Source organism: Lissotriton vulgaris, chromosome 1_2, assembly GCF_964263255.1.
Source record: "Lissotriton vulgaris chromosome 1_2, aLisVul1.2, whole genome shotgun sequence".
Lineage (NCBI taxonomy): Eukaryota > Metazoa > Chordata > Amphibia > Caudata > Salamandridae > Lissotriton > Lissotriton vulgaris.
In genome coordinates, this window is record NC_141686.1 from 311,281,131 (window position 1) to 311,425,309 (window position 144,179).

The window sequence follows — 144,179 nt, forward strand, 5'->3', positions numbered from 1 at the left end:
AGGCAGGATAGTGAAAGGATTAATGCCGTGGCGAGCGGAGCTCGCAAACTAAGCGGCCATCTCGCTTCACGCTCGGCCACGCCCCCGAAAGTGTGATTCTTAATCTGAAAATGGGGTGAGGACTTTGAGGATCTCCTCTCCCTTTGCTACCTCCTTCCAGCCAGGTTATGAGTGACAAAAGATGGTACTTGTGGCACATTACAGATTGGCTTAGTGCTTCTCTGTTTTTCCCCATTAAAAACAAAACACTTTTTTTCATCTTCTTGGTCGGTGCCTGGCAACCTCCCAAGAAAAAGTCCAGTTTCCTCCTACCCCTCAGTTTGTAGGCCTCTGCCCTAGATATTTGAGCTGCACTCCCCCAATTTGTTAATATAATATACCTCTGGCACATTGTCCATACATAACAGAGAACAACAATTCTCTTTGTCTTGCCCCAAACCTCTTACAGTGCTGAAGACCCTCTTAGCTGCTCTCAAAAATGTATTTTCCACTGTACTTTGTTCCTTCAAGATACCGCTTGCCCCAATGTCTCCACATTGCCACTCCTTGCACCCCATCCTGATGACTCTAACATGATATCCAGTTCCTCACCAAAACATATTGTGTTTGGCCAAAGGGAAACTAATGCTGAGCAAAGAAGGCCCTCTTTAAACGAGGAGCTTTTAGACAATGCACGGCCCTGAAGTGTAGAGGAGCCTGAAGAATCGCCTGAATGGATGCAGACACCAAATGCACAATCCTGGCCAAACTCCTGAGCAAGAACTCCTGTTTGCCAAATCCTCTGTGCCCTAACTCCTCTTCTCCGTCACCTCTCTGCTTTAACTCAGCACTTGGACGCCCGCGGGCAGCAATCGCGCTCAATAAATATATTTTCAATTTCAATTTCAATTTCATTCAATTCAATTTCACTCTCAAAACAGACAGACACATCTATTTTTATTGTCTTGATCTTTGAAGAAATAGAGAAGTCTTCTCTAAATCTATTAGAAACTCCAGAAACTGGATACTTTGATATTGCAACAGTCATAAGCCATGATCAGGATGGCGTTTGGATTCTATCCGAATGCTGCATGGCCTGAGAAAAGCCACCACCGACTAGAACAGTTTTGTAAAACACAAGGAGACAGAAGTGAGCTTGGAAGGAGGGGATTTGAAATTATGAGTTTTACTCCCCCAATAAAATGGAAGAAACTGCAAGGAGTCTAAATGGGAACTGATGGGCGTGCCTCTTTCAAATCCACCTTCATCATCCAGTCCCCTCTGAGGAGAATCATGTAGAGATGAATGCCTTCCATCTTGAAGTGCCTGTAAAAAAAAAAAGAAACCTTTCAACAACCCAAAGGTAACCTTCTATTTAGACCGGAAGAAAATCATTCCCTCATTTGCAAACCATAAAGAAATTGCTGACAAAACCCTGAGTTTGATTTAGAACCACCTGAACTGCTCTCTTCTGCAACATCTATGCAACTGCCTGACTCGCCAAAACGTATTCCATGATGGAAAAAGCCACTGGATGGGGAATGGTCAACTGCAATGTGTGTAAAACCCAAGAATCTGAAGTCATTCGCTTTCAATATTAAAGGGAAGAAATTGACCCTGCCATGCAACTTTTGGGGGGAATAATAGAAATTGTGCATAGTTTACCTTTTTTCAGGCATGGCCAACCTCAACCTCAGCCTTTCTGAAATCATCTCCTCCAATAAACCCCGCTTCGAGGGAAGAATGAGACGTAACTTCCCCTATTATTGCATAACTGTTGAACCTAGGATAGCCTGGTTACATAGGGTAGCCTGGCCTAGGGTAAGACAGTCACTAAATAGAGGCACATGTGTAAAGGTTGCACACCACCCAGCAGTAAACCAATGTACTTTCACACAAAAAGGACACTACACCATAATTTTTGTAGGAAAATACGTGTTGTTGTATAAAAATATTACTTTGTTCTCTTTTCTATTATTTATCCTTAGTTAGTACAGAACGGTACATTCAAACAGTGAAGTTATCGATTTCTACAAGTCTGCAAAGATATCTCACAATTCAATTTTTCAGCATGAAATACATTACATTGGCTCTCAGGGAGCAGTGTCTACACACCTTACAAGCTCAGCTAGTCTTTGATCCTCCAATAAGGGTTATTATCATTTACCTTCCCTCTACAACACCAAGGAAGGATGCCTAGTATTCCCCACTCAACTTATTCTGTGCAAGCTCTCCTCTAGAGCTGTCTCAAGGAGGTTTATTTACCAAAATAATTCAGTCAGCATTCAACAACAGATCTATGATGTCTCTTGTGGAAGTCTTGAAAGGTTTTGCCCAGTTTAGCTCACTCCTTGTGTGGCCAACCGATAGTTACTGCTCCTCTGCCCTTTTATCGGATAATCTACAGCCTTCAACTTCCCCCTCTCATTCACTCCTTACTTCTCAGTGCTGGGCCCACCGGGCCAGAGACTCCGATCGTTGGGGGGGGGGACAAAGACCACACCAGGGCACTTGGTGCGGGCCTGACTGCCCCTCCTCACCCGCTAGAACAGCTCCTCGGTGTTGGAGCTAGAGCGGGAAAGAGGGGCACACAAGCGGAGAAGGGTATGCAACGGTTACCATGCATTTTTTTACAACGCGGTACCGTTAGCACGCTACTTTTACCACACAGGTTGTTACAACGAAATGCGCTGGGGGGCGCTCCAGGATAGTAAATACTTTAATTTACTATCCAACTCCTTTCCCTAGATTCCACGGGGACTGGAGTTGGAATAGTAAATTAAATAATTTACTATCCAGCGCCCCTCCATGCAAGTCGTTGTAACGACTTGCGTGGTAAAAGTAGCGTGGTAACGGTACGCGTTGTAAAAGTACGCATGGTACCGTCATACATCCGCGGAGAAGAGCCGATGCTCACCTCACGCCCGCTTTCTCCACAGGCGCTGACTCCGCCTTCCTTGAGGGAAGCGGCTCGACCGGGCATGCGCAGGTGATTAGCGGCTCAAAGACAGAGCCTGCTCAGCTCCGTGGGACTTCCTCCTTTGGTGCCGCCCACGCTCCAGGACCCGCGTTCACTCGGCGGGGCCTGCGCAGTGCGGGGATGAGATTCCTCAGCGCGATCCTAAGCCTCAGTCACCAGTCAACGAGAGATGGGGGCAGCCTTCGCTACACGGTCAGTTCCCTCGGCGGGGCCTGCGCCAGGCACTTGGTTCTAGCCTTCGACCAGGATGACCCCACTACCCCTAATGTGGCGAAGCGTTACCACAGGTACCAAAAGGGGGGGGGGTTCTGTTGAAATGCCTGATGAGGCTCCCTTTTCTCTCAGTTCTTGTGGCGTCTGACCAGGGCACACAGGATTCCCTCTCCTTTAATCTGCACCAGGACCCTTTCCTTACTGGGCAGTGGATGAAGCTACACTCCAGTACAACCTCCCTCACCCACTCTTTCCTCTGGGGGCTGGATGAGGACAGGTGCCCAGGGTCTCCAGGATTTCCTCAGGCAGGGTCAGGTCAGCAACTACAAGGGGAGAAGGGTGGTGAAACAGTAAGGAGCGTCCCTACACTGGGAGGTCAACCCTCTGATTATCCTACCCCGCCTTATGCTACAGCCTTAACTCCAGCTAGCCTACTCTGAAAAAACTAAATGGCTGCCCTGCAGCTGACCTTTTATAGGGTGGCCTCAGAAGGTCCAGAAGGGACCGGAAGGTTCTGGAAGGCCCCTATTCTAGTCTATGGGCCCTTCCCAGGGATGACCGTTATGGTAGTTCATGGCGACCATTTTGTGGGTCCCATACAAAAACAAGCATTTGCAATGCAATAGGTCTCGCATTTATACAAGTTTGAGCTATTAGCATTGTAAATGACAATGCCTTTTATTTAAGTTTTGTTTTTTAAAACCTAAATAAAAGGCACTGTCATTTACAATGCTAACACAGCTCAAACTCTCGCAAATGCGAGACCTATTGCGTTGCAAATGCTTGTTATACCAAGTTTGCTACTACCGTAACCCATCATAACCTATTATGTAATCTTCCATTCTTCCCTTGCCATTATATTTCTAATGCTTGCAGTATAAAATCTCAATTTGAACAAATGCATGACTACAATCCCCAGACAACAAAAAAATAAACTGGAGCAGGTGAACATGGGTCAACTTGAGAGGTCTGAAGAGGGCATTGCCTGTCCCAGCATAGAACGGTAAAGATAGAAAGCTCATTCTAGTGAGAGTGCCCTCCTATTCCCAGCATAGAACAGTAAAGATAGAAAGCTCATTCTAGTGAGAGTGCCCGCCTATTCCCATGTTTCCTATGTTCGTGCTTGAGAAGCTCAGTCAGTCCAGGTTTCTCTCTGCATTCCTTGATATGTAGTCATTAATCACATGATAAACTCCGAACTTCAGGTCCAGAATGCAAGTGTAGAAAACTGGACTAATTATGCTACTTACGCTTGGACTTGGAAATTTTACGAGCTTTGCGTTCCCAATGTAAGGGTAACATTTGAACGTAATATACCACGCAGAAAGCGGCGAAAGGCGCTGTGGGTTTGTGTGCCCCACTGAAGAACAGGACTTTGCAGCTGAGTGAGCCGGTGCTGCTCATTTGTGGCGCTTCTTGATTCAACGCTGTCCCAGCTAGTTAACAGTATTGTCCCAAAGCGCTGGTCTGACAATAGGCTCACGACTAAGCCGTCAACAGGACCTGGAGATACTTGGCTGGTGCAACCCCTCGTGCCTAACCAGAAATTCCGCTGATGCACCCCTACACGTGCCCGTCACATCTTCAGCAGTTGTATTACTACAGAGGCCGGTCGCAACTTAGGCAGTTGTGATCAGCCTGCAAGCAGCCACAACTTTCGTAGCTGCAGTCCTGCACCGAGTGATCACTGCTAAAGCAGTTGTAGCCCCGTACCTGCAATTACAGCCCGACCAGACTTCGGCATTTGCACTGTTGCAGAGTCTCGGTTCCTTCCTGGTACCAAAAGGAGAGTCTGTGGGCTCTCTGACGCCCAGGTCCTCCAGATCGCTCTACAGCAGTCTATTCTTTGCGGAGTCGCAAAACCACCATAGACACTGCCACGCAGCTGAATTTCTATTCACCACTGCAGCCCAGGGAGTTTCATCAAGTTCCCGCCGGGCCGCCGCGCTGCCTGCGGCGACCCGGAAGCGGTTGGGCAGCCGGCCAATCGCAGCGCGGCCCCAACCGGGAGTCCCGCCCCCATCGCGGCGCGAGACGAGAGAGAAGCCACTGTCCGAGGAGCCCTCGGGCTCCTGATCGAGTCCCGGTCCGCCCGAACAGGTGAGTGTGTTGCGGAGGAGGAGGGTTGAGTGGGGGTGGGGTGTGCGCGTGTGTCTGTTAAAGGGGGTGAGTGTGTGTGTATGCAGTGTGTGTATGTGCGCATGCGTGCGGGAGCCTTTGTGTGAATGCGAATATCAGGCAGGGTGACGCAACGTGCGCGCTCACGAGCTGCAATCTCCAGGAGGACAGGCTCGTCACAGTCTGATGTCCACAATATTCCCAGAAAAGCGGCAACATAAGTTGTCTCGCATAGACAGCAAAAGCTTCGCTTTTGCTTTCGTCTAGGCGAGACCTAAAAAGGGGACAAAATTAATAATTAATAGGAGGGGCTACGCAAAAGGCCAGACAGGTCTAACAATAACCTTTGTGTGGGGTAAAAGTTGAAGGTCTGAAAGAACTTTGCTGATGCAGAGAGCTGGAAGAGTGAGCTCTACGTTGGCTGGACTTCCCAAAAACACAATGAACAATCTCCTCACTTTCTGTGGTGCTTTGTTGAGTGAAGTGAAAGCCTTCACATCAGCTGACATTTTCCCAAACAGCAAACCATACAAGAATGCCTATGCCACCAAAGAAAGACTCACTGGAATCATAGTTAACTCAAATTGCTTACAGATGCAAAGGTTAACAACCATCAACCACTACAACTTACGGTGGTGGCAGTCCAATCTTGTTCGCAAACCCTAAACCTCCTCACTCCAACTTTACCCTCCCAACCCAAGCACACCCTCCCTCACCATTGATGTTGCACTGGTCGATGCCCCCCTCCAGCCACCATTTTGCAAGTGTAACGCGTCATTATTCGTACACAATCCACCATAAACAGGCTTGACTCTCTCAATTTAGGTGGGTGCTCAAGAGATCCCATATATTCACAGACTTCTTAGAAGTCTGTTGTATATCACATGTAAGCTTTTCAAGGTCTCGTTGTTTGTCATAGTTCTTCTATCTGTAGAGAGGGGGAGCTGTTTTACCAGTACGTCGCAATGAATTATTTGCGCACCCCTAGCATGTGGTTGAATAGACTCTTGTTAATCATATGTCCGGGTGATGCAGGCCCAGTGCAATTCACAACAGGGCTATATCAGGGGACTACTCTTATCGGTTACTAAACCATGTTATCTATGTGACTCATCACTTCTTTCCACAATATCTGGATTTTAACACATTCGCACCATATGTGTAAGAGTGTTCCTACTTCGGTTCCACTCCTCCGGCACTTGTCTGATGGGTGTGGGTGCACAATATGCACTGTATGAGGTGTATGGTACCACCTCATCCTCACTTTATATTCATTCTCTCTACGGGCTTCACTCCGAAGCTGAGTCAGTATACCCTGACAACATCCGCTCCATTGAGCATCGTTAAACTCCCTAACCAGTTCTAGCTCCAATTCTGATTGGTAGTTCCACTTTGCACAGTTCCCCCCAATGTTGAGCGTGGAATATATGTTTGAGTTCAGACCTTTATTGGATTTAAAGTTGGATAGAAATGTTCCATAGGCAGTTAATTGTCTGTTGCAGGCATTTTGTTACAGGGTTGGAGTATCCTGTGGAGCTTTTGACCATTTTGAATTCTGTCCGGCCCAGTTTCCCCAAATGCATGTTTACATTCCATGAACGACTTAAGGTCGCCCTCATCAATAAGTCTCTGAGCACAAGACACTCACTTGATTACCATCTTTCACACTGCATCCCACCCAGGGCTGAGGTAAAGCTGGGGTTCTGGTGTAGGGGGTAAACGGGGAGGGGTATATGCTATGGACCTTGGCCAAAGGATTTTTAATTCCGTTTGAGACACTACGTCCTAGGGTAAAAACTTCAACCAACATAAAATGCTTGAAACCGCAATTAGGTCCCAGTCAAGGGTAAACTGTTATTTTTCCATTTTCTAGATGTTTTTGATTTGAAGTTTTAAAAATGAATTTCTCTGGTTTACATATCCAATTTTAATTTTTCTTTGCGTCTTTTTTTGCTCATTACGTTTTTCTCTCTTTTTCTAAATTAGTTTGGAGATTGCATTGCTTTATTTACTATGGAATTGGCGGGACTGCTCCAATTTCGCATGCCTTTCTCTGGGGAACTGCCTGCTGCTTATGCTGCATCTACCAATGGTTGAGAAGCATTTGTGCGAGTCCTGTGTTGAGACCAAACTGTGTTTTTTAAGAATGTGAGGGTCCTTGCCTTTCAAATAATAACCCACTTTCTGACATTGTGGGTTAGCAGTTACCTTTCAGTTCTGAAGATTAAGAATCAAAAAAGCAATTCTAGATTCAGAGTTTTTTTAATTTTATTTAATTTTTATTCAAATGTTGGCACCTTCGTTTTTTGTGTAAACATAGAAGGGGAATTGTCTAGTCTGTTCGGCTTCACTTTGTAGAGTTGACGACCATATACAATGAAAGGGGGCTGAATCTGAACCATAAATCTAAAAGTTGGATTATGAGAGAGACCTGGGAATAGGGCCACAAAGCACAGCTGACCTCAGAAAAGAATGAGGGTGAAGCTGTTGAGGTGCCAGTGTAAAGGGAGGATTTTCCTCAGCAGCAGCTCCACCTGTGTTGTCTAGGGCTGGGAGTTGTGTGGACTCTCTTAGTTTGTGTTGCCTAGGGCTGGGAGTTGTGTGGACTCTCTTAGTTTGTGTTGTCTAGGGCTGGCAGTTGTGTGGACTCTCTTAGTTTGTGTTGTCTAGGGCTGGGAGTTGTGTGGACTCTCTTAGTTTCTTCCCCTCAGACCTGGAGGTAGGCAGGCTGGAACCAGAGAGCGGGGGGTGCTGCAAAGACACCGAGGTCATTCAAAGACTAATATTCCTAAAGAACTTGTGCATAGCTATGTGGCAGGAGATGACTTAAATTAATGATTTTATGTGACAACTGCACAATGTAGATAAAGTGGCTTGGGGGGGGGCAGGGAGGAGTTGGCTTGTGGAGACATACAATCATGGTAGAAACGCCCCTTTGAACCTAGAGCAGGCCGAGCAGGTTCAGTACCAACCCACGAAGCCCACCCTTAGTCACAAGTTTGACCTTACTCCTGAAAACCGTCCCCTGAGGTTTAGGGACTCCCCAAAGTAGTCACAGTTCCCCTGGGAGGACTTTGTAGATATGTTGTTAAAGGCACTGGAAAGCTGAGGGAAGGGCAGCAAAATAAATGACCATGATGGACTGTAAAATGGGCTGTATCATTTGTTTATGCAACAGCAGCATATTTAAGTCACTCTTTACAGAGTTGCACCAGCACCTGCTCGATTCCAAGATCACTGTTTCCAGGGAGCTCCGGCTCCGCATCAGAGTTTACAAGAAGATACCTCGTGGTGACCGCAAGAAGGGTGGGTCCGGCTCCCAACGGAAGATTACAAATGAGAATCTCTTAGGGCCCTAAATGTCTCACAAAGGGAAAGAGTCCCACTCTATGTCAGTGGCACAGGATGGTGGGATTCATGTATGAAAAAACAAGGGACGCCCTACTCACGTGGAACCAGGGTACTTTACAATTGTACAGACAACAACAGTTCCTATGGATAATCAACAAATGATACTTAGGATATAGTAGCACAATCACAATAATTGAAGGAAAAGAGATGTCTGAAAGAGAAGAGGCATATATCGCAAATTTTGTATCAATCAATCAATCAGAACACTTGTAAAGCGCACCACTCACCCGCGAGGGTCTCAAGGTGCTAGGGGGGATGGGGAGGAGTGCTGCTACTGTTCGAAGAGCCGGGTCTTGAGTAGCCTCCTGAAGGTCAGCAGGTCTTGGGTCTGCCGTAGGAGGATGGGGTGGGTGTTCCAGGTTTTGGCGGCGAGGTGGGAGAACGATCTGCCACCAGTGGGCGCTCTTCGGATGCAGGGGTCGGTGGCGAGGTCGAGGTCGGCGGAGTGGAGTTGGCAGTTTGGAGTGTAGAAGGTGAGTCATCTGTTGAGGTATGCTGGTCCGGTGTTGAGTGTCTTGTGTGCATGGGTGAGGAGCTTGAAGGTGATCCTCTTTTTTGGGAAGCCAGTGCAGGTCTCTCAGGTGGAGTGTGATGTGGCTGTGGCAAGGGATGTCGAGGATCAGGTGTTCAGAGGCATTCTGTATGCATTGTAGTTGTTTCAGGAGTTTGGCCGAGACTCCTGTGTAGAGGGCGTTTCGGTAGTCCAGCCTGCTGCTGACGAGGGCCTGGGTGACCGTTCTTCTGGTTTCGGTGGGATCCACCTGTAGATCCCGCGGAGCATGCGGAGAATGTTGAAGCAGGAGGACGACACAGCGTTTACTTACTTGGTCATGGAGAGTTTTGAGTCGAGGATGAACCCCAGGTTGTGTGCGGGGTCGGTGGCTGTTCATGCTGCTCCCAAAGCGGTCGGTCAACAGGAGTCGTCCCAGGCCGAGGGGGTAGAGTCGAGGATGTAGACTTCCATCTTGTCCGAGTTCAGCTTCAGACGGCTGTTCTTCATCCATTCAACGATGGCTTTCATTCGTTCGTGGAGGTTGGTTTTGGCGGTGAGGGGGTCCTTGGTGATGGAGAGGATCAGCTGGGTGTTGTCGGCGTAAGAGATGATGTTGAGGTTGTGAAGTCGGGCGACCTGAGCGAGCGGTGCCATGTAGACGTTGAACAGTGTCGGGCTGAGGGATGATTCTTGGGGTACGCCGCAGATGATCTCGGTGGCTTCGGATCGGGAAGGGGGGAGGCGGACGCTCTGGGTTCTGCCGGAGAGGAAGGAGGTGGTCCATTTCAGAGCCTTGTCTCTGATCCCTGCGTCATGGATGCGTGTGCGCAGGGTGCGGTGGCAGACCGTGTCGAAGGTGGCTGATAGGTCCAGAAGGATGAGGGCCGCAGTTTCGCCGTTGTCCAGCAGGGCCCTGATTTCGTCTGTGGTGGCGATGAGGGCAGTTTCCGTACTGTGGTTGCTGCGGAACCCGGGCTGGGATGGGTCCAGGATGCTGTTCTCCTCGAGGTAGCGGGTCAGTTGTCTGTTGACGGTTTGCTCGATGACCTTTGCCGGGAATGGTAGCAGGGAGATGGGTTGAAAGTTCTTGAGGTCCTTTGGGTCAGCCTTGGCTTTTTTGAGTAAGGTGTTGATCTTGGCGTGCTTCCAGCTCTCTGGGAAGACGTTGATGGCCTTGCGGAGATTGGGTACGATGGTAGCGCTAGCTTTGTTGAAGATATGGTGTGGACATCTGACGGAGAGCCGGAGTGGATGGTGTTCATGATCTAGATGGTGTCGTCATTTATGTTGGTCCAGGTGAACAGGGGATCGATGTGGGTGGTGGCTGTGAGGTTGGAGGTCTTGTTGGCTGTCGGGGCGGTCAGGTTGCTAAAGCTGTTGTGGATGTCTGCGATATTGGGACGGAAGACAATGGCAAAGGATCGCACAGGTCTTGGGATGGTGGGATGTCGTTGGTGTTGCAGCTCGGGTTGGAGAGTTCCTTCACGATGTTGAAGAGCTCTTTGCTGTTGTGCGCGTTGTTGTCTAGGCGGTCTTTAAAGGAGGCCCTTTTGGCAGATCTGATGAGGTGATGGTGTCTGCGGATGGCGGTCTTGTGAGCTGCGTGACTGTCCGGTGTCTATTCTCTGTGCCATTTCTTCTCTAGTTTTTAACAGGTTTGCTTGGAGGCCTGTTGGTGTGTCTGTTGGAGGGTTTCTTGATCAGTGCAAGACTGTTGAGCACTGTCTGAGGTTTCGGGCGTCGGTTTTGGCGTTGGTGGCGTTGGTGGCGTCGGTGGCGTCGGCGGGTGGGCCTCAGGCGAGGGTGGTGTTTAGCTGGTCTTCGGTGACTTTGCTCCAGCAGCGGCAGGGGATCTGTTGGGTGCGGTGGTGCATGGTGGGTTTCCAGAAGGTGAAGGATGCTGCGATGGGCGGTCCAGTGGAGTTCGGTGGTGTGGCTGAAGGAGACGTGGGGGCTTGCGGAGAAGATGGGGTTAAGTGTGTGGCCAGCAAAGTGGGTGGGTGTTGTGACGAGCTCTCTGAGTCCGAGGTTGGCATGGTTGTCAATCAGGGTGGTGGAGTTGGTGTCGTTGTTGTTATCGAGGTGGAAGATGAGGTCCCCGAGGAGGGTGTAGCCTGTGGAGGCAAGCTCTTGCCTACTGACGAAGTCGGCGAAGGAGTCTCTGAACTGTGGCCGTGGTCCGGGGGGGTCTGTAGACGAAGGTTCCTTTGAGTGTGGTATTGGGATCGGTGTGGATCTGGAAGTATTGTATTGTATTGTATTGTATTGTATTTGGCATTTGTAAAGCGCGTAGCTACCCATAGGCGTCCCAGCGCTGAAGGAATACGAAGGGCGAAATGGAGGGAGTCTATATGAATAGACAGGTCTTCAGTTGTTTTTCAGAATTTTAGATGATCATGCTCACTCCGTAGGTGGATTGGGAGGGCGTTTGGATACGTTGAGTGAAAAAAGCCTACCTCCGCTTCTGGCCTTTTTTATTCTGGGAATGGTTGCAAGGTGGAGCTCGTTGGAGCGAAGTGACCTGTTGGCTTTGTATGGGATAATCATGTCCCTGATGATTAGGGGTCCTTGTTCATTCAGAGATTTATGTGCAATGCAGAGGGCTTTGAAGTTAATTCTCTGCTGGACTGGTAGCCAATGCAGAGAATGTAGGGCTGGTTTTGCTGAGCAGCGCGCGGGGGTGTTGGTGAGCAGCCTTGTGGCCCAATTCTGTATAATTTGTAGCTTGGAAATGACTTCTTTGGGGGCACCTAAATATAGGGCATTGCCATAATCTAATCTGGATAGGATGAGGGCCTAAGTGACTAATCTTTTTGCGAGTGGGGGGAGGAGGGGAATGATTTTCCGAATAATTCTGATCTGAAAGTGCAGGTGTTCGGCGGTGCTGAGGGTGTCGTCAGTGCTGGTCGAGACTCTGAGGGTGTTCCTGTGGACAATGGCGATTCCTCCTCCAGTATGAAAATATGTTGTTTTATATTATGTAATCACATTATTTTAAATCCAGTGCATGATGTCCCAAGTGATTGTGAAACCTATGTTTCAAGGTTGTGACTTTTTGTGACATAAGAACAAGGTTTTATCAAAGATGTACAAGAGCGACCATTAAATCAATACATAATATGTGCTCGCAGCCTACTAAGTCACTTAGTCGACAAAGTTTTGACCCACATTTTGAAGCTTTTCTCTTATTTTCAACCCTACTGACACTATGGTTATAATTTTTTTAGGTGCCCCTTCTTTGGTAGGTGCTGATGAGACCACACTGATTGGCAGCACCTCTATGAATCCGGAGGATTCAACTCCAACTGATGCTGCTCTCTGTCATGAAAATGTCTTTTGATTCAATGAACTTAGCTATTAAGGCTGGAACCCATTCGAGGTACACAGCCCAGTCTTTAGTGAGAGACTTTGATAAAATGGCTGTTGCTATTCAGGAAGGTCAAGAATATTCAGACCTTTTGGCCTCAGTGGGGCAACCTTCGAGACTCCAGTCTGACGTTTCATCTGACATGGTGCGAAGTGTGGCAATATCTTCCGGTACTCTCAAAGCTCCAAGATGGAGTTTGTGGATGAGAGACTGGAGAGCAAAAACAGCGGAGAAATCTGTGCGTCAAAAGATACCATTTGAGGGACGCATGCTGATTGGAGATCAATGGGATGCAATGATTTCCAAGGCATTTAAGAATTGGAATGTTGTGCCCTATAGGGTGAAGTCTAGCTCTCACAAGTTTCGGGCTTTCTCTTCGAAATCTTCTTCCAAGAAAGGCTCCAGGTCCTAAACATATAGGAGGCAGAAGTACCAGCCCAAAAGATAATCTCAGAAGCAGGATCCTTTCAAAAATGCCTGGCCAGCCAAAAAGAAGTCCTGACAATCAAAGAGTGGAGGTCACCGATCCAGTTGGCGGAAGGATTCAACAGTTTGTCAGGTTTGGGAAAGGAATGTCACGGACAAATGGGTTCTGAGCATAGTCAGAAGGGCTATGGGATAGAGTTTTTAAGTGTGCCTCCAGGAACATGTATAATCTTGACTTCAATTACAAGAGGGAGTAGATACTCTTATCCTCAAAAAAGCAATTGAATAAGTTCTAACGGAGGAAGCAGGAAAAGCAGTGTATTCCATTCTGTTCTTGGTCCAAAAACTGTCCAGTTCATTTCGTCCAGTGCTCGACCTGAACTGGTTGAATTTATGGGTAACAGCGATAAATTTCCGCATGGCGATCCTCCAGATAATTATTCCCCTGTTAAAGCCAGGAGATTTTTTGGCAACCATAGACCTGCAGGACACATACCTGCACATACCGATTCAGGACATTCATCAGAAGTATCTGCTGTTTGCCATAGGTGACAATCGGTACCAATTCACGGTCCTTCCCTAGGGGTTAAATTCCTCTCCAAGGGTTTTTCGAAGCTTCTGTCTCCTCTGGCGGCTTTACAGCATTTGGTGGGCATTTTCCTACATCCTTATTTCGACAGCTGGATGTTTCAGGCTGTCAAGAGAAATTTACCTCTCCTGGGTAATCAGAGTGTTATTATTCTTCAGGAGCATGGTTTCCTTATAAATTGGAAAATATTAGCTCTGATGCCATCTTAAGACCTGGACTTCTTAGTTGCGAGATTTTGTACAGATTTAGGGATGGTTCCCTCAATGAAGAGGTGAGAGTCCAAACTATTCCTGGTCACATCCATGATCTTCTTTCTCAAGAGGCTCTGCCAGTTCTCTCTTGGCTGAGGGTACGGGATATTTAGCCTCCAAAGTTTTTCTAGTCCCATATGGAATATTCCACCTAAAGGGTCTGGTGACGTGGATTCTCAAAAATTGGTACCCAGAATCCCTGAACTTGAACACATCAATTCTTATCGAGTGAAGAGAAGCTTGGCTTGGTGGTTGAAGTATTTGCACATCTTGAAAGGAGTACGTTGGAATCTCCGCCCCCCTAGTCATCACAAACGATGCCAGTCTATCTGGTTGAAGTGCTTGGTTTGGCCATTAGGTTTAAGTGGTTTGGACTGTCAGAGAGGCTCGGAAGTAATCCTCCCGAGGAAACTGTGGGCTTTGTGACTAGAACTAAGGGTCTTCTCTCCGCGGATCCACGGGCAACTCACTCCTGATTCGTACAGACAATTTGACAGCCAAGGTCTACATGTACAAGCAGGGGTTACAAAATCTCTTGCATCGACAAGAAGTGCTCGAAGAATTTTTCTTTGGGCCCAGAGGTTTTTGATTTCTCTATCAGCAATTCATGCTCAGTGAACATGCAACGACAGCGCAGACAACCTAAGCAGGCAGATACCTTCTTCCCGGAACTTCTCCCTCCATCCATACAGTGTCAGGATTCTGATCAGAGGCCGGCTCAACCAGTCAGGGATCTATTGGCTTCCCATTCGATGCAAAGATGGGGAGGTTTAACTAGAGGGGAAGCGACACGAGAGCATGGGCGATAGATAAACTTTTGTGCGTATGGACTCCCAGTCTGTTGTATTATTTCCACCTTCCTATCTACAGATCCTTTCTGGTGAGGTTGAGGTCAGAAACAGCGAGGTTATACTAATTGCTCCAGCATCACTATGTGCTAATTGGTTCCTGCTTCTAAAAGCAATGCGTTTTTGGATGCTTTATCTAAACCGCACTTTGAGCTTTAAGTAGTGCTGGATTTAAAACTTCTTACTTTTAAATCTTTTTTTCTGGTGGCAACAGCCAGGTGACCTGGAGAGTTGGGTGCTCTTTCCTATAAGTTCCCATTTTGTAAATACACGTCATTTGTTCCCAAAATAAATTTGTAATTTCACAGGGAACAAGAGATATTTTTACCTGAGTTTTATCAATCCCCTTCTTTGGAGGAGAGGAAATCGAACTTGGATGTTAGAAGGGCCCTTCTAGATAATTTGGACAAATTTCAGCCTTTTAGGAAAACTAAATCTTTGTGAATTATGAGCCAGCGAAGAAAGGGGAAAAGCCATGAACGGCTTCATGAAGCTGATGGATTTGATCTCTTATTTCCATGGCTTTTGATTCTGTTGGGGGAGTGAACCAGTGGGAATTCAAGGAAGGTCTACTCGGAGCATGTCCTCTACGATGACTGAATTGCAAGGAGCATCTATTTCTGAAATCTATAGGCCCGCTACTTGGTCGACCCCCGCACTTTTGTTAATCCTTACAGGAAACTCGCTTAGATAATGTGTTGGGTTATAAGGTGCTCTCCTCTAAGAAGCAATGGAGTATGAAGGATTGGTATCATTAAAGCGTTGTATTTGATGCATTCAACTACGGTTGTCTGTTGTATCTTTTTCTGTAAACAACGTTTACCGCAAATTTTTCCTCCCTCCATGGAATCACAACGTGGTCATTACAACGACCGCGTTGTGATTCCGCAAACCATTATTCCACAAGTCAGAACAACGACTTGCGGGGGCTGGAGGTATTGGATTTAAAATCCAACACCTTCGTTAGTGTCCGCAATGAATGGAGTTGGAATAGTAAATGATACTATTCCAAATCCAGCGCCCCCCCCCTTCGCAAGTCGTTCCGACTTGCGGAGTAATGGTATGCAGAATCACAACGCGGTTGTTGTAACGACCGCCTTGTGATTCCCTGCGGGGAGAAATACAGCGGCATTACGTCACACATTCATCTTTTTCTGCTTGCTACATCTCAACAGTAATGAAGTAAAGCGAGGGAGAGACGCTGCGGCAATTCTCATGTTACATACTGATAATTACCAAGCTTCTTACCAACTACAAACTACTGACCATGAACAAACTAACAACTATGACTGGAGCATCTCAGAAGATGCTATTAGAACAAGAAATTAAAGCGAATCACTGTATAATGGATATAGAAATGTCGACAAAATATAAGAACAATTACATCACGGGATCATATACTCTTGAAATACAACTGTATCTTGATTTTAACATGAACAATCGGGTTAAGAAGTCTTACTTGCGTTTCGGACTTCTATTCCTCCCTTTCCGACAATTTGATGGCTCCTGGAACCCTGCTGTAAAGAAAGGGAACTGGTGTTGGGTATAAATTTGGACCAGGAATAGATTAAACATTTATTTAGCCTGTATTGAGGTCTGCTTGATGCATGAAAGACACATCTGCAACCTATTGTAAAGCCGGAAAAGATGAGAACAGTCTTTGAAGCAATTCTATTCTGCTTCAAGGGACCACACAGTAAACTGATGGACATTGTAAGAAAGTGCCCTTTTTGCATGATTGCCCCCATGTTTTGCTAAACTGCTGATGTGCTTTGACTGATTGTGCCCTGGGTTCCTGCCAAACAGGTACCCAGGGCCTATGTTATTTCCCTAAATTGCATTGAAAACAAAACCCAATTGGCACTTTTTGGTCACTGGTCAGTCCCTTGTAAATGGTACCATAAGTATCAAAGGCACTGTGGTCAGGGAAGACCTCGAAGGGCTGCAGCACTTATTGTGCCACCCTTAAAGGCCCTGTACCTTTACACACACGCACACTGCCTTTGCAGGCTGTGTATTTTGGTGCAGAACAAAATGAAGACTCAACATGGCACACGTCCCTGTGTGCCCTGCTTACAACACAGTTCCTGGCGTAGGTGAGCCACCCCTCTAGCTGGGTGCCCTATACCTGTGCTGAAGGTACAGGTGCATGAGCCCTGTACCCCTACAGTGTCTAATCCCATTCTTAGACATTGTAAGTGCAGTAATGCCATTAAGATTATATTGTGCTGGGAGTTTGTCATTACGAACTCCACAGCACGATAATGGCTTTACTGAAAACAGGGAAGTTTGGTATCACACTTCTCAGCACATTAAACCCACTCTGATGCCAGTGTGGGATTTAATGAAAAATGCACTCAGAGGGCATCTTAGAGAGGCCTCCTGAAAATCGAACTAACACTAGTGTCCAGGCTGAGTGGCTTTTTGCCAGCTGCCACCACCAGACATGTTTCTGGACCCCTGGGTCGAGAGCCTCCTACTCTCAGGTTCTAGAAACAAAGCACATCCTGGGAAGAGGTGCCAAACCTCCTCCCCCAGGATGGGCAGGGTCCACAAAGGGGAAGCTTCAAAGGCTTGCCACCTTTGTGAGTTTCCCCAGGCTTTTTGCTGCTTCCAGCAACGGGCCCCCATCGGTTTTGACCCCCACTTTGGGTGGGAGAATCGGCGGGAAAACCAAGTGAGGAAGGGAGGTGTGCCCACCTTTGCCAACCCCACTCCTTAGGTTGGGGAGGCAAGTTGAAGAACAACTCTCAGCCCCTGGCATTTTGCAGATGGGGGGACCCAGCCAACCAGATTGAGGCATATGCCCCCCTCCCAATGGAGGGTGGTATAATAGGGAGTGTACCCACCCCAAGGAAGGGAACTATTGGTCCCAACCTTTACCGACCTGTAATGCCCTTATATCTAGTATTTAGGGGTACCCCTGAACCATGCCACCTCAGACAAGAACCGACTAAGAAAAAAAGAAGAAGGACCGAAGAAGCCGTGCTAAAGCTAAGAAGAGGAGTACACCCACTTACTTGGCCCCAGCCCTACAGGCCTGTCCCCACCTCAACCTGCAGAAGCAAAATCCCAGTGTGTCCTGCAGCCAGCAGTGTCACGAACCCTGAGGACCTGCCCTGCCTTCCACAGAAAAGACTCTGTCTCCCGTGAGCACCAGATTTTCTCACCCACAGCCTCAGACGCTGGATCTAGGACTGTACCAACACCCTTGCCCACTGAAGAAACCCCCCCACAGAGACACCAGCAAGAGGGCCAGCTAGTTCACCCCAGAACTCCTAGCCTCCAAGCAAGACTACCGGAAACTAGAGAAGAAATATCACAGCGAACAGACCCCGGACAACCACGCAGCCCACAAGGACCCCATCCGCAACCACCACCAACCACCTCATTAGGACTGCCAAGAGGACCTCCTTCAAAGACCGCCTCAACAACAAAGCACACAACAGCAAGGAGCTCTTCAACATCGTGAAGGAACTCTCCAACCCCAGTTCCAACACCAACGACATCCCGCCGTCGCAAGCCCTCTGCGACTCCCTCGCCACCTTCTTCCAACGCAAGATAGCAGATATCCACGACAGCTTCAACAACCAGACAGTCCCAACAGACAGCAACACAACAGACCCTCCATACACCATTGACCACGACCCCCTGCTAGCCTGGACCAGCGTCCGCGTTGATGACTTAATCAAGACCATGATTCAGAAAAGGGGGTGGTGATGAACAGAGTGTCTGAATTAAGCAGACCACTCTTACCCAGTCCAAAGATCAGGGCTTGATCCATCACCGTTATTTATCTCACTGCACCATCCCAGCTCGGAACCTGCAATATGCAAATTAGTCTGACCCTGGCCCAGTGCATCATGGAACAGGGCAGACCAAACTACCAAGCCAATTTTTATACTGGGAAGGAGACAAGCTTCCGGGGACCGGTTTCTGGCATTTCAGCCGTCTTCGGCCCGGCTTGCTTGAATCCTGATGGTGCAATGAGCTAGGGACTCACATCTGAGTATACCCTTCCACTCAGACATGAGTCCCTTTCTCACTGCACCATCAGGATTCAAGCAAGCCGGGCCGAAGACGGCTGAAATGCCAGAAACCGGTCCCCGGAAGCTTGTCTCCTTTCTGGTGAAGAATTGGCTTGGTAGTTTAGTCTGCCCTTTTCCCATGATGCACTGGGCCAGGGATAGACTGATTTGCATATAGCCAGGTTCTGAGCTGGGATGGTGCAGTGAGCCAAATAACGGTGATGGATCAAGCCCTGATCTTTGGACTGGGTAAGAGTGGTCTGCTTAATTCAGACACTCTGTTCATCACCACCCCCTTTTCTGAATCGTTAATCAAGACCAAGAGCACAGCCCACTCTGGCTCTCCGTCAGACCCATTCCCAAACCACGTCTTCAACAAAGCGAGCAGCTCCATCGCACCCCACCTGCGCAACGTCATCAATCTCTCCCTCAAGACCGCGACCTTCCCAGAGAGCTGGAAATACGCCGAGATAAATGCCCTACTAAAAAAAACTAAGGCAGACCCAAGAGACCTCAAGAACTTCCGGCCCATCTCTCTGCTCCCCTTCCCGGCCAAGGTCATTGAGAAAATCGTCAACAGACAACTAACCCGATACCTCGAAGAAAACAGAATCCTGGACCCTTCCCAGTCAGGGTTCTGCAGCAACCACAGCACCGAGACCGCCCTCATCCCGCCACCGACGACATCAGGACCCTGCTGGACAACGGTCAGACCGCAGCACTCATCCTCCTAGACCTCTCCACTGCCTTCTCCCACCTCGCCGCCAAGACATGGAACACCCTCCAACTGAGCCTACGACAGACCCAAGACCTGCTGACCTTCAGGAGAATTGTCAAGACCTGTCTGTTCGCTCAGTAGCGCCCCCTCCCCAGCGCCTTGAGACCCTCGTGGGTATGTCTTGCGCTTTACAAATGACTGATTGATTGATTGATTGATTGATTGATTGATTGCTCCGGCCAAATCTGGGAGTCTGTACCTCTCTGCACCCAAGGCCCGAGTTCGAGTGGTCCAAAACCACGAGGAGGTCTCCCAGCGATCCTGACCTGAGATCTGGTGATCTCTGACCCGCCTTAAATCTCCCAGCGAAGCTTGCAGCCACTTTCTGGAGGATCCCCGGACCGCAACCGGAGTTGGTAAAAAGAACCCGACGCCTAAAGACACCCCTGCAACCGAAGTCCCACAGCTATGGGTGGCCCAACCGATGCTGTCCCAGACTCCCCAGGCATCCCAATTTACCTCTCCAACTGGTGGTCACCTCCAGAAAATCTCCATCCCCGAGCATGCAGTCTTCGTTGAAACTGGAGAATCCCCATTTAAATCAACAGGGCACCCAATGCCAAAACAGAACCCTGCACCCGGCGTCCCCTGCGCTGCTGCGGTTGTACCTTGGGTTCTAAGTTAAATCCCCCTTTGCCCTGAGCCTTACACCAGGAGCTTTGCTCCCACAACCCTGTGACCTGCTCGTGAGCAGCCACCAACCGGAGGCCCCCTGCCCTCCATTGGATAACATTGGGCCACAGCGCTCTGCGCCCTGCTGCCCTAGTGTCGCTGAGGGTTGGAGCAAGAGTGCAGCCGTGATCCCTGAGTCTAACCCCAGAATATCAACTCCCACAACAAAGTACTCACCTGTTAACCAATAACTTAATTTTTCTTCATAGGAATACATTGACTGGCTTTCCTTGAAAAAAAGATTCCAAGTGTGGAGTTGGTTTTTGTATTGAACTTTGAAAAACTGCAAAAAACTGAAAATTGTTTACTTACCTTTTCTCTAGGAAATGTCTCAGTGTGATATCTAGGTGTATCACACTGAGTAGGAAAAGTAATCCAGAAAGTAATCCAAAAAGTAATTCGAAGTAATCTAACAGTAATTTCCACTGTATTGAAAGCATTTACAAACCTGTAACAAAGTCATTTTCATTCAGCTTGTTTTTATTGTTTAACTTGCCTTGAAAAGGTACACTTACCTGTGCCAGGCTTGCTTGGTTATAGGAAATAAATATAACTAAATAATATTTCTATACAAATCAAATTGGTCTGAGTTCAGTCTTTGAGTGTGTGACATCATTTGCTGATTGAGTGAGTACAACAAATGCTTAACACTAAGGATAAAGCCTTACTGCTCGCCCACGCTACCACAAACAGAGAGTAAGGTGCTTTCTACTTTTTCCTCTGCCTACCTTTTGGGCTCCACTGGACTCTGTGCACACTACACCTCATTTTGGAATAGTATAAGTTGTGGGAGAGTAGAATATGGAGCATATTAAAGTGGTAAAACGGGCTTATAAGGAGTTTTTATTGTACAAACAGATATATTGATAATTATTTGCGGAAGGGTAACTCATAGTTTGCTGAATATAGTTGCTATAAATTGGGTTTCTGGTTGACTGAGGTGTGAGCCCTGGTCAAGCATTACCACATTCCTAGTCAGGGTAAGGCACAAGCAAACCCCAAATTAACCTGTGCTTAACCTCTGGTTGCTTGGCACAGAGCAGTCAGGCCTGACTTGAAGGCAATGTGTAAAGTAGTTTTGCAACACTTCAAACAGTAAAACAGTGAAAACACCACACAAAGGTTAAGAAAATAGAGCTTAATGTAATGATCAAAACAAGACCAAAACAACAAATCTCCAATAATAGATCCGGACTTATGATTTTTTAAAGAATAAACTGTAAAATAGCACAGCACCTTAAAGCATAAAGCACCAACCGTGGATATCTGGTTGCGCTGGATTGGGTCAAATCCAAAAGTTCATGCCGACTGTGATGCGATGAGGCGTGGTTCAGAAGCAGTCCTAGATTAGTCCTGCTGAACGTTTTCCTTCTCAAATTTTGTGTCAAGAGTCCCGTTTGTGGGAAATACGTTTGCTGTGACCAATGAGAGTGTTGCTGGCATTGGTCAGCATGGCGCGAAGAACAGGCCGGGTGTTTCAGATGAGCGGGCTGGAGCCGCGTGGTGACGATACACGCCGGCGTACAATGCTTGATATATTTGTCGAGACGAACTTGCAGCGACTCACGCTGATTTTGTGTGAGAGCAGCGCAGCTCTGGAGTGAACAGGCCTGTTCGTGTTCGTGAAGAGCTCCTAAGCTTGACTTTAAGAGCTCAAGAACCAATTTTGAGGGCCCGGGACCTGGGAGGCGCTTCTTGGGGGTCAGGAGCTCGTTGAAGACAGGTCCAAGAGGTGTGGGGAACCGGTTATGTTCCTGAGGCTCAGAGCCGGAGGCCAGCAGACTAGCCCTTTGAGTCACCCTGGGGTCCTGGGTTCAAGATGGGGGTTGCAGGTCCAGCTCTTCTTCACCAGGCAAGAGGGCAGTAGGCAGCAAGTTGGCACAGCAATGCAGCATCTGCTTCAGAGTAGAAGTCCATCAGAGTGACAATCCTTTTAGCAGCACAGCACTCCTTCTTCCTGGCAGACTATCCACAGGTCCAGAAGTGCCCTGAAGTGGTGGTGTCTGAGGTCCAGTGCTTATACCCAGTTGTACTTTTGAAGTGGGGGAGACTTAAAAGACAAGCCTTTGAAGAACACAGAAGCCCTGCCCTTCCTGTCCTGGCTCCAGACTCACTACAGGGGGTGTTGCAGCATTTGTGTGGGGGCAAGACTCAGCCTGTTCAGCTGTAAATGAGGCTGGGTCCAGCTCCTCCCTCCCATCCTGCCATGATGGCCAATCAAGTAACATCTAAGCTTCCCTTGCATCTGGCTGTCTAGGGGTAATAAACAAAGGCCAGCTCTACCTACCCCTGTTAAAGTGCCACAATCAGTGCTGCAGGCCCATTAGTAGCATTTAATTTACAGGCCCTGGGCACAGGAAGTGCACATTACTAGGGACTAATATGTAATTTAAATATGCCAATTGTGGATAACCCGATGTTGCCATGTTTTAGGGAGAGAGCACAAGCACTTTAGCACTGGTTAGAAGTGGCAGAGTCCTAAAGCCAACAAAACCAAATTTAACAAAAAGGGGAGGAGGAAGGCAAAAGGTTTGGCGGTGACCCTGAAGAAAGGGCTATTTCCAACAGTAGCATAACATAACAATTTTTAATAGTAACAGACGTTTTATGAAGTGATATTTACTGCACGTGTATTGTTCATGAATTTAAAGAAAAATTAAACAATACAGAATTAATTGTTTCATTTTCTGATTTCATCTCAAACATTGCTGGCAGCAAGCACAGCTGCGTACAGTCTCCCATACCTTGGAAAACACCTACAGAGAACGTTTTTATAAGTTCAAAACGGCCTCGATTTGCAAATACGGGCCACTTTCTACGTCTAAGCCTAACAGACAGCACTAAAGACATCTTGGGGACATTTGTAAAGCTTCCGTTGGAATGCATTCCTCCCATTGCTTACCATTGGCTTTGTGATTTGTAAGTCACATTTGCTTGATTTCTATTTGCTGTCTTTACTTGTTTTTGGCTGTCCAGTTTGAGTTTGTCCCTCTTGAAGAGCACTCCTTCTTTACTATATCCTGCCGAGTGCTCCCTTTCTGGAACCAGGCCTTTAAATCATGTTCTTATCTTTTCACATTTTCTGCGCTTTCAAACACAGAGGTCAAATGTCAGGCACGGTCTTCCAGGGAGCTTGGTGCTTACTTTTCTTTCTCTGACTTCAAAGTGAGAGGATTTATGTGACAATCTTGCTGTGAAAGGCTTTTTTCTGGCACACACCAGTGTTTAAATGTCTGTAATAAACTGTGCAGACATTTTAGCCTATAACAGAATTAGGAAAGCACACATAAAGCAATTGTTTTGTAATTCTGAAGTGTGGTGGAAATAAATATTTTAACACGATCAAAGCATATCCATACTGTCAGGCTCTGCTTTCTGGCCTCTTCGGGGCTGTGCTGAAAAGACCTATAACTACCGCTAGTGAACTTCCTCGAAGTCTGAAGCATAAATACAGACTGCCAAGTCAGTTCAGCCGGGGCGGGAAAGGAAGGGGACAGCAGGGAGGGAGATCTGCAATGACAAACACAAGGTATTTCGAAAACACCCCTCCCGTGACCTTCCACGTTGAACCTCCCACTGTGGTCCCTTAAGTTAAGCAATACAAAGGAGCCCCCTCGTACCTGTAAAGGAAAATACAAAGGACTTTTTTCCAAGGAGACTTAAGGTGAGGAGATACCAGGGACTCTACCCACTGCAGATACAAAACAGAAAGATATGCAATGAAAACCTGAAACTTAAGCACGTTGTGCGATTGTTCACATGGATCTCCTCACGTACCCTGGTTATGAATAAGCACACTTCAATGAGTATGAAACAATCCCTCTGATTTGGTACCCCTCTTGTCTCCTACTCCAAATGAAAAAGAACAAACAAGGTTGTGGAAGAATTGCGAGAGAACATAGCAACAGATAAGTATTCTCGGATTGTTCCAGTGCTGGCTTATGCTGAATGTGCAGTTCCCAGGGGTGTTAACCTCACACCGTTACAATTGCACACAAAGCCAATAACCCTGGAACACTGCACGTGAAGTCTGTGGCGAAAGCGTCGGATTGGGTTTTACCAAAGTTCGGGAATGCCTTTTTCATAGCGGAATGAGCATCGCTGTATGTACAAAATTGTCCGCTAAGAAAAGCGGCTGCAGCGATTCCCTCTCAGCCGAGAGGAAATACCAAGTCTCACAGCGTTATGCACGTTGTTGGGAACTCGTGACCGAACACCAAGTCAGTTCGTGAACAAGTCAGAACAAATACCAGTGCTTCGTAAGGGCAAGGGGGAACAACCTTACCGCTACTCCAGGGTACTAACCGGCAGCCAGGAACGGGAATCAATTATCGGCGCCGCTCATCCACATCAGCGTCTATTTGATTCCGGGGATGTGTGCGCACCTTGCGTCCCCTACGTGATGCGTCTCCTAGCATGCTGGGAGTTGTAGTCTCTTCTCAGGGCTCGCACCCGGTAGTTCCTCACACCGTACCATGGCGGGCGGGTTATGACACATACACTAGGTGATGACATTTCCACGCATTGTTTGTGCGCTGTATACTTTTATCAGTAAAAACGCGATGTCTGTGCAAATGTAATGGTCATTTCAATTGAAAATGTGTTGTCTGTAATGGCAGTGCTACTACGCCCTGCATACACCACTTTACGCCGTTCCACTCTTCTTTGTTCCACTCCACTCCACTGCACTCTACTCTGCACCACTCCACTTTAAGCCACTTCACTCTGTGCCTCTCTACTCTACTGTGCACCATTCTAGTTTATGCCAATGCACTTTGCGTGACACTTCACCACTGCACTCTACACCACTCCAGTGTAGGCTATCTAATCTACACCACTCCACTCAATGCCAATACCCTCTACACCAATCCACTCTATGCCATTGCACACTACGTCAATACACTCTACGCCGATGCACTCTAATTTGTACCACTCCACTCAAAGCCAGTGCGCTCTATGCTAGTCCACGCTAATCAAATGTGCACCACTGCACTCTACACCATTACTCTCTATCCTGCACCATCCCACCCTACTCTGTACCACGTCACTCTATGCCACTGCACTTTACTCAGAAACAATCCGCTCTATGCCAATGCACTCCACACCACTCTCCATTACACCACTGCACTCTAGGACATTCTACTCTGCATCACTTCACTCTCTGCCACTCTACTCTGCACCACTGCACACTATACCACTAAACTTTACTTTGCACCACTTTACTCTGTGCCACTCTACTCTGCATCACTCTACGCAACTGCAGTTTGCATCACTTCACTCTGTGTCACTGCAGTCTACTTTATGCCGCTCTACTCTGCCACACTGCACTCTACGACACTCTACTATGCACCACTCTACGCGACTGCAGTCTACCCATGCACCACTGCACTCTGCAGTACTCTACTCTATGTTTCTGCACTCTAGATCTGTGCCAATCTATTCTATGCCACGGTACTCTCTCTCCACTCAGCACCACTTTTTTGCCACTGCACTCTACCCATGCACCACTGTACTCTATACCACTGTACTTTACTTTGCACCACTTTACTCTGTGCCACTCTACTCTGCATCACTTTATGCAACTGCAGTTTGCAGCACTCCACTCTGTGTCATTGCACTCTACTTTATGCCGCTCTACTCTGCCACACTGCACTCTACGACACTCTACGCGACTGCACTCTACCCATGCACCACTGCACTCTAAGCCACTGCACTCTGCAGTACTCTACGTTTCTGCACTCTAGATCTGTGCCAATCTATTCTATGCCACGGTACTCTCTTGCTCCACTCAGCACCACTCTATGCCACTGCACTCTACCCATGCACCACTGCACTCTATGCCACTGCACTCTGCAGTACTCTACTCTATGTTACTGCACTCTAGATCTGTGCCAATATACTCTATGCCACTGTACACTCTATCCACTCTATGCCACTGCACTCTACCCTGCACCACTGCACTCTATGCCACTGCACTCTGCAGTACTTTACTCTGTGTTTCTGCACTGTAGATCTGCACCAATCTACTCTATGCCACTGTACTCTCGCTCTCCACTCTGCACCACTCTATGCCACTGCACTCTGCCCTGCACCACTGCACTCTACGCCAATGCACTTTATGCTATTCTATGCTACCACACGCTACTCTCTGTTGTGCCACAAATGTTTAGCTGTGCTGAACAGCATGGATGCTGGCGTGCAACATGGCTAAAACACATTGGCAAAGCCAGTAGCTCTTGCATAGGTGAGACCTATTGGCTTTTCCACTGCTTGTTCTTTTTATGTCTCTTGACTCGCTAGGGGCCCACTGTTATGCTGGTGCCCAGGTCTTTTGTCTGTCAGGGCGTGACCCTGGGCACAGAGCAGCCTCGGGGCACTTGGGTGTTCAGGTGGAGAGGTGGGCGGCGCCTGGTGTGTGTGGGGATGGGTGTGTCCTGTGCAGTGCTGCCGGGAGGACCCCCAGTGGTAGTGCACTGTAAGCATGAGTGTCCTGCCTCACATCTGGGGTGATACCCGGAGCATGGGCGCCAATCCCAGTTAGGCCAAGCCGGCCACCCATCCTTCCAAGGTCGGTAAAGTAATTGTATTTGCATTTATGTAGCGCGTACTACCGCTGACGAGGCGTGAGTACACAGCAATGCAGTACAGAGAAACTTTACACGTCGGAGAGGCAGCAATGCGGTGGGGTCCGTCACAAAAAAGTGTCTTTAGGAACCCTAGAGGGAGTTACAGTCGGCGCATAAGTGCTGGATCGAAGGACAGACAGCTGGCACCTGGGGTCGCCGGACGCGGACCAGTAGAGAGGGGTTCTGCAGCGGGCGGGCCGTGGGTGGAACTACAAGTCCCAGCAGGCTGTGCGCCTGGGGCCGCTGCCAGGGCCGCCCGGGCCGTGAGTCACCGGCCCCCGGTGTCTGCTTACAGCGGGAGGGCGGGCGCTGCCACGGACTACAGCTCCCAGGGTGCCCCGCGGGAGGAGGGGCTCCGGCCCCGCCCGCGCCAGGTGCAGACGGCGCCGACCCAGAAAGTTGCAGCTTTTGTCCTGCTCCGCGCGCTCCCAGGTGAGGGCTCCGTCTGTGCTGGGGGGGTCACCGGGCCGTCCGCAGCTCTTGCTCTCCCCACCCCACCCCCGGGGTGGCGGCTGGGGGGTGTTGATGATCACGGGGCACTTGGGGTGGGCTCAGGGGAGGGGGAGAGGATCCGTCGGGGGCCTCGTGCCCCCCCCTCCCTTTGAGCCGCAGAGCGCCCTGAGGGGCGGCGTGGGTGGCGAGTCCATGCATCACGGAAAAAATAATACTTCCCAGCCCCTTTAAGAAACTACAGCGCCGCGCATAGAACTGCCTAAAACTTCAGCGCCCTGAAAAAAAAACTAAAATGTCAGCCCCGTGGAAAAAAAGCTAAAACTACAGCACCGTGCACATACTCTAAAACCACAGCACCGTGCCGAAAAGACCTAAATCTACTGCACCGTGCAAAACACCGTTAGAAAATACCTAAATTTACGCATCGTGCGTCATTAACACGCTTGAAAAAGATCTAGGAAGACCACCTCATTCAACCCCATCCGGTGGCAGGAAACACACTGCGTTCGACGGAAAAGTTGGTTCTTGGCTCCCGGGGTGGGTGGTTATTCGGACTGGTGCTGCTGGGGGTCTCGGCCTTCACCCATGCGTCTGGGGGTGGGGGGGTTATTGGACCGGCTGTCAGAGTGGAGGGCACCGGGCTCCAGCCTCGTCACTCCGTGATCGCTCGGAGCTCGTAGGCCCCGCTGTGTGTTTTCTGTTTGACACTTTGTCACAGGTGGGTGTTGAGTGGCACAGCGCGTCGCGGAGCTGTGGGTAACGGGTTGCAGAGGTGTATTTTGTGATCAGTGTGGTTTCATTTTGCTCCAGTCCTTTGTGGAGTTTCTCCTTGAGTTTGCGGTGGTCGTCCCACCCCTCAGCGCCTGGATCTCTGGAGGTCTGCTGTTCTTGTGAAGCCAGGAGCACCTGCTGCCAGCCCGAGGGCCCCCTAATGCCAGCCCGAGTGCCTTATTTTGTAGTTTTTGCATTGATTTACGTAGATTCTCCTGGCATCCGCTCCAGACCAGAGAAGCCCGCGTCATTCTGGGTCGAATGATTGCCCCCTTTCCTCCTGGGCAGTGATTTCCTCCTCAGAAGTTGGTGCAAAGCAGCCCGTTTGGTTGATGGCATCTGCTGAGTTTTTCAATGTGAGTTTGGGGTAGAGTGTCACCCCCTAGGCAGGAGCTGCTGTTTTCCGACTTGTCTCCTCTCCATCAAGGCTGCCCGGTGGATCCGCTGGGATCCTCGTCTGGTGAATCATGTTGCCGTGCTCTTGACCCCTTGCCAGTCGCTGTGCCATCCAGCGCGTCTGCTGAGCGATATTTCTAGGCGCTATGCGATCTCATTTTCTTTGAAGGACTGAGAGTGACATCAGCATAAAGCTCAAGGTCTGTCTTCTTTAAGTCCACAGGGAAATCTTTTGTAACTAGATTGAAGAGAAAGGCTCCAAGAATTGACCCCTGAGGCCTCCAGAAGCCGAGGGTGTGTCGTTGAACACTCCTCTCGGACTGCCGGGGAAAGGTGCAAATTACCAGGTGGCGAGCCGGCAGGTTCATCAGGTAGCTTGGAAATCTGAGCTTGTAGATCAGTCCTGTGGGCGTGCCCCGCCACATGCTCTGGCTAAATCCAGAAGGACGACTCCGGTTCATTTGCTGATGTTAAATCCACATCTTATTGTGTTCAATTCTCTGAGAATTTGATGATTTGTTGAATGTTCTTTCCAGAACCCAAAGTGTTCTTTAAAGAGAGTTTTTGCTCGATTCAAACTCGCTAACTCTTGCAAGAATTACTTTTTTTTGAAGTGCTTCGACCGGCCAGATAGCAGTATTGTAAGAGTGTAGTTTATAGGATCTTCGTTAGTTCCCAGGCTTAGAAAAAACAACTCTTGTTTCTTTCCAGGCTCTAGGGAGGAACTGGTGCTTGGTACGTGCTTTGAAGATGTCACAAGGCGCTCCGTTGCTGCATTAGACTTCTCCATAGCCTGGCGAGTTATTCCATCCCTTCCTGGTGCCTTGCCGTTTTTGAGTCCCCATTACAAAACTAAGCACTTTGTCCCTTGAGCATTTCTCAGTGTTCGCAGCTTCCTCTCTTGTTCTACTTCTGTTCTCCATTTGCTGACCTTGAAGGATTCTCGTGTGTCAGCAAGGACCTCTGCCTTGTCTCTGTTGCTGCACGCTGAGTAAGTCTTGCCTTGTATTGGTCACTTTCATTTCTCCCCCCCCCCCTCCTCCCCCATTTAAACCATGAGTCATTATCCACAGAGAATTGTCAGCCTTTCAGCTTAGTTGTAGCAGCTTCCCATTTTTCGCCTCTTGGCTGGCTTATTTGTATTTTTGGCAGTTTTGAGTGTGTTGTACTCCAGCAGATCAGGGGTGCAACACTTCTACCACTTTCGTTGTGCTTTATTTTTGGGAGCTATTGACTGCTTGACGCCTTCAGGGGTGTTGTAGACAGAACATCCTTTGGCTTTCTTTTGAGGCACCCTGTATTCGATAGCACTTGGGACTGTGGCTGTGAAGTGCTTTACAGTTTGGTCAGTGTCTTCGATGAGGTGTATGGGACCAAGAACCAGAGTTTCGGCTAGGTTTCTCTTGTAGAGGCTCCTGTCTGCCTTCTTGAAGTTGTACTCCGACCCTGTTGTTTTTTATTTTTTTATTTAATCTCCCAACAGTGATGAATACAGGGTTGTGGTCGGGCGTCCGCACTGTTAAAGTCTCCAACTCCATAGACTGGGAGAGGTTCTGCATGACAACGATATCAAAGACGTCTGGTTTCTGGCTTGCCTTGGCCGGGTAGTGTGTTGGATGAGTTCAGCCAGCAACTACAAAGTCCTTCTTGAGTACGCGAGAAGAGCGCGTCCTTTGTTTGCAATCCGAGGTTCCAGGACTGGTGCTTGGCATTGACGTCTCCTTCAATAATGATTAGTTTGCTGGTGTCTAGTGAAGCTTCTACATCACTTGGACAAAGCTTTGTTAAGGGAGGGTAGGCTGCAATCAAACGGAGTGAGCCTGCATATGTCTGGACCGGTGTACTGGTTGCTTCAATGAACTCATCTGTTCCTCTGTCCTTGGCTCCAATTCGAGTGGTCTGAGCGGCGCACTCTGCATTTGCAAGGTCCATCTTCTGGCCTCCTTGGAGATGGGTCTCGGAGATGAGGGCTGCTCTCACATTCTTATATTCCTTCTGGTGCAGGAGTTAATCTGTGTTCTTTTGAATGCTGTTGCCTTTCCACATCAAGAAGACAGAGTTCCACTTAGTCTTGGCTCCCATGATGGTTGATTTGCTCTCCATGGAAAAGTCTGGCGATGAGGTTAGCCACTATTGTCACTCCCGGGTGGATGTTTATCTCTGCAACTGTCTTTATAATCGTCAAAATGAGTCTGTTAGTTATGGCAATGCTTATTTCGCAGCACAAGACTAATGTGGTCGGTGTTGGTGGATTACCTTGCTTCGGTCTTGCAAGATCTGCATAGGTCCTTCCACCCACACATGCAGAACTGGGGTCACTACTTGCGCTATTAGAAGAGATTTTACTTGGGATCCTGTGTGTTGTGCTGAATTTTTGGGTGTCTTATGCTGTCCCTGTTCGGTGGTTGATGGATATCGAGACACCTTGGGTGGTTGCTGTGATACTTGCGTCTGATCTTCCTTCTTCACTGTCTGCAGGTAGGGGCGGCCTAGATAGCTTGCGTGGTGATTTTGTGTGCATTTTGCACATGTCTTTTGTTCCATCTCTCTCTTCCTGGTGCAGTGATTGGAGCTGTGTTCCCCTCCACAGCGTACACACCATGGCTTCTGGTGGCAGAATACAGAGCGTGTTCCAAGCGTTGGCAGTTGTAGCCCATGGCAGGGCCCTGTGTTCTCTATGTGCTTAAGTGGTGACGATACAACGGCAAAGCCTTGTGACTACCAATAGATCTACAAACTTCCCTTCTTGGGCGGCTGACAGTTTTACTATGAACATAGATAATGTCTTAATCTTTTTCATCGGTGAAGCAGTCTGTGTGATGTTTTTCTCTGGAATTCCTCATTCAAGAGATTTGTCCGGGGATGGTATTTACTGGTATCCCACGTACTACAAAACGCGGGGTTTCCACCAGTGACAAGGGATGTGTGGTATTCGAGTTTGTGCCCTGTAAGTACGTTGTGCACGCTCCTGTAGTCTTCGGGTGCTGTAAGCATGGTTTTCGTCATGGACCTGCTGAGGCTTGATTGTGAAAGTGAGGCGAGCAATATTCGTCCACGGGTTCCAAGATCGTTGTGAGTTGACCTGTTCCACAAAATAATTGGTGGGACCGCAGTCGCTGTTTCAGGTGCAGTATGGTTTCCGTTCCATGACCTCCAATATTGGTGTTCCAATCCATGGCATCTTGGAGGACTTGAAAATGATTTGCTGTTACGATTCCGATTCAGATCTGGCCCTGCAACAAGTGGCCAGGATGACCCGTGAGGTTCAAGCCTTCTTCCTGCATCCACTTCCCCCCCCTCTTGCCAAGTTATGGTGTAACAATTAAAGGTATGCAGCTCCTAAGAGGGAAGGTATCTGGTAAGATGTATAGGAACCAAAGGCAGGAGGATGGTTCCTTTTGGAACTAGCGCCGTGACACACCCAAATGGGTGTTATGCTTCATCATCTGACTTGTTCCTCATCGGGCCGGCACTGCAGTGCCCTACGGGCATCCTCGAGGGGTCTCTTTATCGGAGATCTTTGGTCCCATGCCATCTGTGAAGTGCTGGTGTAGGGCCCTTAGTGTAGATTGGTGGTTATGTAGATTTGAGTGTATAGCGAAAAGTGATTTTAAAATAGACTAAGTAGTTCTCTAAGAGGACTTTCTATTTGGCAGGTTTGCTTGTCCAATTAAAAACGAGATGGCCACCAGTGGAGACGGTGATCCCTGGTAGCAAAGGAGTTTCAAAGGTTGACCTGTTTCTTGCCGTTGTAGAGTCAGTAAAGATGAATGGGAAACTCGTCTGGACCGAGTGAACCTAAACTACGCCGTATTTGGGACCAAAGTGTGAGCTATATGGAATCCAAACACTAAGTATCCAAAAATGATGTACATTAGGAGTAGAAGCCAATAGGCTGGCCCAGTGTGGGTCATCTGTATGCCTCGAGTGAGTGCTGGAGACCTGCTATACTTCAGCGGGATAGTCCTGGTGATCCTGCACAGGCGAGCTACCTAGTCTCGAGCGTCTCATAAAGAGATAATGGTGTAGCCTGTGTGCACGCCCACACACCCTACCTATACTGTGGCTCCCGCCACAATCAATCAATCAGTCAATCAGAGTACTTGTAAAGCTCGCTACTTACCCGTGAGGGTCCCAAGGTGCTGAAGGGAGGGGGGTGCTGCTGCTGCTTGAGGAGCCTTCTGAAGGTGAGTAAGTCTTGGGTCTGCCATATGTGGGTAGGGAGGGTGTTCCAGGTCTTGGTGGTGAGGTAGGAGTAGGATCTGCCGGCGGAGGTCATCCGTTAGATGCGGGGGACAGCGGCGAGGGAGAGCGGAGCTGGTGACTAAGGGTTTAGTCAACACCATACCTCTGAATAGAATGATGGAGGATTGGTATCTCCTTCAGGGGTCTCTCTCGATATCCCAGTTCACCTGCGAGGGTAAACTGGAAGCGCCGGGACTGGATTTCTCTGCACGAGAAAGGCAGCGGCTTCTCTCAGCGCGTCTGGAGGAAGGAGGGGTGACAGCGTCCGCGGGCAGCTGGAATCGGCTGGATGTCTTCGCAGAGGACGGCTGCACGGCTCCTCAAGCGTACTGCACCATAGGTCGCGCTGTAGCGGCGATAATGGTAATCAGTAGCTTCACCACCACAGGATAGCAGGCTGCAGCGACAGAGTGCTAGTTGTTACCAACACGGGGTCATGCAGGCAGCTGGCATCAGCAACATGTTCGCTCTCACAGCTAACAGCTTCGCATTGCTTAAGGCAACGTTGGTAATATTTATACCTGACAGGTGCCGGGTTTGACGCAAGTTTGCTGGACATAAGACGTCAATTAAAGATGTCACTAGGAAGTGGCAGCTATCAGTTGCTATCAGTTGCTCATTAGAGTTCTATTACTAATCAAAACATAGCAAGCGGGGATTTCCAGGTTTGCTAAGTTTTTATCTTGTTGAAGAACTCGGAGTGTTATCTAGGAATATCAGATAGTGACTGCTGCTCTGTCATTGCACTAATTGGTCGCAAAGGAAGTAGCAGAGAGTCATGCTGGAATGTGGCTCTGTGGCTCTGCTCGTGTGAGGCCAGAGATGACTTTACAGAAAATCGTACTTGAACGGTTATGCCAATATAGGGAATAAAGGGCTTTATAGCCGAATAGGGGCATACGGTCACAGTATCGATCAGGAACCTAGATAAGCACATGACACCCACTCCACGAATTCATGTCCATCAAAATTACTAAACTAAGCAATTAGATGCATGTGTAACATTGTGTAACATAGCCCACCCCAAAATACATAAATGCATTCGAAATAGGCGTACTTGTAATACATGGAATTTAGGTACTGTACGTAGTTTTAAAAGCATAGTAATCATTCAAAAAATATTGCATATGAAATCAATGAACGATTATGCATAAAGAATTACACATGAAGTATCTCTGACAGAAGAAATGCGAGATAAATCATCACATAAAAATGCATTGTAATAATATGTGTGCTAGAGGCTGGTGTTATGTTGTTATGTCTCTAGATGAGTTTAGAAATAGAAGTGTGAAGCTTCTGTTCTCTAAGAATAGTTTTTACGTTAAGCAAAGAATTGTTCGTGCCAAAAAAGGAAGGGTCAATATTTTAAAAAATTGTCCAATTCAAAGAAAAATCAGTTTACCAAAGCTCCTGGCAGTTTTATGTTGATCAAAACTGAAGGCCGAATTCAGAGTTCATGGGAACGCTGTGTGTCGGAAAGCTTTTCAAAAGTTATTGTTTCTCTGTGGGTGAGAACATCGTATCAGACAGGCTCGCAAAGAATTGGTCTACAAAATCAGGTGATAGTTCAACCAAATTAGATAGCGCTGAAACTTGGCAGGTGTGAGAATGATTGCTGTCATCGAAGGCAGGATCAGCAATGCTCACAGAACGTTGTACCTGGATGATGTTGCTTTTGTCACTCGCTCCACTGTTACCACTTGGCTGTAGTACAGGAGTCTCCACGAATGCCGTCATCAGGATTGGTAGCCGCTGGGGACAACACAATGCGTGAGCCGTTATTGGACTTAGCAAAGTATCGACGTCCATTGGTACTGCTGATGGAAGTGAAAGACAGATGTCCAACACGCATTCCTCGCCGCAAAGCATACACCGTAGCACAGGTAAAATGCAATTTTGCCATATTGGTCTGAATGAAAGGAACCAGGTCATGTTTAGATCTCTCAGCCTGGCCAATCCGAGGACGTTAGTTATCCTGTCCCTGTAGCGCATTGCTAGGATTGTTTCTTCCATTCCCATGGGAGCTATGTCTGAGCCGAGGCTTGCCATAACGTAGCAGGAGGGTCAAAAATAGAATCCCTGCGATGAGTCCAAAAAATAGTGGAATACCACCAAAGATGGAGTGCACAAAATTAGGAAAGATTCCCAAAATTGCCTGGAAGGGTGTTAGCAGTCCCGTAAAGACTGTCTTAAATATGCCTGGGATGCTCGTGGCACTAGACATGTTAAAGAGTTGCTCGAGCATTTGTACGAAATGCACGGGGCAATTTGTTGATAAAAGGTCATGGACCTCAGTAGCCGTCCTTGCGACTAGAAGATCATACGTCTCTTTAGATGACGTTATAGGCACTGTTGTCTGTAAAAGCACAGATTTCATTTTGCTTAATGTATCAATTCGTATAGAATAGAGATTCAGACGAGGCCAGAGGGGAGTCACTGTGTCTGGAGGCCCGCTCGGAAACAATGCTTGCATACAACATTTGACCATGGACGTTACTTCTACTAGATAACTTAGTCCGGGCGCGAGGCCACAGCACCTGTGATCCGTTCTTAGAATGTAACTCCCGTTTGCGAGTTGCATAAAGAAGGGCTCTATCTGAGTTGCAGGTGTGACTAGCTGGTGGCATGAAAGGTTGTTTGAATTGCCATCACATGCTCCGTGTAAATTAATACCCTGACACAAAAGTATACCGCTTAATGAGTGTTTACAATTGTCACCACTAAGAAATACATTTTTGTCGCTGTCACTATAGCAAGAATGAGTGTATGGTAATTTCCATTCGGATTTAACATATCCCTTACCCAATTGTTCATATTGGCCAGCAGGTATGTATTCAAGGCATTTATGAAATCGGAAAGTTGTTATCGGAATTGTGATAATTCCGTGTATTATCCATTCAATGACAGGGCTCTCTGACATTGTCAATGGTAATCTCTCGAGTTTCTCGATGCTCAAGATTGTATAGTCTGCTCCTTTCTGTGCCAAACTGATCTGTTTATCAGTAAGGTTAAAAATGGAAAATAATGACGTTGTGTTTATCAAACGCCAAGGCACATAGCCTGAACGAAGATTTTGCAGCGTCCAGCCTAATTCTATAATAGAGCGTAATTGAGACTGGCCATGTTGTAACATAAGCAAATCTCTGTCTATCACATCAAAGGCAGATGATACAATATTGTCCAAAGAATATATTCTGGAAGACAGAGTCATTAACCCATTGTCTACCACAGAAAGTGATTTTTCCAAATTAATACGATCAATTTCTCGTATCTTTTCAGCAGTTTCAATTTGCTTTACTTTCCAAGCCTCGTTGTAAGCTGCATAGATGCTGGTCGCTATGAAACGCTTTTGACGCTGTTTGCGTGGTCCAAGAATGAAATCGCGCAAATCAGCACCATCTTTTAATAAAGACAAGTGTTGCTTAATTTCAGCCAGTGTGGATGTAGTTAGCCATTCTAGGCAGAGTTTGCCTACACTGTATGTGGTTATAATTCCTGGATGTTGTCTCTGGGAATATCTTGAGTCTAATCTGGTCATTTTTAAACCCTGTGTTTTGTTCAGGAACCTATCTTGACAGCTATTTGTGTCTGTAGGCCAGATTAACCACTTTTTCCAATCAGGATCTGTTCTGTTGAAATGTAAAATGTGTGACACGTCTAACTCATTATCTGCAGTTGTATTCTCAGCTATTGGCTTTGGTATAGACGGTGTTTTCATTTCTTTGTTTTTGGCTAGGCCAAGACAAGATGTTTGGTGTACAGTGTCATTTAAAAATAACATTTGTTCCGGTATCATGCAGGTTCTAAAAAGTGCTTCTATGCCTTGCACCTGCCAATCTTTTGTACCCCAAATTGATTTCGTTTCAATATTATTTTTCCAATAATCAAAACCAAATGTCATCATTTTGTCATAAAATGCTTCTGAATATATCAATTTAGAATTTGTCAGCATTGTTTTCATGCCTGTTTTATCTAACAGTTTATAATAAAACGTTTCTGCATCACTGGTGTTAAACCCTGAAAAATATTTGAATTTCTCAAAAAATGCTTTAGAACTGCTTTTAGGTGGTGTAGAACAATGTTCCCATTGATTATACATAAAAACATTTCTAGGCTGTGCAGATTTATGCAAGTAATGATCCCCATAGTGGGTATAACAGAATAACTGCTCATAACTAGATGAACCTTGTAAATAATCATGATCTGTGAATCTAGCTGACATTACTAAATCAGACATCATGTCATTAATACTGTTAAAGTCCCAATCATCAGAGAATGTACTTGGTGTAACAAAGTCACTTAAGGAAACCTTTAGTTGATGAGGATACTTCAGGATTTCGACCGGACCATAGATCTCATAGTCTGTTTTCTCCCATACTACCCCACCAGGTATTGGAATTGCTGTGACATTTACTGTTGACAGTTCTCTTTTCTTTACGTGGGATGATCTGTGTGGTTTCAGGACTAGGTTGATGTTCTGACTTGCTGTGTCCATTGTAATATATTTTCCTTCAATGAATTTTCCCAAACACAGTACCATGATGAGCCAAAGCAGTAGGAAAAATACACCTAGACCGAACCAGAACTCTAGCCAAGGGGAAACAAGGTAGATTTCCTTCAGTTGATGAAAGAGTTCCGTTGCTTTTTCTTTAAAAGACTTTTTTGTTTCTGGCATCACTTCGGGGTCGTTTAAATCTTCAGAGAAGTTGTCGAAGTTGATGAAATAACCAGAGGCAGTTCTGTCAATTGATGGGATTGTTCTTTCAATCTGTCTCTCGGTAGCACTTTCTGATGCCACATCATTGTAGACTGGTGTTGTTTCTTGACGAACTGTTTCAATCTGTGTTTCAAGAGGCACGAGTTCCATGGCTGTATTGCATAGTCCTTCATTGTGCACTGCAGGCTGATCGAATGTTATTAGTCTTTCAGTTTGAACCTCTTGGATTGTTGCAAGTTTGGGTATTCTGTTGTTTCTTGGGAGTCCACTGGGCCTACTGTTGATTATAGGCCACATGCTTGTGGTTTTACCAGATCGATGGACACGACTCTGTTCTCCTTTTTACCAGCAAGGGGCGGTAGCACAACTGATCTTGTTCCGGTGACTGCTAAGACAGGTACTGCTTTTCTGTAAGAAGGCCCAAATTCCTTCTTAACCGCGATCTTTTCTCTGACTAGATCCCCAATCTTTGGAATCCAGACAGGCCTTGCTGGGGCTGTTGCGGGTGGTGCCTCGTCAGTGGTACTTGGCTGTTGCTTTAACTTTATGTTGCTTAATGATTTTCTTGTTTCATTTAGTTCCTGTAAAACAGCCAAACGGTCTTTTACTTCAAACTGCTTTGTTTCTTTTTGTACCACTGACATCTGACTATCGAGGTCCTGAACGCGCATTCTTATTCCGAACAATAGTTCGTATGGGCTGAAACCTTTTAGAGAATTTCTTGGCATGTTGTTAAGACTAGTCTGGACACTTATTAAATGTTTGACCCACCCAGCGCCTGAACCTAATACCTTCGCTGTTATAGATTGCTTTATATCCCGGCTTTTTCTTTCTACCACACTTGTGCGACGGACAAGAATACCGCAACCCAATTCCCATGCTGGCCATGGCCTCCCCATAAGCTCGAGAGCTGAAAGCAGGACCCTGGTCAGAATGGAACGTGGTAATTGCGTATGTTCCGATATGGACTCGCTAATCTTTTATAACCGTTCTAGCGTCAGCCGAGCGCTGGTGGCCTCATTTTTTAAGTGCATTTCGTCTTAAACGTTGTACACTGGGACGCGCTTCTCTTCTTTGATTGCGCAGATAGACCGCCTTATGCTGTCTAGAAGGGATCCTGAAACTACACTGGCCTGTTCATTACTGCGATCTCTGTTGCAGTCTTCACAATTTTGAGCAAAACATTGAATATCTATACTCATTCCTGGCCACCAATACTCTGATTGCAATTCTTTCAGAGAGGCTTTGATTGTTTGGTGTTTCAGACCCAACCCCATGTGTGCTTCCAGTAGGAGGAAGCCCCTCCTGCTCCTGTTTGGAATTACTCTATCCCCCACTCCAGGGATTCGAGCAAAAGGAACGGAGTTTGCATCGATTATGTATGCATAATTGAGTGGATAGTTTACGGGTAGTGCTGCACAGTCGCCTTTTATGGTCGTTTTTACTGCTAGCATGGTTTCCCCGTCTATATACTTATCTGTACGCTTTTTTGTGGCTACGGAAGCCGGGTTAGTTGCTTCCGCGGTGGCTGTATTAGCCAATGAATTCCCTGCAACGTGAACGCCATCACGTTGAAGACTCTGTGCGTGAATCACGTGAGTCTTTTGTAGTTCTTTGTGTAAAAGAGCTACTTGTTCCCAAAGCAATTTATGCTTTATTGTGGCACCTGTGTCATCTTTGTAGTCGTTTTCGATCCAACTCTGCAGTTTATTGTTGAAAGAATTGACGCAAAAATGAGAATCGCACACGATAAGTGTGGGGAATTCGCGTTCTGCATTTTCGAGCGCCATCTTTAAAGATCTGATTTCAGTTCTTTGAGCCGAACAGTACTTCACTGATTCAGTTTTTGTTATTTTCGGTTTGATTTTACCGCACAGCCAACGACATTTAATGATCGCACATGCTGCATCGTAGGATTTTCTCTCTACGTTGAAATGCTGTACAGAGCTATCTGTATAGATTATACAGGCATATAGTGGGAGAGGCAGGATTTCGATTGGCAGAGGATATTCTTCTTCATATTCTAAATCATTCAGTTCTTTGTATTGCGGGGCGAAATAGTATTTCACATCTTCCGCTCCTAGAGAATCTATGCACTGTATCCATTTTGGATCCAGTGACACTGTAGGCAGGTTTACTGGGCTGAATAGCGCTTCGAAGGCGGATTCCGCTGTAAGGATATTAATCCGTTTGCCGTGTGCTAGTTCTCGTTCATTTGCTAATGCGATTTGTACTGCGTTCACAGTTCTTTCTGTGCGACTGAATGTTTTTTCTGCTTGTGTGTACAAGTGAGATTTAATTGAAATTGGTACCTTTTCTCCCTCATTAGAGGTTAGGTACGTGAATCCGCATCTTCCTGGGATGACTCGGATTACAAGATCACGTGTGTTGTCACGTGTATCTAATTTTGTTTTTGCTAACATGTCTGTTTGCAGTGATCTCAAAATTTCTGTGTGTTTTTGAGTCCAATTGATTTGTTTTAAATCAGGTTTTATTAGTTCGTAGAGAGGTTTAACCCTCTCTGCGTAATTTAGGATGTAAGTTTTTCCGAAATTCAGAAAACCTAGTATGGATTGTAAATTCTTCAGCGTTTTTGGAGCTTGGAGTACAGCGCACTTCTCTAAGAAGTTGTCCGCTAGGCTTTTCCCTTCACTTGATAATTCGTACCCTAAAAATAGTACTGTCAGATGGGCAATTCGGGACTTTTTAAAGTTGAATTTGTAACCCTCTGCTGCGAACCCAAGTATAATGGTGTTCACTCTTTTCAAGTGAGTATCCAAGTCGTCGTCTGTGAGATAAATATCATCTACGTAAGATAATGCTTCATCATCATAGATTTGTAGTAACTCTGTTACCCTAGCTGAGAATAGTCCTGGGCTGTTCTTGAACCCCTGTGGGAGTCGACAGAATTTTTTCTGTGACCCAAATGCGGAGAAAGCGGTCAAGTATCTGCTTTCTGGTGCAATGTTTTGACAAAAGAAACCATTAGAAATGTCTAATGTCGTTTTATATTTTTTCCTAACTATATTATTCATTAGGGCTGCACTATGCGAGTTTTGTACTGCAAAAGTTTTGCAACATGTATTAAGGTGTCTGTAGTCCAAAACTAGACGATATGAATTGTCTGGCTTGGAGACAGGAAACAAAGGATTGTTCATTTGAGAGGTGCATGTTTCAATCACCCCCTGGTACTCAAGTTGATCTAAGATCTCCCTGACTTGTTTTTTAGCTTCTTGCTTTATGGGATACTGCCGTTGGGCAGTTGGTTCACTTTTTAGTTGGATTTTGTGAGGAGGTGAATCCTCATCCCATCCTACATGATTTTTATACAATGCAGGTGCCTGGGCTACTGCCCATTTCCTTGCATATGTGTATTTTTTGTGAATCGGTATGTGATTCGAGAAGGCAGGCATAATCACTTCTTCGCCACGAGGGCACTCCCTGACAAACTCCGGGGGCCAATCTTTTTCAGCTAACAGAATATCATAGCCTTTTGAGAGCTTATCCCAAAATAGACCCTTAATTTTCCTAGTCTTATCACCCTCTATACGCAATGTTATTTCGTATATTTTATGGGGCTCGCTAAGCCTGGCGTCGGCAGTTTCAACCTGAATGTATTCATTCGTGTCCACTGTCTCCAGATGACTCATCAAGTTCTTGCGCGCTATACTGATTTCTGCTGCACTGTCCAACATTGTCAATGCCCACTCCCCGTTTTTCAACTGTGTCCTCAGTATTCTCGGCATTGTTAATTACTCTAATACTGGCTACCTTCTTTTTCTGAAATTGAGATTTCTTATTTTGAGCAGGTTCCTTGTCTTTGGACTTGGTGTGCTCTCCTGGGTCTGACCGTCCTCTTCTTTCCGAATTCTGTGGAAGAGATCGAGAGGGACGTGTATCAATACTTTGATATCTATCAGGTTTTTTTATATTATCCCTATTTCTAAGGTTATATCTTTTCTCAGAGGGCTCCCGTTGGGGAGACTGGCGTTCTCGAGTCGGAGTTCTTTCCCTCCGTCGAGGAGACCTTCCTCTGGACTGGAAAACTTTTTCCTTGGGAGTGGATTGTTTATTTCCATCCCAGCTCTTTTTAGGAGTGTTTGAATTATTTTTAATAAATAATTTTTCTGGATTTTCGAGCAGTTGGGGCTTAACTGGTTTCCCACCCAAGCTGTCTCTACCTAATTCTTCATAGCATTTTTCTATGATTTTTGCAAGCTCAACAGGATCTTTTATATCTGTTTCCCTCAACTTCTGGCGAATCGCCACAGATGCTGCTTCTCCCTTTACATTGGCTAATAATATAGCCGTGACCTGCTTGAAGTCTTTCAGTAATTTCATACCTAGATTTAAAGCTGGTTCTGGACCGAATTCATTTTGAATCTGTTTTAGCACGTCTGGTATTACCGCCATAGACGGGACACCGTGTGTTTTTGTGTAAATGGAAGCAAAGACTGTACCCCAAGTGTCGCAGTCCTCCACGTGTGGTGCGATTCCCATAGGAAGGCAGATGGTCAAGATTCTGTGTTTCTCAATAGGGGTAGTATCAGGAAATACTGCCTCTATTTGAGTGATTTTCTGGGCTAACCAGAAAGGAATTTGTTCCCGTTTTACGGGTGTTTTACCAAGACATGACTGTATGTTCTGTGGTGTAATTTTATTTGTGTTCCCCTGATGAGGGGTCAGCTGTGGTGTATTAACAGCTGGCTGGACTGTTGCAGTCCGTATTACATATTGGACTAATTGCCTATGTATTTTTATTAATGTGTTTAGCTGTGCTAACAGCTCTTCTCTAGACATTTTTATAATGTCAGGATGTGGTGTGTAGCTGGCTAGAACCGGCCACGTGGCTCCTGGTCTACCTAGTGGACCGAGCCTAGTTATGTGATCATTATGTTTTAGGGCGCCATTAAACCAGAGCAGGTGCTCTTGAAATTTAAGTGGAATTTCAATCTCCTCGAAAGGAGCGTACTCTTCCGGAGGTTCCTCTATTTTGTAATAGTGAAACTCTTGTGTTATAGCGTTTACCGCTGGAAAGTTTATCCATGAATAGAATACCTCTGTCTGCCGATACTCGTGAGCCTCTATCACGAAAATTACTGTACCACCTTGAGGTGGCAGTCCGTTTTCTATAAGTTTTAAAGTTATAGATCTTCTTAACTGGACCGGGATGATAATAGCATCCGGGTCTGTGTATTCGGGACCTTGCTGAGTCGCATCTACTGCGGCCCCAGTGGTGCCGTTGTTTTCTCCTGGCATTGTAAAAATGCGAGGTTTGCAGAGTGGGTCTCCAAGGAGACAAAGATTAGATGCACAATATTTTGGAACACTGTATCCTTCAACGTTGAATAAACCAGAGCTTTACATAGGAATCTCTTCCTACTAAGGTCGGGCGGATTTTAACCTTTCACCCACTCCAGACGTCTATTGGAGTATTTACGGGAGAAAGGGGTGTGAAATATGCACGACTGAGTTACTCTACAAGTCTTACGTTAGTTTATCGCCTTACCAAACGTTTGGGCGCCATGTAGTGTAGTTCCTAGTTTCCCACTAGGCCCTGCGCATTGGAATAACATAAACAGTAGTATCGACGTGGAACTGGCTATATTCCAGGCCTCCACTGACTATGCTAAACTTAATTGGGTTGTGTTACCAACTAGCTCAGAGGTCACTGGAAACTTTCTTCTCTGCATAGGAAGTGATCAGCTTCCTTGGCACAGACAAGAAGGGATTCAGCTTTCCAACAACCGTGCAACATGACAACTTTGCTCCTCAGATCAAGAGTCGATCTCTAGGGTCGTGTGAAACAATAGACATAGATTTCACTCAGTCAGTCTAGTGCAGTTTACTTTCACGGTATGTAGAGAATAGAGAGACGGGCGTGTATCAATAAAGGTTAACATTTATTGAACAGTCTTTCTTCTCATACAAGAGAAATGTATTGCCACAATTGCAATAACTGTTATTATGAAAAGTACGTACAGTAAGATAAGAATAGCGAAATAGAACTGTAAAAGCATTGATATGGTTTCTTAGCCATACAATGGTTTAAAAGTAATAAAACATATATACAGTCATATATACATTAGGCTAACATACTCAACTGGTGCTTCTAACTAAGCCTACCCCAGTGTGCCTGACCTAGGCCTAACACGTGAGAAGGGGGAGTAAGTAAGTAGCTTAAGTTAAGTTGGTTTTGCCAAGGTTTGTTTCAAGAATTCTCTTCTAAGGGTTTAGTCAACACCATACCTCTGAATAGAATGATGGAGGATTGGTATCTCCTTCAGGGGTCTCTCTCGATATCCCAGTTCACCTGCGAGGGTAAACTGGAAGCGCCGGGACTGGATTTCTCTGCACGAGAAAGGCAGCGGCTTCTCTCAGCGCGTCTGGAGGAAGGAGGGGTGACAGCGTCCGCGGGCAGCTGGAATCGGCTGGATGTCTTCGCAGAGGACGGCTGCACGGCTCCTCAAGCGTACTGCACCATAGGTCGCGCTGTAGCGGCGATAATGGTAATCAGTAGCTTCACCACCACAGGATAGCAGGCTGCAGCGACAGAGTGCTAGTTGTTACCAACACGGGGTCATGCAGGCAGCTGGCATCAGCAACATGTTCGCTCTCACAGCTAACAGCTTCGCATTGCTTAAGGCAACGTTGGTAATATTTATACCTGACAGGTGCCGGGTTTGACGCAAGTTTGCTGGACATAAGACGTCAATTAAAGATGTCACTAGGAAGTGGCAGCTATCAGTTGCTATCAGTTGCTCATTAGAGTTCTATTACTAATCAAAACATAGCAAGCGGGGATTTCCAGGTTTGCTAAGTTTTTATCTTGTTGAAGAACTCGGAGTGTTATCTAGGAATATCAGATAGTGACTGCTGCTCTGTCATTGCACTAATTGGTCGCAAAGGAAGTAGCAGAGAGTCATGCTGGAATGTGGCTCTGTGGCTCTGCTCGTGTGAGGCCAGAGATGACTTTACAGAAAATCGTACTTGAACGGTTATGCCAATATAGGGAATAAAGGGCTTTATAGCCGAATAGGGGCATAAGGTCACAGTATCGATCAGGAACCTAGATAAGCACATGACAGGTGGGGGTGTGGAAGCTGAGTCTGCTGTTCAGGTAGGCTGGTCCGGCGTTGTGGAGTGCTTTGTGTGCATGGGTGAGGAGCTTAAGGTGATCTTCTAGTTGACTGGGAGCCAGTGTAGGTCTCTCAGGTGGGGGGTGGTGTGGCTGCGACGGGGGACGTTGACGATCAATTGGGCGGAGGCGTTTTGGATGCGTTGTAGTCTTTGTAGGTGTTTGGCTGGGATTCCTGCGTAGTCCAGTTTGCTGCTGACGAGGGCCTGTGTAACCGTTCTTCTTGTTTCAGTTGGGATCCATTTGTAGATCCTGCCGAGAATGCGGAGGGTGTTGTAGCAGGAGGAGGAGGCTGCGTTGACCTGCTTAGACATGGAGAGGGAGGAGTCGAGGATGAAACCTAGGTTGCGTGCGTGGTCCGTGGGTGTTGGTGCTGTTCCCAGTGTGGTCGGCCTACTAGGAGTCGTCCCAGGCTGAGGGGGTGGGTCTGAGGATGAGGACCTCCGTCTTGTCCGAGTTCAGCTTCAGACGGCTGCTCCTCATCCAGTCGGCGACAGCCTTCATTCCCTCGTGGAGGTTAGTTTTGGCGGTGTGTGGGTCCTTGGTGAGGGAGAGGATGAGCTGAGTGTCGTCGGCGTAGATGATGTTGAGGTCGTGATGGCGGGCCATTTGTGCGAGGGGGGCCATGTAGACGTTGAACAGTGGAGGGATGAGCCCTGAGGGACGCCGCAGATGATGTTGGTGGCTTCAGATTGGAAGGGTGGAAGGCGGACGCTCTGGGTTCTGCCAGTGAGGAAGGACGTGGTCCAGTCGAGAGCCTTCTCTTGGATTCCGGCTTCTAGGAGGCGTGTCTTTAGAGTGCAATGGCAGACCGTGTCGAAGGCAGCTGACCGGTCCAGGAGGATGAGGGCTGATGTTTTGCCGTTGTCTAGTTGGCGCCTGATGTTGTCTGTGGCGGCGATGAGGGCTGTCTCAGTGCTGTGGTTTTATCTGAATCCGTACTGAGACGGGCCCAAGTTGTTGTTGTCTTCCAGGTGACGGGCCAGTTGCATGTTGACGATTTTCTTGATGACCTTTGCCGGGAAGGGGAGCAGGGAGATGGGCCGGAAGTTCTTGAGGTCTGCTTTACGCTTCTTGAGAAGGGCGTTGATTTCGGCGTGCTTTCAGCTTTCCGGGAATCTCGCTGTTTCGAAGGAGATGTTGATGACCTTTCGTAGTTGGGGTGCGATGGCTGCATCTGCTTTGTTGAATACTTGGTGAGGGCACGGGTCAGACGGAGATCCTGAGTGGATGGAGTTCATGACCTTGCATGTGTCGAGGATCTCTTGACTACTGTGATGTGGCGTTGTCTGCGGGTGGTGTCCTTGCGGGCTGCGTGGTTTTCCGGTGTGCATTCGTGGAGCCATGTCTTCTCCAGTTTCCAGCATGCGCGTTTGGGGGCCTGGAGCTCGTTGGTGAACCAGGTGGCTTTCTTGTTGACGTGGCTGTTGGAGGGTTTCTTGAGTGGGGCGAGGGTGTTGGCGCAGTCATCGATCCACTGTTTGAGGTTGCAGGCTGCGGCTTCTGAGGTGGTGGGGTCGGTGGGTGGGTTCTTGGCGAGGGAGGTGATCAGCTGGTCTTAGGTGACTTTGCTCCAGCAGTGGCGAGGCAGCTGTTGCGTGCGGTGGTGCGTGGTTGGTTTCTTGAAGGTGAAATGGATGCAGCAGTGGTCGGTCCAGTGGAGTTTGGTGATGTGGTCAAAGGCGACGTGGTAGCCTGTGGAGAAGATGGGGTCAAGCGTGTAGCCGGCGGCGTGGGTGGGTGCAGTGATGAGCTGCCTGAGGCAGAGGTTGGTGTGGTTGCCGATTAGGTTGGCTGAGTTGGCATCGTTGTTGTTCTCGAGGTGGAAGTTCAGGTCCCCGAGGAGGATGTAGTCCGTGGAAGCGAGTGCGTGGGTGCTGGTGAGGCCGGCGATGGAGTCGCTGAACTGAGCCCGGGATCCAAGGGGTCTGTAGACGAATGTTCCTCTGAGGGTGGTGCTTGGGTCAGTGTGTATCCGGAAGTGCAGGTGTTCGGCTGTGTCGAGGGTGTCGTCTGCGTGGGTGGCGACCTTGAGGGTGGACTTGTGGACGATGGCTATTCCTCCTCTGATTCCGTTGGCGCGATCCCTGCGGGTGATCTTGTAGCCGTCAGGGATGACTATGGCGATGTCGGGAGCCGAGGAGTCGTTCCACCAGGTCTCGGTCAGGAAGGCCACGTCTGGGGCGGAGGTGCTGCGCAGATCCCAGAGCTCAACGGGGTGTTTGCATGCAAAGCGGGTGTTCAGGAGTATGCAGCGGAGGTAGTTGAGTCCAGTCCTTGGGGGGGGGGGGGGGTTTGGTGGTTCTGTCGCAGGTGAAGCTGCAGGTGTGGCAGGAGAAGGGTCCGTTTCGATGTGGCCTGGAAGCAGGTGTGGTTTGGGCCGGCGTTGAGTGCGTGGAGAGTGCTGGCATCATAGTGGATTCTGGTGTTGCAGTGTTCGTGGGGTCCAGGGGTTCTGGCATGGACGTGCTTGCTTTAGGCGTGCCATCGGTGCGGCCGCTTCTCTGCCTGCATTTGAGGAGGCTTGGGGGGAGGGAAGAGCAGCTGGGAGGCGGGAGCAGGGATACCGGATCGAGAGCGGCGGGAGAGGGGAACTGGCGTGCAGGGCAAAGGGGAGGGAAAATGAACCCTGGAAGCAAGCAGCAAGGAAGCAGGCAGGAAGGAGGCCGGAACCAGGCAATCCGGCAGACAGGTGACGAGTAGCGTGGGGGCTAACCTGCCTGCAAGCAGGGTCAAAGGTCGCTCCTGCTACAGCTTCTCGGCCTGTATTTAAGGAGGCTTGGGAGGGAGGAGCAGCTGGGTGGCGGGAGCAGGAAAGCCAATGGGTGTGCAGGGGGCCGGGCCGCAGGGACGCAGCGGCGGCAAGGACTGGGTCGTGAGGGTTAGGGGGTGAACTGGGGCGAAGGGGAGGGAAAAAGAGCCCAGGAACAAGGAGGCAGGCAGCAAGGAGGCAGGAACCAGTCAATCCGGCAGACAGGTGACGAGTAGCACGCACATAGATGCATGTGTGTGCAAACAGTCTTGTGGCCCTCACTAATGGAGCTTCGTGTTGTTAATTTACCCCTGACCGTCATTAATGAGCTGTGTAAGAGAAAGTGAGAAACCCAATATATCCTCGGAGGCTCGAGCGATCAATATAAAAGCAGGTGAAGGTACCTACAAGGGATTTTCTAAAGCACATATAGTTTTAACATTCAATATACAAATAACAATAACAAGCTCTATGTACTCGTTTGCATTCAATTATTTAAAAATTCAATTTCACTTGAACTAATCTGTTAGAAAAAGATCTTTACACAGGTGTGAATGTTTTTGAAGAATTGCATTTATAATGAAAAAATCTTTCAAAGGTTACAAAAAAATATAAATGTCTCAGTGAAACAACATATAGTAACTGTGGTTTCCAGATAATTTGATTTGTACTGTAACAAGTTGTGGCCAAATCAATCGCAAATTTGAGTTGGAAATTGAAGAAGGGGCTATCAAATAGCAACCAATATTTCAACCATGGAAGCAGGCAACTGTGATTAAATCTGCGCCTGATGGTTTATCTTTGTTAGGCTCCAGTGTGCCCAGAACTAGTTTGTGTCTAGAAACTTCAAAGGACATACTGCTGTCTTAAGTCTGCGTCTGTTAAGACAGCGGTACGCTGTGGCCACAACTTGTTATAGTCCATATAAAGTGTTATGGATCATCCAACACTTGAATTTTATGTCCTGAAGATGGTCTAGCGGATGTCTACAATATAGACCGAAACGTCAACAATTGCACCTACTTTTACATTGAAGAGTGGTTTTCAAGGATCTGTTGCCTGTTGGTACAGTCACAGCTTCCTGTTGTATTTCTTGCAAAGAGGTGTCCACATTAGTAACAAAGAGATGTTAGTAACTGAGGTTTCCAGATCATTTGATGTTACAATGTGTTGTTTCACGTAGACACTTGTATTTGTTTTTTTTGCACCTGTTGAAAGATTTTTCATTATAAATTCAATTCTTCAAAAACATTTACACCTTTTCAAGTGAAAATGAATTTTTAAATAATTTAAGGCAAGCGACTGCATAGAGCTTGTTATCATTATTCGTATATTGAATGTTAAAACGATGTGCTTTAGAAAATTCCTTGTAGGCATAATTCATGAGCCGCCTGCTGTTGGTTAATTATTCATAGGCTGTCCCTGTGCTGAGCTGGTGCTCCCAGTGTTTCCAGGTGCCGAAGGACGGCCTTGGACATGACTGAGACCCAAAGGCGCTTGTAAATTATGCACAACAAAGTACTCTGCCTTCTTTCAAGCCTCATTCAGCGCTTGCATGCTTGCGCACCTGTCTCACACCTACAAAGTGAGACTTGTAGTGCACCACTTACAGCCTGTCTGTGCCCCTTAGAAATAGTGTGAGCTAGTGGGTGATGTGAAGGTGTGCTGAGTCGCGGACTAGTGAGTGAGAAGAGGAAGTGGGACTGGATGCGCACGCGTGTGTGTGTGTGACTGGATGCGCACACGTGTGTGTGTGTGTGTGACTGGATGCGCACACGTGTGTGTACCCGAGTATGGACATTATTCAGGGCACGCATGCTGTGTAGGCGTGTATGAGGCATGGATGATGATCATGGTGTGTTCAGTATACACACACAAGGCATGCCCCACATATAGAAGATGTCTAAGATGGCTCAGCGTTGCCATGTATGTCTTTAATACAGGGTGTAGGAGAGTAGGGTCTGCTTCCTATGGTCACCCCCACCTTTTGCTGTGATTTTCTGGTTTTTCGACTTTAGTGTGGTTGTGGGCCTGCTAATCAGACCCACAGCCTAGCTGGTCTCTCTCTACATTGATACCAAGTACTTTAGGTACATACCAGATTGGGTATTGGGTCACCTCTGTGAGCCCCTGTATAGTGTACCGTAGGTACCCAGGGCATAGGTGCATCCAACGCCTGCCAGGGGCTGCAGCATGTATTATGCCACCCCTGGCTGGCCCTCCAAACTGACACCACAGGCTGATCACTCCGCTAAGGTATGGTGGTGTAATCACCCCTTACTTCGATATGGTATACCTATATCTACCTTTACATATAGACACATATGCACCTATAAGTCACTCCTATGGTAGGCCTCGACAATCCTGGAGGCAGAGTGCTTGGCTTTATGTGAGAGGGTGCCCTAGCATGAGCTGAGCCCCTCTGCAGCTTTCGGAACAATCGCCTTATAGCTGTTCTAAGATATAGCTATACCATATACTCTTAAGTGCATTATAATCCTCACGGTTAATGCTAACTTTGGTTTGGCTTTATCGAAACATGCCGTGTAAGGTGTCAAAACACTTTGGAATACTACCCCCCCCCTGCCAGGGAATACTACCGCCCCCCCCCCCCCCGCCAGTCCTGGCGGCGGGGATAGCAATCCATCCTTCTAGAGGGAGAAGACATGTCATTACTGCTTTACCCGGTTAAACAGAGCCTCAGCCTCACAAAATGGATGCTGCTGCCACGGACACGAGTCTGACCTCCTACTGATGAACGAAACGTCGGCAGGGGAGGCCTGGACAATAGGGTGGGCTACATCAGCAGATGCTTTTTGAGACACTGCCTGGGGCACACAAGGTGCTCCATGCATAGCCCGGTTCAAACCAGTTGCTGGGGCACTCCAGCCCTGCTCTGGCGCGAAACTGAACAAAGGGAAAGGGGTGTAACCACCCCTTCCCAGGTCCACCCATTGGAGTGACCTAGCACGTAATCCAGCCCCTTAACTCAGTATATGTAATAGGAGCAGTGTCCCCCGGACTTTAGATTATCCTGGAATGAAACTTTGATACAGAACTCTTGGACCTTCGACATTCTATTCTGACTAGAAGACTGAAGACATCTCCCTTGTGGTCAAGGAGTGACCACTCTGTGCAAACAGGCACCACCAGTAACTTGCCGGTCTGCTTTGTCAACGCTCCCGCCGGAACCCGAAGACTTGGCGACACAGGAACTGGACTCTCAGACTTCTCTGAATCCGACCCATATCCACAGCAAAGCTGAGACCCGTGGCGGACACGATAGACGTGGGACCAGACACCCTGGACATCCTGCATTTTGCTAACTGCATCGACTCCTGAGGTAACTTGCAGTTGTGCATTGGGGTACAAGAAGCCCCAGACCCGAGCACCATTTGCACCGAAGCTCAGCCCTCCACACTCCACGAGTGCCGCATGGGGCCTGCTCTTGCATTTCAACTCTACGCGTCTTCCTGGTTGCTAGCCCGTTGGCTAGTGAGCCCCCTGAAGACATTCCTTTGAAACCAAACTGCTTTCCTGGTTACTCCAGGCTTGCTCCAGCTTCCCTGCAAAGGAGAAGCTCCTTAGACCTTGCTGGTCTGCCCCGAAGCCAATCTTCACTTCCTGTGTGGGTTGCGTTTGCCAAGGCTTGTTGGGTCCAATCCGGATACCGACACCGCAGTTAACTAGATCTGTCGTGGGACAGCTCGAATCCAGCTCCTGGTCATCGTCGACACCTCTTGGCTGCAGAAACAAGCTTCACCTCTTCACCTGAGATCATCGTGACATCGCCTGGTTTCTTCCTGGTACCTTCTTGGTCACTGGCTAGTGACCCAGACTCTATCCCCTCTGCTTTCAGGTTCTTCAGATCTTCGATCCACCCGGACACTTTTTTCCTCTGGTCGCCTGCAGCACGTCTTTGCAGATCTCCATAGAAAACATTGACGAAACCCGACACCAAAAGACATCTATGCACCCGTCTTAATGGGTGAGGTAACACGAGTACTCTGGTGCTCCCATGGGTCTTGACCCGAAGTGTCCTAGTCTAAAGGGGTTTTGTCGTAGTCCATCCGGAAGTGCCCTTAAACAGTAACTTTGTAAATTATTTGTTTCACATTATAAGTCAATGGTAACTCGTGACTGTATTTAGACACTGCACGCGTCTCCCGTGGGCCTCCTACTTCCTAACCTTTGGTCGTTTAGTGTAGCCCCAGCGATTTCCCTAGGCTCCAGGCCTACTCACTATTTCTGTCGTGGTTCTTATACCACTATTTTAGTATATGGTTTGTGAGGCCCCTAGGGCATTACCGTATACTGTGCAACTTATCGTATGCAAATGGAGTAACTTGTAATGTACTTTTACCTCTGACCTCATAAAGAGTGCAGAGGGGTTGTGTTTAGAATAAATTCATATATATTTGATATATACCTTGTGTGGTGTCCTTTCATTTGGTATTCAAGGGATTATAATTGGTAAAACTGCTTGCTTCACATGCTCTCTGAAGTCTTAGCCTGAAGACTGCTGGTCCACGCTACCACTAGGATAGCTTTCTATAAGGTTGACTTTACAACCACCATCAATAAGGGTCGATTAGACTGGCGCAAGGTGCCCACTAGAACCAGTGGACACCATATGCCAGGCTAACTTCTCACACAGGGCATGTTGTGAAGGGTGATGAGTGCTCACGCAGGGCTTGAGTCGACTATGCTATACACGGTTCAGCACTTTTTCTCTATGTACCATGCACAGGTCAAGAGGGTTTTTTGGGTGTTTTTCATTGACTGAATCCATGTTCTGCGCGTAGGGCAATTCTGCAGCCAATCCAGAGGCCTGCACAATCTGGGCATGCTCCTTGCTTACTATGACCACGCACTGTGTGTACTATGTAGAGGGCATAGCTACAGGTTGTGGTATGTATGTCCTTTTCCCAGGGCTCGACTACCAGCTGTGCTGTGTGGAAACTACCCAGAGTATGTAGTTGCAGTCGAAGCCTTGCACACAGTATGTACATGTCCTGTTCTATTTGTACATGCACAGGGCATGGGTGAAGTACAATCCCTGCACTCAGTACGTGTGTGCTGTTCTATTTGTGCATACATGCACAGGGCCTGGTTGAAGTCCAAGCCCTGCACAGAGTACATACATGTCTTGTTCTATTTATAAATGCAGAGGGCCTGGTTGAAGTCCAAGCCCTGCACAGAGTACATGCATGTCATGTTCTATTTGTACATGCACAGATCATGGGTGAAGTCCAACCCCTGCACACAGTACATGTATGTCCTGTTCTATTTGTACATGCACAGGGCATGGGTGAAGTACAATCCCTGCGCTCAGTACGTGTGTGCTGTTCTATTTGTGCATACATGCACAGGGCCTGGTTGAAGTCCAAGCCCTGCACAGAGTACATACATGTCTTGTTCTATTTATAAATGCAGAGGGCCTGGTTGAAGTCCAAGCCCTGCACAGAGTACATGCATGTCATGTTCTATTTGTACATGCACAGATCATGGGTGAAGTCCAAGCCCTGCACACAGTACATGTATGTCCTGTTCTATTTGTACATGCACAGGGCATGGGTGAAGTCAGAGCTTTGCACACAGTACATGCATTTATGTCCTGTCCTGTTTGTATATTGCACTTCAAATGGGTGAAGGCCGTGTCCTGCACGCAGAACATGCATGTACTATTCTATTTGTACACTCCTACACATGGGTGTAGGCCATGTCGTGCATGCAGTACCCGCATGACCGTTTCTACATGCATTTCCGTTTCTATTTGTACAGTGCACAGAGAATGGGTGGAGGCCAGCCCTGCTCACAGTACACGCATGTTCTACTCTGTTAGTACAACGCACTGGTCATGGGTGTAGGCCATGTCCTGTTTGGGATTTGAACAAGATGCATATTCCTAGGATATGCCATGTGCACTGTACAAAGGAAGCATGGCAGCAGGTCATGACATCTACTTGGTGCCCACAGAGCACAGCTGGACAGTGGTGGCTGGCATGTAAGTTGGGTGGTGGAATAAAAAAGAAAAGGAAAAAAAATAGGGAAACAAAAAAGAATTCCACTTACCTTCCTGTCGTGAAGTCCTCCTCACTCAGGTCTTCTCCAGGCAGGCTTCGGGAAACTGCAGTAACCAATCCCGGCTCTTCTCTCATGCTGCATGAGAGCAGTGCCAGGATTGGGGGAGAGCAGCCTCTCTCGCTGCTTTCGAGGACCCTGGAGCCCTATGCTGTCTCTAACCCAGGTGCATAAGACTGCACATCCAGTGGGAGGTAGTGTCCCAAGTCAGCGGTTCTTGGTCATTTTCTGGATGGCTTTAGACTCTAATTATTGATTTTTGTCATAAAGTCTCCTTCTCAGAGAAAGTGCCCTGTTTACAGGTGGTGTCTTTTAAGTGACAGGGCCAGTCTTCTCAGTGAAGGTGAGGGGGTGGAGCGATGGAATGATATGTTATAGTCCAGAGGCGAGAGCTGGAGCGGTTGAGTTACACAGTGACTTTCTAGAGCGACGGCCGGAGTGATAAGTAGTTAAGCTACTTTCTAGAAGGGAGCGCTTGGAGTAATGAAGTGGTTGGGCCACATTCTAAAGATGAGGGCTGGAAACATTGCCTTCTGACTGACTGGGGTGACCCCCCTCAAGGTGAGGGCTGGAGTGGTTGGGTGATATGTTTACATTCTAGAAGTGAGGGCTAGAGTGAGTTTTGGTTCCCCTGAGCCTAGAACAAGGGACACTTGTGGTCATCTCTTCAGTAACAGGATGGCCCCACTCCAGCTAAAGGCTGCAGAGACCGTCTCTTCTGTCATTGTAGTCTCTGATAGTTGACACCGTGAGACCGGCACTGGTTGTCTGCAGTAAAGGGTGGGTATTCTGTTACTGGGGAGGAAGGGAAGAGTGACCAGTGGTGTTGCCCCCCTGGCATGTGTTGTCTTTCTGCAGTTCACTGTCTCCGTGGTCGTCTCCGCTGAGCGACGTGGTCGGCTGCAGGTAAATCGTTGTGTTGTATCCTCGTGGGGATGAGACAAGACCTGGATAAGGTTTGTCATCAGAGCCTCTCCATCCTATCTCAGGGACCGTCTTCTTTGGGTGGTGATTTACCCTACACTTATTGCAGTCTTTACTACTACCAGTGTTTCAGGCGGACGTCGTTGAGCACTGCAGATGAACTACAGTACTATACCCCTTGTGTCTTTTGGTGTGTTTTCCTCCAGCATTAACTCTCTTCTCTTTATCCCCAGGTTCCTTCACCCGCTGTAGGCTGGTATCTCAGTGCACAATGTTCTCCTCAGCTTCTCTTGGCTCCCGGAGACGCGGGATTCTGCTTCAAGCATGTGTCGCTGTCCTCCTGGTCTTCACGATCTTTCACGTCCCCAGTGTGGCTGCACAACCCAAGACTCAGGCTCGAAATGGGGGGGACGCCACCAGGTTCCCCGAGTTCTTGCACCGGGCCTCGCGGGCTCTGCGAGAAATGCTGGTGTATGTGTTGGGAGAAGAGGCGCTGCGGTCAGTGACTGAGGTAAGCGATGTTCGCAGCATCTGGTCCACTCACAAGGGGACTGGGTGGAAAACATGTCTGATGCATGCATCTTTGTATCTCTGCTGGAACCAAATGTTGTTTCCTCCTTTCTTTGCATTCTTGAATGTTGTCTTCCATTCGCCCTCTACATAAATGTGTTTATGGAAATGATTTGTATGTAATCCCAAGAGATACCTTTGATTGATAGAAAATGTGCTTCGCCCCATATGTTTAAGTCTTTGCAAAGTTGTTTTGTTAGAGCCCCTAGGGTGGTTCTTGTGGAGAACCATGCATCACTATGGTTAAAATTTGGGGGATTTTTAAAAACGTGTTTTGATTGATCTTCAAGACAGTTCTGTCAGGAGAAGAGCTCTGCATACATTTCTAGATTTCTGGTGAAGGTGATGGAGAGTTAACTTTTTCATGGTTTCTCAAAATAGCCCTTTAAGAATTTTACCCAATTCAAGGGAAGCTGAAGAAGTGTTGTTTCTTCCCCTGGCTTTACAGCGGAGGATCAAGACCCCACCTTTTTGTGCTGATATTCAAGTGTGATGGGTTCCTTCATATGAACGCTCTCCATAACTTCACAGATACCTGTATGAGATTTTGTAGAGTTTATTCCCAGCAATTTCATTACATGAAAATCATCCAAATACAGATTCTATGTTGGAAACTCTTAAAAAAACAGTCATCTAATTCTTATGCAAGGATTGAAAGGGACTCTGTTTACAAAATCTCTGAAGTGTGTGGCACAGACAGGGCACATCTGTTGTTGGACATTCGAGAGACTAATTTCCCTTCTTGGCCAGACAGTTCTGCAGATACAAGTTATAGACGCGTGTTCACCTTGATGGATCCTGTAACTGCTCTTAAGTAAGACTCGCAGTCAGGATGGCCCTGTTATGGACTAGACATGAGATTTCATCCATTGCCACTTGAAATAAGATGTTTTGGGACATAATCAACAATGTGGGTGCAGCTGCATAGTGAGTGTGTGCAACGCATTTCCAAAAAGCGAATGAGCTCAAACAATGCTGGTTTTAAAGAAAGCATCTAGAACTCAGCAAGTCCTAAAAGAGGACTCATAAGATATGAGGTTCCTTCAGAGCTCCAGGTAACTTGTTTATTGGTGGAAAACCAATCTGGCGAGAAGACAGAGTTTGTCTTCACTGATCAAGAATGTCTTTGATGGCGAGGTCCTCTCGCCGTCATCACGCAGCGGCTAGCGAGGTCCTCTCGCCGTCATCACGCTGCGGCCGGACTCACCGAAATCATACACGTTCCACAAGTCATCACCTATCCGACAATCCTCTTTAGTTTATTCACTTCAAGACCAGAGGAAATGTGATGGGAGCGGCAACTACAAGAAGTTCTAAAATATTGTTACATGTTGTAGCAACAACAGAAAATGAATTCCTTGTTGGATAAGTTACATGTTCAACTAATACGAGTAGTCAATATCTCCACGACTGCTAGCCTTCAATGTTGATCAAGTATAGGTGTGAATAACTTTCAAAGTGTCGGCCAGTTGGAGGTGCCATATCGCACTGCTAGCCCTTCGGAGAGGAGGGTAGGTTGTACTTTAAACCCACAGCACCAATCCTAAACCAGTGTGCTACTTTTTAGGAATCTAAAATTCTCTCATTGATGCTATGCAGATCAAAGCTTTCTGGGAATGTAAACCAATTGGCTGTAATCCTGAGTTTCACCAGAGATGGTCTCGGAGCTTAGGATGCAGCTCCGCTTGACGAGGTAGGACAGACTCGAGGTACAACTAGTTTCCATCCACCGAGCTACCGTATTGTTGTTTATAAAATACCAACCTAAAGAGCTTGGTAATCGGAATGTGACGAATGCTCTGAGTTCCAAACACCACACGCTACTCTTTGTAGAACCAAGTGATTGATCGGCTGGTATATGGGATGCGGAAGATGCGAGACAATAGTTCTAGCTGAACACAAGTCACGGCAACTAAACCGAAAATAATCTGACACCGATAAAATTGAGGAAAAAATATATTTACTATTTGCTATGAATAACTACTTAGAAACCTCTTTGAGACCAAGAGACATTTTAAGGCAGCTATACGCATCTGCCCATGTAAATATTCTGCCTTTATGGTATACAACTTTACTTGGAAAGGGGCAGCAGCCAGGGTATGTTTTATGAATGCTGTTTCTAAGAGCTGAAGACTCACTGAAGTACCTTTTAACCTGCAGGCAGGCGCTGCTGCTCAGAAAGCGCCTCGCTCTCAGAAAGGAGCGCCAGAACAAGGGGAGATGCCCATGACTTGAACATGAAGGCAGGGAATAAACATTTCGAACAATAACTTATAGAAATGGTATGCTGATTAAGAAGGTGACGTCCTGTTCTTAGCCCAAAGTCTTGATAAGAATTGTAATGAAGTGATGGAATGTAAAAGGTAAGTTAGAATGTACACTTGGCAGTAAGTCTATTAAAAGGAGATCAGCAGGGCCCTGTACTTGGAATACATATATACAGCGGCCATCCGGATTGCGAGTCTTACTTAAGAGCTGTTACAGGATCCATCTGGTGAACAAGCGTTGTCTGCTCTGGGAATGTATTGGCCTCAAGTTAGGATTGACCGGATTGAGGGTGGATGTTTCCTCTGGTTTAAATGGAAAGCGAGTCGACTCTGCACAACTGTATGCACCGAAAACGATAACTCTTCGGTTTTATAGAATAATGTATACTTTGTAATGGGTAATGTAACTTTTATTTGGTGATAAGTTCAAGAACTGTACTGTAACTTATCTAGCGTTTCTCTTTCCTTTGCTAATTGTCCCTGTCACAGGTATGGACTAGGCTCCGAATCCGGCGCGTCCTTAGTCTTTCCAGAGCGCTCGCTAGGATCTGGAGATCTTTGGTGGTGCAAACACCGGTGCTCTCCAGAGACTCGGTTGAACCATGTGGTGGGATTCCACCCCCGTTAGAACATGAAGGTCCTGAGTGCTCCTTGCACTCTGTTCATAGTGGTGTTTCTGACCTGTTGCACGCCCATCTCGAGCCACAATCCATGTGACCCAGGCTCAGTCTGATGAGATGGCCAAGAAGAGGGTGCTGTCCGTCACCGGTGCAGCCGGAAGACCTTCTTAATGCCCAACTCCATCGCCTCCGCGATGGAGTTGGGCCAAAAGCCAAATCTGCTATGCCTAAGTGTTGTATGGTAGCATTGGTACAGTGCTTTGTACTCCTGTCCGAGATGCTGAAGCACACACCCACTCATATAGCAAACGACACTGTGTAGGGTGTGTTGTTGTAAGGGTGGTGTTTCAGTTTGGGCCTCTTTGGCAAGTGTTTCATGTCATGCGTGATAAACACTGAGGTATGGTTATCGAGTTGTGAAATTCGGTCCCTGGGGGTTGTTGCGTGAGGGTATGTAGGAAACAGACACACATTATGTTTGAAATAAGGACTAAAACATATATGGAGCCTTAGCCCAGCCACATGGGCTGCAGATTTTGTTTCTTCTCTTTGTGAGCATGCATGCACTCCCAAAAAAAAGGGGAATTTATCAGGACCTAATTAAGTCAACTGAAATTGAAAGTTGTTTCTCATAATAAGCTATGCTTTTCCAAGTTTGGTTACATTAGGTTTCCAATTATTTGTCATTTGATAAGCATGTTTCATAGAATATCTGTTAGACCTGGCACCATTGGCGTGGGTCTCCCTTTCATTGTGGCTCTTGCCTCGTGTTTTCTTGCAGGTGTTAGATGCTTTGGGCACTGTGCCACTGCTGTTCAGTGCCACAGTGCAAGTGTTCTCTATTGTAAATTGATGTATGGATTAGTGATTCCATGTTTGGCTACTTTGGTTTACTTGTCAGACCCTAGTCTAGTGCACTAAGTGTTCCAGGGTATGTAATCCAAATGATGCTGGTGGGCCTGCAGCACTGGTTGTGCCACCCACAGAAGTAGCCTTGTAAAATGTGTCTAAGGTCTGCCATTGCAGAGCCTGCGTGCAGTCTGGTACTGTCTGGGCAAGTGCACCCACTTCCCAGTCCCTAAACCTTCCCTTTTCTTCATATCAGTCACCCCTATGGTAGGCCCAAGGGCAGGGTGCATTGTAAGTATAGGGTAGGACAAGCCCTGATGTGTGCGTCATGTCCTAATAGTGAATTACAGCCATTTTCGTTTTTCACAATTGCAAGGCTACCTGTTCTCCATAGGCCAGAATGGGCTGTTAGAATTGTTACATTTTATAATCCTAACAGGCTCCGAGAACATGGTAGAAATTAAAGTTTAGTATGCCTGGGCTCAGAATAACAAAATACATCTTTTTAGTAAAGTTTATTTTAATATTTTGTGTTTGCAAATACCACTTTTAGAAAGTAGGTATTTGCTTGTCTAACCATTCAAACCTGCTTCTGCTAGGATGTGTATTCCTATGTCTGGTTTCATGAAGTGACAGGGTTAGGGGATTCCCAGAGACAGGCGGAGTCACCCAGTGGTGAATGGAGAGATCTGCATCTAAATGGGAGGGAGGAGTGCACCTGAACTCTGAACAAATGATATTGGGGTATAAATATTGGGACCCTGCTCCCAAGAAATTAGATCACTTTTGGACTACAAGAAGAAACCTTTACTGAGGAGAGGAACCTGAAGAAACTGAGGAGAGTCTATTCCCAAGCTCAAGTGCTGCTTGGGGGATTGGCCTGCAGTGGTTGCCTTACTGCCAAAGGAAGGAGAAAGGAACTTTGTGTACTTTGCTTTCAACTTGTGAAGGATCTCCAAGGGCTTGGAAAAGAGCTTTCCTCCTGCTGAAGTCTCAGGGACAACCGACTTCGCCCCGCAGAGTTCTTGTGGAAGTGCCTGCTGCTGTTTTGGGCCTTCTGAGGAATTGTGTGTCACAAGGAGCTGGAAGCACGACTCAACGAGAAGAAACGTGTCTCCTTCGCTGGACCTGCCGTCGCAACTCTGAAGGAGGGTGTCGCCGCTAGAACTGTCGCACTGCACCGCATGGGAGAGAAGTGTGCCGCAACGAAGAGGAAGCGTGTCGCCGTCGCTGCTGCTGCCGTCGCAACTCCGAAGGAGGATGTCGCTGCTGGAGCTGTCGCTCTGCACCGCATCAGGAGAAGAGTATCGCAACGATGTTGGGGCGTGTCGCCATTGCTGTGCCTGCCGTCGCAACTCCGAAGAAGGAGGGTGTCGCCGCTTGAACTGTCACATTGCACCGCATTGACCAAGAGCACCTCGCATCCCCGAGAAACCCGCCACCATCGGAGCTGCTGCCATCGCATCTTGGATGTCACCGCTGTAGTTGTCGCATCGTGCGGAAGCTTCCCGCATCTTGGGAGAAGAGCGTCGCTGCTGGAGTTGCTGCCGTCGCATCTTGGATGTTGCCGCTGTAGTCCACGCATCATACCGAGAACTTCTCGCCTCCCCCAGAAGTGCGCTGCATCTGGAAGATCTTCACGTCTTTATTTCTTTGTATCTGAACTTTGCCGCATTTCCCATCGCTGCGACATTGCTTGTCGTGGAAGTGCAACGCATCCTAAGGTACATTGACGCAGAGTGTCTCATTTAAGAACTGAACTGAACTAAGCTTAAATCTACCATCTAAAGTAATCATAGTGTGTATTTTTGTCGTTTACGGTCTTGTGGTAACTTTATAAAGTCTACTTATTTTTTATATAAAACCTGTGTGGTGTCCATTTGTAGTGTTGTCACTGTGTTACCGTATGTGGTCATAACTGCTTAACTTATGCCTCTAAAATAAGCCTTTACTGCTCTCGCCACGCTACCTAGAGGGTGAGCAGGGGTTATTTTAGGAGTGTAATTCCCATTGCCCTGACTAGAGGAGAGGGTCCCTGCTTGTCACAAGTACCTACCTGTGCCCACTATAGACCCCCAAATCTAACAGTCCCCTGATGCACTCCGAGCATTTTATTTATTTAGTTCATTTGTATAGCGCAACAGCTACCCAACAAAGGGTTTCCCGGCGCTAATGATCCAGTGATTTGATTAATTCAGGTCTTTAGATGTTAAACAGCCAGGTTTTTAAGGCCTTCCTGAATTTCATGTAATTGATTTCATTCCGAAGTGTCAATGGAAGAGTGTTCCAAAGTGAGGGTCCAAGATATGAAAATGATTTGCCGCCCATTCGTGCCAGCCTGATTTTTGGAATCACAAAATGGTTAGCCGTGGCTGATCGAACGGTTCGAGATGGGCGGTAGGGATGTACAAGATTTTGTAGATACTTGGGGGCACTGTTAGTAGAGATCTTATGCATAAAGCATAGGGATTTAAACTTCACCCGATTCTCAATTTTCAGCCAGTGTAGTTCCTGAATGTACTTGGAGGTTGGTGTGGAGATGGGAATTTTCCACAGTAATCTCGCGGCTGCATTTTGCACTGTCAGTAATCGGCGGGTTGTAACCTTATTGGCCCCCAAGTATAGCACGTTACCATAATCAAGTCTGGAAGTTAAGGCATTGATGACTGTTTTCTGATTATGTTTGGGCAGCATCCAGCAATTTTTTTTTAACCACTTTAGTATCGCAAAACAGGTGGCTGAAGTCTTCGTAGCTTGCTGATTAAGATTAAGCGGCTCATCAATGATGACTCCTAGGTTGCGGGCTGATTTGGCTGGAACCGGAAGGGTACCCATATCATCTGGCCAATGTTGGGGTCCCCAGAGCTCTTTGTTCTTACCTAGGACAAGTAGCTCAGTCTTCTCACCGTTGAGCTTGAGAGAGTTTTTTCTCATCCACTCAGCAATCTTACTTAAGCCGAGTTTTAATGAAGAGGGGTTATCAGCCTCCGAAGATGATAGAGAGAAGATGAGCTGAGAGTCGTCAGCGTAGGAGAACATAAGTAACCCAGTCACTTCTACCATTTTGGCCAGCTGGCTCATATAAATGTTAAAAAGCAACGGGCTCAAAATGGAGCCCTGAGGTACTCCATGTTTAAAAGTCATAGTATCAGAGCAAGCGGATTGGGAGAAGACTTGGAATGTACGCTGTTCCAGCAAGGATTTAATCCAGTTACAGGCTGCGCCCTGGATGCCTATGGAATGGAGTGTTTGTGCAAGGACAGAATGTGACACAGTGTCAAATGCTGCACTGAGGTCGAGCAGCAGCAAAGCTACCGTTTCTCCCCGGTCAAGCATTAGACGGATGTTTTCGGTGACGCCTACCAAGGTCGTCTCCGTAGAGAAACCTGTGCGGAATCCTGATTGATGGAGGGAGTAGTAAGTCATGAGTGGTAATGAAATCAGAGACCTATGAATGTGTTTTTCTAGTATTTTTGCAAAGGTGGGCAGCAGGGAGATAGGTCTGAAATTGGATGGCCAATTGGGATCTGCTCCCATTTTTTTTTAGCAACGGATGAATCATCGCGTGCTTCCACTCGTTCGGCACAGTTTCTTCCTGCAAGGATTTGTTAAGGAGATTGGTGATTATGTCCATGCTGAGTTTTTTTAGGACCGAACAAGGTAGTGGAGCATGTTTTAAAATAATACATAATCTTATGGAAGATTTACTGAAATGACTCCCTACGTTGCAGATTTTGAAAAATTCTACCAAGAACTCATTTACAGCTAAAATATTAATTATTGGCTTGAATACCGTCCACCAGTTGTTATTGGTAAAGAATCTAGTGAAGAATTTAGTGGAGAAGTGTGGCTCAGGGGTTAGAGGCGGCAGACCCGGAAACTGAGATCGGCCCTGGACCAGGGTTCAATTCCCCGCCTCGGCGGGTCTTGGGCTAAAAATTCCATGGACTCGACAATTCTCGCTCCGGTGCCTACTCGACTCACGGGTTCACACTGCGACTCTGGGCAGTAGCTTGCTTAATCTCCACAATGGCCCCTCGCGGCGGGATGCCTGGCTTTCACCTTGTGGATACCCTGCCGGGGCTATCTCACAGGGGAATACCAGGACGGGTTCCCTAAGCAAGCGCCGGGACACCCACTGCGGGTAGCTGTGTGCTATATAAGCTCAAATACATTTACATCTAAATGTAAAATTCTGTCAATTGCCCATTAGCGCGAGCATGGCAAATTGTTTGTTCTGTTACGTGTCGTACTTTTGATGCCTTCCTTAGTAGAATTTGTGCTGCTCTTAGGACCCCTTCCAAACACGCTTTCCAAAAATGAAAGTCTTCACGCGGTGCAGCATTGTCAATTTACAGAATAACCTCCTATGTTATCAGCCATTCAAGAACAAATACACACGCGCAGAAACATTTCAGCTGTTCAGCTGGGCCAAAGATTGGCAAAAACAGACGTTTTGAGCTAAAAGGCTGGCTGTTGGCATTTTTGTATTTGGAAAGCAAAACCATAAACTTGTCCAAATTTTGACCATACCCAAAATATATCGTTAAGGAAATTGCTCTGTTTTAAAGAAGAAAATCCAGCCAAGCTCCCATTCCGTCTGTTGTAGGTCTAGGTTCATTTACTGTTCTTACTTCTGTCGCAGCAGGTTTGGTGAGCAGGTGCTTGTGAATGGTTTTAGATGTATGTTGTCTCTTTTTTTTAACAATAGTTCTCTGTATGGTAGATATTTTAGCCGTTGATGTTTCAACATTCTGTGTTTGCGGTCTCGCTTCAGACAGCAATATATAGATCCTAAACCCTCAGCCATTGCCTGGGATTAGCTGGATTTCTTGTCAATCCCACCTCTTTATTGGTGGCTTTGCTGTCTATTCTAGGTTTGTCCCGCCCTTGGAGCATGGCTTATTTACCTTTGCTTTTGGTTGGCATGAGCGCTAGCTTCCATATTTGTTTCTTTTTCCATTACTTGTTAGAACTAATGAGTGATGAGTAATTCTTTATCTTCAGAGAGCACTCATGTGCTTTACTTTCTCCCCACAAGGCGCCACATCTCTTCCCCCTACAGTCTCCAGTCGATGCTCCTTCACGAGGCACCAAATGATGGCTGTGGTGGTGTCCTAGGTGTTGTCCCACTGAACTGCCTGGTTATGCAACTTTCCCAGGTGCTAGCAGATTCTGGCTTTGCTAATAGTGGCGGCTTTTAAACTCCTCCAGTATTGGTATAGGTAATGGCGGCGACTGGCCATGGTATGTTTTATGCTCTAAAAAGTTGGTAGAGTTCTGGTAGGATGAGCGGTTTACACTAGTACAGCTCGCCATACATGATCTGAGCCCGTATGGGGAGTCCTCCGGGTCTGGCACAGGGACTTGAAGGATTCACAGAGCGCTAAGCTATATTTCCACGATGCACCACTACCAGAGAACGTACCCGTTTCTGCAGGTTCATGTATGAAGACGCATCGCCCATTGCCTAGGCCCTGTACATAGGGTGGTAGCCACTTGGGAAAGTATATTTTGAAATGTTGGAAAGTTATCTGGGTTCCCTGCAGACTAATTCGCTCTTCCTGGGAGCACTTGGTTCTGTTTTACCACTCGTTGGGTTTGTTTATTCCGATTTGCACGATTAATTAAAATCATAGCAAACATTACAATAAAAAGATCACCTGGATATAAAGAGAGTATCGTGCAGATTATAAAAGATATCGCTGTACTTCAAAGTATAAAAGCGGAAACTTTATTTGGGGTACCAGGCTTGGTGCAGACTTTGTCAGACTGGTACAATCGAATAGGAGAGCTCAGGGGGTGACTTCTAAGCACGCATAATTGTTTATTTTCCATCAAGAATTGTAGTTCACATAAAAAAAAGTTTGTGAATATTAAAAAATGAGGTTTCCTTTGAGGTCTGTGCATGGAAACATTATGCCAAACTTACAAAAATATATAAATGTATGCGAAATTCAGTTAACATAATGAGCTGTATGTTTAGGCCAATCTTAGGCCACATAATCTTCATAAAGGCGAGCAGAAGGCGTGGGGCGCCTGCCCAGGGTGGAAGGCGTTGCACAGTCGCAAGAATACTTGGATTGGGACCTGAGCAAACGCTGTACGGAAACCGAGGTGGGTTAAATAATTGGTCTCTTCATGAAAAGCACCAGCTGTTGGAGCACCACTTTTGGCAGGGAACGTCACATGTCCTGTTGGACAACATTCCACCCATCCTGGAAGGCGAGTGTTGATTGTGCTTGGCCCAGCCCCCATCCTGGAGGGTGCACTGACTCTGGTGCTTGAGGCTAAGTGTTCGCCATGTCATGCCAAGCCTGCATGTCTTGGGCAGAGGAGCCTGCCATCACCTGGAGAAGTCACTGGTGATTGTACAAACATGGAGTCAATTCTGCACTCTTAGTAATGCAGCAGATCAAGTCATGTTTTTAAATTTGGGTTCAGTATTTTTGTTTTTCTTCCTTAAGCCATATTCTAATTTTTTTGTATTTTCTAACAAATCACGTTGTGATGGTATCTCCACCCTTAAGGCTACACTGCGGTTTTTAGTGATGACCTATTTGCACTATCATCGGTACAGCGAAATAAGAAAAATAATAAACAATTGCTTTCAGTGTACAGTGGATATAAGAGATGAGTAGTTTAATAATGTGTTGTGACTCCGTGCACTACTTATTTCAGTAATTTTTATTGAAAAAAAAAGCCTATATACATGGTGCAGAGTGAAACACATGGGGGATGGGAAAAGACAGGGAAAAAAGCGCCGGGGGGGAGGGAGGGGGAGGTGAGGCCAAGCATTGTCTTGGTTTGCTTGTGCCTGTTTGTCCATGTTCTCGTGCTTGCCACTTCTTCTTCTCGTCAATCCTTCAGGCTTCCCCCCTACCCCTTACATACTGTCTGATTGTCTTTTGCTCCCCTGGTGGCGTGAAGAGAAAAGAGAGGTGTAGAGATATAGAGAGTAAAGAGAGAGAGGAGGCACATTGTGTCGCATAGTAGGTGATGCGTGTTGTTTATGCTGTATTACCTGGTCTGGCCATTCAGGGTGGCTTATGGGAGGACAGGTAGTTGTCTAGCGACAGCCACATCTCGCTTTTTTTCCCTGAGTTCGGTAGGCTGTTGGTCGTTATGGTGTCGGCTCCTCTTAGGAAAATGACCCAGTTGAACCAGGCTTTAAAAGTGGCCTTTGCTGTGTCTTTCCAATTGTTCAACACCGTCTTGACCGCCGCTGTGAGCAGGAGGTCAATCGGGTCCCTGTCATTATCGTTTGTTATGGAGGTGTCGGTGTACCCAAGTGCTAGATGGTGAAAGTCCAGTGTTAGTGTGGCACCTGTTACGTCATTAATCAGAGTATTTATTGAATCCCAGAATCTCCTGATCTTGGTGCAGTGGAAGAGGAGGTGTGCCAGGTCCCCCTTCTGCTTATTGCAGTTCCAGCAGGAGTCGTTATCTCTGATACCCATGGTGGCTAGACGTGCCGGGGTCCAGTAGGCCTTGTGTAATAGCCAGAATTTTGTCTGATCTAGGGTTGTTGTCGCCTTTCTTCTCGATGAGGAAGACCAGAGGTCTGCCCTTTCCTTCTCACTGAGCTCTCTCCCCGCCGCCTTTTCCCAGTGGGTTATAATTTTGTTATTTAGTTTATTGGTTTGGGGGTTCAGGGCTCTGTGTATGTGCGCAACTTGATGTCCTATTGTGTTCAGGCTGGTGGCGTATTGTATTATTGATGGGGTGTGACTGTTTATGCCTGCTTTGGCAATTGCCATCCTTATTTTGAGGAAGTTGTAGAGCTCTACGCCGTCAAACTTGTATTGCTCTTTGAGTGTGTCGAAGGTTGTTTGATTTCCTTTGTTCTGTAATTGGCCCACCGTTGTTATGCCGTGTCGGTACGATGTCTGCATTTCTTTTTTTTTTTTTTTTTTTTTTATATTTTTGGAAGACCTTTATTGACAGGAAGATACATATACAATCATAGGCTCAAGAATGTAATACAGATCAATAAGGCAAGTCCATCAGGATCAAAGACAGGAGCATTGTGGTCTAATTTTCAATTTAAATCTGAAGGATAGTTATCATCAGGACATCAAAAACAACACATCGGTTCCGTTCTCATGAAACAGGATTAATCAGTATACTATGCAGAATATCAACAGAACCATATCTCGCCGCAATTAGAAATCGTCATGGAAGGGGCACGGATCGGGAGGCACAGTGAACCACAAATAGTACTCAGAAAATTATAGTCCACATTCAGGAGGCTGAAAATATAACCAGTCCGCAATGATACACAGTGGATAAAACTTCCAGATCACGCAAAACCCCAATCCCACTAAAGAAGGGTATATAAAAGAAAGAAAAAGAAAGAGGAGAAAAAGACAGAGGGCCATAGAAACTAAGGTAACATAAAACATTCCCATCCCCAAACCCCCACCCTGCATACCAGCGGAAGGCCACGGCCCACCCCCTCCCCATAGGCATGCCTGTCGCCCCAAGAAGAACCCCAAAAGAGGGAAAACGGAGGAGGGCCATAGCACCGGCCCCTTGTACACCCCCAACTCAAGAAGCAGAGGCCCATTTAAAAGGAACGTGGGCCCCAATCCACGGACACCCCAACCACCAACAGTCTCCAGTATAAACAACAATCCACTTCGGCACCAAAGTCACAAAAAGGTGTTTCAGGTAATCCGGAATCAGCCCTGGCCAGTACGAAGAAAGGGCAGCAATCAATCCAACAGGCTTTCAGGTAGTAACAACAAGGCAGCAGTTCCAGGCTGGGCCATCCCGAGTCGAGACAAAGACCAAAGCGATGTTACAGGAGCAGTGTCCCAGGACATGTCCAAGTTCCACAAGGAGGCAAGGCGACGGTAGTACGGCAAGCCAGCCACCGGCAGGTAAGTAGTTGGGGGAGCAAAGTCGCAGTTTCTATCAACACGTTCCCCGGCACCAGCTCCAAGTATCCAGCGCACCCGGGGGGCAACAATTGCAGCTACCGGGACAAAGGCAGACTCTTGTCCTGTAGTGCACCATGCTGTGTCCTGTTGTGCCTCGGCAAGGGAGGAGGTATGCTGTGAGATGGGTGCAGCCGCCCGCAAACCCTGTACTTCAGCGCGCCAGTCTAGGAGAGCCAGCCAGATATATTTTATTGTGGGCGCCATCTTCGCACTTCCAGCACCTATGGACCCCGGGACTCACACAGCAAGGAATCCGTCCCATCAGCTGTTCAGCGGCAGTAAGCAATGCGCGGCGTAAACCGGAGCTTGGAAGACACAGCACCACACACCTCTTACCGCCTAGCGACCCGATTTCTGTCGAGGTGAGCTGCACCTTCGTCCGAGCCCCTTTTCAAGTCGCAGACGCCAGCAGGGTGTCACGCCGCAGTGATCAATGTCGCACTGCAGCGAGGAATCCAGGGAGCATCGTCGGGAGCAGTTTCGGTTTCACTGCACAGGCACCGGAACCTGGCAGCAGAGTAAGGCCGGTGTTGTCGCGTTGCTGGGCGGCTGTAGCGCTACCCGAGGTCCCGGCGCACCCAGAAGGAAAGGCCAGAAACTTGCAGACGGCGGTGCATGGCCGTCGGAGGCGGTAGGATCGTCGGAAGAACGCGGTCGGGATCCACCGCGATTCCGCTACAATAATCCGTGGCTGGGGTACAGGATGTTTGCCAGGAGATCGTCGGAGTTGACGGCGAGCTGCGGAGTCGGGCTTCTATGCGGCCATTTTGGCCGCCGTCTTGGCTCCTCCTCATGTCTGCATTTCTAGTGTGTTGTTCCTATACTTTATTCTAGGGTTGTACCAGAGGGACTAGACCAGAACGAACAAGCAATCTTAAACAAAATCAAGGAGAAACTCGAGGGATGGTCACCCAAATTCACTACGTGGTGGGGGAGGATAGAAACTATAAAGATGATGGTCACCCCCATGGTTAACTACATGCTCAACATGCTACCACTAACTAACACATCTGACTTCCACAAAAAATTGTATAAGTTACTGAACACATTCCTATGGAGAGGGAAGAAACCCAAAATCAGCCTTCAAAAACTTAGACTCCCCAAGGCACTAGGAGGTCTTAACATTACAAATTTCAAAACCTTTCAAACAGCCTGTATTGCAAAACAAGGCCTGTACTGGCTAAGCCCACAGAGTGACTACACCCCGGCATGGCTCTCTTTAGAGCGGAGCCTGCTAGGGGGATGGAGCCCGTTGCACTACTCACGGCAACGAAACACACCGCAATAAAACAAAACGCAAAACTAAGGAACACAAGACTGGCCCTACTAAGAATAGATAAACTTCTAGACACAAGCGTCAGACTCCGTGCACTTCTGAGGGGTAAAACAGCCTCTCGTGGGGGCAGTATGTGGGGTGGAATGACGCACCAAACCGCGATAGCATCAGGTGAGAGCGGAACCATCTGGGTGGACCCAGACTCCCACCCTTTGTATATTTTAGGGAATTGGTAAAGCCACACCTAACGAGCATTGGCAAAGCCAATAGGTCTCGCCAATGCAAGAGCTATTGGCTTTGCCAATGTTTGAACCATGTTGTACATCAGCTGCTGTTCAGCATGGCTAAATGTTTATGGTGTAGAGGAGAGTGGCGTGGAGTGGCACAGTGTTGTAGAGTGGCATAGTACGGAGTGGAGTAGTGTTGTAGAATGGAGTATAGTGTCATAGGGTGGAGAGGCATAGAGTCTTACAGAGGAGTAGATTGTGCGAGGAGTATCGTAGAGTACAATGGAGTAAAGTGTTGTGGAGGGTCGTAGTGCTGTAGAGTCTGGTGGAGTGGCATGGAGTGGCGTAGAGATGAGGGATATTGAGTGGAGTAAAGTGTTAAAGAATGGAGTGGTGTAGCGTGGAGTAGTGTTGTAAAGTGTTGTGGTGTGTCGTAGAGTAGACTGTCGTAGAATGGAGTAAAGTGTCTCGATGCTGTGGAAGGAAGGTCGTAGAGTGATGTAGAATATGATAAAGTAGAGTGGCATATTGTGGAGTACAGTTGGGTGGAGTATCTTGGATGGGGGTAGCGTAGAGTGGAGTGATGTAAAGTGAAGAGGCGTCGAATGGTGTGGCGTAGCATACATGGAGTAACGTGTCGTATAGGGGAGTAGAATGCTGTGGTGTGGCGTGGCATAGAATGGATTAAAGTGTCATGGAGTCTAAAACAAGTAAAGCCAGCAGAAAGAAGGCAAGCAATTGTGAGATACAAACTGCACAACCAATGGTCCGCACTGGTCAGAACGCATGTTCAGGGACGTCTTCTGAATGTCCCCAAGACGTCTGCAAACTAGACGACTGCGCTGTTTGGTAGGTTTCGACCTAAAAATCGACTGCACTGGTTGTCCCGCTGATAAGCACCTGATGTGTCATTGGTATCTGAATGTCACCAGCATTAAGGTTTCCACTACACTGCTGGTCAGCACTCCCCTGGAGGGATCTCCCAGAAGCCTTCTCTGAAGGCCGCAGTGCACTTGCTGGCCGGAGACCTTTGTCCTCCAGTGCATCAGTTTGAAATATAGCTCTGCCGTACTGTTAGAAAGCGATAGTCTTTCTTGTACAGTAATGTTCACTCTTTAAGATCTGCTGAGAACTGTGCAGAGATGGAATTTATGACAGATTGTGCCAAAGTCAGCACTGTAAAAGAAACATTTCAGAAAGGAAAGCTCCTTGTCTGTCCACTGTTTCTGTGAAACATGCATTTGGTAGGAGGCTATCTTTTAGTTTTCCATTGCCCGGAAACTGTTTGCACTGTGCAAATCCTTCTCTTTGGTATAACCCTCATCCATCTTGGCTTCCTCTAACCAGTGCATACCTGTGAGTCACTGACCTGCCCCTCCCTCCCTCCTGGGTGACCGGGTAGGATGTGTTTCCCTGGCCTCCTGTATGCAGTACATGTCTGAAGCCCTGGCTTACCACTTCTATGGTAACAACATGGATCTGTCATGACCTGGACCCCGTGCATGCGGTGTGCTTCTCTGTATGCAATGGGCGCCGTAGACACGCCTTCCACCAACGCAGCGAGAAATCAAGGAGTCCCACGTGTGCTCTGTCCCGGTCTTCTGCTCGTTAGTAAATTCTGAAGTGCAGCACCCCAAGGCAGGATAAGAACTCAACACGCCAGTCAGTCATACATGACCCCAAACGCCTCTCACCTAGATGCCACTGCGATGGAGTACTCCTCCAGGGAAGCACTCCCATGCTGTCCGTCCGCCAGTCAACTTCAGAACATCATGGTATGAAGCACTCAGATCTTGTAAGAGCGAAGGCGAACAAGCTTTTGTTCAGATAACTAACGGTGCCGGTCACCAGTCAGAAAGAGTTTTCGATTCCTTTTTAAGATCCTTTGTTTTCGTTTATCCCAGTGATTTGATCTTGATTTTGTCAAGGCTACTAGCCTGTGCCTCCAATGGGTTCATGGAGTTAGCCCAAAACCCCAGCCTAGACTTCTGCAACACTGGTTATGAGATTGAAAGGTTACATTCTGATGCTCTTGGGAGTTGGTATGGGATAGAAAGGAGGGAAGGGATGTCTTGTGGGAAGAAAGTGTGTGTTTTTTCAGCCTTCTTTTGTGTCTTTGCTTTATTTCTGGCCCAGTGTGAGATACAAATGACCAGAGATGATGAACCACAATACAAGTTAGGTTTGCGTGTTTCAGGCTGAGCAGCGCAATAGCATGACAGCCCTACCATAAAAAAGTAGTGTAATAACACAACAATGCGACACAACTGGGCGAGTTGTACAGGTATCTGTGTAGTCTGACTTAGAGGAATTCTGAAGTGAACACGTTTGTGTTAAATGTATTGTCCTCTGAATTTTCAGGTCACCAGGAGTAATGCAACACCCCCTGTATTCCAAATTCAGATGTCTTCATTTTCCCAAACCTTGTTTTATCTCCTCTGGAGCGGTGTTCATCTTGTGATGTATTCTGAGAGGTTGCAAGGCGCCTTACGATCTCTCTCTGAATGGGCCGGCGAAATACAGTGTTTACATGGTTAATAGGCCAAAAAATGGCAGAATTCCAATCCCAGAGAAGGTGGCTTCACGAGCCTTCCTGTGAGTTTCTGTAATGTTTGCATAAGTTGAAAACAGCTTTGCTCGTCGCATGAGGGCAGTGGAGTGTTCGTCTTCTAGACCTTTAGAAGAAATCTTTGTGACCATTAGGAAGAGCTGGGATTTGCCGTTTGGATCGTCAGACTGCACCCCCACACCGCCACATAGTCTTGGTAGCAGTGCTTGTTTGCCAGAACGTAGAGAAGGAAGTACCTGTTAAATACTCAGAAGAGCCTCACGTGGGTGCACTGACGCTTTTACTGGCTGTTGCGCTCTTTCACTACCCTTCCTGTATAGTAGTTTAATATTGTTTGTGTGCGCGATGGGTGGCGTTGAAACCGTGCCAGACGTACAGGATTTCCACCCTAGATAAATTTGCAAACAGAAATTCAATTGGACCTTTATCCTAATGAGTCATTCTACAAAAGATTGGTCATTGGTCCGGTGTGTGTGGAGTGATGTTTGACTTCTGATGCGTGATCCTTTTGGGCCCATATACACTATTTATATTAAAGGAAATAGTAGCTGTTCTGATGATGGTCAAATTCCTTAATCGAAGCAGCGATCCTCTAAATATCAATGCTAGACCTGACATGGCCTCCTAAATTTCAAGTCTCTCTTCAAAGCGCCTGCCCGTTGGCTTGTATGACTATCATTTACGTAGGAAACGTGACTCTTATTTCTTTGCTAATCCTATTTTAATGCTGAAAGAACCCATGCCCTGTGACTTCCAAGATTACTCTGAAGTAGGGGGATCCAAATACCCTTTCAATGATCTCTCCAGTTGGACCGTCTCTTGCGTGTAGTCGCCCGGTGCCGTACAAGGCGGCATCTTAAGTGTGGGAGGCCTGCTCGATGGTATCTTGCATACAATATTGCTCATAGAGAGTCAGATTCTTATGTATTGTATAAAACCTGTTTCTTCCACCCTCCCCACCACTTTAGAGTCTTTGGCCTACCTGCAAAGGAATCTTGCAGTCCACAGGTGCTCGATGTAAGTCCAGGAGCACCCGGTCCATACCAGATTTTCAGGATTCCAGCTGACTGCGTAAGATCCATTTACTGTACGTAAATGTGATTTATGTGAACAGCCTCATAATTGTACATTGTTTCACCCATCGCGTGTCAGAGTTGGTAACACCAACTCTGGGAGCAAAGTAGGGTACCCCAAATTGCCTCCAGCAGACTTCCCACATTGACTGAATCTGAGGCTGTTGATCCTCAGTCTCATGAGGCAATGTGTCTCCGCGTTAATACACCTTCCAAAATATCAAAATCAGAAATATAGTTAATCGAAGGATTTGTGCAACTCAGAAACTGATCAATGAAAAAGTTAGTCTTATTGCAGAATTAAAAAATAAGCGATAAAAAATCTGTGCCACAAAGGCTCTCAAATGGAGAATTACAAAGAATAGGCAAAGGTCCGAAAACCCCAAATTTGTAGCAAAATCTGGAAAAAATCAGACCGCATCCCTAGTAGAACAGGAATGTCTCTGGCTCACCACAAAAATCGAGGGATTTTATAAATTATTCTTGGAGATGAAACTTCAGAAAAGTCCAAAGTCCCGATGGTGCGAGCAACTGTATAATTTCATCAGCAAATCCGAGCACATGAAAAACAGATGCCGTATTGTCTTAACACCTAAGCACTAACCCACACATAAATAATTACTCGCACCCTCGATGCTCCTTTCTTCCAGTGATGCTAGAACATCGCTCGATACATGAAAAATACAACGTTGTGTGAAATGAATGGACTACAGTGCACAGCGGAGAGGCCTAGTGAAATGTTTCAAATCCCAGCGGAACACAGGAAAATTCAACAACAGCAAAAGAACCAGATCAGTGGAAATAAACTAATACATCTCAGCTGAACTGAGTTTGAGAGGAGAGGAGAGGAGGAGGGCTGGGGAAGAAGAAACCAGATGAATGACAGAGATGACTTCGCTCATACACAAGATGTTGTTTGCATCACAATGTGGCCTATTTAACATACATCAGAAAAACTCGTTTCTACATGTTATACACAACTTGTTTCAAAAGCAATTGCAGTACATTGAGAGAGATATATATATATATATATATATATATATATATATATATATATATATATATATATATAATCTTTATTTCGGTACATTTAGTACCATAAAAGAAAACATAAAACAGATACATATACCTTAAGATATGGTCATTGTAGTTAAGTAGTACCAAAACGGGGTAGGAAAGAGATTCAACCAAAAACTCCGGAACAATTACGGCGGCAGTTATCATTACATTTAAAAACATTTTAAATTCATATACGTTAAAAAGGCATATACATAATTTTAAATAAAATTCATTAAAACAATAAGCATGGAGCAGCCCAAGTAAAAAATGTATGATTAAAATTTCAGACCCAATTTAATTCTTATAAAATTTACAGCTAACCGGAATCTACTGATGCCATACATAATGATCTGGCTGGTGTCTGTCTTTAAGATCCTTCCTGCATCTTTGTAAGACCTTACACCCATATTTAATCAAAGAGATCTGATCCATCTTTTTCTGGGTGCCGTATAAGCCGAGCAAAAGAATACATGAAAATCATCTTCCCTGGCTTTATCGGAACAAAGTGCACAAATCGTTACTATTGTTTTCCCACTTTGCTAGACTTGCATTTATCCTTAGGATACCATATCTATATTTCATATGGAGTGTCTTAGCAAGCGGAGGATATACCTCATCAAGAAGTTTTTCATAATACGCCACATCCTTGAAGGAAATGAGGAAATTAGTCGTTAACGATCCATACTCTTCCATTCATCACATCACATATATATATATATATATATATATATATATATATATTTTCCACAGCTCCCTCACAGGAAACAAATGGGTCGCACTCCACGGGTACTCTTTTTGCAGTTTTTTTTATTTTTTAGTTACATTCCACAGGCAGATGTTCCTACTTAGGAAGTGATGTATTGAATACAATGTACTGCAGTATATCTTGAAGGGGTAGCCCAGAGAACGGTTGATCGTGAGCAAGGTATTTGTAATACCGAAACGCGTAGATCGGAACATCTGCCTGTGGAATGTAACTAAAAAATAAAAAAAACTGCAAAAAGAGTACCCGTGGAGTGCGACCCATTTGTTTCCTGTGAGGGAGCTGTGGAAAATATACCAGCAGCGTGGTTCAGCTGCAGGGCGCCGCACCCGTATCGAGCGCTGTCGGAGTGGCGAGAGGAACCAGTCATGGAGAATATATATATATATATATATATATATATATATATATATATATATATATATATATATATATATATATATATATATATATATATATATATATATATATATATAGTGAAAAAGCACCCTGAACAATATTGATAATGCACAAAAATATAAATCGATACCAATTTTCCACATTAGTATAATCCTCGTGATCGTTACACATATGCATTGTGATGAATGGTTGTTGTAATTCTAGTGCCTGCAGCATTACCTGGGGACGCAATGTCCTGTGTAAATGTGCATGGACAACCCAATTCTCTTGTCCATCTTTCTGTGTAGAATGCGGTGCTGCTGTCAGACCTCTCGGTGCGTTCCCGAGTATCTGTGGTGTTCTGGCGGGCAGGGTTGAAAGGGCCACCATACCTCTCCGGTCCCACGAGAAGGATCTTCATGTGCTCAAGGATGCGTGTTTAATCCTAGCAGGATTTATAATCTAGAGTAGTTTGAGTTTATACCATCCCACTCTGCAGTTTTCTTAGGTGCTTCCATTCCTTCCAGTTCTTACTTACTCTTCTTTGCTTTATTCAACTTCTTCTCATATTCCTTTGGCCTCAGTCTCCTCTGGCTCTCACATTGAGTTTCTCACATTTTTCCTCTTGGGTTCTCACATCCTCCTTTACCTTGTCTGCTTACAGTTACTTGCGCTTCCAGTGTACTTTATCCCTTTAATATCTCACCTTCTTTCTCCCATTTTTTCAATTTCAGTTGCTTCCCATATTTTTTCTTGCATTCTTTCACTTCTAATGTTCTTTTTCTTCTCTTTTTTTTACTCTCAGGTTCTCTCCAATCTGATCTGGATTGTCTGCACTGGCATCTCGAATGGCTTGATCACAATCTCTGGTCTCGCGCAACAGCTCCTGGATGTTCTCGGACTCGATGGTGAGTAGTAGGTGTATGCCTTCCACTGTCTGGACCTTGCAGGAGGGGTGGAGCTGGGTCATTCTTTGGAGGTCTGTTTGACCTGGCTTGGAGAGAACTCTTGCCTTCTAAATGTGTGCGATCATATGAGTTACTTGGGCACAGGGCGGCCAGCGCAGGGCGATCAAACACCGCTGTGTCGTGGCATTTGTCTTGTAAGCCGTGTGATGAGGCTGTGGGTAATAACTTTGCCATGGTGCAGTGAGTTGAGGAGTATGGATCTTACTTCCTTCTCCTCCAGGGCATAGAGGCATGGAGGACAGCGGTGCGTGGAGGTAAGCTGGAGATGCGTCCCTTCCCCTCAGTACTCACTTTTTGGGTGAAGCAACGTGTTCCACTGCTTAGGGATTGATGATAACTCTACAATATCAAGAGTAGGGGTTGGCGTGAGAATCTAAGTCCGTTCTGGCAGTAATTGCTGTAAGTAACAGCATGTTCTTGTCTTGAGGACAAAGGAAGTCCTGTACGCGCCCAGCATTTAAATATCAAAGTGATGCTGAGTGCAAGAGCATCAGAGAAACGATACAACTCAGGACACAGAAAGTCACTTTCTGTTCTGCGATTGGTAACCTCAGAAATGATTGAGGACAGCAGTACAGCCGCCAGTCCTCCCCCAACGTAGGGAGCGGACTCGAAGCGCTAGAACGCCTTTCCTGCTGTACATTCTGTAAGATGTGCTTAGTAAATAGTGGCGCAGTGTAGAGACTGCTTCTGTGTCAGGCAACCCTCTATGGGAAGTACTTGTAAATACTCAAGTATTTGTAAATAATCAATGCCTTCCTCCTCTAGCACGGGCAGTGTAATGAAAATGTAACGCATTCTTGCAGTCCACAAACTAACAAAAATGATTCGATTCTGATAAACTGTCCAAGTACTGCCCCAGGACCCAAGGGCCTTTATGTGGTGAAATCCTGGAAACGACAAAAGCACTTAAATTACGAATACACCTGGAGAAACACTAACTGCTTCATTCCTTCTCATAAGCGATCCTTACAAGGCGCTATTATAAGTGATGACTTAGTCAGTGGCCCTCTCTGTACCCCTGACAGTTGAGGTATCTGCCATCTCATTGTCCTGAGTCTGTTGGCATCATTGTACAGGGGCGACCAGCAGACCCTTGTGCCCACCCTGTCCTCTTGCTTGGGCAACAGATCCACTTCAGTAAACTATATACTGTCCATCCAGTTTGAAACCTCCAGACATCCCCCCCCCAACTCCCCCCCCCCCCGCTGCACTGATGTGGTGTTCCTGAGGGGTCCAGTCTCACACCTGTGGTAATGAGCCTGTACATGGAGCAGAGGGGTTTATCCCTGCCAGGGCAGAATGGGGCCATGCACCAGTACACCCATGATGTGTCTCTTACCCAATTTGTTCTGAATAAACAACATTCACGGTGCAGGTCCCTACCACGGCTTCATCTGATCGCGGTTCTGCATTGTTGATCTTGTCCTCAATTATAGTCGCAATGGGTAGAATTTCACCAACTGCACGCTGGTGTCCAGGAACTCTTTCATGTTTCAGAATTGAAACTATTGAGTGTGTGAATCAGGCATGTAAAATAAAACTGAACACGCCAGGGCATAAAGTCAAACATGCGGTTTATGCCAAAATAGCCAATATCCAAGCCAAGTTGTATGTGACAGCTTTCATTTCAAAGGACTAGAGCTTCCACTCACAATCCAGCTGAAGAATGTAATGCTAAATCCACACATTTCTGATGCATTTTATACACTTCTGAGTAAAAGTCAATGTATACATGAACATGTGATAGAAACTTCACAAAGCTAATGAGCAGAAGACAGGATCTTTGCATGAGAAGAATGAGTGTCACCATCAGTGTCTCACACTGCTGATCACACTTCTTTGTGAAAACCACGCCTTTGACTGAAAACATTGGAATTGCGGTTGCGCTTTACTACAAGATGCAGAAAATGCTCAGATGTACAACGCGAAATAAAATGGTTTCTGGGCCTAGGATAATCCTGAAATTTAGCATATTAAGGTAGTTGAACACACCAGATTAATATAACAATATTCCAACTTGGTTTTGTAGTGTATTGTGCACGTTAAGGCATACATGTGTAACAAAGCATTGGTTTTAAAGGCAACAGGTATATGTAGTCATGCTTTCTCAGGCATTACCAAATAATTGTTAGAAGTTAATCGCTCATCTGTGAAAAAAGGGTGAATCTGTTCACAGCCATAAGTGTGTAACACACCCCTCCTTATCAGAAGTGGGACGGGCATGTTGCCAACCTATTTCAAGAGGCAGAAAGTGCATCATAATGTCCTCAAACTCCCACAATCCCTGAATGCCATTATTGAAGCGACTGCGCCTACAAGCCTATCGATCTACTCGCTCAAAAAGCCTCTCTAGGATACACAGCCAGATGCTGAAAGTCACACAGAGAGGACAAGTCTGAATAGCAAGGAAATCATGCAACTTAGTCCTTCCAGCTGAACGTAAGATATAAAAAAAAAAAACGAAGTAGGAAAAACAACATATTAAAAATCTGAGTTAAAAACTGAAAGCAAGTAAAGGGGAAGTGAATCAGGAACTAGATGTAGGAAGTGATCTTTGGAAATGCATTTAACAAAGAAATGTGCTCCATTAGGTTAGGGCCATCTTCGTACAATCTTTGAAAAGTGCAGCTTCACACAGTGAGAAGAAACATCTGTGCAAAGATTGGGAGAGGATTCTATGGGGGAGTAAGTGACTCTCCTGTCTACAGCCCTGGTGCTGGGCGTGGTGAAAACCTGACGCGTCAGTTCTGCCTTTCGCTTCTCTACTGCTTCAAAAGACATTTGTGAGTGCGCCATATTGAAATGGGACCGTCTGCAGCCACTAAGTGAGGGGGCTGTGTCTGCTATGACTTGCTATTAAGTGTCAGAGTTATCTCAAGCAAGGTTGAAAAGGTGAACTACATAATGAAAAATCTCACATCAAATTCATGCTAGAATGAAATTGATATTGAAAGTATTTATAAAGCGCCTCGTATACCCAGAGGCATCATGACGCTAACTGTGAATCCTAAGGTAGAAAGCTTCAGTTGGTGAAGAGCCAGGTTTTTTGCATTTTCCTAAAAGTAAGAAGCTCCATTGTAAATTTTAAGGACAGAGGAAGTCCATTAAATTTGCTGGCAGTGTTTCTGACAAAGCCCCTACTTCCCCATGAAGTCCTTTTAGGTAGTCTGGCCCAGTTCCAAGACACTGTGCCTTAAACGTGATCCATTTTTAGGTTTCGCTGGGGGGCGGAGCCGTTAGGCTCCTCCTCCAGAGAAATCTATTGAGTACAGTAAGCACTATGGAACACGCCCCCCCGTCCCATTGGCTAGCTCCATAAATGGATCCTAGCCATTGGACGAGGGGCCTGTCCATCAATGCCGGACCAGACACGGGGGCGTTCCCGAGATTCTTTGGCTTTTGGCTACGTCATGATACGTCAGCCAAAAGCCGGGAACGCCCCCGAATCTGGTCCAGCCGGGCCCTGCTTGCTGCTGTCCTGCCTTACTCTGTGTCCCTCCTCCCGCTGTCCCCCCTCCCCCCTCCTCGCGGTCCTGTGCACGTTTCCCGCCGGCCGTCCGTGTCCCCTTCCCCTCTCACAGAAGCAAAACAACTCTTATGTCCCATTGTCTTTGCAGCATTCCCTCCCCTCCCACAGCAGATCCCCGCCTCCCGAGCCGCAGCTGATCCCCGCTCTCCCCGCCTCCCTCTCCCCTCCCACAGCAGATTCCCGCCTCCCTCTCCCCTCCCACAGCAGATCCCGCCTCCCTCTCCCCTCCCACAGCAGATCCCCGCCTCCCGAGCCGCAGCCGGTCCCGATGCCGTTGTAACACGGCCTCCGCTCTCCCCGCCTCCCTCTCCCCGCCTCCCCCTCCACTCCCACAGCAGATCCCCGCCTCCCGAGCCGGCCGAAAGTGCCAGAATGCAACCGGAGGGTGCGCGCTGAGTCCGCGGTAAATATGCTCCTTAGAATGCGGCTGCCAGTACCACTAAAACAGCAGGCAGTCTGGCAGATGATACAGACTCTCCCTATCTTTAATGCTTACTTGTCTTGCTTCGCCTCACTTCATATATCAGTACGGCACTTGCTTCTCTGACACTGTGCTTCATGTTTTGGACAGCACGTTGCAAACAATGCTTGTTTATTTTGTCGGAGTTCATTGACCTTTCTCGTCTTCCTCAGAGGGAACACCGCCACTGCTGCAGTGGTTCACCTCACTCCTTCGGCACGTTCTTTTCCCATACTGTTTGTCATTGCGCCGGGGCCCGTCGACTTCTCGTTGCTCCAAGAAGTCCAGGTGAGTGCTCTTCCTTTTGATTACCCTTTCCCGCCCCCCTCTCCCCGTGTGTCCGTTCCCGCCCCCCCCCTCTCCCGCTGTTGGTGTGCCCTTTCCCGCCCCCTCTTCCGCTGTCCGTTCCCCCCTCCCCCCCCCCTCTCGGTGTGCCCGTTCGCGCCCCCCTCCCGCTTCCGCGGGTCCGGCAAGTCGTTAAGTGGAGCTGGCCGGCTTGTGGGCGGGCCTCCGTGCAGGTGAAATCACGCACGGACTCCTGGACCCTGGAGTCCCGTGCGGCGTGCCGGATTTGCCCCCACAGGTGAGGGATGTCACCAGTCCCTGAATGCAAAGCCCCTCCGGGGGCGTCAGCAGCTCTGCGGTCCGCGTGCTGAGGAAGTGAAGCGGGACAAGTAAAAAAGAACAGCAGCCAGGGAGCAGCCAGGGCGCAGCCCTGTTTCAGACCCTAGTTGGGGAAGATTTTATTAGAGAGTGTGGGTCCATTGCCCAGTTTTACCCTGACCTAAGTGTCAGTTTACTGAAGTCGGTTGTCAGTGAACAAATGGTCAGAAGTCTGCAAGCCTCCAACTTTCTCCAAAAGGTTCTCAGATTCATTTGTCAAAGGTCATGCTTTAGTCTAAGAAGTGCACGGATAATGAGGATTTCTGGGCGCTCCCTTTGTTTGTAGTTTGTAGTAATACCAATATTTTCCAGGGTTTCACTGCCTTTTCTGAACCCCGTCTGGCAGAAACGTAAAAGTGTTAGTGAGTTTATCCAAACTTGGAAGTCATCCATCAATAATTTTGCTCAAATATCTCGTAGGCCTTCATCTCCAAGATATTCTTCGAGTCATTGCTGAGTGTTTGTGTTACACTACAACTGTCCTCTGACACACAAGTTGTTTCCAGGACACAGTAAAGTTTAAGTAAATATTTTCCCCAAGAGTCTGCATAAATGCAATTTATTCCAGGTGTAAAGTTATCTAATCGATGGAAAAGCGTCTAAAATGCAGTGTTGTACCTGATGCTAGACTATTTACAAATGATTTGCCATTTCTAAATTTCAAAGGCTGATTTTGCTTTCCAGCATCAAACTCTGCATACTTGCGTCAGTTTTCCAATGGTCCCTTCGTTGCCTGCTCATCTATGCAAGTTGTTCCATTTTCTTTTTTTTTATATCTTTTTTTTTTGTTGTTTTAGCATTACTTTCTTTTCTGTTTGCAGTTCCTCCGTATACCAAGAGAGCACTTTACGGCAAATAGAGTAAATAGGAAGGGAAAATATTCCCCTTTGAGAATTCTACTAATGAGGTTAACCATATTCTCACAGGTGTTGGTGGCTGTTTTGTCCCCGTTTGTTTCTGTAATTTCTTCCAATAAATAATTTTCTCAGAGAAACTCCCACAGTTCACATACTTCTTATGCAGAGAGATTCCATTTCCCTCTACGTAGTTTGGACTCCTCTTCTGCGGATACAGTAGTCTTCATTTGATCATTGAATTTGATTCCTAGATTGATACCAAGGGCCTGTAGATGGTGATCACTTTCGGCCGAGGGTACAGTTTGGGAAAGGGTCGTCAGGTCAAGGAGACGAGTAATGACAAGAGTATAGTCTAAGATAGTTGATGCCCAGCCATGCGTGTGGCCCTGCTGGCATGTCAGGCTGCAAACTGCCATTGAGATTTAAAAGCCCCCGTTCATATATTTTAGGCCAAAACGTTTATTGCTGCTGCAGATCATAGTAGAAAAAACACCGTATATGTCATATTACAATATTACTGCAATTCGATTAGGGCAGGATCTTGCAAGCACACCAGAGAAAGTGTCTCTTTGAGTCACCCGTTAATATTATTTCATGATCAGCAAATGCCTGCTGTTGTTTGTATAGGTGTTTCAGCAGTATATCGAGAATCATTTTCTTTCTTAATGAGGCCAGAGGACTATAGATGTTAACTAAGGGGATTACTGCCACCCCCTTCTTTTAGTACTAGGTTAACTCGACAGTCTGCCATGCACTGAGAATTCAACTTCTGGCTTGATGTAGGCACTGAAACCTGTTACTCCTCTGTCAGCCCTGACCCATGTTTCTTGCAAGCACATTTTGGAAAATTGATTTAACAAGCACAAAAATCGAAATATGTTTTGAGTTTGTTAGCACCTGCAACATTCCATGATACGAAGAGAAGTTGGTTCTTATTGTTGGGGCTCCAGCATTCCGTGTTCAGCTAAGGATTCTCTCTGTGTGTTGGAAGAGACCCAGAAAACATTCACCAAACTTCTGAGACGGGTACATGAGCTTCATAGTGTTATATAACTCTCTGCTCAGCTGGTAGTGTCCCTGTCTTCATACCAAGAATTGACAAAGACCGTGCGTTGTTAATTTCATTAGCTGCACTCCTAGCATTTATCAGCATACTAAACTGCAACTGTTCAATGTTTTTAGAAGGAGTGGTACTGGGCTCAACCTCCTTTTTTAGGTTTCGCTGGGGAACGGAGCCTTTAGGCTCCGCCTCCAGAGAAATCTTATGTTTCTTAGTGTGTACTCTTAGTCCCTCCCTCTGTTTCATTGGCTAGCTCCATAAATGGAGGCTAGCCATTGGAACAGAGAGGCGTCCGTCATGGCCGGAGGAGACTTGGGGGCGTTCCCGAGATTCTTTGGCTTTTGGCTACGTCATGATACGTCAGCCAAAAGCCGGGAACGTCCCCGAATCTGGTCCGGCCGGGCCCTGCTTGCTGCTGTCCTGCCTTACTCTGTGTCCCTCCTCCCGCCGTCCGTTCCCGCCCCCCCCTCTCGGTGTGCCCGTTCCCGGCCCCCTCCCGCGGTCTGTCTCTCCGGCCCCTTGTAAATGCTTGTTTATGTTTACGCTCATTCAGAGCGTCCCTTTTGCCTGCTTCCAGACTCCGGCTCTCGTTACTACGAGACTCCACTTCCTATACTGACACCCCACTTTTTAGAACAGTTGCCGCTCTAGTGGTTTCTGAGGGTTGTTTTTTATCACTTCCGCCTGGCATTTTCAGTGTCCATTACCCGGGACACGAGACGCCAGACTAGACTACAGACACACAGCTACGAGAGCCCAGGTAAGTGTTGGGTTCCGTGGGATGGCCGCCCGAGGATTAACCTCAGCCGTGAGGAGAGTTATTGATTTCCCTCCGTCCTTAGAATGCGGCTGCCAGTACCACTAAAACAGCAGGCAGTCTGGCAGATGATACCGACTCTCCCTATCTTTAATGCTTACTTGTCTTGCTTCGCCTCACTTCATATATCAGTACGGCACTTGCTTCTCTGACACTGTGCTTCATGTTTTGGACAGCACGTTGCAAACAATGCTTGTTTATTTTGTCGGAGTTCATTGACCTTTCTCGCCTTCCTCAGAGGGAACACCGCCCCTGCTGCAGTGGTTCACCTCACTCCTTCGGCACGTTCTTTTCCCATACCGTTTGTCATTGCGCCGGGGCCCGTCGACTTCTCGTTGCTCCAAGAAGTCCAGGTGAGTGCTCTGCCTTTTGATTACCCTTTCCCGCCCCCCCCTCTCCCGCTGTTGGTGTGCCCTTTCCCGCCCCCTCTTCCGCTGTCCGTTCCCGCCCCCCCCCTCTCGGTGTGCCCGTTCGCGCCCCCCCTCCCGCGGTCTGTGTCTCCGGCCCCTTGTAAATGCTAGTTTATGTTTACGCTCATTCAGAGCGTCCCTTTTGCCTGCTTCCAGACTCCGGCTCTCGTTACTACGAGACTCCACTTCCTATACTGACACCCCACTTTTTAGAACAGTTGCCGCTCTAGTGGTTTCTGAGGGTTGTTTTTTATCACTTCCGCCTGGCATTTTCAGTGTCCATTACCCGGGACACGAGACGCCAGACTAGACTACAGACACACAGCCACGAGAGCCCAGGTAAGTGTTGGGTTCCGTGGGATGGCCGCCCGAGGATTAACCTCAGCCATGAGGAGAGTTATTGATTTCCCTCCGTTTTACCCACGTCTTGTCTTAGGTCTCCATAGCTTTGGACTTATCCGTCCTATGACCACAAGTCTTCAATCCTACTATTTGTTCTACATACGGTCCATGATCGGTTTAGATTACCCACCGGCCCTGCGGTGAGTATTGAACCTCGATAAATACGGGCATTTTCGTATTTTGTGCCGCACTGTCTTATCCTTTCACAGAATTTTCAGGATCCCTTCACTTAATCGACAGGTATGAAGGGTAACACCCCCTTTCATGTTATTCACGACGCAAGTCTAACCCACATGTTCTGTCTGATTTTTCTGGCTCACTCCTCTCCTTCATTTCAGTCTGTGGCTCTACTCTTTCCTCAAATACTTGTTTGCCGTGCTGATATATGAAACCTGGATTGTGCATGGGTAGCTGGTCATTGTGAGGTACCATTTTCTGTTTATACATTTCACTCTTGCATTACGCTCTGAATATCCATTCAGGTTACTTTTGGATTACATGTTTAGAACTCTAGCAATTCCCACACTTGTGTTTGCCAGCATGCTGTTTCAATTTCCAGCACTTCCACATTTATTTTGTTTTTAAGACCTCATCCAAACCTTTTGATAGACAAAATTTTCATCTTTACTTAAACCGTACCAGGCCCATGTGTGTAGCAAGCATATTTGTCTTTCATTTAATGCCCTTTTGTGTTTTTTCTGCATGTCGAACAATGTCACTTGGAAATGGCCTAGTCGGCGCAGGCTTCATCCACCATTATAACTGCATACATGATTTTGATTTCTTGTATATGTGTGGTTTCCCTCCAGACTTTGGCAAACACGTTTTGATAACATTCATAAAGGGTTCTTTATGGCTGAGAGAGAGACAGTAATTTCCTGTTTGTTCTTCGGGCCTCCCCCTTGTGTTTTTCACTTTCGCACAGCTACCCTGCTTGAGGATTACTTGCTCCCCAAAGGCTGCTTCCTGTCGCGTGGATCAAAGTTGCGCACCCGCCCAAAATGCCCACGGTTCCCCCTGAAAACGAAGCATGCAGTGTTTGCTGGCCCGGTGATTGTGCCACTTTGAATGCTGATAGCAATCAGTATGAACTTTCCTATTGCTGATGTAATGATGATGAATGCCGTGACACTGCTGCTTCAGACAGCTCTTCCCTGAGGATGCAAAGAACGTGTTAACCCTCACTTCGATTGATGTTTTTCACCTGCTCCTTTCCAAATGTGTCTATCACATGTGCTCCTTGCCATCTCTCTCCTGTCTTCTCTCACACTCTTGGCTTCACTCTCCATCTACCTCCCCATTTTCTCCTCACTCTCTATCCTTCTCTCTTTATCTTTCCTTTTTTGCACACTCTCTCGCTCCTGCCCTCCTTCCTGCTTTCTTCTTCTTTCCTGTCTTCCCTATCCCTTCTGCCTTCTCTCACTCTATTCCATCTGCCATCCTTCTTGCTTTCTCTCTCTTCTGCCTTCTTACTCTCTCCTGCCCTCTGTTTCCAGCTCTCTCTTCTGCTCTCTCTCACCTTCTTGTCCTCCATCCCTCTCTTGTTCTCTCTCCTTTCTGTTTCAATCTCTCTTCCTTTTGCCCTCCCTCTACATCTCACATTCCTGCCTTTCACTCTCCATCTACCTCCCCATTTTCTCCTCACTCTCTATCCTGCACTCCTTAGCTTTTCTTTTCACTCTCTCGCTTCTGCCCTCCTTCCTGCTCTCTTCTTCTTTCGGGTCCTCCCTATCCCTTCTGCCTTCTCTCACTCTATTCCCTCTGCCCTCCTTCTTGCTCTCTCTTCTACCATCCCTCTCTTTTCTGCCTTCTTACTCCCTCCTGCCCTCCCTTTCCACCTCTCTCTTCTGCTCTTTCACCTTCTTGTCCTCCATCTCTCTCTTGTTCTCTCTCCTTCCTGTCCTCTCCTCCTCTAGCCATCCTTCTCCTACCTGCCTTCCCTCTCCTTTCTGCCCTCTCTCACACACTCCTGCCTTCCCTCCTGCCCTCCCACTCCTTCTTGCCCTCCCTCTCCTTTCTGCCTCTTTTCCTTCCTGCCCCCTCTTCCTTTTGACCTCTCTTCCTTCTTCCTTCTTACTCCTGCTCTCCTTAACTTCTATATCTATCACTTCTTCTCTTGCACTCAGTCTCCATCTCTCTCCTTCTTGCCCTCTCTCTCCTGTCTTCTCTCACACTCCTGGCTTCACTAACATGTTTTAGGAAATAAAGTGTATTCTAATTCACTGTGCATCTGTAACTAATTGCATTATAAATGCAATCCATATTTCTGTGTAAAGTAAAACACATCAACGTTTTACACATAATTCAAAGAAGTTAGAAAAGACCATTTGTCAAAAGCAATACCAAAAGCTCAAACTTTAACAAAGGCGAAACCATTGCATTGTAAATGCTTGTTCTATAAGAAGCCAGTGCAAGACATGGAGATTCAGACCTCTGTATTTTAAAAAGCATTCTTGCCGCCATGTTCTGCATCGTTTGAAGACTTTTTCAAAAGTGTTTTTGAAGGCCTTGGAGGAGTCCATTGCAGTAGTCTTAGCAAACCAGTACTAGAGCTGTGACAACTGTTTTAGCAGGTCGAAGGAGAGTAGATAGGCGATCCTCTTGATCGTTTTTAAAATGTAGGAGGAGAAGACCAGGTGATTGATTTGATCTTTAAATAGAAGCCTGCTGCCAATCAGTAACCACAGATTCTTTATCTTGCTTTTCAGTTTAGGAAGGTCTCCCAGCTCTTGTGGCCAGCAAGAAGGAGACAAAAACAATGTATTCTGTTTAAGTGGAATTCGGCTTGAGGCAATTCATGCTCGTCCAATCACTGACCCCCCCTCATGCAGTTGGTAAATATATCGGCCTTGGATTGGATGTCGTCAGCAACTGACACAATGATCTGGGTGTCATCCACGTCGGTTACCTGCGAGAACCCAAATGATTTTATTAATTTAGCAAGGGGGGGAAACCTAAACATTGAACAGGGTCGGGCTCAATGACAAAGCCCGATAGACCCCGCATGGCAGCGTGAAAGAAAGACTAAAAACCTTTAAAATTGACTGATTGAGATCTGTCCCTCAGGAAGGACTGAATAAATGCAAAGGCCAGGCCTCCTACCCCAAACACAAGGAGATGATGGACGGAGCGCTGAAACTTTTCACTCACCCCCAGTCACAGATCTGGGTTGAATCCATCATCGTTCTTTAGCTCATTTTGCCACCTCAGTATTTTTTATTTTTTTTGGTAACATAAACCCCGTCTTCCACCCACCTCAACCCTCCCCAACCCCCTCCTGGTCAGTCATATCCTGGCAACCACTATGGTTGCCGGGGGTCATCCTATAGTCCTCCTCCTAGAGGAAGCAATGTATTGGGTAGAGTCCTGTCATCTCAGTTTAACAGGGCCTAGTGCCTGTGGAAATCTAGGCATTCTTCTAGATTACTGGATCTCAGTATCTTGTGCAGGAGATAAATCCAGTGCTTCTAGGTCAAGTAGCATGGCCTCCCAATCCAGCGGGATGGACTGCTTCCTCAGCCCCCTCTACCCTCCCCCATTGAAGCATGGCAGACTGCCAGACAGTGACTGCCGGGCATCTGGGGGACTTCCACCTCATAGTGAGCACCCAGGATGCGTGCCAGGTCTGCGAACTTTAGTCGCACCTTTTGAACCTTAGAGCGTCTACGAAGTCCCATAAGGCAGTGTATTGCCTCATCCGGGACCGGGAGTTGTCACTGTGGTTAGAGACCGGCGCAATTCTCCCCAATAACCCCTTATGCGAGGGCAAGACCATAGTATGTGGATAAAGTCCGCCTCATCTCCTTTACAACGGGGGCAATAATGGGGGGAGTCTGGGAACATACGGTGTATTCTTGTCGGTGTAAGGTGTGACCTGTGGAGTATCATCGCCTGTATAAATGTAAGCCTCGCATTACGCGACACCTTTTTGGGGTGTTCCAGCATACAGTTCCATGCTTGGTCTGTGATCTCCTCCCTGACGTCCTCCGCCCATCGTGCCCTAAGGGATGTAAGTGTAATTGCCGCATGTGCCCGTATCCCAGTGTAGAGCCAGCGCACCGAGTGCCCTCCAGGTCCCATATAGTATAAGAGGTGTACTAAGGTATGGTGTGGGGGTTCAGTCCTCTGTGGGGCCCACGTAGTTCTGATATAGTGTGTCACGGTGGCGTGTAAGAGGTACAGACGTGGTGTTGCTCCCGTGGCCTGTAAAAAGGAGACATGATGCAACATAGTGCCATCACCAAAGAAAGCTCCCACCTCCTCTACCCCAGCATCCGTCCAAGCCTGTATTCTGGTCCGCGTGAGTCTTCCCTGTGGTGTAGGGATGCCCAGTATGGGGGCGTATGGGGCCACAGTGGACGTGTATGATAGGGCCTTTCTCCAGCAGATTAGGGCCGTCCGTAACGGGGGGGGGAGGCAATCAGGGGGGGGTCTTAGCCCTTGGCAGTAGCAGAGAGTGCAGCTCACCCCGGTCCAGCCGCTGCGGCGTAAACCCAATTTCGTGTAAGTTCCTGCCTGCTGACTGGCATAATAGTATCCTCGGAAGTCCGGGACTCCCAGGCCGCCACTCTGCGTCGGCAGCTGGAGCTTTTGAAGACTTGTGCGCCTCCGACCCATGCCCCAAATGAGAGTGGACAATATAGTGTTCAGCATATTAAAATGGATTGTGGGAGGATTACGGGTAGATTTACAAAGTAGTATAAGAGTCGAGGCAGCATCAACATTTTTGAGATGGCGATCCTCCCCATTACTGATAAGGGTATGGAAGACCAGAACCCAACACTAGCACGGAGCCCCCTCACGACCTGTAGTATATTGCCCTCTATTTGGTCCTCCTGTGATCTGTTTACGCAGATGCCTAGGTATTTAAAGGTGATAAGGAGCCACTGGCAGGTCTTAAGTGCTGAATTGCAGGTGGGTTATGTGCGGCGTGTCTTGGAAGAAATAGCTGGCCGACTTCTCCAGGTTTATGGCCAGTCCAGAAAGGTGTTCAAAGATGGTGAGTATACCCGGGAGGGGGGCATTATCAGCAGTCAGGTCCCTTAGGTACAGGAGTATATCATGCGCATAGATATTAGGTGGTGTACCCCGTCAATGTGGATGCCAAGCTGTTCTGCCGATCTCCGGGAAAGCCTGAGCCAGGGTTACCAGCGCCAATACAAACAGCAGGGGAGATAGAGGACACCCCTGCCTTGTGTCTGTTTAAATATTATATTGGTCGGAGATATAGTTACCCGTACGGGCCCTGGCAGTAGGGGATGTGTATAATAGGCGGACCCATTTAAGGTATGTATTCGGGAACCCAAATTGTTGCAACGTCGCAAACATGAAGTTCCAGGAGAGGGAATCGAATGCCTGTCTAAGGTCTAGTGCATTGCATGCTGCGTGATGGCAAGCTCTCTGAGTGGCCGTCATTACAGAATGCAACCGTCTGGTGTTCAGAGAGGTGCTACGGTTTGCGAGGAAGCCGCACTGATCGCTGTGAATAAGCGCATTAAGGTGCGGTTGTATACGGTTGGCAAGGGCCTTGCTTAGGATTTTGTATTTAGTGGCAAGGATAGAGAAGGGCCTGTAATTAGACATCTCCAAACCGTCCCGCCCTGGTTTGGGTAGAGACATGACTAGTGCCTGCATGGTGGAATCTGGCAGACTGCCAGTCTCAAAAGCTGTCTTGTACACAGCCTCTAGTGCAGGTACTAGGGACTCAGAGTACGTAAGATAAAATTCAACGGGGAGCCCGTCTATTCCAGGAGTCTTGTTACGGTTTAAACCTTTAATCGCAGCGCGGATTTCTTCTTGATTCTTAGGGCCGTTAATATCTTTCTGGATGTCGTCCGGTAGAACCGGGAAGGTCCCTGAAGAAGTTGGTTATCAAAGAGCCTTCTACTGGGGCGGGGGATGCATAGAGCGTCTCCAAGTGTTCATGAAAGGCAGCATTTATTTCGCCTTGTGTGTGCACTACATGTCCTGCCAGGGTGCAGATGCTGGAAATGCTTGGTGAGTCAGGTCTATCCTTGACTATGTGGGCAAGCAGTGTGCCGGCTCTATCCGCCTCGGTGTGCTTCCGTTGGAGATACGCCCTGTAGTCTATCGTCCGCAATGTCTCCACATGGTCTATGTGAGTGGATTGTAATACCTCCCGTTTATCTGGGTCAGACACTGCCTCCCTCTCGAGTACATTCAACTTGCGCTCAATGTCCAGGAGGCGTTGGTGCGTTTCCTGTCTAGCCCCCACTAGCTGTCCGATCGTCGCCCCCCCTCACCACCACCTTCAGGGCATCCTATTCGAGCAAGTTGGAGGACGCTGTGTTACAGTTTTCAGCCAGGTAGTTAGTAATGGTGTTGGACAGGGTCGTGTGACATGGGGCATCTTCGAGCAAGTGTGGGTGCAACTTCCAGGTGGGTACCATGCCCCAATTAAGTGTGAGCTCTAGTGGGTTGTGGTCTGAAAACGTTTTGGCCAGGTATGTGGAACTGTGGACCTACGGTATGGTGGAGTTCGAGCACAGTAACCTGTCAGTTCTGGTGTGGAGGCTGTGTACTGGAGAATAAAAGGAATATTCTTTGAGTCTGGTAAAGGCCTCGCCATGCGTCAAAGTGTCCACCAGTTTGCCCACGTGGTGAATTGGTCCACTAGTTTACCAGCAGTTGTACCATGTAAGGGGGGGTGTGACCTGTCCAACCCAGTGTCCAGTACTGCATTCCAGTCCCCGTACAACACCCAGGGGATCCCGTCCCAGTCCGCCAAGACCATACTCCGCTTATTCAGGAATCGGTCTTGGTCGAAGTTGGGGTGATAAATACTTCCGAGGACCACCAGGGAGCCGTCCAAAGTCCCCTTCACCAGTATGTATCGACCCTGGTTTTCCACTTGGCGCTCAAGTTCCACAAATGGGACCCCTTGCTGCACCCAAATAGTTGCCCCTATAGCAAAAGCAGAGTAATTTGTGGAGTATATATGTCCTCTCCATTTTTTCCACATCTTTTGTGTTTCAGAGTCAGTTAGATGGGATTCCTAAAGGAACGCCACCTGTGTTTTACGTCTGAGGAGAAATGCATGTATACGTTTGTCTTTTCTGGATTGCCTCCAGTCCCCGAACGTTGCATGTGAGCAGGTTGTATGACCCTATTGTACTAGCGGCCCCTGTCATGTTCCGATGTATAAGCAGTACTCATCTCTTTGTGGTGCCAACAGGGCAAAGCTGACCAGGAGTCCCCTTTCCCCAACAACTTCAACAGAACAAGGCACAGCGCCTAAACTGCACTGGGTCCTACAATATTGTACAAGTGGTTCAAAACAAATAACGGTGCATACGCCAATAGGGAGGTAGCCAGCCTCGCGCCCAGGCATATTCCCAGAATGGTCCGTGCCCAATGGCTCAACGGTGCCCCATCTCCCGGGGGAGGGGATTGGGCGTTGGGGTGGCAGGGACGACATTAGAAGCATAATCAAGTATGACAGTGTAAATTGTAAAGCCCCCCAGCAAGCAGCGCATAACCTAGGCGTCTCCACGCGCTGCATGTGTATGAGAGGGTGCGGGCAGCGCCCCATGCAATATCAACAATGCATAGTACACAAAGTGATCTATACCAATGAAAGGATACAATAATCTGACCGGCGCCGGGCTCACACCCACCGCAAGGGCAAAGCCCTCAGTCTGTCTCATGTGTCCTCGACCCATTCGCTCCCTCCAACTGTCGATCAAGTCATCGGCCGCTCTCGGTGTGATGGTGGGGAACAGAATTGCACTAGGGTCGGAATCTGAATGCAGTGTACTGTCCTGAGTCAGTAGCAATTTTGTTCAATTCTTCGCGGAAGGAATCGGCCACCGCCAACGCTCCCTCCTGGTCTCGGTGTTGCTGTTCCTGCGATGGGCCGCTCTCCTTTGCCCCGGTTGGAGTTCTGAGTTCGTCAAGGGGTTCTCTTCGGGAGTGTGCTCGAGTCCTGCGAGGAGCCATTTATTTGGCTAGGGCTGATACCCATCACCTCCATCCATTCCTCAACATCTGCCGGGCTATCAAAGAAGTGAGTCTTCTTGTTGTGAATGACCTTCAGGCGGGCGGGATACAAGAAGGCGTATTTGAGTTGTGCAGTCTCTATAGCCTTTTCTTTACTGCCTGGCAGGACGATCTCTGCCTTTCCACCAACACTGTATAGTCTGGGTATAAAGAGATACAGTGGTTTTCATACTGAATTAGTGCCCTTTCCCTAGCTTTCTGTAGCAAAATGTCACGTTCTTCATAGTTGAGGATTTTCACGATCAGAGGGCGAGGTGGCGCACCTGGTTTTGGTTGTCCCGTCGGGATTCTATGGGCCCTTTCCACGCAGAAGTACAGGGAGAGCTCCTCAGAGGTCACATGTTCCTGGAACCATGTTTCCATGAATTCAGCCGCTCTGCTCCCCTCACAGCGTTCTGGCAGTCCAATAACACGGATGTTATTGCGTCGATTCCTGTCCTCCGCATCCTCCACCCGGTCCATGAGCGTGCTCACCTGCTGTTGGAGCTGTTGCAAGGAGGAAGAGTGTTCCGTCATTTTAGGACTGAGGTCCGCAATATATTGGTCGAGTTCCTTTACCGTGTCAGCCAGTTTGGTATGGTCCGCCTTCAGCAGCGTTAATCCGGTGATGAGCGCGTCCATCTGTAACTCCATTGCCATTCTAGAGTCTCGAATTTCTTATCAGCTTATCCGGTGTCCCCTCTGCGTGGTCAGTCAGGTCCGGCCCTGGCAAGGAGGGCCTACTAGCGCGGCCCGACATGGTAGAGGGAGGGTCTGGGCCTTGTTGCCCCTCAGTGGTCTTCGCCCGGATTCTGCCCATGTCTGTGTCCTCTCCGGGCCTCTCATCGGATCGCCCTTGTGGTCAGTCACAGGAGTGTGATTCGCGCCCTCATCGCGGCCCTATTCCCCAGGACTCGGCGAGCTCCACTGTCGCCTTCAGGCCCTCGTTAGGCGGTTCTTATGAACGGCACAAGAGGAGGTCGGTAGTACCAGCGACGATGGCACAACGCACACTTATTACCCCACAGCACACCCCGGCGATGCCCCAGCAAGGGGAGGGGGGGTCAACGGTCAGACGAGACTGTGCCCCGTTGTGCGTGGCCAAACTGTCCGGTGAATCCAATGTTGGTGGGTCACAGTGCAGTCAAGTTGCTGCGCGGGCTCCCAGGCCGCGGCCTCGCCAGCGGTCTGCTCCAAATAGTGGACTCCAGTTGTACCTCCCGGTGTGCCAGTCCTCTGGATAGGTCGTAGTACCCTGCGTGGGGGTCCAGTGATCCGCTACCTTGCACCTCTGTAGACCCGCATAGGCCCTCTCGCCCAGTACCTCCCAATCCTAGTGCAGCTTTGCTCTCGGGTCCAGTGGGGATCGCCATGTGGCCCCAGCTCGTTGGAGCGGTCCGAGGTACAGGCGCCCCCCATGGGGATTGCAGGACAGGCGGGGCGCCGAGTGTGCAAGTCAGAGGATGCATGCTGAATGCAGGCCTCGGCGAGTCGCACTCCTCAAAGCGGGCAGTAGTCCCACCGCATGTGTGCCCCACACCGCCACAAGCTCCGTAATGCGCCAGTATCAGTAGGCACTGTACTCCTGGTGTCCACGCTGGGTAGTTGGAGCCGGGGTGGGCCGCCAACCTCTACGGAGGATCGCGCAGTCTTCGAGCACTTCCGTGGCAGTTCCAAGCTCAGTACTGTGGCTCCCTACCTCCGCTCACATGTCGCGAGGCAGCAGGTTGTCCCCCGCGCGTGCAGCACATCTCGCCAGGCGGCTGTGCAGGGAGCCCCGTTCGGGGCCCCGTGTTGTCGGGGATGTTCAATCAATCATGACATTTGTATAGCGCGCTACTCACCCGGAAGGGTCTCAAGGCGCTGGGGGGAGAGGGGTCCGTTACTGCTCGAAAAGCCACGTCTTGAGTTGCTTCCTGAAGGAGAGATGTCCTGGGTTCGCCGGAGGTGGATGGGGAGGGAGTTCCATGTCTTGGCTGCCAGGTAGGAGAAGGATCTTCCACCGGCGGTGGCTCTGCGGATGCGTGGAACGGCGGCGAGGGGAGGCTGGTCGACAGTAGCTGGCGGGTGGGCGTGTAGAAGGTCAGACGGTTGTTGAGATACTTGGGCCCAGGTCGTGGAGAGCCTTGTGTGCGTGGGTGAGGAGTCTGAACGTGATTCTCTTGCTGACGGGTAGCCAGTGCAGGTCTCTCAGGTGGCCGGAGATGTGGCTGTGTCGGGGATGTCCAGGACGAGTCGTGCGGAGGCGTTCTGGATGCGCTGGAGTCTTTTCTGTAGTTTGGCTGTGGTTCCGGCGTAGAGGGTGTTTCCGTAGTCCAGACAGCTGGTGACGAATACCTGGGTGACTGTGTTCCTGGTTTCGGTGGGGATCCATCGGAAGATCTTTCGGAGCATGCGCAGGGTATTGAAGCATGATGATGAGACGGTGTTGACTTGTCTGGTCATCGAGAGGGAGGAGTCCAGGACGAAGCCCAGGTTACGTGCGTGGTCCGTTTGCTTGGGAGTGGTGCCCAGGGCAGGGGGCCACCAGGAGTCGTCCCAGGCGGAGGGAGATGATCCCAGGATGAGGACTTCCGTCTTGTCTGAGTTCAGTTTCAGACGGCTGTTCTTCATCTACTCAGCGATGTCTTTCATCCCTCGGTGTAGGCTGGTTCTGGCGGTGGCTGGGTCGTTGGTGAGGGAGAGGATCAGCTGGGTGTCGTCGGCGTAGATGATGTTGAGGTTGTGTTGGCGTGCGATGGCTGCCACGGGGCTCATGTAGACGTTTAAGAGGGTGGGGCTGAGCGATGATCCCTGTGGTACGCCGCAGATGACTTCGGTGGCCTCGGATCTGAACGGGGGTAGGCGGACTCTCAGGGTTCTTCCAGCAAGGAACGAGCTGATCCACTCCAGTGCCTTCTCTTGGATTCCGATGTTGCTGAGGCGCTGCACTAGGGTGCGGTGGCAGACAGTGTTGAACGCTGCGAAGAGGTCCAGGAGGATGAGGGCCGCTGTTTCCCCGTTGTCGAGCAGGGATCTGATGTAGTCATTGGCTGCGATGAGGGTGGTCTCGGTGCTGTGGTGATGTTCCGGGGGGCAAAGACCTCTGGGAGGGCACAATATTCGCCGGTCCGCGAGGAGGGCCCGAACCACTGCTGACATGGCCATGCACACCTCAGACGGACCGTTGTTCCACACCAGGCCCCAGCCTTTGATAGTGTTCGGCGTCGGGTAGGCAGCAGTTTCAGGGCTGCTCTCGGCGCCGATGGAGTATGAAATCAGTCTTGACCCTGTGCCTCATGGGAATAGTCTAGCCTGGACTGCCAAACCATGACTTCCCTGGACCGGAAACAAGCATCCTGGGACCAGTATGCCCAGACGTGAGCCCTGTGCTCTCCATGCCACTGGAGTCAAGCTATCTTGGCTGATGAGGGCTGAAAGCCCGAAACCAGCCCTAGGATGCTTGTTTCCAGTCCAGGGAGGACCTACCATGGCAGTTCAGGCTGGACTGTTCCCATTGGACGCAGGGTCAGGACTGATTTGCATATGGCTGGGTCCAACCTGGAATGGCATGGTGAGCAAAAAACGATGGATTTAGGCGTACTCTGTACTGGGGTGAATGTATGACATTGTTCTGCATTCTGTTCATCAATTGTTCTTTTTGCATATGCCTCCTACCCCAGCAGCCTTCAACCAATCCATCAAATGACTGCGATTGACCATGTTGAAGGCTGCCGACCGATCCTATAAGATCAGAGCTGCTCTGTCCCCTGCATCAAGGGATGATCTGATCTCTTTTTTTAGCTACAATAAGTGCTGATTCAGTGCTAAACCCTCTTCTAAAATCGAATTGAGTTTTGTTGAGATGATGATTAGTCTCTATATAAGCGGACAGTTGTATATTCATTGCCTTCTTGGCTACCGTAGCCGGAAAAGGCACACACACACACACACACACACACACATCAAACTTGTGCTAGAAGGAAATCACACATTAAATTAATGCAACAAAAAAATTAAGATGCCACCGCTAATCGGAAAACAAAATAAAGGTCAAAGCAGCATTGCTGGTGACATGAACGTTTTATTGCCCTACAATGAGTTTAGTGGCTGTATTGATCTGTCCGAGAACTCTCATACCTTGGGCCTAGAAAGCTGCCTGCAGACAATCATGTGCTAAGAAGTAACTTGTTCAAATCTCTTGCTCTTTGTTTTTATTTCTAATTTTCCATCACTCTTTCCTTCATATGTCAATGTTTTCCAGACCTTCACTTACCACCTTCACGGATGTCATTGTAAAAAACAAAATGCTTGATATGTTAATAATCCTGCTAGGGACTCTTTAATTCTTTAAAGAGGAGGCCATAATAGGGATTTCAGCCCCCCTGTCCCAGACCACAAAACACCCACGGAGGCAGAGGTGCTGACAGCAGGTGTTTCTTTCTCTCCTGTGAATCCCAGGTTCTAAACTTCCATTCGCTGACACTTTCTTCCCGACTTCCCGTCTCCGTTTCAAAAAGGAACTAAAGTGGCGCAGAACCTCCCAATCGTGGTGTTCTGGGTTTTGTTTACCTGCCAAATTCACATATTCCCGCCTTGTAATGGTTTGTAACTTTCTGCCCCTATCCTGACTCGTCACCTTCTCATCTTAGTTGTCTACCTTGACATCATGACTTGCTAGTTGGTGATCTCTGCTAGAACTTGGCCACTGTAACCAAAGCAAATAGCAATCACACACCGAAAACTGTATGGCACTGGGCTGGACGGATGCATTTGAAAGAAGTACGTGAGTACTTGGAGAGCAGATTATTAGCTCAGTCCCATCACTGCACCGTCTGTTTTTTGTTCCAGACTGACCACCACGGTAGTAATGCGGTCCTCTGCCTTGACCTAAGGTACACGTAGGCCTGATAATGGGGGTAAGAGATGTCATAACCCTTATCTAGGCATTACTAATGTCGGCACTCATTTCTGGAATTATGATAAAAGCATATTGTTTTAAGTCTTCAGTTTTTATATGTTGGTTTGTCTTGATATGCTTTACAGCGTATTACTTTTTAGAAATGCACAGTGATGTCAGTTTGATATATGGGTACAGGTGACACCACATGTTGGCAGAATTACATGTAATGCTTGTAGACTACGGCATGACAATGCACAATGAGACTAAATGCTGTGGCCAGGTTCGCCAGGCCCCCCTGATTGCACTGATCATGACACAGAATAATTTATTCTGTGGTTGTCTTCCCCCTTTTTTCCTCCTTTCTTACTCTCTAGGTTGGACTATGAAACATGATAGGGTGAGCATACACCAGGTGCTTTCTGGACCATATTTTTCATCACTAAAGAATGTTACATATGCTTGCACTATGACACACACCCTGAGTAAGTGTCGGGCACTCATGTACTACTGGTCCTGAAGAAATGCCGCTAATCCCTTCTTGACCACTAGGGCGTGAAACGTGTCAACCTGACCGAGTATAATTAAGTAGTTGTCACACATCACATACCAGACAGTCGGGCTTCACGATTTCGCACAGACTGTCGACATTTCTACTTTTTTTAACTCTACCAAAAGGACCCCTAAATAAATCTATCATTGGTTCTACTTCAGGTAGTTTTAGACCACTGGCACATTCACTTACCAGCTCCACACACTCGCACGCATCATCATGGCTGTTTTATTAAAAAAGATCTCTGAGAAATAGCCCTCTCGTGGGGCATTGCAGCGCTGGCCTAATGAGGAGAAAAAAGCCTGATAATAAAGCATGACATCACGTGGGTGTGTAAGGGCATCACATCCGATTAAGGAAGACCCCCCTCACTACTACCTATACCAACCTTCTCCCATCACCTTCACCACTTAGGAACAAGTACCCTGTTTGTTTTGGTTGGTACATGTTTTGCGTTTGTTCATGATCCATGCAGGTGCGTTACATCACAGCCTGACTCTTCCCTTTCTCTTTCTTCTCTTTCAGGGAAACAGATTTCCAGTTTTATGGGGCTGTCCCCTGAGCAGGTCCAGCACATCCTGATGTGGGCGACTTTGGCCTTCCTGGGATATTGGATGCTGTCTCTGGTGCTGGGCGTGGTCCTTTCCCTACTTGCCCGACTCCTCTGGGGCTTGAAGATCTTCCTCTTCCTCTTGGCCTTCTTCTACTTGGTGACATCAGTTTCAGACCCCCACCTGCTCGCCACATCGCTCATGGGCCTGGTTGGGCTGTATGCCCTTTTGGGGTGGGCGAGCTCAGGCAGTCGGAGTAGTGGAAAGCTGGAGGCCAAGGTGCGGAGTCTAGAGAGGCAGGTGGAGGATCTACGCATGCGGCAGAGGCGCAAGAAGGACGACCACTGAGTTCTTGGAGAGGGTCCAGTGGGTGGGGTAAAAGCAGAGTCTGGGGAGCCACATGAGTGTTGTCACCCAGCCCGTTGCCCAGCTCATAAAGAAAACTCGTACCGTCCAAATGTACCAAAGAGAAGACTGACGGGACATTTACACGGCATCAGAATTTGTACTGCCCATGTCACATCCTCCCCTATTGTCTCTCATACCGCCTCCTTTCTTTTTCCATGCTCCTTCCATCACATTCTTTCCACCATTCTCTTAGCTCTTCTATTTTTTGTCTTTCATTCCTATCTTTTTGTAATGGTGCTTCTCACTTCCAACTCCTGCCTATCCTCTGTCTTCTGTTTGTTCAGTTTCTACCTCTCAACTATCTCCTCACAGTTAACTTTCAGTTTCCAGTTTAACTCCTGCTTTTCTCTTCTCCAACTCTCTTCATGTCTCCATTTCTCCTCTTTGCTTGTTGCTGTATCTCTTGCCTTAGTTCTTTTTACTTCTCTCCTTCTGGCCTTCTGGTCTTGGTTTCTGTTTTCTCTCCTATCCCTTGCGGTATGTTCTCTACTGTCCCTCTTTTCTCACTGTTCCTCATTTGAACATAGGAATCGTCCTCTTCCTACCATTTACCCTCTCATTCACTTCTCAATGTCCCTACTTCTCTTCTTTGGTTTCTTTCTCCCTTGTGTCTTCATCATTTCACTAGCGCCTCCATCATCTCCCCTTGCTGTCTTTTGCCTTCAAGTGCCATCTCCACCCAGTCCCTGTTTGCCAGTGTTGCAGTTGTCCTGGATGTAGTTTGTGTGAATCCCACCTTTTAGCATAAGCAGTTTCTGAACTTCACATTTTGCTCTACCAAAGATGAGACTACAACAGTCCACAAATATATTTTACACAACATTTTTGAGAAACTATTTTGCTATTCTGCACAAAATAAATCCCATATTTCTAAAGACATTGAGTTTGACAACTGCTTGGTGACCTGCAACTAAGAGCATATGAACCCTCATTTAGAGGCGGTGAACGAGCTCTGACTGTGGGAGCTTGAGGGAGCTGTGTATTCATGTTGCATTTTATATCTGTGTGATCTGATGTAAAAGGTGCTTGTAATATTAGAAGACATGCACTTTCCAGTTTTCATGAGGTTCAAGTAAAGTTTAATCTTCATAAAAAGATCTCATCCATCCAAGGTACACCACTCTCAACTGTCCAACTCCAGCTTATTCTGTCCTATGACCTGCATACATTCTATTACTGTGTAATCAAGACAATAGATACATATGGAAGGATAGACAATACGCATCATAGAGAAGAGCTAGAGAATAGATAGAAGAATAAGAGATAGCAGATACTACACTATCTCCCTTCTTCATTAAAACTATTTACATGCACAGTAACACACACCTTATACTTATACAAATTCCTTAAGATAGGACGGACGTTTTACTAATCTTGAAGACCGTCATGAAGGCATCATTCCTTGACAGTTTTTAGATCGAGAATCGCACAAAGAAGGACATTGGTTTGCATCGGAACACTTTTCACCAGTAGAATTACTAAATGTGTTATACTTCCTTCTAACTAATACCACTCTACTAAGATTCCATTCACGATGGTCTTCTGTTTTTACAGCATTGTTAAATACCTTGATGACAGCCATTGATTCAAAATATTTAGATTTGGCATTACCCACAAAAAAAAGGACGCTTAACAACAACACTGATGTCTCCTACTTCCACCACCAACCTCTTGACAGATTTTGTTTTTGTCAAAGAAATTCTTCCTTAATAAGGCTTTATTATCTTCTCTCAATTGTACCTGTTTACCATCACACTCACATTCTTTCCCTACGGCAAAACAATAATTGTTTTCCCAAAATGGCTCAAGATGAGTGTTGGGTACTCTGCCACGAAAAAGAAGAAATGGAGTCTTACCAGTAGTGGAATGCGGAGTCAATCTATACTCTTCAATCTTTCTAAGTACTTCTCCCCTCCATTCAAGGGATAAAGACTTTGCGACAGTAATGGTTTCTTTCAAAACTCTGTTAAGTCTCGCCACCATACCATTTGCCTCTGGATGACAGAGAGAGCAGGTTTTATGAATGATTCCACTGGATAACAAAAACATTTCCATCTCTTTAAAGACTAATTAAACACCAATATCCGTTAAAATGGTCTTAGGAAATGCCTCTCTAGAAAACAGTTTCAAGTTTCAAACACTCTAACACTGGCAGAATCCACATTTTATAGAAAAAATACTTCTGGCCAGCGAGAATACATATCTATAATAACCAATAAAAACATCTGAGAAGCATTGCTAAAAATGTGACCCAGAATATCCAACGCAATGTTCTCCCAGGGATATGTAGGTCGTGTTCTCAATATCATGCGTTGCACCCTAGACGATTTAGACTTGTCTGACATATTACAAGGAACACACTCTCGTATCTCTCACTCTATCAATTTGTCCATTCCTGGCTACCAGTGCGACAAGCATAATCTTTCTTTTGTCTTAGTAATCTCAAGGTGTGTGACATGAGCTAGGTCTAATAAATCTTTCCTGAGACTCGTTGGAGGTACTAACTTGGTACCACAAAATAAAATGTTTTTATCAACCGACAATTCATCTTTTATATACCAAAAAGGTCTAGTTTCTTAGGATCTCTTCTTGATACTTGACCAATTACCTAACAAAAGCAACATTACCTCTTTAAGAGTTACATCAAGCTCCATTTAATTGCACCACTTTTCTTCAGTTATGTGATCGGAATCCAACGCACATACCCAATCATAACACAAATCAACATCATCCTCATCATGATCTTCACACGAAGCTAGACGCGAAAAAACATCAGCTATTCTATTATCAACCCCTGGGATATATTTGAGGGAAAAAGAATATTCTTGAAGACTTATGATCCATTTGGTTATGCGACTTGAAATAAAATCCAGACCTTTCTTGTCAAAGATTTCAATTAGAGGTTTGTGGTCAGTTCTTACTTCAAAATCTACACCCCACAAACATTTTTTATGTTTTTTAACAGCCCAAAAAACTGCGAGTGATTCTCGTTCAACCACAGAGAATCTCGTCTCAGGATCTTTTAAGCTTCTAGAAGGAAACATAATGGTTTTCATTCCTTGAGGACCCTCTTGCTGTTATACAGCCCCCAAACCTTTCTCACTTGCATCAGTGGTGAGAATTGATTTGTCTGGTATCAAAACTCTTTAAGAAAGGGGCATTACAGAAGTTCTCTTTGATGCTAGAGAATGTTTGTATACAGACCTCAGACCAAACAAAATGTACACCCTTTTTCAATGAAGACCTTTTATTGTTAGTCAAATCTGCAAAATCTTTAACAAATTTCGCATAGTGTTCTATCATTCCAAAGAAACTCATAAGTTCTTCCTTTGAGGATAGAGCATGCATGTTGCAAATTGTGGACAAAAAATTCTCTTTGGGTTTGACACCATTTCCTGAAATATTGTGGCCAAAATAATCTAATGAGTTTGATCTAAATTTGCCTTTCTCAATTTTTATAATGCGATTAGCTCCACACAATTTTGAAAGAACTGACCTAAGATGTGCATCATGTTCGTCAACATTGTTACCAAAAATGAGTATGTCATCTTGATAGATCCACACTCCAGGCAAACCTTTCAAAACTCTCTCCATAGCACGCTGGAACACAGACGAAGTTGAAACCAGACCAAAGGACATCTTTGTAAATCTAAAAGTACCAAACTACGTGATAAACGCAGTCAGATCTCTGCACAACTGTTCTAATTCAATCTGATGGTACGCCGAAGTTAAATTAAGCATGCTAAAAACTTTGGCACCACCCAAAAGAACAAGAAGTTCAGCAATATTCGGAAGTGGATACCTGTCTACAACTACATTACTGTTTAGCTGGCGCAAGTCTATGCATGAGCGCGAATCCCCGTTGGCCTTGCGCGCAGCAACTACCGGAGCTAACCACTCTGTTCCCTCAACCACTTCTATAATGTCGTTGTCCTAAAGTTTAATTATTTTTTCCCATATCACTTCTCACTGCCAATGGCACATTCCTAACTTTACATGCAACAGGAACCAACCTTTTTTTATTACAATCTTAGGCTGGTATCCTTTCATACAACCAAGATTCTTTTTGAACACTTCTGGAAAATCACTCATAAATGCTGCACCAATAAAGTTCTCATCCTTTACCGTCTCCACAGCACATATTTTTTCTCTTAACAAAATAGGTGGATCGGAATTGGGATCAAGATATACACCTAAATCCCCTCACTGCATCCAACTAATTATACTATCTCCCTTCTTGGAGACCTGAATCTTACCGGAGACCATCCTGCCCTTGTACTCAATCAAACCTACAAAATATCCATGCAATTTAATTGGTTCTCCTCCATAAGCCAATGGAATTATGTCTGGTTTAAACAACACAATTTTATGTTTCAACTTTTTAATGTAAAAATCACTTGAAAATATTGAAATTATTGCTCCTGAATCAAATAGAACTCGAGTTCACCATCAACAAGAATTTCATCAGTGGGACACTATTTACCAGTTCCACTTCCAATTTCTAGAATAATTTGCCCACATTCGAAATCCTTATAAACATAGTCTGAATTTTCCTCTTCATAAACAGCTACCTTTTTTATTCTAGAATCAAATCTACTCTTGCATACTGACTCAAAAATGCCCTTCTTGCATTTTGAACATGTGTGACTTACAGCAGGACACCTATCATTTGCAAGATGCTCAATGTTATCACATCTGTAGCATTTGAGATTTCTTGTCATGCGCTGGTTGTAGACTAAAGCATTGCAAAGGTCTTATTGAGGCAGAAGGAGGTGGTGGGTGCAGCAGTGATTACTGGTGGGGGGACAATTATGCTTGTTGCAGGAATTACAAAATGATACCTTTTTATAGGGCAAAATATGTGAACAATGGTTCCCAGGGCGTTATTCACATGAAGAAATGTAAAGGTTAATCTAGAATATAGGCTGTAATATCCAAATAACTAAATATATATATATATATATATATATATATATATATTACCTACTGGCGGTCGCCAGTAGGTAGTTATAGTTAGGATTTTTTTCAATGTTAAATCTCAAAATTCTATTTGGAATAACTTTGGCACCGGTTGACGAATCTGCCTGAAAATTTCCTGAAAATGGCCTCGTCGAGCTCTGGTCCTTCCTTGAAAGTTTGGGGGGGGATACGTCAAGCGGGGGCCGAGATAAAAGGGGGGTCCCAAAACGCGTTTTCCCCATGTTAATTTCCATAGGGCGGTCGATTTCACTTTTAGCCCGAACGGCTGAATGGATTTCCACCAAACTTGGCAAAATTGTAGGGACTGGTAGCCCGATGTGCCTTTGCTATGTCTCAAGATATGTGCTGCAGTGGATTTTGAGTAATTTAGGTTCCAAAAAATATATATATCTATAGGTGCTCTCCGGTGCGCGCACCGGAGTGCGCTCCCGGCGCGACACGCGACTTGCGCGCAGAAAGCTGATTGGCTCTCAGTTGTCTGTAAACATTCTAAACAGTCCGGAGCGGCCGCCATCTTGTGTCTCGGTAGGATCGAGACACGAGAGGTGGCCAAAACAAAGGGGGAAATGACCATAAGGGGGCAGGGTAGACCCCCCCTTGACGCCTAGGTTTGATGTGGGGGCTATAAAAGGGCCCCGCGGGGCATTTAAAATATTTTTTTTTTTCGTTTTGCGCGGGGGAAGCGCCCGGTACGCGCACCAGGTAGCGCACCGGGGAGCGTAAAATGAGGGAAAAAGATGAGTTTATAAAAAAAAGAAGCCTTTATTTAGAAATTGGAGGTAGTTCTAAAAAGAACTTTTTTTTTTCTTCTTTTTGTTGTTTTTATATTTTTTTGTGTTTTTTGAACTTTTTTTGGCTTTTCAAAACAGTTTTATATGTTTTTTGTATTTTTTTAGGAGGAGAAACAAAAAAAGGGAATTGAAACTGGCTCAACTGGAGCAAAAAAACAAAAAACCCAAAAAATTACTTCTTTTTGGGGCACTTGTGATTATCACCTGCAAGGACGATGAGCTTAACGCTTTTTTCACCATAGGCGATAAGCTTGCCACATGCAGAACAAGTGATTTTAAAATCAGCAAATCTTGGCTGAATGCAAGGCATCATCTCTGATGTTTCTGGTCCCGATGAAGTGGGTTGGGTTCTTTGGGAGGTGGTCCTTGACGACTGGGGGAGGTTACTGGCCAGTTCCCTGAACTCTGCACGAGAGTAGTTGTTTGGGTGCTTTCGGGTCATATGACGAATCATGGTATGGTTACCAAATGAATATTTTTTGTTTGGGTTGCCCCGTGAAAGTTCTTCATTGCAGATTAGGCAAGTTACCTTGGCCGCATTCACTTTTTTTTTGCCCTCTGGGATTGAAAAAAACTCCCATACAATGGGGTCGATTAGGATCGCGGACGGACTTGAGTCCGTCCGCGACCCCAGAGTATGAGGGAACGTCCGCATGGGCTGCGGCGTTCCCTCATGTGCGATTAGGATGTGACCGCCACCCTGGCGGTCACATCCTGGATATTTAACATTGCGGCGGGTGCTGCTTCAAGCAGCACCCGCCGCAATGTTAAAAGTGCATGTGTAACATTTACATGCACAAAGCGGCAGGCACCGCGCGGTGCCTGCCGCATTGTGCATGTAAATGCTGGGGGGTACCATAGGTACCCCCCATGTGCACCCCCCACCCACCAACACCCTGGGGGCCCGCAACGGGCCCCCAAAATCAAAAGTACTCATGCTTTTCCACGGCGGAAAAACCGCCGCGGAAAAGCATGTTTTCAAATGCTTCCTAATTTGGCCGGCGGTGTCTGATAGACACTGCCAGCCAAATGAGAGCTTTTCCGCCGCGGTTGTAATCCGACCGCGGCGGAAAAGCAGCGGACAGAAACCAAGACCCACCAGCCATCGTAATGTGGCGGTGGGTCTTTGGTGAGCCCGCAATGGATTTTCCGCCTCCTCCGGGCCGGAGGTGGCTTCCGCCGGCCCAGAGGAGGCGGAAAATCCTCCATCCTAATCGGCCCCAATGTGTGGCTTGGGTTTGTATGGGGTATTTTCTTCAGGCAGCCATCTTCTCCTCCCCTCCTCCTCCTCCTCTTCCTCTTCCTCCTCTCCTCCTCCTCCTCTTCCTCTTCCTCCTCCTCCTGTTCTTGACCACCAATATAATTTGGAGTTGGTCCTCTTGGTGGTTGTGGTGGTGGTGGTGGGGCAGATGCACCAGCTGCTGCTGCTACTGAAGCCATTATTAAGATCAAAAAGGTACAGAGATGTACAAACAGGTCTTTCTCAGTCAAAGGACAAAGTCAGAATAAGGAAAAAAGGTGGGGTCTTTCATCATTTTGAAAAAAAACTGTCCTGAACCAATAAGAAGTGTTATTTTCAGGTCACAAGACCAGGGGCTTCATCATTATGAAACTAAAACTGTTATGAACCAATGAAAAGTGTTATTTTCAGGTCACATGACCCGACGCGCTTACGCTACGTGCCCCCGGGCGCGCCCGGGGGCACTCCGGGTCGCGTAGCGTAAGCGCGTCGGATGTTTACGTTGCGCGATCGTATTCGCTCGAGTTCTTCCGGGTGCACTTACGCCGTGCATATCACACGGACGCGGCTACGCGATACGTCATGATCATGTTTTCGTTCGCGATATTGGCGCTTACGAGACGCTCCCCGGAGCGCGCCCGGGGGCGCTTTATAAAAGTACGCTTTTCGGGGCGTTCCCCGGGAAGCGCACCGGAAGCGCTCCAAAGCAAAATATAAAAAAAAAAATTGGGAAAAATTGTAGGGAGTGGTAGCCCTATTCTTAAGTGGTTTTTACGAAAATTAACTTTGATAAAATATATATTGTGCTACATTGGGCTATATATATGCCCAAATGTAGCCCAAATGTAGCCCAATGTAGCCCAAAGATGGCCACCAGAGACCAAAAAATCCAAATGTAGCCCAAATATCAGCTAGATGTAGCCCAACTGTAGCCCAATGACAGAATGTACCAGAGTGTTCTAAAGAACAACTAGAGTGCTAACAGTCTTACATATAAACTGAGACTTATAGTTAGGAATTAGCATTTAAAAAACGTTTGAAATTCACTGAAAAAACCAGAGGTTTCACACCAGTTATAGTTAGGAATTAGCATTTAAAAAACCTATGAAATTCACTGAAAAAACCATAGGTTTCACACCAGTTATAGTTAGGAATTAGCATTTAAAAAACCTATTAAATTCACTGAAAAAAAAATAGGTTTCACACCAGTTATAGTTAGCTGGAAATTTTACTGATATAAAACCATTGAAATTCCCACGTTATAGTTAGTCGGACTCACTATAACTTGCGCGTGCAATGCACTGCTGATGACATCACATATTACATCACTCATGACATGGTCAGTGACATCACTCATGACATCACTGATGACACCATTCTTGTAACACAGTGACAGACCTCCTTTCACTGTAAAGTAACCTTTGAAACACATATTCAAAAATAGAAACTAACATTAACAAAAAAGTGGATATACCCATACCAGTTACAACAACCAATTCAGTAATTTCACCATCTATATACAAATTCACACATTCACCAACAGTTTTATGTATTCACTCATACATATACTCACTCATCATATGTAGTGATACCCCTATTCATTCTGTTACACACCGACAGTCATCAAAAACTTACTCATACATATACTCACACATGCAAATAAACTAATAAACATCCATTTATTTGCATATACAACTATACACACATTAGCACATTACTTCTAAGGAAACTTACACATACTTACTCTCTTAAACAATCACTTATAGAAACACATACTTATTTAAACAGGAACTCTTTCAATCTCTCACTCTCACATATACTTACTTATATACATCAATTCTCATAAAAAAAGATTAAAACATATGTAGTTACTCATAAAGACACTAGTGAGAGAGGCATGCACTCTCTAACACACACATATACACACTCATCCACCCATACAATCCTACATAAATGCTGTCTTCAAAACACATACAAACAGTGAGTCAGTCATTGATGCTTCTATGTGCTAAGTAACAGCCCCACCAAACCATACAGACACTCATACTGATACTAAAAAAACATCTAATAACCCATATACACACACATGTAGCTACTCACCAACCCATGCAGCCACTTATACATAAAGTAAAACACTGATACATATATTTAAATATTTAAACATTACTCGCTAATATATGTATTCACTAAGATACACTTAATAAGTCAGTTAACCAATCAATTTAAAAAAAAAAAAAAACAATTAGACACTTATTTAAACATTTATTCTTCCATCGACCTTAACATATACATATATAAAACATATTTATTTTTCAGAAAGGCACATATTCATTGGATGGTGTCATCAGTGATGTCATGAGTGATGTCACTGACCATGTCATGAGTGATGTAATATGTGATGTCATCAGCAGTGCATTGCACGCGCAAGTTATAGTGAGTCCGACTAACTATAACGTGGGAATTTCAATGGTTTTATATCAGTAAAATTTCCAGCTAACTATAACTGGTGTGAAACCTATTTTTTTTTCAGTGAATTTATTAGGTTTTTTAAATGCTAATTCCTAACTATAACTGGTGTGAAACCTATGGTTTTTTCAGTGAATATATATATATATATATATATATATATATATATATATACATCATCAAACTTCCCGCAAAAACCACGATGTGGAGAAGAAAGCGGCTCACAACCAAGGTAAGTCATTTATTTTGTGTTGGCGTCATAAAATCACCATCCTGTGCAGATAAAGACGACCGACACGTTTCGGCATTTCCGCCTTCAAGTGGAATATATATATATATATATATATATATATATATATATATATATATATATATATATTAGAGATGAACTACATACTGCTTGTGGCTTCTCTCTGTTTAGGGCTAACTTTTTGCGGATATATATATATTTATATACGAAATACAAACTCCAAGCGCCACCTCCAATCACTCAGATCAGCGAAGCAAAGGAGAAACGGACCACAGGATCTGTATGACTACAAACAATGTAGTAGAAGAGGTACCAAAAGAGGAACAAAAACAGTGTCAATGTTGTTTCATGTGAATAATTTCCTGGATAACCTTGTCTTATAGAGTTCTCTCTTCTACTCAGGTCCCCTGGAAGAATAGGGCTGCCCTGATTTATGTATATCTGCTTGCAGGGCAGCCTGGGAGTACTGGTTATAAAAACGCAGTATATGTTTTGTGGTCCATCCGCTTTGGTAGGTGCTGTCATCGTGTTTGGGGCACTGGAAGTTACATCAAGGAGGTTAGGCCGTGCACACTTGTCAAGCCTCTTCGGTGATGAGGGAGATGGTGTTGCGTTAGGCCTTTAGCTTGTTGGTGAGTTAGTCATTCAATTCTGCGTCTAAAATGTTGAAATGGCCATAATTTTTTTGCGTTTAGGTACTTCCAATTCTAAGAATGTAGGGAATAAATGCATTCCAGAGACAAAAATGTAAGTAGGTCAGGCATCTTTCAGGGGAAGACCATCTGTCAAACCTGTTTTGTCTCTGAGACAAGAGAGGTTGACAAAGTGGGAAATTTTGATTTGGAGGAGTTGAGAGAACAGATAAAACTTTAAAGGCGAAAAACGATGCCACCCCGTTTAATAATACTTCCGAAGGTTCTAAGCATGCAATCTTTCTTCTAAAAAAAACTTGCATTTGAAGTTGACTTATATTGTTGGAGGTGATGTGCCTTTTTTCTTACCTTAACGTGCAATGTGCTTACTTGAGTCCCCCTTATAGGGCTTTTGTCACAGTATTTTCTCTTGGTTACATCCCTAAATATAGCACCTGCAGCTTTCTGGGGTTAAGTGTCTGATGGGTCCACAAGGAGGATTAAGAGGTTGAGTGTCCATTCCAGTCTCTTCTAAAGAAGGGGTGAAGAAGTTGCCCTTATGTGTTGAATCAGCCACCAAAACGCTCTGAACAGGATCTAGTGTCTGGACTTTCTTGAATATATAGATATTTGGTGCATTAAGTCCTCAAGCGTTGGTTGCAGTTTGTTCCATAGCATTGTCTTGATTGTCCAGCTGTCCATGGTTCTTTTGTCTGAATTAATTTTAAACGTTTAGTGCAGATGCAATAGTCAGTCTTTGACTTTAATTGGTGCTTCTGGCCTAGAATGCTTTAAGTGGGGGTGGTGGGGGCACAGGTAATTTTGCCAATACTCCTTTGTTTACCTGCAGCCGGTGGAGCACGGAAAGGATGTTTGGTTGGGGATATAACCTATTCAAGGATTGTTTACCATAAGGCACAATGTTCCAGGGAAGAACTCCTAATGTTTAGAGCACAGTTTTCTCTCATCGCAGGAACCTTAAGATCCTTTCTGCACCCCACAAGGGTTTGGCTGTTGGTGGGGTTGTTGTTGCAGATCCTGGGAGTGTAGACAGAGAAGGCCTCTCAGCTGGTGTTCTTTAATGACAGGTTTTTGTTTCCAGCCTAGGAGTGCAGTGGCTTCCAGTGTGGTGCTGAGTGGCTGCATAAACACCAAAGAAGGAAGAACATTAAATACTTCAATGCAACCTTCGAACCCATTTTCTAGTTGCAGGTGGAATCTGAATAGGTGACTTTTTAGAGCACTACTAAAGGCTGGGAGGTTTGAATCCCATCCAAGTTCTCCGGGGAGTCTGTTTCAAGATCTGAAAGGTTTGCAGGAGAAAGTTGGCTGCTAGTACTTGTTCTGCAGGTTTCAGGAAGTAGTGTTGATTTGCCTGGTTTTTGTTCTGTGGGTTTCAGGAAGTAGTGTTGATTTGCCTGGTTTTTGTTCTGTGGGTTTCAGGAAGTAGTGTTGATTTGCCTGGTTTTTGTTCTGTGGGTTTCACGAAGTAGTGTTTCTTTCCTCTGCTGTTTCTCTGCCTCCCATGGTGTGGAATTTGCTTCTTCCGTAGAAGGGCAGGCAGAATTACCCTGTGAGTGAGACGGGCCTTTTGACGTCAATTCTGTCCCTCATTGGCAGTGTACGCCTCTTACAATGTGTCTAATGTTGTCAGATTGCTGTGTTTTGTTGACAAGGCATACAGTGTTGTGTAAGATTCCTCTGGATGGTGCCAAAGAGGTGTTGGGGATGCCAGCTGTAGGAGAGTAGGGTCTGCAATCCTATGATCACCCAGATTTTTTGCTTTTGTTTCACTGGTTTACGACTTTCTCTGGCTGTGGGCCTGCTAATCAGACCCACAGCCTGGCTGTTCTCTTTCTAAATTACGATATGTACCCTAGGTGCATTTACCAATTGGTACTGGGCCACCTTATCAGACCCCGTAACGCAGGGCATAGGTGTACCCAGGGCCGCCAGGGGCTGAAGCATGTATTATGCCACCCCTGGCTGGCCTCCTAAATTTGACACAACTGGCTGCACGACAGCTGGGGCGAAGACGTGTAACCACCCTTCGCTTTAGGTATAGTAGCTCTATATCTAACCATACAATGGACACCCGAGTTCCTATCAGTCACTCCTATGGCAGGCCTTAACGATCCTGAAGGCAGAGTGCGTGGGCTCGTGTGAGCTAGGTTCAGGCCCGAGCCGAGCCCGGTTGCAGCTTGCGGAATCAAGACCCAATAGCTGTTCCATGGTAACGCGTACCATATCGGTAACTCCGGTGTCGCGTTACCCAGGCATGTCGAGTAAGGTGTCATACGAATCGGGGTGCTGCCCTCTCACCAATGCTGGCGACGAGGTTAGCATTCCACCCTTCTAGAGGGACACGACATGTACGTAACTGTGAACCCCGGTTAAAGTTAACTGAAGCCTCAGCTCCACAAAATGGATGCTGCCACCACAGACACGAGTCTGACCTCCTGCTGCTGGGAGTCCTTCCAGCGAGGAGCGCTTGGACAAAGGGTTTCCTGTCGAGGGCGCTGTTCGCACCGTCCCAGACAGGGTTTGTGTATTCTGGGTAGGTAGGGCTTTGGCGAGAAGGTGACTGCGGAGTGGCACCCCGGTGCTCACTACGCATCTGCCGGTTAGAACCAGTTCCAGGAGCGACAGCCCTGGCCTGGGGAAAGTCCGGCAGTGGAGAGGGGTGTAACTACCCCCCTTCCTGGTCCCACCCTTAGGGCAGGACCTTGTCATGTACCCACCCCTTTTCTTTAGAATAAAGACCGGAGCGGGGACCCTTCCAAATTAGATCATCTTTGATTCAAGAACTACTTTCTACGAAAGGACATTCAAGACTCTTCTCAAGATTTCTCCCTTGTGACTAAGGAGTAGTCACCCTGCATCAGCGGGCACCAACTAAGAACTCTGCGGTTTGCTGTAAGTCCTTCCTCAAGGAATCCGACGGCCCAGCTCGACGAGAACCGGCTTCCCTGGCACCTCTGACCTCTACCCACATCATCAGCTCAGCTGTGATCTGTGGGTGCGACGAGACCTCGAGGGACCGGCCATCATCAGAACCTGCACGCTCTTAAAACCAGCACGACCATCGAGGTAACTCTCTGGTGAGTGCTCTGGGGTCCGAGAAGCCCCGACCCTGAGCCGCTCCAGCACCGAAGTGCAGTCTCCCAGCATCTCCACGATCTGCGTGGGGCCCTTCTGCTCGCTGCTCAGCACGTTGTCTGGTCACTAGCCGCTGGCTTGTGCCCTTCTGTGACGACATCCGAGAATCATCACTGCTGGTCTGGTTGCTCCAGACTGGCCCTTGCTTCCATCTTTGCGAGAAGCACCCCGGACCCTCCTGGTCCACTCAAGACGCCATCTTAGGCCCACCACGTGGCCCTGAGATCTGCCAAGGCTTGTTGCCCCATCCTGGGCCCAGCGACGCCGACAGCATCATCCTTCGTGGGACAGCTCGCACCTCCACCGTGGTCGCCGACAACGCCTCCTGGTCCGTGAGACTGCAGAGCCTAGCGTCGCCCACTCACCTGGTCGAGGTGACGGCCAACCGGTGCCTTCCTGGTACCTTCTGACTACTGGCTAGTAGTACGAACTTGGTCCCCTCTGCTTTCAGGTTTCAACCATCTTCGATCCAGGCTTGGATCTCTACGAACTATTCAGCACTGGTCGCCGGCCAGCAACTCCTTTTCTTCCGGCTCCTGGCTCGTCAGCGAAGACCCCGACGCCTGTAAGACTTGTGCAGCCGCAGCCCTCGTGGCTAGGTAACTCGGCATTTCGGTGCCTGCATAGCCTCCTTACTCTAGGGTCCTGAGTCCCTCGCTTCCGACTTGCCTTATCGGGTCCGCCCGAGACCTTAATCGTTCCGTGTCCTCGGACACTTGTTTTAATTGTGCACTTGAAGTATTTGCTAAAGAGATTTGGTTTGTGCTTAGTACCCTGTCCTCATAAAGAGTACAGGGCTGTTGTGATTCTTAATAAATATACTGTTTATTTTCATAACACTTGTGTGGTGTCCTTTCACTGGGTGTTCAAGGGGTACATGTGTGGTAAACAGCTGGCTTAACGCGCCCTCTCGAGTCTTTAGCCTTAGACTGCTCGTATCCACGCTACTAGGATAGCTGGTCTATAGGTTGACTTACAACCAAACACCATAAGGGTCGTTGGAACGATACATAGCGGTCGCTAGAATAGCGAACGTTGCATATCGGGCCAACTTCTCACATTGGTGAGCAGCGGTTGGGATTTGAGCTTGCTGTTGTTTTACCACACGTATCCTAAGAATATCTTGTTGAAAGATCGCACAAGTACTGTTAGTACATATAACTAAAAGCTTAGAATACTCTGAGTTCTACTGAACCAGCTGTTGTAGCTCCTCAAGGCTTAGCACACCTTGGCTACAACTCTTAGCAAGGGTACAGTAGGTAAACACGTAGTGTAGGTAGGTGCATCACTTACACCACACTAGAAACAGTATGTCGGACAAAGGAGGAAACTCTGAGTCTCCCCTTGTGTCAGTTGACCCTCCACAGGTCATCCCTTCAGGATATACTGTGCTGAGCTTCAAGGAGTTAAGACGACTGTGTCACTCCAGGAAGATTCAGCAGGGGTCTAACCCCACAACGTCCTTTCTGATTGGTCTCTTGGAGACTTATGATGCCAGAAGAGCTGAGAAACTTCGTAGCTCTTCTAATCCAGAAGGAGACATGCCTCCCCTCGAGGGAACCCGGGACGATCCTGACCTCATCCACCTCGCAACTGAGAACGAAGATGTGGAGGAGGATGAGGATGAGGATCTCTCTGGGGATGAGGCAGATAAGGGACAGGTAGAAGTCGTCAGACTAAGCAGGTCCAACTTAAGCAAACATGATAGCGGTACTGGGGGACCCCTGGGGCCACTATCAGGTCAGCTTAACATTGGGAATGGACGAGCCCGATCTCTGTCAAGAGACTCTGGCAGATCCCTTCAAACCAATGGCTCTCAACTCTTCTCAGAGAGGGATGACGTCCCCTCAGAGGAGAGTGTACGAAGCTAAGGAAAGGGCAGCCAATCTAAGGATTGAAAGGGAAGAACTTGCCCTGGCCAAAGAAAGGCTTGCCTTTGCTAGAGAGCAACAGTTAAGTGGGGTAGTCCCCACTGGTGGCAGCAATGTACCTAGTAATAGGGAAAAGAGTTTCGATACGAAACACCTTGGTAAGATAGTGCCCCCCTTTAAACAAGGGGACGACATCCACAAATGGATTACTGCTTTGGAGAGGGCCTGCACTGTGCAGGGTGTTCCCCAGAGTCAGTGGGCAGCTATCTTGTGGCTCTCCTTTGAAGGAAAAGGAAGAGACAAGCTCCTCACCACAAGGGTGGAGGATGCTAACCATTACCAAATCTTGAAAAATACACTTGTTGAAGGGTTCGGCCTAACCACTGAGCAGTACAGGGTGCTGTTCAGGGATACCCAGAAAACGCAGTCTCAAGATTGGTCTGATTTTGACGATTGTGCCACTAAGGCTTTTGAGGGCTGGTCGCTGGGCAGTAAGGTTACTGATTATCAAGGATTGTATAATTTGATGATGAGAGAACAAATTTTAAACAATTGTCAGAACCAGTTGTTGCATCAGCATCTTGTCGACTCGGATCTGACCTCTCCCCAAGAATTGGGAAAGAAGGCAGACAGATGGGTTCGTACAAGAGTTAAACAGAACCAGGGCCAGAATCAAGGTGGTCAGAAGAAAGCAGACCAGAAGGGTAAAGATTCTAAAGGGGAACAAAATGACCAGAAGTCTTCGACAGGTCCCCAACAACCCAAAGAGGGTGGGGGTCAGGCTCCCCAAAAGAAGAAAGAAGGCCAATCCAAACGATGGTGCCAGTACTGTAAAAGTAAATCTCACTGGTTTAGTGAGTGCACCAAGAAAGGAGGAGGGCAGACTCCTGCCACTGCAGCCCCTAAGGCACCTGTGCCCCCTAGTACAGTCAGCAGTGGTAGTGCGCCTCCCAAGGGTTTAGTAGGGTTAACCCTGGGTTCTGAGGGGCGTGACAACTTAGTTGGCACACTCACTCAGGCTGTCCTTGTCAGTACAGGGGACGCGGACGTATCCCCTGACGTAAGCCCAATACTTTGGGCAAATACCGACAGACGCCTTTCATAAATGGAAAGATGGCTCAGGCCTATAGGGACACTTGTGCCAGCGTCACCATGGTGACGCCTAACTTTGTGGACCCTGGACAGATCATGCCAGGTACAGAATTCCTGGTGACCAATGCAAGCAATGTCACTACCAATCATAGTATGGCAATTGTAGCTTTCTCCTGGGGAGGGGTAACTGGCCAAAAGAAGGTTGTAGTTAGTCCAGACCTCCCAGTGGATTGTTTGTTGGGCAATGATTTGGAGTCGTCACAATGGTCAGAAGTGGAGCACCGGACTCACATGGAAATGTTAGGTTTGCCAGCACATGTGTTCGCTGTGACCAGGTCACAGGTCAGGAAATGCCCCACTGAACAGGTGCTGGATCCTGGAACAACGGACCAGACGCCTCCCAAGAAAAAGAGCAGTAGGGTTAAGGCTGCGCCTTCCCCCTTGCCCCAGGTCGAGGATCAAGTCTCAGAGGAGGCTGACCTACAGGAATTGAGGGAAACTGAGCCAAGGGAATTCAAACTTGATCAAGTTGAATTCTTGGGTTCAGGGGGACCCTCAAGGGAAGACCTGGGGAAGGACCAGTTAGACTGCCCTTCTCTTGAACCCCTCAGACAGCAGGCTGCTGCTGAGGCTGCTGGGAACGCCACAGGTACCCACAAGGTATACTGGGAAGATGGACTCCTGTACACTGAGTCAAGAGACCCCAAGCCTGGCATGACCAAGAGGCTGGTTGTACCCTTGTCTCAACGTGGTTTCCTACTTACCTTGGCCCACGAGATTCCCTTAGCAGGTCACTTAGGCCAGACGAAAACGTGGGACAGGCTCGTCTCACACTTTCACTGGCCTCACATGAACGAAGATACCAAGGAGTTTTGCCGCTCCTGTGTCACTTGCCAAGCCAGTGGTAAGTCAGGTGGCACGACAAAGGCCCCCCTTATACCAATGCCTGTGGTGGGGGTGCCCTTTGAACGGGTGGGGATCGACATCGTCGGTCCCATGGAATCACCTACAGCCTCAGGGCACAAGTTTATACTGGTGGTAGTGGATCATGCCACCAGGTATCCTGAAGCTATTCCCCTTAGGACCACTACAGCACCTGTTGTGGCAAGAGCCCTAGTTGGAGTCTTCTCCAGAGTGGGCTTCCCTAAGGAGGTCGTCTCCGACAGAGGTGCAAACTTTATGTCGAGCTACTTAACTGCTATGTGGAAGGAATGTGGTGTCAACTACAAGTTCACTACACCCTATCATCCACAATGCAATGGGCTTGTTGAGAGATTCAACAGGACCCTTAAAGGGATGATTCACGGACTACCGGAAAAGCTTCGGCGTAGATGGGACGTCCTGATCCCCTGCCTCTTGTTCGCCTACAGAGAAGTCCCGCAGAAGGGGGTTGGCTACAGCCCTTTTGAACTTTTGTACGGGCATCCTGTAAGGGGACCCCTGTGTTTGGTGAAGGAAGGATGGGAGAGACCTCTCAAAAAGCCTGCAGCCAACATAGTGGACTATGTGCTTGGCCTCCGCTCGCGGATGGCTGAATACATGGAAAAGGCATCTGAAAACCTTAAGGCCAGCCAAGAACTCCAAAAAGCTTGGCATGACCAAAAGGCTGTCTTGACTGTTTACCAGCCCGGACAGAAGGTGTGGGTGTTGGAGCCAGTGGCCCCAGCAGCACTCAAGGACAAATGGTCCGGGCCCTACACCATCCTGGAGAAAAAGGGAGAGGTCACCTACCTGGTCGACCTGGGAACTCCCCGGAGCCCCCACAGGGTGCTTCATGTCAACAGGCTAAAAGCATATGTCGACAGGAAGGACATGAGTTTGCTCATGGCCCTAGATGAGGGACAGGAAGAGGAGAGTGACCCTCTCCCCGACCTGCTCACTCAGAATCCTGACGATGGCTCGGTGGATGGTGTTGTCTTTTGTGGCAGCCTCTCCGAACATCAACAGAGCGACTGTAAACAGGTTCTTCAGTCGTTCAGACATATGTTTTCTCTAACACCCAGTCAGACCGATTGGTGCACCCATGAGGTTGACACTGGTGACAGCTTGCCCGTCAAGAGTAAAATCTACAGGCAGCCTGATCACGTTAGAGACTGCATCAAGAGTGAAGTGCAGAAAATGTTGGAGCTGGGAGTCATTGAACCCTCGGATAGCCCTTGGGCTAGTCCCGTAGTTCTAGTGCCGAAACCTCACACCCAGGGTGGTAAGAGAGAGATGAGGTTTTGCGTAGACTACAGGGGTCTCAATGCAGTCACTAAGACTGACGCCCACCCAATACCAAGGGCAGACGAGCTTATCGATAGACTGGCTTCGGCCAACTACTTAAGTACGTTTGACCTGACAGCTGGGTATTGGCAAATCAGGTTAGCTGAGGACGCCAAGCCTAAAACCGCATTTTCAACCCCTGGTGGGCATTATCAGTTCGTGGTGATGCCCTTTGGTCTGAAAAATGCACCTGCCACCTTCCAACGGTTGGTGAATCAAGTCCTTACTGGGCTGGATGACTTCTGTGCGGCGTATCTTGACGATATTGCTGTCTTTAGCTCCACCTGGGAGGATCACCTGGTCCACCTGCGGAAGACGTTAGAGGCACTGCAAGCAGCAGGTCTCACTATCAAGGCCACCAAGTGCCAGATTGGGCAGACACAGGTTGTATACCTGGGCCACCTTGTAGGTGGAGGTCAGGTTCAGCCACTGGAGAGCAAGATACAGTCAATCAGGGACTGGGCTCCTCCAACCACCCAGACTCAGGTTCGAGCTTTCTTGGGCCTGACTGGTTACTATAGGAAGTTTGTCAGGAACTATGGTTCAATTGTGACACCATTAAACGAACTGACAAGTAAGAAAATGCCAAAAAAAGTTCAGTGGACAGCAAGCTGTCAAAAAGCATTCGATGACCTAAAGCAGGCCATGTGCACGGCGCCTATCCTCAAGAGTCCGGACTACTCCAAACCATTCATTGTCCAAACAGATGCTTCTGAGTTGGGTGTGGGAGCTGTCCTTTCTCAACTGAATTTTGATGGTCAAGACCAGCCCATTGCTTTTATAAGCAGAAGGCTGACCCCTAGAGAGAAGAATTGGTCAGCTATTGAGAGGGAGGCCTTTGCTGTGGTTTGGGCCCTGAAGAAGCTGAGGCCATACTTGTTTGGCACTCACTTCAAGATTCAGACCGACCATAAGCCCCTCTTGTGGCTAAATCAGATGAAGGGTGAAAACCCCAAACTGCTTAGGTGGTCCATTTCCCTACAGGGGATGGACTTTACAGTGGAACATAGACCTGGTACTGATCATGGCAATGCCGATGGGCTCTCCAGATATTTCCACTTAGAACAAGAAGACTCACCTGGTCAAGGATAGCTTATTGTTCCGACGTTTGGGGGGGGGGGTCATGTAGGAGAGTAGGGTCTGCAATCCTATGATCACCCAGATTTTTTGCTTTTGTTTCACTGGTTTACGACTTTCTCTGGCTGTGGGCCTGCTAATCAGACCCACAGCCTGGCTGTTCTCTTTCTAAATTACGATATGTACCCTAGGTGCATTTACCAATTGGTACTGGGCCACCTTATCAGACCCCGTAACGCAGGGCATAGGTGTACCCAGGGCCGCCAGGGGCTGAAGCATGTATTATGCCACCCCTGGCTGGCCTCCTAAATTTGACACAACTGGCTGCACGACAGCTGGGGCGAAGACGTGTAACCACCCTTCGCTTTAGGTATAGTAGCTCTATATCTAACCATACAATGGACACCCGAGTTCCTATCAGTCACTCCTATGGCAGGCCTTAACGATCCTGAAGGCAGAGTGCGTGGGCTCGTGTGAGCTAGGTTCAGGCCCGAGCCGAGCCCGGTTGCAGCTTGCGGAATCAAGACCCAATAGCTGTTCCATGGTAACGCGTACCATATCGGTAACTCCGGTGTCGCGTTACCCAGGCATGTCGAGTAAGGTGTCATACGAATCGGGGTGCTGCCCTCTCACCAATGCTGGCGACGAGGTTAGCATTCCACCCTTCTAGAGGGACACGACATGTATGTAACTGTGAACCCCGGTTAAAGTTAACTGAAGCCTCAGCTCCACAAAATGGATGCTGCCACCACAGACACGAGTCTGACCTCCTGCTGCTGGGAGTCCTTCCAGCGAGGAGCGCTTGGACAAAGGGTTTCCTGTCGAGGGCGCTGTTCGCACCGTCCCAGACAGGGTTTGTGTATTCTGGGTAGGTAGGGCTTTGGCGAGAAGGTGACTGCGGAGTGGCACCCCGGTGCTCACTACGCATCTGCCGGTTAGAACCAGTTCCAGGGGCGACAGCCCTGGCCTGGGGAAAGTCCGGCAGGGGAGAGGGGTGTAACTACCCCCCTTCCTGGTCCCACCCTTAGGGCAGGACCTAGTCATGTACCCACCCCTTTTCTTTAGAATAAAGACCGGAGCGGGGACCCTTCCAAATTAGATCATCTTTGATTCAAGAACTACTTTCTACGAAAGGACATTCAAGACTCTTCTCAAGATTTCTCCCTTGTGACTAAGGAGTAGTCACCCTGCATCAGCGGGCACCAACTAAGAACTCTGCGGTTTGCTGTAAGTCCTTCCTCAAGGAATCCGACGGCCCAGCTCGACGAGAACCGGCTTCCCTGGCACCTCTGACCTCTACCCACATCATCAGCTCAGCTGTGATCTGTGGGTGCGACGAGACCTCGAGGGACCGGCCATCATCAGAACCTGCACGCTCTTAAAACCAGCACGACCATCGAGGTAACTCTCTGGTGAGTGCTCTGGGGTCCGAGAAGCCCCGACCCTGAGCCGCTCCAGCACCGAAGTGCAGTCTCCCAGCATCTCCACGATCTGCGTGGGGCCCTTCTGCTCGCTGCTCAGCACGTTGTCTGGTCACTAGCCGCTGGCTTGTGCCCTTCTGTGACGACATCCGAGAATCATCACTGCTGGTCTGGTTGCTCCAGACTGGCCCTTGCTTCCATCTTTGCGAGAAGCACCCCGGACCCTCCTGGTCCACTCAAGACGCCATCTTAGGCCCACCACGTGGCCCTGAGATCTGCCAAGGCTTGTTGCCCCATCCTGGGCCCAGCGACGCCGACAGCATCATCCTTCGTGGGACAGCTCGCACCTCCACCGTGGTCGCCGACAACGCCTCCTGGTCCGTGAGACTGCAGAGCCTAGCGTCGCCCACTCACCTGGTCGAGGTGACGGCCAACCGGTGCCTTCCTGGTACCTTCTGACTACTGGCTAGTAGTACGAACTTGGTCCCCTCTGCTTTCAGGTTTCAGCCATCTTCGATCCAGGCTTGGATCTCTACGAACTATTCAGCACTGGTCGCCGGCCAGCAACTCCTTTTCTTCCGGCTCCTGGCTCGTCAGCGAAGACCCCGACGCCTGTAAGACTTGTGCAGCCGCAGCCCTCGTGGCTAGGTAACTCGGCATTTCGGTGCCTGCATAGCCTCCTTACTCTAGGGTCCTGAGTCCCTCGCTTCCGACTTGCCTTATCGGGTCCGCCCGAGACCTTAATCGTTCCGTGTCCTCGGACACTTGTTTTAATTGTGCACTTGAAGTATTTGCTAAAGAGATTTGGTTTGTGCTTAGTACCCTGTCCTCATAAAGAGTACAGGGCTGTTGTGATTCTTAATAAATATACTGTTTATTTTCATAACACTTGTGTGGTGTCCTTTCACTGGGTGTTCAAGGGGTACATGTGTGGTAAACAGCTGGCTTAACGCGCCCTCTCGAGTCTTTAGCCTTAGACTGCTCGTATCCACGCTACTAGGATAGCTGGTCTATAGGTTGACTTACAACCAAACACCATAAGGGTCGTTGGAACGATACATAGCGGTCGCTAGAATAGCGAACGTTGCATATCGGGCCAACTTCTCACACCAGCTAGTATGGCTTTGCCAGCATCAAGACCTGATACAGTCGGAGAGTGTGAGAAGTTAGCCTGGCATATGTTGTCCACTATTCTAGTGGGCACCTTGCACCAGTCTAAACGACCCTTATGATGGTGGTTGTAAAGTCAACCTTATAGATCAGCTATCCTAGTGGTAGCATGGATCAGCAGTCTTAGGCTAAAACGTCAGAGAGCATGTAAAGCAAGCTGTTTTACCAATTATATTCCCTTGAATACCAAATGAAAGGACACCACACACGGTAGATATCAAAATATATATGCAATTATTACTAACACAACCCCTCTGAACTCTGTATGAGGTCCGAGATTAAAATACACTAGAAGTTGCTCATTAAGCATACGATAATTTGCACAAATGCAATTCTGCCCTAGGGGCCTCACAAACCATATACTAACTAAGTGGTATAAGAATCACTCCAGGAATAGGAAGTAGGCCTAGGGCCTAGGGAATCGCTGGGGCTACACTAGACATCCAAAGGTTAGGAAGTAGGAGACCCACGGGAGACGTGTGCAGTGTCTAAACACAGTCACAAGTTACCATTGACTTATAATGGAGAACGTAAAAGTTACAAAGTTACCCAAAAAGGACACTTCTGGATGGACTACGGTAAAACCCCTTTAAGCTAGGACACTTCAAGAGTCAACACCCACAGGAGCACCGAAGTACTCTAGTTACCTCACCCAGGGAGGCCGGGTGCATAGGTGTCTTTTCGTGTCTGGTTTCATCGATGTTTCTAATGGAGATCTGCAAAGAAGTGCTGCAGGTGACCAGAAGAAAAGTGTCTGGGTGGATCGGAGACGAGAAGAACCTGAAAGCAGAGGGGACAGAGTCTGGGTCACTAGCCAATGACCAGGAAGGAACCAGGCGATGTCGAGTTGATTCAGGTGAAGCTTGTCTCTGCAGCCACGAGGACCAGGAGGTGTCGACGATGACCAGGAGCTGGATTCGAGCTGTCCCAAGAAGGATCTAGTTGACTGCGGTGTCTGTATCCGGACTGGACCCAACAAGCCTTGGTAACCACAACCCATGCAGGAAGTGAAGATTGGCTTCAAGTTAGACCAGCAAGGTCTGGGGAGCTTCTCCTTTGCAGGGAAGCTGGAGCAAGCCTGGATCAACCAGGCAAGCAGTGTAAATTCAAAGGTTCGTCTTTGGAGGGCGCACTATCCAACAGGCTAGCAACCGGGAAGATGCGTCGAGCTGAAATGCAGGAGCAGGCCCCACGTGGCACTCTTGGAGTGTGGGGGCTGAGCTTGGGTGCAAATGGTGCTCGGGTCTAGGGCTTCTCAAACCCCAATGCACAACTTCGAGGGTACCTCTGAAGCTGCACTGTTGGCAAAATGCAGGATGTCCAGAGTGTCTGGTCCCACGTCTCTTGTGTACGCCACGGGTCTCAGCTTTGATGTGGATCGGAGTCGGAGAAGTCTGGAAGTCCAGTTCCTGAGTAGCTAAGTCTTCAAGGTCCGTCAGGAGCGTTGACAAAGCAAACCGGCAAGTTACTGGTGGTGCCTGTTTGCACAGGGTGGTGACTCCTTGACCACAAGCGAGATGTCGTCAGTCTTCCAGTCGATATGGTACGTCCAAGGTCCAAGAGTTTGTGTCAAAGTTTCTTCCAGGATTAATCTAAAGTCTCTAGACTCAGCTCCTATCTTTATACCAATTTTAGGAGCTGGATTACCTGCCAGGTCTCTCCTACGGGTGGACCCTTTGCCCAGTTTTGCACCAGAGCGGGGCTGGAGTGCCCCAGCAACTGGTTTTAACCGGGCTATGCATGGAGCACCTTGTGTGTCCCAGGCAGTGTCTGGAAAAACATCTTTCCATTCAACCCACCCTGCCCCAATACACTACAGGCTGTCTGGGGAGGTGATAGCACCTCCCTCGACAGGAAACCTATTGTCCAGGCCTCCCTTGCTTGAGTTTCCCCCAGCAGCAGGAGGTCAGACTTGTGTCTGTGGCAGCAGCATCCATTTTGTGATGCTGATGCTCTGTTTAACTTTAACCGGGTAAAGCAGTAACTACATGTCTTCTCCCTTTTGAAGGGTGGAATGCTACACCCACCGCCAGAACTGGTGGTGGTGGGGGGTAGGGGGGGGGTAGTATTCCAAAGTGTTTGACACCTTACATGACATGTTTCGATAAAGCCAAACCAAAGTTAGCAATAACTGCGAGGATTATAATGCACTTAAGAGTATATGGTATGGTTATATCATAGAACAGTATAAGGAGATGGGTGCCGAAAGCTGCAGAGGGGCTCAGCTCATGCATAAAACCAAGCACTCTGCCTTCAGGATTGTCAAGGCCTGCCATAGGAGTGACTTATAGGTATATATGTGTCTATTGCTGCGAGGCCTCAGGGTAGTTAGGCGCTACATAAGTCTAATTTTCATTTAATTTCATTCATATCTATAAGGGTAGATATATGTATACTATGTCTAAGCAATGGGTGATTACACCACCTTGCCCAAGCTGAGTGATCAGCCTGTGGTGTCAGTTTGGATGGCCAGCCAGGGGTGACATAATACATGCTGCAGCCCCTGGTAGGCCTTGGATGCACCTATACCCTGGGTACCTATGGTACACTATACAGGGGCTCACAAAGGTGACCCAATTCCCAATTAGGTATGTACCCAAAGTACATGGTATCAATTTAGAGAGAGAACAGCTGGGATGTGGGTCTGATTAGCAGGCCCACAGCCACACTGAAGTCAAAAAACCAGAGAATCACAGCAAAAAGTGGGGGTGACCATAGGAAGCAGACCCTACTCTCCTACAGAGAGTGTTCCTTTTTGTTATGAAATCTGCTTCCAAGGTAGGTGTGAGCATCCGAGGAGGCGGAGCTAGAAATGAGCAGTTTTGGACACTATAGAACTGTGTGGTCGCAGAGCTATTTTTAGGTTGGGAAATCCAAGTGATGTAGCTAAATGGACTAATGTTGGGGAGATACAAAGCGGGGAGAGTAAATGAAGCAGAGACTGTATGGGGAGAGGGTTATTTTACATATAGGAGCAGGGACTTCCTTTTGATTGGGTTAAGTCTGAGAGAACATGTTCAACCAACCTTTTTGTTTTACCAGGGAGGACTTTAGAGACTCAATGTATGATGAATTGGAGCTTTTCAATTAAAGTTGGGTATCATCTGCGTATTGATGAATTTGCAGACCCTTTTCGTTCACCATAGTACACTTAGTTTCCATGTGCTTTTGAATAAGCAGTGGAATCATGTCAATCCTTATAATGGTGAAAGAGGAGCTAAACATGATGTTCTATTTGAACAAGTTGAGATGTCGAGGACCGGAATCTGTAGTAGTGCCCGTCTTTCTACTGAGGACTGGTGGGTCGCGGATGATGAATCCCCTGCTTCCCTCCAGAGAGACTGGGAGCCCTGGCAGAGAGACACCGACACCGAAAAGGAGGAAGGAGCCTGTAATTGGGCGTTCACTGACGAAGACGAGAACATGCCCACTGATGACGTCCCGGAGTCCGGAGTGGACAAGAGCGAAGTCCTCTACGCGGTGTGCAATGTCACCCCGGAGGAAGAAGACGGTCGGAAAGGGGAGAGAGGAGTTCGGAGTCCGGAAATCGTGTGGAGAGACGAGGAGACCCGTGAGCAGAGGAGGGAAGGCGAAGACTGCGAGAGACAGCCAGGAGGCCAACGTTCCCTCGAATCGCCGTGCCACACTCCCGAGGGAGGAGTGTGGCTTCAGCAGGTACGGAGGCGTTTGTCAGCCTGGGTGGGGAAGAGAGGCGGCCCTCCTGTGTAAATAGTGTAGATATTCTTCCCGCTTCCCATTTCTGTGTTCCTTCCTTCCCGCGTTCCTACCCTACCATACCTGCCATCCTTCCCTTGACTTTACCTTCACTCCTCCCTCACGCTGCCCCGTCACTGTAGACAGCTTGTAAAGCACATATTAGCGGTGTCCCTGTCACTCCGGTTCCCCCTCTCCCCCCCCCCCCCCCTCCCCCGGGCATTCAGTATTAAACAACTGAACTAACGTCGGTCCCTCTTGTTGGTTCTCTTTTGGCTGGCTGACGAGGGGAGGTGAGGAGAAGACTCCCGAAGACCGCCTACGGCCAGCAAGGGTTCCCCAAGACGGAACAGGCTTCATCCACCGCAGCCATGGACCAATCCGGATTCGCCCGGGAAAGACGGACCTCACGCAGCAGAAGAGCATTGTTAAAAATAAAACCCAGTTTACCCCGAAAAGGTCTCCGGTCTATTCCTGACCCCCCAACCCACGCTACAACTTGATAGGAACCCCCCCATGTTTTGATCTGGTGGAATACATTGAGGGAATCTGCCAGGATGGAATTTTCTATAATAGATTCTGGAACATTTAGCACTCTAATCACCAACTTGTAGGGGACGCCTTTAGAAACATTTTGAGAAATAATACTTATGAATGTCCCTGAGAGTTTAAGGCAATCCATGTTGTCATCTGCTAACTGTAGGAAGCTGGCTTTCTATATAGTGTAGTAAAAAGTACACTGTGCAGAGAGTCCAGAGGGTCCCCAGTTGGCTTACAGAGGTTAAAGTAGATAATACTAACGCTCTCTTTTGTAGTGATGCAGTTAGGCTTATCAGAGGGTAGTGTTCTGCATTGTACTCGCAGAGGCAATAAACGAGACCCACACTCTAATAAATCAAAGACCAATTTAGAACAAGCATTTGCAGTGCAATAGTTCTCTCATTTGTTAGTTTGAGCTATTGGTATTGTAAATGACAATGCCTTTAATTTGTGTTTTGAAAACCTGCAAATGGTGCGTAAACTTGCACTTTGTACTTCTAGTTGTTGATTACGATAGGCAAGCATCTGCGCCTTATTTACTGCCAGCCTTGCTTCTTGTAAGCAAGGACTAGAAGTACAAAGTGCGATTAAACACACCACTTGCAGGTTTTCAAAAATTTATCATTTACAATGCCAGTAGCTCAAACTCTCCCAAATGTGAGACCTATTGCACTGCAAATTCTTGTTTTTTTGTTGTAGTTTTATATTGCACAAACTCGACCCAAACGAAGTTAGGTGCTTTACATGAGCACCAGATACATTCCACAATGACACATTCATTTTTGGTAGGCACTGAGAGATTAAGTAATTTGCCCAGAATCATAAGGTGTTGAGCTGACTGCCAGACTCAAACCTGGATCCCCAGTTCTAAAGTCGGCAGCTCTGGCTCTTACGCCACAAGCTCTGTTTGCACAAACTACACATGAATTTAACCAAATTTGTTAAAAGGTGGAATCCTTCCTAGAGTTATAGAATATTTAAGTAATAGCGGTCACATCACTCCTCAGTCCTTGCAGGTGGTTGTCATTCTATGTCAAAACGTAACTCCCACGTCCCTCAGACAACCACACCAAATAAAGGTTTTTAACAATTTTAGCCCAACCCTTTGGAATTGAGACCAAAAATAAAGCTAAGTTAATTAACATGAAAAAATAACTTACGTGCTTCAACATGCTGTGCGGCGAGGGAATTGCATTGAATACAAATGCCAAGATCACGGTGGCTCCAGCTAGCGCGGAGAAGGACATGCCAGGCACCACCAGCACCATTTGTGGTGCCGCTGGGTGTCATCCCGGATCACCACCAGCTGGCCCTTCTCCATCTTGACGAGGAAACTCTTGGCACTCATGACTCATGGATGGATGGACGGACGGACGGACGCCTCGTGTCAAGCAGCACTGCAAACCAATCACTTCAAGGTGAGTGCAGTGTGCGGCAGCGCTCCCTGTCTGGCAATGGCGGCTGGTGGTTTGTATTTGCAGCGCCCCATGAGTGCTTTCACATTAGGAATAGCTGCTCTGTTGTGCTTGCTTCAGAAAGACATGAATTGAGTAAATAGTGCTCTCTACCTGCTAATGAAAGCTAGAGTGTAGGGGCACATGTAAGAGGAGCTATCCTTATCAGAGGTAACAATAGAAGAGCGGGAGGTACTGAAGAGGGATTACTAAGCCTATTCACGGATCAAAAGCCATAATTTACAAAGGACAGGAAGAGGAGCCAATTGTAAAGGTGGGAGGAAAATGAGAGGAGCTCAATACACATATCTGAATACAACATGTCTCGAAGAGGCAGCGCAAGCGCTGCCTAGGCGAGTCCTAAAAATAACAATTCATTTTTTTAAAAAATATTTTTGATCCAAGAACTATGTTCATAGTTGAGTACTATATCTCTTATGAATTTTCAAAGATAAGCAAATAGTTCGAAGTTGTGCGCAAGTACACGCTATACAATCCTATGGGGGGGAAAAAGAAGGTAGGTAATGCACACAGCACAATCAGTTGTATAGGTTTACCTTCCGGGTTTAGGGTCGCAGGAAGCCAAGGTCCAATGTTCTACCAACAGTTTGTCGGGTGTGTTCAGAATCTGCCGGGAGCAGGGTGTTGGCGGAGTTGGTATCTGGCGCACTACAGAGCAGGGGGGCCCTCTAAAGACAGGCTGCACAAAGGGATTTGCAGGAAAGTCCAAGAGCTCCCAAATGGGGGCTAGGGTCGCAAGGGCCTTAGGCGCAAGGGAGCATATCTGGTTCATTGTTACCCAGGCCGGGTGGACTGTGGGCAGAGCAGATAGTTTGGCTGGCTGCGGTTTTAAAGGTGCTCCTATTGGTCTGGTGACAACAGCTAACAGGCAAATTCAGGGCTGCTGGGATACTCTCGAAGTGGGTCTCGGGGGTCATAACGTCCCTCGGCGTCTTCTGGGCTCTGGTACAGTTGGAGTCCTGACTGAACTCTTCGATGTCGGTCTTGGGTAGAGCATCCGGTACCCTGAGGATTGGGACTGCATGGCTGCCGTCAGTCCTGATGCCTCCATACGTGGTGAGGAGACAGATCTGACCTTCCAGAGCATGAGTACCTCTTCCTGATCGGGTGCTGCACTGTTCAGGCCAGAGAGCTGCAAGTCGGTGGACTGGACTCTGCGGTTTCAGTGCCTGCGATCTGCAGGGAAGTAACTTCTCTACTCCAAAGGAGTTCTTGGGCAATTTGGGAAGGCTGGAAACCCTCTGGGGTTCTTAGAGGCCACCCAGCAGCAGGACAAGACAGTTCACCTTGATTATGAAGTCTTGAAGCGGAGAGCAGGGGTTCGGTCAGAGCTCAATGGCAGGCACTGAGCTCTTGGGTTCAGTGGCTCATATTTTGTTCCCCGCTTTGAGGGCGAAGGATCTCAGCCCAGGAGGCCAGAAACATGTCTAATGGTGGCAGGCTGGTCGAGACCAGTCAGTCAACACACTAGTTGTTAGAAGGTTTTCAGGAGGCACCTCTAAGGTGCACTGTGTGTGCTTTTATTAATAGATCCATCACTGGCATCAGTGTGGGTTTATTAAGATTAGGTGTTTGGTACTAAACACCTTGGGGTACAGTGTAGCCATCATGGATCTGGGGAACTCGTAATAAGGAGTGCCCAGCCATGCGCTTGTTATGGCTTCCCTGTTCACTTACAGTGTCTAAGAATAGACTAAGACATTGCAGGGTCATAGCTGCTCAGGCAGATATGTCCACACATGGCTATAGTGCACCCTGCCTTTGAGCTGTAAGGCCTGCTGGAGGAGTGGCTTACCTATATCTTATGCAGTGTCTGCAGGCATGGCATTAGTGCTGTGTACCATATCGACTCTTCGGTTTTGTCTGCAACAAGACATGCAGCCTGCGATGGTAGTTTGCATGTCCTTGGTGAAGGGTCCCTGGGGTGGTACAATGTGTGCTGCAGCCTTCGTGGACACTCCTCAGGTCCAGTGCCCTAGGTATCAGGGGTACCACTAACTAGCGACTTACATGGAGTCCTAAAGGTTTGCCAACCGTGGTACAATCGTAAAGTTTAGGGAAAGCAGATTGGTGCTGGGGACCTGGTTGGCAGGAACCCAGTGCACATCAGTCCAAGTTGCACCAGATACCAGGCAAAGAGTGGGAAGTGGCCATGCGAAAGGGGCACTTACCTACGTTAACTCTACACATCCATTGTTTTAAACAACGTGTTTAGGTACTGTTTGCATATTTAAGAATATGTAAACTGGAGGTATTTTAGTTTTGAACACTTTCAATTTAAAATGTATTTATACGGCTTTTCTCCATCAAAAATAAAAAAGCCGGTGTACACCAAGGTCCTCTGTGAATTGTCTTTTGCATGGAAATAAGGCCGACAGAAACCATTACAATGGCTACTCTACAAGATGATCAAGGACATTTCAATCATCTTGTTAATTTCAATTCCCAATACAAATACTTTTTACGGGCGGAAATAATATTAAACTATGTTTAGCAAACAAAGGTTAGTTGGGTGCCTGTGGTTTGGTGCCAGAGGCTTACCGCACAGTTGAAACTAAAGTTTTCAAAAAGAATGATCAAAAAATGCGCAATGATACTTTATTTTTCACAAAGAAAATATAATTTGACAAAACTTATTTGGATGATAATACCTTTCTGAACTAATGTGATGGGTGTGCCTGTTTTTCTCCAGAGAGAGGGTTTATCTGTGGGTGCTCCTCATTAGTACCATTTTAACATCCAAATATAGAAATCAACAACAAAAAGTCCAGCTTTCCAAAGTGCCTTCTACTTGGCGGCAATACGTGATGTTGCTTTTTAATAGCTTTTGAACTTTTAGAGCTATAATTATAAACACATTTTTGTTTTGTTTAAATCAGAAGATTATGAGGCAGATGATGGATTAAGTGGCAAATGCGGCACATCTATAACCATACAAAAATCCCAGTGTCCGTGGTTATTATAGCTGTAATGCATGCGCTGCAACTTGAGTGCAAGGCATGCGAGGAGAACTATACTATGCTTCAGGGGATGCTGACGGCTTAGCTTTTACATCTGCATGGAACTGGAGGTTGCTGACCATCTTTCATAATAATTAAAGCATGCCATTTACAATCATTAATGATCAACTGCAAGGCCCGCGTAGGATGTTTTCTTTAATTCCAGGAGAGGAAGTGGTCCCTTAATCTTCTTTCACGCTGTTTTTCTAAAAATGTTTTCCTTGTTAATATTATGAAAACAACGGCTTCTGTTTTAGCAAAAACTGACTCCTGGTTATATTAGTTTGCTGCTGTTGTTGACTTCAGCATTTAGGTCTTTCACCCTCAGGTAGCTACGTATAAAATATTGGCAAGCCTAAATGAAAAAAAACATTTTAAAAAGTCAGTGGGAAATGCACTATGGTACATTATGAAACCTCTATCAGTTAATGCACTGCACAGGTCTTTGTGTAACCAGAGAGCCACATAATTAAATTTAGGTTGGTGCAGTGGAGAATAGTGATGTGTGTATTTAGTGTAACATGGTCACAGCTTGTGACAGAAAGCTCTGTGAATATGTAAATCATTATTTTAAACTTGCATTACATACAGTATAAGATAGACTGCTACAAAATGTGCAAAATGTTTTACGAAAAAATGGTGCTTCCAAAATATAGATTTCAGTAATATCCAGACGGCACGTAATACATTTACGTTTTACAAAACTGTCCCTTTAACACCTCCTCAGGGGTAGTAAGTGCTCTGTAAATACAATTACAGTTAAAAGCATGCCGGTACTCCCAAGCGTTCTTTACATATGCAGGTTCAGGTTCTGAAACAAGTTTATTTAGACATTTATCCATAAAACATTATTTAAAAATACACACTTTACAGTTAAAACATTTAAAACAATTAAAACATTTAAAAGGATCCCCCTCCTGGCTACCCTGCCCCCCCTCACTATGTTTCAGGATTAAAGTTTTGTTTTACAGATCGTAAAAACTGAGCAATTCCAACTGCCACATCAAGATAACGTATTTCGGGCAATAACTGCACAGCTTATTCCTATGGAGAGCATCATATTTAAAAAACAGGGGTCTTAAAAACTTGTTTCGATTTGCAAAATAAAAGGTGCAATCCATAAGAATATGAATAAGGGTACATCTAACATTCAAAGGGCAGAGGCAGAGACCACTGTTATTCTGTACCCTGATCCTGTGTGGGTGGGATGAGTAAATTGGATTGTATCCCACCCTAGCCCTTAAAATGTCATTCCTCAATCCTGGGTCTGGTAGCCATGTTAGATAGGGAAAAACAGTATCCTGGCCCAATGTAGCAATCGAGAAGCTAATGGATGACCTCTTCTCTAGATTCAGCAGGTCGATAGATGCACACGCCATAGAAGCTGATTCCCTCTGCTCGTTTGCCTGGAAATGGGAGCCAAGGTGTAACTGTACCACTATTTATATGAAGGTTCCTTAGTGCAATAATTCTGGTTCTTACGGCCTTTGCCCACATCTTCTCACTGCTTTCGATCTCTTCCCAACACAATTTGGAGACTTTAACCACCTCATCATCCTCCAACAATGAGTTGAAATATCTTAGTGCCCGAATAGAGGCCGCCATATTCCAAGAGACCAGATTGCACTCTCTCCTTATGGCCTGAACCATAGTTCCTTGGGGGAGTGATAAAAGTCTTTTAAGCACCACCCCTTCTGATCTATTCCATTCATAAATTGGGTCGAGAGAAATCCCCTACAGATGCAGATTACCCTTTACATTGCAAAATAACTCGTGGCACACATTTGAATTTCTTTCATGCAAGCAGGCACCCTGGCAGGAAGGCGTGTTTAGCTGTCTGCCAGCTGTGGTGACACAGCTTAGGACACTCCTGAATGACTCTTGAGCTGAAGCATTTTAACTAATGGAATTAACCATCCCGGAATGGTTGTCTTTTTCCAAAACGAAGAGCAAACGTTTTGGATTGAAGCGGAGTGAGGCTCGGTAATGCCCTCTCCCATTCCCATGACTCCACGGCTCCCCGGGGGTTCGCGCCCCACAGATTGAAGACCTCTGTCTTAGAGTCTGGTGCCAGGAGACGAATAGTTCAGGCAGCGCATGTCTCATTCACAATGAATAGATTGTACAGGCAGGGTTATTTAATTTCTTTTTAAATAAAGGGAAACAGAATATTATTATTTTAACTCAACATGCTATAAAGGCTGTGATTGCTTTGGGGATTCAGTAAATCCAGTGCTCCCACATCCAGTGCTCGGCAGGGGTAGATCTGTTGGAATCAGGGGTTGTAAAGAGTTGAACCCAGCACCTCCCAAGAGCTGTTCCTGCTTTGGACTGGTGCACGCATGTGGGTGCGTGTGTTACTGTCTGTGATTTCTTGTGCGGGTTCAGTGCCCCATGGGGATACTCCGTTTCTGTAGTGTTTGGGCACCAATGCGTCAGGATAAGTTGGGGGGGGGGGGCTTTACAGCTGTAGACAACAGTGAGCCAGAGTGTTGTCAGTTAGCCTGATGGAGAATTAGCATAAATGCTCATGCTGAGGGGCTGGGGTGCAGAGGAAGGCCGCAGTCAGTCGTGTGTGCCCTGGGTCACAGATGTGTCGGTGCAGACAGCATCGTCTGTGCACCCGGCTGTCGCAGCCCCCAGAGTGCTGGCTCACCGCTACAGCTCATGGTGTAGTAGAGCCAAAAAAGTTTCTCGACGACATAAATGCTCAACTACTTAACTTGTGCAACTTAAACGGTCTCAACTCCAGCCTTCAGCTATTATTTGGTCGAACCTAGGCAGTGCATGTGCGGTCTCTTTGAGACCTGCTGTATCTACTCTTTAGGCTTACAACCTACCCATTGCTTTTAATTGGTTTATTTGCGTGTCCTTCCCAAAAGCTTGCTTCTATTTGGCTAATGAGTGTTTTTGTTCCTCCTTTTTGTGTCTTGTTCACAGAGCAGAGAACTATTACTTGTATCCTTTTGCTTTTGTCGATTTATGTCTGTGTATGCACACTTTTTTATTTAAATAGTTTTTCAGCCCGTGTCTTGTGAATGTTCCCTTTTGTTTCTTTGCCTTCTCTCTCACACAGCACAGTACTCACACATGACTACCACCTCTCACCTCGGAGGTGCGGTAGCAGTGATACCTCCATCTGACTGTGGAACTGTGATGAGCCTTGGAAGCAATTCTGGCTCTACATCTTACTCATGTGTTTGTTTGTGAATCCGTCCACCTTCTCTGCTACAAAGAGATCTGACATGGCTGTGGCTTTGTGAGCGGCTCAGTCTCCGGCAGAGGGTGGCACGCTAAAGCTGCTGTCTGCCCTATATTCCCAGTCACTTCTCGGCCCGCACATGCCGTGGGGTACGTTCATGTCCACCCAAAGGATGCTGGCCCTGGCGAAACCTCCTGAACCAACACCACTTGCAAAGTGGCCCACTACTCCTCGTATCCGTACCTGCCCTCTCCTGTTAGTCCCTGACCTCTTGCAGAGTTCACATCCTCCACATAACAGGACCGGCGCTCTAGCACCCATCCCCCCCAACTGACAGCACTCCGAGTAGAGCCCGTTATGTAGACATAGACAGCCAACAAACTCCTTGTTGGGTGGCTACTGATCTCCCCTGTGAAGGAACCATCTTTAACGAGTTAATGGTTGAACCCAGAAACTGGTTGAAAAGGTTAATAATTGCAGATCAAACGAAAGTTAAACGTAACTTCAATGAACGAGTTATCTATCTATATATATATATATCTATAACAATATGACCTTTTTATATTTGTACAAGGCTCCACATTTAGGATAAAATAGATGCCTGCGCCTATTAATGACTGTTAGTGTGTATAAGTTCACTAAACTCTGTTTACGAAATAACGTTATTCTTTTGTGACGACTTTTGCGCGTTTCCTGTCATGTTCTGACATGCACTCCTAGCTTCTTTAATTCTGAAACCGCTCTACGAAAGCACATTGGATGTTGAGTCCCCTCTCTAGGTCGACGGATGAGAAACCCAAGTAGGTTGTACCAATTCCTCTTTGTGAGTGACTCGCCTAGCGGCCAATCACATCAGCTCGACCTGGAGGTTAACCGCATTAAAAAAAAGTAATATCACGCCGCCAGAGATGAGGAGAAGGTACATCCTACAAAGAAGGCTGAAAATAATAATATGGTCTGGGGCTTCTGTTTCTGTGACAACTGCAGGAACATGTGAGGTAGCCGCTGACGAATTTGAGACTAAAAGGGGCTTCAAGGTGGCCGAACACAGAATGTTATAGTGTTGTTGACTTGCATCAAGGCACTTGGCTTTCTGTCTGTGTGTTAAAAAGCCTTGTTTTACAGGTTAAGAAACTAGCAAGAGAAGCCACAACAACCATGTCCTTTGGTGGGCGTCAGTGGTGGCAGTGCTGCGGCATCTCAACTAACACCCAACCAGGAGCTCCTAGAAGTAGGTGAAGGAAACCCAGCACAGAGATTTCGTTTGCATTTACAATTATTAATACACAGAGATGGAGCCCCTGAAACTCATGATTTTGTGGTTGAAATTCCTGGAATAAGGTAGTTTTCTAGTTCTTGAAGTTGCAAAGTTTGTGAAGCTACTTTTTGCAAAGTGCAGAGATTTAAGTGCAAAAACCTATGCAGGCAGACATGGTAATAGGAGAACCACTACACAGGAGCACAGACTACAAGGACACAACTACACAGGAGCACAGACTACAAGGACACAACTACACTGGAGCACAGACTACAAGGACACAACTACACAGGAGCACAGACTACAAGGACACAACTACACAGGAGCACAGACTACAAGGACACAACTACACTGGAGCACAGACTACAAGGACACAACTACACTGGAGCACAGACTACAAGGACACAACTACACAGGAGCACAGACAGCGGGACCAGGATAGGGCAGCTGGGAGGTGCAGATCTTCCTAAGGACCCAGCTCTAGCTGGAAGGAATACTTCCTATCCCAGCTGAAAAAAAGTTGTACATGTGTAAAGTGGAATTTAATGTGAGGGTAACTGTCGTAGTACAAAAAGTACAGTTTTGGTCAAGATATAGATTCCAAGATGGTGCTTTATTAAGTTCCAGTTACAATTCAAGTAGATGATAAATAAGATGGAAGAAGATGTATTGTAGCCCCACCAGGAGCAGACTCCCTGCTGCTCAGCCTGCATCCATCAACTGGCTCTCCAGAGATAAGCAGGCACTCAAGCATTCCGTGACATCATCACACATTCCAGCACTCATCCCGTTGAGCAGCAGGGAAGATGTAAGTGAAGGAAAGGAGAGGCAACAAAGTCACCAAGTAACTAACATTCACTGAAATCATGTTAGAAAAGTTAGTGTGAAAAATAGCGAGTTATTTAAGAGCTAATACACTAAGAAAAGTTGAACAATTAATATTGAATTGAAAATAAGGGAAAGGATCATTAAGACCTTGGGGTATTGCTGCTGCTGCTGATGTGTACTCGTATTATGTGGCCTCTCACCTCCTGGTCATTCACCTACTGACCCGGCGTTTGCCCTGGAACACACAGCAATGGAAGGCATCCCCCTACTTCGGCTATTCTATAGCGCTCAGAATCTTGATTTTCTACCTCACGCCAGCAGAACGACAATTCGGCTGTGGAGATATTCGATCCGGCGAGGGGGATGGCATGGGCGTTTGACTCAGACCACTCCATTGAGGCATGATACCTACTTACACCAGGTGACTATACTGAAGGGATTCGGTCAGGGGGATCAGATCAGCATCCCCACACTAGGGGATGTCATGCGGGGTACCACTCTAAAATCCCTTCAGCACCTACAGGAAGAGTTTCACCTTCATAAAACCCAGTTCTACAAGTATCTCCAACTACGCCACGCTATCACTCCAATGCTTCAGCAATTAGGAGACCTCCCTGAATTCCGCCTAATAGAGGGCCGCCTCCTTATAGGCGATTTGGGCGCACACATATTCGGTAGATATACCAAACACTGACAACGCACTCCACCACGACTCTTTATAAGACTAGGAAGGCACGGCAAGATGATATCCCGGAATTAACCAATGACGATTAGATAGAGGCTATAGCTAGTCCCAGGGCTGCTGCGGTGTCTTCTAGATACCGTCTCACTCAATTTAAATATGTCCATCACGTATATTACACACACCTTTGTCTCTGGAGGACGGGAGTCATTGCATCCACTCAATGCCTACGATGTGACCGGGAGGTCGGGTTGTTTTTCCACACCTTGTGGAGCTGTGCTGCAATACAATCCTTCTGGCGCAGAGCCGCTACCTGTCTCAAAGAGGTGTTGTGTTGTGGAGAAGTGTGGTTCACTGGTTAGAAGCGGCAGACCCTGAAGCAGAGATCAGGCCCGGGACCAGGGTTCAATTCCCGACGCGGCAGGGTCTTGGGCGCAATGTCCTCGGACCCGATAATTCTCGCCTCGGTGCCTACTCTAATCATGGGTCCCATGCTGCAACTCTGGGCAATAGCTTGCTTAATCTCCACAACGGCCGCAACAATGCTGGGATGCCTGGCTTCACCTTGGGGGTGGCCAGGAGGGGGATCTCAGAGGAAGAGCTAGGAAGGGTTCCACAGCGTTATACAGCGCCGGGACGGCCCGTTGCTGGGGCACCTGTGCGCTTTACAAGTATACTACATTTACATTTACATTTGTCCTGGGACCTCCCACTTGACCCTAGACTATTCCTCCTCCAAAGTACAGACGATATAGGAGGGAATTGCTAAAAACAACACTTACTCTTCCTTGCTCTCACAATTGCCAAACGCAATATCGCTCAGTTGTGGAAAGGAACTTCCCCATCCACAACAGGGAAATGGCGAAAGGAACTAGACAACTGCATGGGTGTGGAAATAGCAGTCTTCCAAGCACGGGGTCGCCCTCAAAAGCACAGGAAAATGTGGACTCGATGGGCTACATACGGGGGCATAGACCTTCCTCCTCTTCCTTCACAAACCCCTTAAACAGCAGTTTCCACGGGATGTTAGAGCCCATACTATATGACAGTCTTTCTTTGGACATGTATTTGTATCTAAAAATGCTCACCAGTGTGGGTGGGGTGAGAAAGTCTGAGTAAACTTTTGGTTTTTACTTTTGTTATGCATACAAAATGTACCCAATGATATTTCCATATCATTAGTCATTATCCTGTCTAAAAAGGGGTTATGTCGGGCAATCGCCCACGTGGTACCATAAAAACTCAATAAAATGTTTTTGTTTTTTTTAAAACATCCAACCCCATTTCTGTGGAATGCGACTTGCGCACTCGTTATTGTTCCATTTTCACAGCGCCTCTGTACTACCGGCGTCCTTGGCTGTCTCGTGCTTTGAACCCTAGTAATACTCTACTCCCTACATGTCTACTGCTCTGCAAAGGCCTCACCTCCTTCCTATCCTGCGCTTCAGTGCTGCCGTATCTGCATATTTTCTCAAACACGTGTTTTTGCAATGCAGGCCTGTGACGTTCCACACACCCCCACTCCCCATCACGGTTTGGTTTCACTTTAAATATCTCAGCTAAAGAGCCCTCTTGTGGGGGCCGTGGGGTATTGCAGCACCGACCCCATGAGAAGCTAAGCCCGATGATGAAGCATGACACCTTCATGGGTGTGTGAGGGCATCACCTCCTGGTAAGGTATACACCCCCTTGTCACGCATCCATCCTGAGAAACAGCACCACAGAAGCAGGTACCCCTCATTACTGTCATGGTTGATCTTGGGAGCGAAGCTTTTGGACCTCTTTTTAGCTCTCGACCCCACTCTTATTGACATGTATGAGCCATGACTGCAGTCAACACACACACCACGCCCCTTAAGGCAATTGTTACTTTTTTAGTAAAGGTGTGTGGAAGAGAAAAAAAAATGTAAAATGTAAATCCGTATTTGTAAAGCGCAACCTTGCGGGTCTCAAGGCGCTGGGGGCCGTCGTGGAAATTAAGTGAGCTATTGCCCAGAGTCACACGGTGTTGAGCTGCTGCCGGAGCCAGGGATCGAACCACCCAAAACACACGTGCCAGTGCCACCAAAAACTGACAGGGCTGAAAAAAGCCACAGACGGTCTTTATATGGAGCCAGCAGCCCACGCTCTCCCGTTCACCTGGAGTGTGCGGGATGAAAGAACAGGCATGTGATACAACGGTCACAGGAGGAACCTGTTGACGGGCGATCAGCTGGAGTTCAGAAGGCGTCTAAGGCAGACCAGTGGAAAGTGAGACAAGAGAGAGAACCAGAAACACTGGGCACCTCCACTCTGCCTGTTCTTACTGCTGGGCTCGACCTGCACTGCAGAAGCGCTGTTGTCTAAAACAAGAACATTTCTTCCAGTATTACTCCATTTCAATTCCAATTCACTATTCATAATATGAGATTTGATATACCTCGTGACAGTCTTTGTATTTCTGACTCTCGGCGGATGGTTGAAACCAGTGCTTAATTTGAGACGGTGGTTTCTGGTGCTCAGTAATGGCACTTAATTGTCAACATCAGCTCTTACGTCAGCTGCCACATGGTGTCGCTGTTTGTGTAATTTAGAGATTAGCAGAAAAACAGTATTTTATCAATTCAATATACATTAAAAAAAATAATGCCTGCCGCTCAAGCCATTCTTATAGCTTTGGGGGTCTCGAACAGCCTGAATTGTCCCACTTGTTAGAGTGTGATGGTTAGTAGTTGTGTAGGCACCACCATTGGCAGCGCTGGCAGGGGCAATGTGCGGTGCAAACTGCAGTGGCCTCCTGATGAAGGCCATGGCACTTATTCTTTTTTAATCAAATTAAGCGCTGGTTGAAACTCTGGAACTCCCTAGAGAGGAAACACAAGCCAACCCTTTATAAGTGGCGCATGGAAATACCCGTACTACAGTGATCGCTTCTATGTTAACAACCATTTTCAGTGATTTGTAAATTAAGTCTGTCCTCGGAATGAGTAATTAGTTAACGAGTTCATCAGCTATAACATTACAATTGTATCTTTCCTCTTTACAAAAAATCTCCACTCTCACCACACCTGAGCCAAAAGAAAAGGTAGAGTCTGAACAAGTTGAAGATTCTTCTCCTAGAAATAGAAATGTAATTAGAAATCCCAATCGTTGGAAGAATGATTCCGTTGATAACATGCACTATCAAAAGTCTAAATCTGTATCTCAAATACTAGCCAGAACACTTCTCTCTAACCTGAAAGCCCTGTACAATGCAAGCCCCTATGGAATAAAAACCGTGTTTCAATGGTACACCCCAAAGAGAACTCTTCGCTGGGCAGGTCGTAACTGGGTGGTTGGCCCTAGATTTTGGAAAAAGAGACGGGTGGCAGAGCCCTCTCAGCTGCTGCAGCTAGGCTCTGGAACTCCCTTCCTTGTCCTCTTACTTGTCTGAAGATGCAGACTCCTCTCAGGAAGGCCTCAAAAACCTGGCCTTTTACCCTGTAAGGAGGTCAGCTTTATCCGTGCAATCAGGAACCAGCCAAAGGCCGAGCTGTATAACCGGACCAATCTTTAGCGCCTTGACGCCTTAGGGCATCTGCGCTCATACAAATCCCTGTCATATCATTTGGTGACTCCAGGCAGAGCGCTTTGGGAACAATGGTACAGCTGCAGCAGCAAAGTGTCATGATTGCCTAGCAAAGAGCGCTTTGAAACATAACTGATTACTCCATGTGCCTATCACATGCCTTGTAAAGTGCTCTGATACCCTTGGATCAAGCCAGCGCTATATAAAACTCTCAAAATAAATAAGATGGCACTGCCGGTTATTTTAGTGCTTTGGTTAGAGAACTGCTGGTTGTTTTGATGGATGTAGTTAGGCACTGTTGGTTGTTTTGGTGCTCTAGTTAGAGCAGTGCTGGATGTTTTGATGGCTGTGGTTAGAGCACTGGTTGTTTTCATGTCCGTGGTTAGAGTGCTGGTTGTTTTAATGGCTGTGGTTAGAGCACTGGTTGTTTTGATGTCTGTGGTTAGAGCGCTGGTTGTTTTGATGGCTGTGGTTAGAGCGCTGGTTGTTTTAATGGCTGTGGTTAGAGTGCTAGTTGTTTTAATGGCTGTGGTTAGGCACTACTGATTGTTTTGATGGCTGTGGTTAGAGTGCTGGTTGTTTTGATGTCCGTGGTTAGAGTGCTGGTTGTTTTAACCCCTTAATTGCTGCTGACGGCAGCACTACCTGCCCAGTGCTGCCGTCGGCCATTGGCCGACGGCGCCCCACCCGCGCACGAAAACGTCCGCACCGCGGCAGAAGTACCACCGCGGTTAACGGTTTAATGGCTGTGGTTAGGCACTACTGGTTGTTTTGATGTCTGTGGTTAGAGCGCTGGTTGTTTTAATGGCTGTGGTTAGGCACTACTGGTTGTTTTGATGGCTGTGGTTAGAGCACTAGTTGTTTTGATGTCTTTGGTTAGAGCAGTGCTGGTTGTTTTGGAGTTCTGGTTAGGGCACTGGTTGTTTTTGTGGCTGTGTTTAGAGCCGTGCAGGTTGTTATGATGGCTGTGTTTAGAGCATTGGTTGATTTGATGGCCGTGGTTAGGCGCTGCTGGTTGTATTTGTGCTCTGGTTACAGCAGTGCTGGTTGTTTGATGGCTGTGGTTAGAACACTGGTTCTTTTGATGGCTGTGTTTAACGCTGGTTGTTTTGATGGCGGTGGTAAACCCTGGTTGTTTTGATGGCGGTGGTAAACCCTGGTTGTTTTGATTGCTGTGGTAAACCCTGGTTATTTTGATTGCTGTGGTAAACCCTGGTTGTTTTGATGGCGGTGGTAAACCCTGGTTGTTTTGATGGCGGTGGTAAACCCTGGTTGTTTTGATGGGGGTGATTAACGCTGGTTGTTTTGACAGCTGTGGTTATCGCTGGTTGTTTTGCTGGCTGTGTTTAGAGGGCCGTCGGTTGTTTGGTGCCTGTGGTTAACGCTGGTTGTTTTGAAGGCTGTCTTTAGGTACTGCTGGTTGTTTTGCTGGCGGTGATTAACGCTGGTTGTTTTGCTGGCGGTGGTTAACCCTCTGTGTTTTGTTGGCTGTGGTTAACGCTGGTTGCTTTGATGGCTGTGGTTTACGCTGGTTGTTTTGATAGCTGTCTTTAGGTACTGCTGGTTGCTTTGGTGGCTGTGGCTAACGCTGGCTGTTTTGCTGGCGGTGGTTAACGCTGGTTGTTTTGCTGGAGGTGGTTAGCGCTGGTTGTTTTGCTGGCGGTGGTTAGCGCTGGTTATTTTGCTTGTGGTGTTTAACCCTGGTTGTTTTGCTGGCGGTGGTTAACGCTGGTTGTTTTGGTGGCTGTGGTTAATGCTAGTTGTTTTGCTGGCTGTGGTTAACGCTGGTTGTTTTGTTGGCGGTGGTTACGCTGGTTGTTTTGATGCTTGTGTTTAACGCTGGTTGTTTTGCTGGCGGTGGTTAACGCTGGTTGTTTTGCTGGCTGTGATTAATGCTGGTTCTTTTGCTGGCGGTGGTTAACGCGGGTTGTTTTGGTGGCTGTGGTTAATGCTGGTTCTTTTGCTGGCGGTGGCTAACGCTGGTTGTTTTGGTGGCTGTGGTTAATGCTGGTTGTTTTGATGCTTGTGTTTAACGCTAGTTGCTTTGATTCTCTGGTTAACGCTGGTTGTTTTGGTGGCTGTGGTTAACCCTGGTTGTTTTGGTGGCTGTGGTTAATGCTGGTTCTTTTGCTGGCGGTGGTTAACGCAGGTTGTTTTGGTGGCTGTGGTTAATGCTGGTTCTTTTGTTGGCGGTGGCTAACGCTGGTTGTTTTGGTGGCTGTGGTTAATGCTGGTTCTTTTGCTGGCTGTGGTTAACGCTGGTTGTTTTGGTGGCTATGGTTAACGCTGGTTGTTTTGGTGGCTGTGGTTAATGCTGGTTCTTTTGCTGGCGGCGGCTAATGCTGGTTGTTTTGGTGGCTGTGGTTAATGCTGGTTCTTTTGCTGGCTGTGGTTAACGCTGGTTGTTTTGGTGGCTATGGTTAACGCTGGTTGTTTTGGTGGCTGTGGTTAATGCTGGTTCTTTTGCTGGCGGTGGCTAACGCTGGTTGTTTTGGTGGCTGTGGTTAATGCTGGTTCTTTTGCTGGCTGTGGTTAACGCTGGTTGTTTTGGTGGCTATGGTTAACGCTGGTTGTTTTGGTGGCTGTGGTTAATGCTGGTTCTTTTGCTGGCGGTGGTTAACGCGGGTTGTTTTGGTGGCTGTGGTTAATGCTGGTTCTTTTGCTGGCGGTGGCTAACGCTGGTTGTTTTGGTGGCTGTGGTTAATGCTGGTTCTTTTGCTGGCTGTGGTTAACGCTGGTTGTTTTGGTGGCTATGGTTAACGCTGGTTGTTTTGGTGGCTGTGGTTAATGCTGGTTCTTTTGCTGGCGGTGGTTAACGCTGGTTGTTTTGGTGGCTGTGGTTAATGCTGGTTCTTTTGCTGGCTGTGGTTAACGCTGGTTGTTTTGGTGGCTATGGTTAACGCTGGTTGTTTTGGTGGCTGTGGTTAATGCTGGTTCTTTTGCTGGCGGTGGTTAACGCTGGTTGTTTTGGTGGCTATGGTTAACGCTGGTTGTTTTGGTGGCTATGGTTAACGCTGGTTCTTTTGGTGGCGGTGGTTAATGCTGGTTATTTTGCTGGCTGTGGTTAACGCTGGTTGTTTTGATGCTCTGGTTAATGCTGGTTCTTTTGCTGGCGGTGGTTAACGCGGGTTGTTTTGGTGGCTGTGGTTAATGCTGGTTGTTTTGGTGGCTGTGGTTAATGCTGGTTCTTTTGCTGGCTCTGGTTAACGCTGGTTGTTATGATGCTCTGGTTAACGCTGGTTGTTTTGATGCTTGTGTTTATCGCTGGTTGCTTTGATGCTTGTGTTTAACGCTGGTTGCTTTGATGCTTGTGTTTAACGCTGGTTGCTTTGATGCTCTGGTTAACGCTGGTTGTTTTGATGCTTGTGTTTAACGCTGGTTGCTTTGATGCTCTGGTTAACGCTGGTTGTTTTGATGCTTGTGTTTAACGCTGGTTGTTTTGATGCTCTGGTTAACGCTGGTGTTTTGATGCTTGTGTTTAACGCTGGTTGTTTTGATGCTCTGGTTAACGCTGGTTGTTTTGACGCTTGTGTTTAACGCTCGTTGCTTTGATGCTCTGGTTAACGCTGGTTGTTTTGATGCTTGTGTTTAACGCTGGTTGTTTTGATGCTCTGGTTAACGCTGGTGTTTTGATGCTTGTGTTTATCGCTGGTTGCTTTGATGCTTGTGTTTAACGCTGGTTGTTTTGATGCTCTGGTTAACGCTGGTGTTTTGATGCTTGTGTTTAACGCTGGTTGTTTTGATGCTCTGGTTAACGCTGGTTGTTTTGATGCTTGTGTTTAACGCCGGTTGCTTTGATGCTCTGGTTAACGCTGGTGTTTTGATGCTTGTGTTTATCGCTGGTTGCTTTGATGCTCTGGTTAACGCTGGTTGCTTTGATGCTCTGGTTAACGCTGGTTGTTTTGATGCTTGTGTTTAACGCTCGTTGCTTTGATGCTCTGGTTAACGCTGGTTGTTTTGATGCTTGTGTTTAACGCTGGTTGTTTTGATGCTCTGGTTAACGCTGGTGTTTTGATGCTTGTGTTTATCGCTGGTTGCTTTGATGCTTGTGTTTAACGCTGGTTGTTTTGATGCTCTGGTTAACGCTGGTGTTTTGATGCTTGTGTTTAACGCTGGTTGTTTTGATGCTCTGGTTAACGCTGGTTGTTTTGATGCTTGTGTTTAACGCCGGTTGCTTTGATGCTCTGGTTAACGCTGGTTGCTTTGATGCTCTGGTTAACGCTGGTTGCTTTGATGCTCCGGTTAACGCTGGTTGTTATGATTCTCTGGTTAACTGGTGTTTTGATGCTTGTGTTTAACGCTGGTTGCTTTGGTGCTCTGGTTAACGCTGGTGTTTTGATGCTTGTGTTTAACGCTGGTCTTGTAGGGACGGGGACGCGCTCTGACCTCTTGTCCCGAGTCGCAGCTTTTGCTCCTGGGAGCAGATGGCCGCGCTGTCTGGCGCTCTGACGATAAAAATGGTTTAATTTGTTTTTTATTGGAATTAGTGCGAGGATTTCGCCCTCGCCACCTGGAGCCCCAGCTGCGCCCCTCTGCCCGTGAGGGCGCTGGGGCTGGCCCTGCCCGTGTTTCTGGTTGTTGAGGGCCCTTTTTAGTGGCCACGAGGGGCTATCGGGGGGCACCGCATTGTTTCCTGTCTGTCGGGGGCCCTCTTCTGTCTGGAAGCCCGTGGCACCCAGAGTAATGGGCCCTGGGCGCGCGCATACATACAGGAGGGGCCCGTTTCAAGGGCCCCCTGGGGCCTCCTTTCACAGGCCTGTCTCGGTGCCAGCCCCAGCTCTCGCCCTGACCAGAGCTGGAAGTGGAATAAGAAAGCTTCGGAAACCCTAAAACTGGGGGACAAGGTGTGGGAGAGGAAAGGACAGGGGGTCTCGAGGGGTGAAGCTTGAAAAGCAGAGTCCTACGCTCAACTTATTCATGTATCTAAAAAAAGAAATGTGCTACAAAGAAATTGGCACCAGGGACAAAGGTGGCAGCGTCTGGGTTGCTTCATTGGTCAGAAAGAGGCTGCATTGTAAAATACCTTCCAGGTTAAGACGCTTGTGTGCCGCTGCAGAGCGCGCCTGTAACCTGCAGGTCACAGGTTTGTTTTTATTAAGATAGGTAA

The 144,179-nt window shown here is 47.2% G+C and overlaps 1 protein-coding gene across 1 annotated transcript; it reads left to right on the plus strand.

The window, feature by feature from the left end:
* The first annotated feature begins 27,081 nt into the window (after window positions 1-27,081).
* Window positions 27,082-99,288, plus strand: TMEM109 (transmembrane protein 109). The gene is made up of 4 exons (XM_086953335.1): window positions 27,082-27,211; window positions 54,493-54,770; window positions 75,661-75,763; window positions 97,980-99,288. The coding sequence occupies exons 2-4, from the start codon at window positions 54,531-54,533 to the stop codon at window positions 98,351-98,353; spliced, it is 717 nt and encodes a 238-aa protein (XP_086809461.1). The 5' UTR covers window positions 27,082-27,211; window positions 54,493-54,530; the 3' UTR covers window positions 98,354-99,288.
* The last annotated feature ends 44,891 nt before the right edge of the window (window positions 99,289-144,179 follow it).

Bases quoted from the DNA above. Each gene is read 5' to 3' on its own strand.
- TMEM109 (XM_086953335.1), top strand. From the start codon at position 54,531: ATGTTCTCCTCAGCTTCTCTTGGCTCCCGGAGACGCGGGATTCTGCTT. The intron at 54,771-75,660 runs GTAAGCGATGTT...TTTTACTCTCAG, and splicing joins CGCTGCGGTCAGTGACTGAG to GTTCTCTCCAATCTGATCTG. The intron at 75,764-97,979 runs GTGAGTAGTAGG...CTTCTCTTTCAG, and splicing joins GGATGTTCTCGGACTCGATG to GGAAACAGATTTCCAGTTTT.